This window comes from Ovis aries, chromosome 15 (assembly GCF_016772045.2).
Source record: "Ovis aries strain OAR_USU_Benz2616 breed Rambouillet chromosome 15, ARS-UI_Ramb_v3.0, whole genome shotgun sequence".
Taxonomy (NCBI): Eukaryota; Metazoa; Chordata; class Mammalia; order Artiodactyla; family Bovidae; genus Ovis; species Ovis aries.
The window spans coordinates 17,690,750-17,834,673 of record NC_056068.1 but is presented as its reverse complement, the minus strand read 5'-3'; the positions used below and the strand labels follow the sequence as shown (position 1 = coordinate 17,834,673).

At 39.2% G+C, this 143,924-nt stretch overlaps 1 protein-coding gene and 1 pseudogene across 2 annotated transcripts; both read left to right on the top strand.

Moving 5' to 3' along the window:
• The first annotated feature begins 62,309 nt into the window (after window positions 1-62,309).
• On the top strand, window positions 62,310-143,519 carry C15H11orf65 (chromosome 15 C11orf65 homolog). 2 transcript variants are annotated; one of them, XM_027979170.3, is made up of 8 exons: window positions 62,310-62,399; window positions 83,550-83,642; window positions 97,504-97,557; window positions 97,690-97,890; window positions 99,499-99,629; window positions 127,536-127,706; window positions 139,035-139,090; window positions 143,075-143,519. In XM_027979170.3, the coding sequence occupies exons 1-8, from the start codon at window positions 62,319-62,321 to the stop codon at window positions 143,224-143,226; spliced, it is 939 nt and encodes a 312-aa protein (XP_027834971.1). In that variant the 5' UTR covers window positions 62,310-62,318; the 3' UTR covers window positions 143,227-143,519. The 2 variants fall into 2 exon arrangements, with proteins under 2 accessions (XP_027834971.1, XP_027834970.1); XM_027979169.3 differs by lacking the exon at window positions 97,504-97,557.
• On the top strand, window positions 63,571-64,679 carry LOC114118344 (large ribosomal subunit protein uL30-like; annotated as a pseudogene).
• Window positions 143,520-143,924: the final 405 nt, after the last annotated feature.

The window sequence follows — 143,924 nt, the reverse complement described above, 5'->3', positions numbered from 1 at the left end:
AAATCCTACAGGTTTAGGGCTCGTTGTTCCACAAGACTGTCTTTATAGACACCAGTCACAAGTTAGGTTCCCAGGCTACCCACACTTCTGACCAACTGGCTGCTAATTCAGAGGTGCCCATGATAGCCCTCAGGTTCAATAATTCTCTAAAACAACTCATAGAACCCAAGAAAATACTATATTTAAAAACTACCGTTTCATTTTAAAGGATATCCATTGGGCAGTTCAGTTCATTTAAGTTGCTCAGTCATGTCCAACTCTTTGCGACCCCATGAATTGCAGCATGCCAGGCCTCCCTGTCCATCACCGTCTCCTGGAGTTCACTCAAACTCATGTCCATTGAGTCGGTGATGCCAGCCATCTCATCCTCTGTCGTCCCATTCTCCTCCTGCCCCCAATCCCTCCCAGCATCAGACACTTTTCCAATGAGTCAACTCTACGCATGAGGTGGCCAAAGTACTGGAGTTTCAGCTTTAGCATCATTCCTTCCAAAGAACACCGAGGGCTGATCTCCTTTAGAATGGAGTAGTTGGATCTCCTTGCAGTCCAAGGGACTCTCAAGAGTCTTCTCCAACACCACAGTTCAAAATCATCAATTCTTTGGTGCTCAGCTTTCTTCACAATCCAACTCTCACATCCATACATGACTACTGGTAAAACCATAGCCTTGACTAGACGGACCTTTGTTGGCAAAGTTATGTCTCTGCATTTCAATATGCAATCTAGGTTGGTCATAAATTTCCTTCCAAGGAGTAAGCATCTTTTAATTTCATGGCTGCAGTCAACATCTGGAGTGATTTTGGAGCCCCCCAAAATAAAGTCTGACAGTGTTTCCTCTGTTTCCCCATCTATTTGCCATGAAGTGATGAGACGGGATGCCATGATCTTAGTTTTCTGAATGTTGACCTTTAAGCCAACATTTTCACTCTCCTCATTCACTTTCATCAAGAGGCTTTTTAGTTCCTCTTCACTTTCTGCCATAAAGGTGGTGTCATCTGCATATCTGAAGTACTTGGATGCAATCTCAAAACGACAGAATGATCTCTGTTTCTTTCCATGGCAAACCATTCAATATCACAGTAATCCAAGTCTATGTCCCGACTAGTAATGCTGAAGAGCTAAAGTTGAACAGTTCTATGAAGACCTTCAAGATCTTCTAGAACTAACACACAAAAAAGATGTCCTTTTCATTATAGGGGACTGGAATGCAAAAGTAGGAAGTCAAGAAACACCTGGACTGGAGAGAGGGAAAGATGGCGGAGGAATAGGACGGGAAGATCACGTTCTCCCTCACAAATTCCTCAAAAGAACATTTCAACGCCGAGCAAACTCCACAAAACAACTTCTGTAGGCTGGCAGAGGACATCAGGCAACCAGAAAAGCAGACCATTGTCTTCAAAAACAGTGAACCTCTCTGAGTGTCCTTCAATGTGGAGAAACTTTTCATCTTTAACCTAGATGTTTTATCATCGGTGCTGTATAGATGGAGAAGTCTAGAGGCTACTGTAAAAATAAAACTGAAAACCAGAAGCAGGAAGCTTAAACCCAAAGCCTGAAAACATTAGAGAACTCTTGAATTCAGGGAACATTAAGCAATAGGAGCTCATCAAATGCCTTCATACCTACACTGAAACCAAGCTCCACCCAAGGGCCAACAAGTTCCAAAACAAGACATACCACCCAAATTCTCCAGCAACACAGGAACACTCCCCTGAGCCTCAATATACAGGCAGCTCAAAATTATCCCAAAACCTTTGATGTCTCATAACCCATTACGGGTCACTCCACTGCACTCCAGAGAGAAGAAACCCAGCTCCACCCACCAAAACTCCAACACAAGCCTCCCTAACCAGGAAACCTTGACAAGCCACTGATAGAACCCCACCCAAAGTGAGGAAGCTCCATAATAAAGAGAACTCCACAAATTATCAGAATATAAAAAGGCCACCCCAAACGCAGCAATATAACCAAGATGAAGAGACAGAGGAATACTCAGCAGGTAAAGGAACAGGAAAGTTGCCCACCAAACCAAACAAAAGAGGAAGAAGTAGGGAATCTACCGGAGAAGGAATTCCGAATATTGATAGTGAAAATGATCCAAAATCTTGAAATCAAAATGGAAACACAGATAAATAGCCTAGAGACAAGGATTGAGAAGATGCAAGAAAGGTTTAACAAGGACCTAGAAGAAATAAAAAAGAGTCAAAATATAATGAATAACACAATAAATGAGATCAGAAACTCTCTGGAGGCAACAAATAGTAGAATAACGGAGGCAGAAGATAGGATTAGTGAAATAGAAGATAGAATGGTAGAAATAAATGAATCAGAGAGGAAACAAGAAAAACGAATTAAAAGAAACGAGGACAATCTCAGAGACCTCCAGGACAATATGAAACGCTCCAACATTCGGAATTATAGGAGTCCCAGAAGAAGAAGACAGAAAGAAAGACCATGAGAAAATCCTTGAGGAGATAATAGTTGAAAATTTCCCTAAAATGGGGAAGGAAATAATCACCCAAGTCCAAGAAACACAGAGAGTCCCAAATAGGATAAACCCAAGGCGAAACACCCCAAGACACATATTAATCAAATTAACAAAGATCAAACACAAAGAACAAATATTAAAAGCAGCAAGGGAAAAACAACAAATAACACACAAGGGGATTCCCATAAGGATAACAGCTGATCTGTCAATAGAAACTCTTCAGGCCAGGAGGGAATGGCAAGACATACTTAAAGTGATGAAAGACAATAACCTATAGCCCAGATTACTGTACCCAGCAAGGATCTCATTCAAATACGAAGGAGAAATCAAAAGCTTTACAAACAAGCAAAAGCTGAGAGAATTCAGCACCACCAAACCAGCTCTCCAACAAATTCTAAAGGATATCCTCTAGACAGGAAACACGAAAGGGTGTATAAACCCGAACCCAAAACAATAAAGTAAATGGCAATGGGATCATACTTATCAATAATTACCTTAAACGTAAATGGGTTGAACGCCCCAACCAAAAAGACAAAGACTGGCCGAATGGATACAAAAACAAGACCCCTCTATATGCTGCTTACAAGAGACCCACCTCAAAACAAGGGACACATACAGACTGAAAGTGAAGGGCTGGAAAAAGATATACCACGCGAATAGAGACCAAAAGAAAGCAGGAGTGGCAATACTCATATCCGATAAAATAGACTTTAAAACAAAGGCTGTGAAAAGAGACAAAGAAGGCCACTACATAATGATCAAAGGAACAATCCAAGAAGAAGATATAACAATTATAAATATATATGCACCCAATATAGGAGCACCACAATATGTAAGACAAATGCTAACAAGTATGAAAGGGGAAATCAACAATAACACAATAATAGTGGGAGACTTTAATACCCCACTCACACCTATGGACAGATCAACTAAACAGAAAATTAACAAAGAAACGCAAACTTTAAATGATACATTAGATCAGTTAGACCTAATTGATATCTATAGGACATTTCACCCCAAAACAACGAATTTCACCTTTTTTCAAGTGCTCATGGAACCTTCTCCAGGATAGATCACATCCTGGGCCATAAATCTAAACTTGATAAATTCAAGAAAATCGAAATCATTCCAAGCATCTTTTCTGACCATAATGCATTAAGATTAGATCTCAATTACAGGAAAAAACTATTAAAAATTCCAACATATGGAGGTTGAACAACACACTTCTGAATAACCAACAAATCACAGAAGAAATCAAAAAGAAATCAAAATATGCATAGAAACGAATGAAAATGAAAACACAACAACCCAAAACCTGTGGGACACTATAAAAGCAGTGCTAAGAGGAAAGTTCATAGCAATACAGGCATACCTCAAGAAACAAGAAAAAAGTCAAATAAATAACCTAACTCTACAACTAAAGCAACTAGAAAAGGAAGAGTTGGAGAACCCCAGAGTGAGTAGAAGGAAAGAAATCTTAAAAATTAGGGCAGAAATAAATGCAAAAGAAACAAAAGAGACCATAGCAAAAATCAACAAAGCCAAAAGCTGGTTCTTTGAAAGGATAAATAAAATTGACAAACCATTAGCCAGACTCATCAAGAAGCAAAGAGAGAAAAATCAAATCAATAAAATTAGAAATGAAAATGGAGAGATCACAACAGACAACACAGAAATACAAAGGATCATAAGAGACTACTATCAGCAGTTGTATGCCAATAAAATGGACAACGTGGAAGAAATGGACAAATTCTTAGAAAAGTACAATTTTCCAAAACTGAACCAGGAAGAAATAGAAAATCTTAACAGACCCATCACAAGCACGGAAATTGATACCGTAATCAGAAATCTTCCAGCAAACAAAAGCCCAGGTCCAGATGGCTTCACAGCTGAATTCTACCAGAAATTTCGAGAAGAGCTAACACCTATCCTCCTCAAACTCTTCCAGAAAATTGCAGAGGAAAGTAAACTTCCAAACTCATTCTATGAGGCCACCATCACCCTAATACCAAAACCTGACAAAGATGTCACAAAAAAGGAAAACTACAGGCCAATATCTCTGATGAACATAGATGCAAAAATCCTCAACAAAATTCTAGCAATCAGAATCCAACAACACATTAAAAAGATCATACACCATGACCAAGTGGGCTTTATCCCAGGGATGCAAGGATTCTTCAATATCCACAAATCAATCAATGTAATTCACCACATTAACAAATTGAAAAATAAAAACCATATGATTATCTCAATAGATGCAGAGAAGGCCTTTGACAAAATTCAACATCCATTTATGATACAAACTCTCCAGAAAGCAGGAATAGAAGGAACATACCTCAACATAATAAAAGCTATCTATGACAAACCCACAGCAAACATTATCCTCAATGGTGAAAAATTGAAAGCATTTCCCTAAAGTCAGGAACAAGACAAGGGTGTCCACTTTCACCGCTACTATTCAACATAGTTCTGGAAGTTTTGGCCACAGCAATCAGAGCAGAAAAAGAAATAAAAGGAATCCAAATTGGAAAAGAAGAAGTAAAACTCTCACTGTTTGCAGATGACATGATCCTCTACATGGAAAACCCTAAAGACTCCACCAGAAAATTACTAGAGCTAATCAATGAATATAGTAAAGTTGCAGGATATAAAATCAACACACAGAAATCCCTTGCATTCCTATACACGAATAATGAGAAAGTAGAAAAGAAATTAAGGAAACAATTCCATTCACCATTGCAACGAAAAGAATAAAATACTTAGGAATATATCTACCTAAAGAAACTAAAGACCTGTATATAGAAAACTATAAAACACTGATGAAAGAAATCAAAGAGGACACTAATAGATGGAGAAATATACCATGTTCATGGATTGGAAGAATCAATATAGTGAAAATGAGTATACTACCCAAAGCAATTTACAAATTCAATGCAATCCCTATCAAGCTACCAGCCACATTTTTCACAGAACTAGAACAAATAATTTCAAGATTTGTATGGAAATACAAAAAACCTCGAATAGCCAAAGCAATCTTGAGAAAGAAGAATGGAACTGGAGGAATCAACTTGCCTGACTTCAGGCTCTACTACAAAGCCACAGTCATCAAGACAGTATGGTACTGGCACAAAGACAGACATATAGATCAATGGAACAAAATAGAAAGCCCAGAGATAAATCCACACACATATGGACACCTTATCTTTGACAAAGGAGGCAAGAATATACAATGGAGTAAAGACAATCTCTTTAACAAGTGGTGCTGGGAAAACTGGTCAACCACTTGTAAAAGAATGAAACTAGATCACTTTCTAACACCGCACACAAAAATAAACTCAAAATGGATTAAAGATCTAAATGTAAGATCAGAAACTATAAAACTCCTAGAGGAGAACATAGGCAAAACACTCTCAGACATAAATCACAGCAGGATCCTCTATGATCCACCTCCCAGAATTCTGGAAATAAAAGCAAAAATAAACAAATGGGATCTAATTAAAATTAAAAGCTTCTGCACAACAAAGGAAACTATAAGCAAGATGAAAAGACAGCCTTCTGAATGGGAGAAAATAATAGCAAATGAAGCAACTGACAAACAACTAATCTCAAAAATATACAAGCAACTTATGCAGCTCAATTCCAGAAAAACAAACGACCCAATCAAAAAATGGGCCAAAGAACTAAATAGACATTTCTCCAAAGAAGACATACGGATGGCTAACAAACACATGAAAAGATGCTCAACATCACTCATTATTAGAGAAATGCAAATCAAAACCACAATGAGGTACCACTTCACACCAGTCAGAATGGCTGCAATCCAAAAATCTGCAAGCAATAAATGCTGGAGAGGGTGTGGAGAAAAGGGAACCCTCCTACACTGTTGGTGGGAATGCAAACTAGTACAGCCACTATGGAGAACGGTGTGGAGATTCCTTAAAAATTGCAAATAGAACTACCTTATGACCCAGCAATCCCACTTCTGGGCATACACACCGAGGAAACCAGAATTGAAAGAGACACATGTACCCCAATGTTCATTGCAGCACTGTTTATAATAGCCAGGACATGGAAACAACCTAGATGTCCATCAGCAGATGAATGGATAAGAAAGCTGTGGTACATATACACAATGGAGTATTACTCAGCCGTTAAAAAGAATTCATTTGAATCAGTTCTGATGAGATGGATGAAACTGGAGCCGATTATACAGAGTGAAGTAAGCCAGAAAGAAAAACACCAATACAGTATACTAACACATATATATGGAATTTAGGAAGATGGCAATGACGACCCTGTATGCAAGACAGGGAAAGAGACACAGATGTGTATAACGGACTTTTGGACTCAGAGGGAGAGGGAGAGGGTGGGATGATTTGGGAGAATGACATTCTAACATGTATACTATCATGTGAATTGAATCGCCAGTCTATGTCTGATGCAGGATGCAGCATGCTTGGGGCTGGTGCATGGGGATGACCCAGAAAGTTGTTATGGGGAGGGAGGTGGGAGGGGGGTTCATGTTTGGGAATGCATGTAAGAATTAAAGATTTTAAAATTTAAAAAATAAAAAACTAAAATTAAAATGTCCATACTGCTAAAAAAAAAAAAAAAAAAAAAAAAGAAACACCTGGAGTAACAGGCAAATTTGGCCTTGGAATATGGCATGAAGCTGGGCAAAGGCTAATAGAATTTTGCCAAGAGAATGCACTGGTCATAGCAAACACCCTCTTCCAACAACACAAGAGAAGACTCTACACATGGACATTACCACATGGTCGACACCGAAATCAGACTGATTATATTCTATACAGCCAAAGATGGAGAAGCTGTATACAATCAGCAGAAACAAGACCAGGAGCTGACTGTGGCTCAGATCATGAGCTCCTTATTGCCAAATTCAGACTTAAGTTGAAGAAAGTGGAGAAAACCACTAGACCATTCAGGTATGACCTAAATCAAATCCCTTATGATTATACAGTGGAAATGAGAAATAGATTTAAGGGACTAGATCTGATAGATAGAGTGCCTGATGAACTATAACTGAGGTTCGTGACATTGTACAGGAGACAGGGATCAATACCATCCCCATGGAAAAGAAGTGCAAAAAAGCAAAATGGCTGTCTGGGGAGGCCTTTCAAATAGCTGTGAAAAGAAGACAAGTGAAAAGCAAAGGAGAAAAGGAAAGATATAAACATCTGAATGCAGGGTTCCAAAAATAGCAAGAAGAGATAAGAAAGCCTTCCTCAGTGATCAACGCAAAGAAATAGAGGAAAACAACAGAATGGGAAAGACTAGAGATCTTTTCATGAAAACTAGAGATACCAAGGGAACATTTTATGCAAAGATGGGCTCAATAAAGGACAGAAATGGTATGGACCTAACAGAAGCAGGAGATATTAAGAAGAGGTGGCAAGAATACACAGAAGAACTGTACAAAAAAGATCTTCACAACCCAGATAATCAAGATGGTGTGATCACTCACCTAGAGACAGACGTCTGGAATGTGAAGTCAAGTGGGCCTTAGGAAGCATCACTACACACAAAGCTAGTGGAGGTGATGGAATTCCAGTTGAGCTATTTCAAATCCTGAAAGATGATGCTGTGAAAGTGCTGCACTCAATATGCCAGCAAATCTGGAAAACTCAGCAGTGGCCACAGGACTGGAAAAGGTCAGTTTTCATTCCAATTCCAAAGAAAGGCAATGCCAAAGAATGCTCAAACTACCACACAATTGCACTCATCTCACACGCTGGTAAAGTAATGCTCAAAATTCTCCCAGCCAGGCTTTAGCAATACGTGACCCATGAACTTCCAGATGTTCAAGCTGGTTTTAGAAAAGGCAGAGGAACCAGAGATCAGATTGCCAACATCTGCTGGATCATGGAAAAAGCAAAAGAGTTCCAGAAAAACATCTATTTCTGCTTTATTGACTATGCCAAGCCTTTGACTGTGTGGATCACAATCAACTGTGGAAAATTCTGAAAGAGATGGGAATACCAGACCACCTAACCTGCCTCTTGAGAAACCTGTGTGCAGGTCAGGAAGCAACAGTTATAACTGGACATGGAACAACAGACCGGTTCCAAATAGGAAAAGGAGTACATCAAGGCTGTATATTGTCACCCTCTTATTTAACTTCCATGCATTGTACATCATGAGAAACGCTGGGCTGGAAGAAGCACAAGCTGGAATCAAGATTGCCGGAAGAAATATCAATAACCTCAGATATGCAGATGACACCACCCTTATGGCAGAAAGTGAAGAAGAACTAAAGGACCTCTTGATGAAAGTGAAAGAGGAGAGTGAAAACGTTGGCTTAAAGTTCAACATTCAGAAAACGAAGATCATGGCATCTGGTCCCATCACTTCATGGGAAATTGATGAGGAAACAGTGGAAACTGTCAGATTTTATTTTTCTGCACTCCAAAATCACTGCAGATGGTGACTGCAGCCATGAAATTAAAAGACGCTTACTCCTTGGAAGGAAAGTTATGAACAAACTAGACAGCATATTAAAAAGCAGAGACATTACTTTGCCAACAGAGGTCCATCTAGTCAAAGCTATGGTTTTTCCAGTGGTTATGTATGGATATGAAAATTGGACTATAAAGAAAGCTGAGAGCTGAGAAGTGATACTTTTGAACTGTGGTGTTGGAGAAGATGCTTGAGAGTCCCTTGGGCTGCAAGGAGATCCAGCCAGTCCATCCTAAAGGAGATCAGTCCTGGGTGTTCACTGGAAAGACATTTTGAGGCTGAAACTCCAATACTTTGGCCTCCTGATGTGAAGAGCTGACTCATTGGAAAAGACTCTGATGGTGGGAAAGGTTGAGGGCAGCAGGAGAAGGGGACGACAGAGGACGAGATGGTTGGATGGCATCACCAACTCAATGGACATGGGTTTGTTTGGACTCCGGGTGTTCATGATGGACAGGGAGGCCTGGCATGGGGTTGCAAAGAGTTGGACACGACTGAGCAAATGAACTGAACTGAGGAGAGATCTGCAAACCAGGCATGCAACCTAGGTGAGGCACATGCAAGTCCCAGAAGTGCAAGGAAAGAAGAATGCTTTTATAGAGAGGAAAAGGTAGTTGGGAGGGCTGTAGTAAACCAAGAGTCTACGGCCTTTCATTGGCTGAATCCTTGTCAGAAAAGAAGAGGATTCTTTCTTCTTCCAGTTGGGCTCTACTACTGGATTGGGTGTGAGGGCTCCCCCTACTGGCATCTTAATTGTATTTAATTCAGGTATCTTGATTTCATTTTTCACAAGCTAACCCCCTCTGGCTTATTTTAGGCCACTGCAAGACTGTGTGTTTGATCCACGTGCACTCCTGTGTGACCTTGTGGTTTTTCTACTATATTAGGTATTTTTTAAAGACTCCATGCTAACATGGGGGGCAGGTTTGTCCACTGTTGAGGTTTGTTCCAGTGTCTAACTTGTAGAAGAAACAAATAGCATGTAATTGTGACTCCTGTACCTCTGCACAAAATACTTTTCTTGTAGATTAATTCAGTTTTTTATGTCTTGTCTTTACTTGGCTGATAAATCTTTGCCTTCTAACTAGAAAGCAAAAATATTAATTTCATTAATATAACTGCTGTATAATAATAAAAAGAATGGGGGGGGGGGGAAGAGGAGAATGAGGGATATGGGGAACAGAGAGAAGGAAGGAAAGTTTGTAAAACCACCCAGAAGTTTCTCTGAGTTCCCGTTTCCTAATTAATTGTTCCTAGATTTAGGTCAGTTGAGTTCAGTTCAGTTCAGATCAGTTTAGTCACTCAGTCGTGTCCAACTCTTTGTGACCCCATGAATCACAGCACGTCAGGCCTCCCTGTCCATCACCATCTCCTGGAGTTCACTCAAACTCACGTCCATCGAGTCGGTGATGCCATCCAGCCATCTCATCCTCTGTCATCCACTTTTCCTCCTGCCCCCAATCCCTCCCATCATCAGGGTCTTTTTCAGTGAGTCAACTCTTCACATGAGGTGGCCAAAGTATTGGAGTTTCAGCTTTAGCATCATTCCTTCCAAAGAACACCCAGGGCTGATCTCCTTTAGAATGGACTGGTTGGATCTCCTTGGAGTCCAAGGAACTCTCAAGAGTCTTCTCCAACACCACAGTTCAAAAGCATCAATTCTTTGGTGCTCAGCTTTCTTCACAGTCCAACTCTCACACTCATACATGACCACAGGAAAAACCATAGCCTTGACTAAACAGACCTTTTTTGCAAAGTAGTCTCTGCATTTCAATATGCTATCTAGGTTGGTCATAACTTTTCTTCCAAGGAGTAAGAGTCTTTTAATTTCATGGCTGCAGTCACCATCTGCAGTGATTTTGGAGCCCAAAAATATAAGGTCTGACACTGTTTCCTCATCTATTTCCCATGAAGTGATGGGACCAGATGCCATGATCTTTGTTTTCTGAATGTTGAACTTTAAGCCAACGTTTTCACTCTCCTCTTTCACTTTCATCAAGTCTTCTTCACTTTCTGCCATAAGGGTGGTGTCATCTGCATATCTGAGGTTATTGATATTTCTTCCGGCAATCTTGATTCCAGCTTGTGCTTCTTCCAGCCCAGCGTTTCTCATGATGTACTCTGCATAGAAGTTAAATAAGCAGGATGACAATATACAGCCTTGATGTACTCCTTTTCCTATTTGGAACCGGTCTGTTGTTCCATGTCCAGTTATAACTGTTGCTTCCTGACCTGCATATAGGTTTCTCAAGAGGCAGGTCAGGTGGTCTGTATTCCCATCTCTTTCAAAATTTTCCACAGTTGATTGTGATCCACACAGTCAAAGGCTGGGCATAGTCAATAAAGCAGAAATAGATGTTTTTCTGGAACTCTTTTGCTTTTTCCATGATCCAGCAGATGTTGGCAATCTGATCTCTGGTTCCTCTGCCTTTTCTAAAACCAGCTTGAACATCTGGAAGTTCATGGGTCACGTATTGCTAAAGCCTGGCTGGGAGAATTTTGAGCATTACTTTACCAGCGTGTGAGATGAGTGCAATTGTGTGGTAGTTTGAGCATTCTTTGGCATTGCCTTTCTTTGGAATTGGAATGAAAACTGACCTTTTCCAGTCCTGTGGCCACTGCTGAGTTTTCCAGATTTGCTGGCATATTGAGTGCAGCACTTTCACAGCATCATCTTTCAGGATTTGAAATAGCTCAACTGGAATTCCATCACCTCCACTAGCTTTGTGTGTAGTGATGCTTCCTAAGGCCCACTTGACTTCACATTCCAGACGTCTGTCTCTAGGTGAGTGATCACACCATCTTGATTATCTGGGTTGTGAAGATCTTTTTTGTACAGTTCTTCTGTGTATTCTTGCCACCTCTTCTTAATATCTCCTGCTTCTGTTAGGTCCATACCATTTCTGTCCTTTATTGAGCCCATCTTTGCATAAAATGTTCCCTTGGTATCTCTAGTTTTCATGAAAAGATCTCTAGTCTTTCCCATTCTGTTGTTTTCCTCTATTTCTTTGCGTTGATCACTGAGGAAGGCTTTCTTATCTCTTCTTGCTATTTTTGGAACCCTGCATTCAGATGTTTATATCTTTCCTTTTCTCCTTTGCTTTTCACTTGTCTTCTTTTCACAGCTATTTGAAAGGCCTCCCCAGACAGCCATTTTGCTTTTTTGCACTTCTTTTCCATGGGGATGGTATTGATCCCTGTCTCCTGTACAATGTCACGAACCTCAGTTATAGTTCATCAGGCACTCTATCTATCAGATCTAGTCCCTTAAATCTATTTCTCATTTCCACTGTATAATCATAAGGGATTTGATTTAGGTCATACCTGAATGGTCTAGTGGTTTTCTCCACTTTCTTCAACTTAAGTCTGAATTTGGCAATAAGGAGCTCATGATCTGAGCCACAGTCAGCTCCTGGTCTTGTTTCTGCTGATTGTATACAGCTTCTCCATCTTTGGCTGTATAGAATATAATCAGTCTGATTTCGATGTCGACCATGTGGTAATGTCCATGTGTAGAGTCTTCTCTTGTGTTGTTGGAAGAGGGTGTTTGCTATGACCAGTGCATTCTCTTGGCAAAATTCTATTAGCCTTTGCCCAGCTTCATGCCATATTCCAAGGCCAAATTTGCCTGTTACTCCAGGTGTTTCTTGACTTCCTACTTTTGCATTCCAGTCCCCTATAATGAAAAGGACATCTTTTTTGGTGTTAGTTCTAAAAGGTCTTGTAGGTCTTCATATAACCATTCAACTTAGCTTCTTCAGCATTACTGGTTGGGACATAGACTTGGATTACTGTGATATTGAATGGTTTGCCTTGGAAAGAAACAGAGATCATTCTGTCGTTTTTGAGATTGCATCTGAGTACTGCATTTCAGACTCTTTTGTTGACCATGATGGCTACTCCATTTCTTCTCAGGGATTCCTGCCCGCAGTAGTAGATATAATGTTCGGTAAGAGATGTCCAAGGTAAGAGAAACCCAAGTAAAACGGTAGGTGTTGCAAGAGGGCATCAGAGGGCAGACACACTGAACCCATACTCACAGAAATCTAGTCAGTCTAATCACACTAGGACCACAGCCTTGTCTAACTCAATGAAACTAAGCCATGCCCTGTGGGGCCACCCAAGACAGGCAGGTCATTGTGGAGAGGTCTGACAGAATGTGGTCCACTGGAGAAGGGAATGGCAAACCACTTTAATATTCTTGCCTTGAGAACCCCATGAACAGTATGAAAAGGCAAAATGGTGGGATGCTGAAAGAGGAACTCCCCAGGTCAGTAGGTGCCCAGTATGCTACTGGAGATCCATGAAGAAATAACCCCAGGAAGAATGAAGGGATGGAGCCAAAGCAAAAACAATACCCAATTGTGGATGTGACTGGTGAGAGAAGTAAGGTCCAATGCTGTAAAGAGCAATATTGCATAGGAAACTGGAATGTTAGGTCCATGAATCAAGGCAAATTGGAAGTGGTCAAACAGGAGATGGCAAGAGTGAACGTTGACATTCTAGGAATCAGCATACTAAAATGGACTGTAATGGGTGAATTTAACTCAGATGACCATTATATCTACTACTACAGACAGGAATCCCTTAGAAGAAATGGAGTAGCCATCATGGTCAACAAAAGAGTCCCAGATTTAAGCAGGTGCCTATAAATCAATCATAAGAAAAACTGATGGTTTTAAGTCTTAATAATCCTTTGTGACTAAAGAAACTTTTTCTTTTAAAAAACATTCAAATATTTTTACGTATATTGCCTGTGCGCTAAGTCACTTCAGTCGTTTCTGAATCTTTGCAACCCCATGGACTGTAGCCCCACCAAGCTCCTCTGTCCATATGATTCTCCAGGCAAGAATACTGGAGTGGATTGTCATGCCCTCTTCCAGGGGATCTTCCACACCCAGGAACTGAACTCTGGTCTCTTACATGTTCTGCATTGGCATGTGGGTTCCTTTCCACTAGTGCCACCTGGGAAGCCCTTTACATATATTAGAGCAATAGAAAAAGGTCTGAGCCTATTACTCACAAATTACTGAATTCTTCTAGATCAGGTTAATGGTAAAATAATACATAGTCAAATAGTAATCATAATTGACTGGCACTTTACTAAAAACATGTGGGACTTTTTTTAAAGTAAAATAAAAAGCACAATTGTACCTAATGTTTCCATGACTATATCTTTACAGTTTATTATTCATAGCTACTGTGTATTAATGCATCAAGTAACTACATGAAAGGGAACTAAAGCTCACATCTGTTTATTCTGATTTGCAATAATGATTTTAAAGAACTCTGGAAAGTCAGTGAGTCAATGAATTAGCCTATAGGGAATTTCTTCTGTATAATTCCATATTATATAGGGAACATTTTCTTTAGCTGTTTATTCCCCTGGTCTTTAACCTTCCAACAATTAATTACAAATTAATGGTATTATGTGCATGAGCACAAGAGGAAAATAGCAGAACTTGGCAGTTTCCAAACAAGGTATCTGACATTGCAATAAATGACAAACTAAAACATTGCCAAGAGTGAAACATTTGAAACTCAAGCAAAGCAAACTTGGTTTAGATCTGCAGCATTTGTATAATTTAAATTTATCTAGGAATTCATTTATAAGATCCTCTATTTTCACTTAAAAATCGGTTTAGCTAAAGAGCTTAAATTTAGAAATAGCATTGGACTGCAGTCACGTGTCACTTACTCTTTGATCATGCGGAGGATCTGTCAAGATGCTAGAAGAGTCAGTTCTTCTATTTACAAAAGAATAAATTCAGTCATTTATTTTGGGGGGCTCCAAAATCACTGTAGATGGTGACTGCAGCCATGAAATTAAAAGATGCTTGTTCCTTGGAAGAAATCTGTGACAAACCTAGACAGCATATGAAAAAGCAGAGACAGCCAGCGGCTAAGATGGCAGAAGAATAGGACAGGGAGACCATTTTCTCCCCCACAAATTCACCGAAAGAACATTTGAACACCGAGCAAATTCTACATAACAACTTCTGAATGCTGGCAGAGGACATCAGGCATCCAGAAAGGCTGCCCATTGTCTTCAAAAGGAGGTAGGACAAAATATAAAAGATAAAAGAGAGACAAAAGAGGTAGGGACAGAAATCCACCCCAGGAAGAGTGTCTTTAAAAAGAGAGAAGTTTCCAAACACCAGGAAATATACTCTCCAAACACACTCTCTCTGGCGGGTCTGTGGCGAGCCTTGGAATCTCAGAGGGCAAAATAACTGGGAGGAAAAATAAATAAATAATTAAAACCCACAGATTACATACCTAACAGCAACTCCTAGCGGAGCAGCAGCCCAGACGCTCGCATCCCCCACTAGCAAGCAGGGGCTGGACAAGGAGGCAAGGGCTGCATTGCCTAGGGTAAGGACTGGCCTGAATGCCCTGAGGGCAATCTGAGGGAACTAGCTTGAGATAGCAACCCAGACTGTGGGATAGCTGGCCCGCGAAAAGCCCTAAGCTAATACACTGCCAGGCCCGCTCACAGAACAAAGGACTGAGCAGAGCTAGCCAGCTGTGGACGGGCCCATCCCCCACCAGAGACAGGCAGGCGGGGGCAGCCAGAGCCGGAAGGGGGCAATCGCGGCCCCAGAGAGCCATCCTATATCAAACCACAAGCAGGCTTCGTTGCTAACCAAGACTTCTTGGGATTCTGGATGGTCAACATCCACCGGGAGGGTCGCAGCCAGAGATCGGCTCCCCAGAAGAGACACACGGCACACCTGAGAAGGCGCACCTGTTGTACACCCAGAAAACCAAGTGGCAGGGACAGGGGAGGCAATAAGTCGCAGCCTTCAAGTGGGGGCGACTGTGCTTGCCAAGCACCTGGTCACCTGAGCTGCTTGGACCTGGGACAGGCACAAAATGCAGGCCCAACTAAGTCTATGCCTTTGTGGAGTACCTGAGAACCTGAACCTGAGCGGCTTAGCCTGGGGAGTGCATATAACCATCAGACAGTTCCTGGCAGAGCAACCTAGAGCCTGAGCAGTGTAGACTGGGAAAGCACACATGCTGTGAGTGGGGGCAAACCCAGTGTGGCTGAATCACTGTGAGCACATGCCGGTGATATTTGTTTGCAGTGTTCGTCCCTTCCCACAGCACGACTGAACAAGTGAGCCTAAAAAAAATTGACCACCACCACCCCCTTGTGTCAGGGCGGAAATTAGACACTGAAGAGACCAGCAAACAGAAGAAGCTAAAATAAAGAGAGGGAACCGCTTTGGAAGTGACAGGTGCAATAGATTAAAACCCTGTAGTTAGCACTGACTACATAGGAAGGGGCCTATAGACCTTGAGGAGTACAAGCTGGACCAAGGAACTATCTGAAAATGAACTGACCCCACACTGTCTGCAACAGCTCCAGAGAAAGCCCTAGATATATTTTTACTATCATTTTTTCTATTTAAAAAAATTTTTAAGTCCCTATTACTCCTTTAATTTTCATTTTTATAACCTACTATTACCTTGCAAAAAAAAGACCCTATTTTTAAAGCAAACAATATTTTTTATAATTTTTGTGACTTTGCTTTTTTTTATATATATTGTATTTTTTAAAAATCTAACCTCTACTCTAGATTTTCAATCTTTGCTTTTTGGTATTTGTTATCAACTTTATACCTTTAAGAACCCAATCTTCAGTACCCATTTTTACTTGGGAGCAACATCACTGGCCTGATTGCTGTCTCCCCTTTTGACTCTCCTTTCTCTCCACCAGGTTGCCTCTATCTTCCTCCTCCCCTTTTTCTTCTCTGCCCAACTCTGTGAATCTCTTTGTGTGCTCCAGGCTGTGGAGAACACTTACGGAACTGATTACTGGCTGGATCTGTCTCTCTCCTTTTGATTCCCCCCTTTTATCCTCCTGGCCGCCTCTGTCTCCTTCCTCCTCTTCTCTTCTCTGTGTAACTCCGTGAACATCTCTGAGGGACCCAGACTGCGGAGAGCACATAGGGAAGTGATAACTGGCTAGCTTGCTCCCTCTCCTTTTGATTCCCCCTCTCCTCCTCCTCAGAGAAGGTAATGGCAACCCACTCCAGTACTCTTCCCTGGAAAATCCCATGGATGGAGGAGTCTGGTAGGCAGGAGTCCATGTGGTCACTAAGAGTTGGACACAACTGAAGGCCTTCACTTTCACTTTTCACTTTCATGTACTGGAGAAGGAAATGGCAACCCACTCCAGTGTTCTTGCCTGGAGAATCCCAGGGATGGAGGAGCCTGGTGGGCTGCCATCTATGGGGTTGCAAAGAGTCAGACACGACTGAAGCGACATAGCAGCAGCAGCGGCAGCTTTTCCTCCTGGTCACCTCTATCTCCCTCCTCCCTCTTCTCTTCTCCATGTAACTGTGTACCTCTCCAGGTGTCCCTCACTGTGGAGAAACTTTTCATGATTAACATTAGATGTTTTATCATCGATGCTGTATAGATGGAGAAGTCTTGATGCTACTGTAAAAATAAGACTGAAAACCAGAGGCAGGAGGCTTAAGTCCAAATCCTGAGAACACCTGAGAACTTCTGAATCCAGGTAACATTAATCAATAGAAGCTCATCAAACGCTTCCATGCTGCTGCTGCTGCTGCTAAGTCACTTCAGTCATGTATGACTCTGTGCGACCCCATAGATGGCAGCCCACCAGGTTCCCCCATCCCTGGGATTCTCCAGGCAAGAATACTGGAGTGGGTTGCCATTTCCTCCTCCAATGCATGAAAGTGAAAAGTGAAAGTGAAGTCGCTCAGTCATGTCCTACTCGTAGCAACACCATGGACTGCAGCCCACCAGGCTCCTCCATCCATGGGATTTTCCAGGCAAGAGTACTGGAGTGGGTGCCATTGCCTTCTCTGACTGTGCAAATAAAATGGACAACATAGAAGAAATGGACAAATTCTTAGAAAAGTACAACTTTCCAAAACTGAACCAGGAAGAAATAGAAAATCTTAACAGACCCATCACAAGCATGGAAATTGAAACTGTAATCAGAAATCTTCCAACAAGTAAAAGCCTAGGACCAGACAGCTTCACAGCTGAATTCTACCAAAAATTTAGAGAAGAGCTAACACCTATCCTACTCAAACTCTTCCAGAAAATTGCAGAGGAAGGTAAACTTCCAAACTCATTCTATGAGGCCACCATCACCCTCATACCAAAACCTGACAAAGATGCCACAAAAAAAGAAAACTACAGGCCAATATCACTGATGTACATAGATGCAAAAATCCTTAACAAAATTCTAGCAATCAGAATCAAACAACACATTAAAAAGATCATACATCATGACCAAGTGGGCTTTATCCCAGGGATGCAAGGATCCGTCAATATCCGCAAATCAATCAATGTAATACACCACATTAACAAATTGAAAAATAAAAGCCATATGGTTATCTCAATAGATGCAGAGAAAGTCTTTGACAAAATTCAATATCCATTTATGATTTAAAAAAAAAAAACCCTCCAGAAAGCAGGAATAGAAGGGACATACCTCAACATAATAAAAGTTATATATGACAAACCCATAGCAAACATTACCCTCAATGGTGAAAAATTGAAAGCATTTCCCTTAAAGTCAGGAACAAGACAAGGGTGCCCACTTTCACCACTACTATTCAACATAGTTTTGGAAGTTTTGGCCACAGAAATCAGAGCAGAAAAAGAAATAAAAGGAATCCAGATTGGAAAAGAAGAAGTAAAACTCTCACTGTTTGCAGATGACATGATCCTCTACATAGAAAACCCTAAAGACTCCACCAGAAAATTACTAGAGCTAACCAATTAATATAGTAAAGTTGCAGGATATAAAATCAACACACAGAAATCCCTTGCATTCCTATACACTAACAATGAGAAAACAGAAAGAGAAATTAAGGAAACAATTCCATTCACCATTGCAATGAAAAGAATAAAATACTTAGGAATATATCTACCTAAGGAAACAAAAGACATATACATATAACTATAAAACACTGGTGAAAGAAATCAAAGAAGACACAAATAGATGGAGAAATATACAGTGTTCATGGGTCAGAAGAATCAATATAGTGAAAATGAGTATACTACCTAAAGCAATCTACAGATTCAATGAAATCCCTATCAAGCTACCAACAGTATTTTTCAGAGAACTAGAACAAATAATTTCACAATTTGTAGGGAAATACAAAAATCCTCGAATAGCCAAAGCAGTTTTGAGAAAGAAGAATGGAACTGGAGGAATCAACCTGCCTGACTTCAGGCTCTACTACAAAGCCACAGTCATCAAGATACTGGCACAAAGACAGAAATATAGATCAATGGAACAAAATAGAAAGCCCAGAGATAAACCCACACACCTATGGACACCTTATCTTTGACAAAGGAGGCAAGAATATACAATGGAGAAAAGACAATCTCTTTAACAAGTGGTGCTGGGAAAACTGGTCAACCACTTGTAAAAGTATGAAACTAGATCACTTTCTAACACCATACACAAAAAATAAACTCAAAATGGATTAAAGATCTAAACGTAAGACCAGAAACTATAAAACTCCTAGAGGAAAACATAGGCAAAACACTCTGACATAAATCACAGCAGGATCCTCTATGACCCACCTCCCAGATTATTGGAAATAAAAGCAAAAATAACCAAATGGGACCTAATTAAAATTAAATGCTTCTGCACAACAAAGGAAACTATAATCAAGGTGAAAAGATAGCCTTCGGAATGGGAGAAAATACTAGCAAATGAAGCAATGGACAGAGAATTAATCTCAAAAATATACAAGCAACTCCTGCAGCTCAATTCCAGAAAAATAAACGACCTAATCAAAAAGTGGGCCAAATAACTAAATAGACATTTCTCCAAAGAAGACATACAGATGGCTAACAAACGTATGAAAAGATGCTCAACATCACTCATTATCAGAGAAATGCAAATCAAAAACACAATGAGGTACCATTTCATGCCATCAGAATGCTGCTATCCAAAAGTCTACAAGTAATAAATGCTGGAGAGGATGTGGAGAAAAGGGAACCCTCTTACACTGTTGGTGGGAATGCAAACTAGTACAGCCAGTATGGAGAACAGGGTGGAGATTCCTTTAAAAACTGGAAATAGAACTGCCATATGACCCAGCAATCCCACTGCTGGGCATACACACCAAGGAAACCAGAACTGAAAGAGACACGTGTATCCCAATGTTCATCGCAGCACTGTTTATAATAGCCAGGACATGGCAGCAACCTAGATGTCCATCAGCAGACAAATGGATAAGAAAGCTGTGGTATATATATACAATGGAGTATTACTCAGCCATTAAAAAGAATGCATTTGAATCAGTTCTAATGAGGTGGATGAAACTGGAGTTTATTATACAGAGTAAAGTAAGCCAGAAAGAAAAACACCAGTACAGTATACTAACGCATATATATGGAATTTAGAAAGATGGTAACAATGACCCTGTATGTGAGATGGCAAAAAGACACAGATGTCTAGAACAGTCTTTTGGACTCTGTGGGAGAGGGTGAGGGTGAGATGATTTGGGAAAATGGCATTGAAACATGTAAATTATCACATGTGAAACGAATCGCCAGTCCAGGTTTGACGCATGATTCAGGGTGCTCAAGGCTGGTGCACTGGGATGACCCAGAGGGATGGGATGGGGAGGGAGGTGGAAAGGGGGTTCAGGATGCGGAACACATCTACACCCATGGCTGATTCATGTCAATGTATGGCAAAACCAATAAATAAATAAATAAATAAATAAATTTAAATTTAAAAAAAGGGCCCCCCCCCAAAAAAAAAGCAGAGACATTACTTTGCCAACAAAGGTCCGTCTAGTCAAAGCTATGGTTTTTCCAGTAGGCATGTATGGATGTGAGAGTTGGACTCTAAAGAAAGCTGAGCACAGAAGAAATGATGCTTTTGAAATATGGTGTTGGAGAAGACTCTTGAAAGTCCCTTGGACTGCAAGGAGATCCAACCAGTCCATCCTAAAGGAAATCAGTCGTGAATATTCATTGGAAGGACTGATGGTGAAGCTAAAACTCCCAATACTTTGACCACCTGATGCAAAGAACTGACTCACTGGAAAAGACCCTGATGCTGGGAAAGATTGAAGGCAGGAGGAGAAGGGAACCACACAGGATGAGATGGTTGGATGGCATCATCGACTCAATGAACATGAGTTTGAGTAAACCCTGGGCGTTGGTGATGTAAAGGAGGCCTGGTGTTCTGCAGTCCATGGGGTCGCAGAGTGTCGGACATGACCGAGCGACTGAACTGAAATTCAGTCAGTAGAAAGGCTTTCACCTCATTTCTCCAATATCTTTCAAGTCCTTGTTTGAAGTAACCAGGTGTTATAAAATGTTGAGCCCAACTTCGCAGAATGTCCCTTCGGCCTCCCTGCTGTACCAAACCCTCTGTCTCTGCGCATTTGACAGTCGCCCAAGAGCTTCTAATAGTCCAAGACCTTTCACACTCACGTTTCCGAAACTGAGGCACAACAGCCAGGAGCCGAGGGGCGGGGCTGGGAGGCGGGGCTAACAGTGCCAGGGCCCGCGGAACAAAGCGGAACTGGGGTACGTCATTTCCGTCTGCGGCGTTAGGGAAGGCACCCGCGGAGCCCCACCCGGCGGCGATAGGCAGGTGAAGGGAAAAGGGTGTCCCGTCCGCTTCAGCCGATACTGCTTCCCTTCGGCTTGCGTGTGTGACGACTGGGTCTGAGGCTCCTCTCGTTCAGTGTGCTGAACGCCGCATGTCTTTGAGGTCCGCGCCCCGTCCAGCGCCCTTAATGACGTTTCCTTTCCCCGAGACCCATTGGGCGTCCAGCCTTTCGCGTACGATCTTGCCCAGGATTAAACCCTTGCCCTGCGTTCCTTCTCCCCGCCCGTGGTGAACTCTGGTCGCTGTGGTTGACAAGAGCTCACTGCCTATTCCTCGTGCTCCCCCTCTCCCCCCACCCCGCCTCGTGCAGAGATACTGTCTCGTCCACCTTCAGGCCTGGCGGGAAGTACTTGTTAACCTACCTCACGTTTCCTAAAATTTTTTCCTGTTCGATCCGTGAAATGGTTTTCCGTCTTTAAATCGTTTTTAACGACGAGGCCATCAGTTGTCTTACCCCTTCTGCTCTTTGTATCAAGGGCCACAGGAAAAAAGGAAGAGCGAAATTACAAAACTGATAAAGATCTCGGAGCACATTTGTTTATTCAGTCAAACAGTAGGAAAACAAAACGGGAAGTATAGGTTCTGATCTCAGCAAGTTAATTTGAATACTGTTTTCAAACTTTTAAATGAGTAAATAGAACTTAGACTTCAGAGATTTACTTTGTAAGGTTTTTTTCTTGAGCCTAAATAGATCAACGGAACCATGACCTCCTATAATAGAAATTTGTGATTGCGGTTAGATAAAAATCTTATCTCTGAATTTGCAAGTGAAACATGGATATAGTAAAACCATCTTGACCTGAACAGTGGCTTGATTGTACTTGTTAGTACGTAAGAATTTCTGAGGTATTTTCACACTGATTAATTTGTTTGGCACTTCATAGTAAACATATATATTGTTTTTTATCTGAGGCCAGCAATTGCCCCTACCTCCTTTTCTTCTCTGGACCTTGTCCTTTTAAACCTACAAAAGACTTTACCTTTCATACAAAACAACATCTTAATGTGCCTTAGTATCTCCCATATATTAAAAAAAACCTCTTGAATCCAGCCTTTCCTACCTTCCAGCTAAAAACGCCTATCTCTGTTCCTTTTCAGCACTAAAAGAATAGTTTGAATATTCACTTTCTCAACTTTCCCACTTCCTTAACACATCTCGAGCTTTCTTACTTGCTATTCCAATAAGCAACTTTATTTGACCAAATCTAATTCTATTCTCAATTTACTTGACCCTCCCCAGTTGAGCACTGTTTGTTCTTGAAATGTAACTTTATTATTCCTCAATAATGCAACTGATTTCTGAATCATAATAGTTATACTGTAAGATATTTCATCACTGTTTTGTGGTATTCATAGTGTAATAGTGACATATGGAATTAGTCTGCATTAACATTTTCAAATGAATTAGCTTTACTCTAGACAACCAACAAAAAAACCAATAAATCAAGCCCTAATTTGTAGTGTTTGTCATCGCCTATAATGTGAATACTCCCACACTGGTCCGTTTCGAGCTACCAACATGCCTCAGGAATTGGAAAGATATGTGCTGCAGTGCACCGTAATATAGTTTCCACCATGGAGGTGCTAGTAGATAATCTGCAGAGACCTGTAGGTCTCCACCTTGGATGATTTTGCTTCCCAGGGGAAATTTGGCAATGTCTAGAGATATTTTCAGTTGTCATACCTGTGCTACTCCATCTGGTGAGTAGAAGGCAGGGATTCTGCTAAACAGCCTACACGCACAGAACAATCCTCACAACTAAAAGCCAAGCCCAGAGCATCTCTGGGTCACTGTTGAGGGACTGTGAAATAAAAATAATAACCACAAGGAAATAAATAGTAGTAAAATACAGTCTAAGAGAGGAAAAATTTTTTTCTGTACTCCCTTAGGTTTTGGTGCTTGGAGCCTGCAAATTAAACTGACAAAAAGCAGATTAACAGGAGAAAGTGATACAAATTTTACTTGATGTTATTATTTTAATTTTACATACATGTAAAGGAAAATAAGTGAAACCCAAAGAGGTGCTTAGCCCTGGGAGCTTGTATACTATTTTAACAAAAGGTAATACACTTGTGACAAAACAAAGCCAAAGAGATTTGGGCTTCTGTAGGTGGTAAATTACCTTATATATTGTAAGGTTAGTACATGGGAAAGCTCATGGAGGTTAAGGGTTACTTAAGTAAGATTTGTTTGTACAGATGCATCTCAGTGCCAGTGATAATGATTATTTCAGCTCCAGGGATAATGGTTATTTTCCTTGAGTGATAATGATATGGGAAAGAAGATGGGGAGCACCTTCACACAGGGAAATACATGTCCTCCTTTTAGGTACATATAGGGAGAATAGAAATGGCAACCCACTCCAGTGTTCTTGCCTGGAGAATCCCAGGGACGGAGGAGCCTAGTGGGCTGCCGTCTATGGGGTTGCACAGAGTCGGACACGACTGAAGTGACTTAGCAGCAGCAGCAGCAGGGAGAATAGAGAGCTTGTCCTACATCTGCCATTTCTCAGTTCCCATAAGTTTAAAATAATGCTTCATGCCAAAGTAGTGCTGACTAAAAAGCCCAACTTGAGAGTTGCAAGTTAAGTTTTATTTGGGACAAAATGAGGACTAGGCTATAGCCCAGGAGACAGCATTCCAGATATCTCTGAGAAACTACTCCAAAGAGGTAGGAGGTCAGTATATATATGATTTTAATGAAGGGGGAATTCATGTAGTTAAGCACTTATTTTTGCTGAAGACTTCTGCTAGTCACGAGGAGTAGAAGTCACCAGGAAGGAATTCAGTGTTTTTCTAGATATGAGATGTAAAAATTGGGCTCATAAAATCAACTCCTGAAAATATCTAACTATCTGAATGCCTATTCTGCCAGTTATTTCCAGAGCAGAGTGTTTCATTTCGTTCTTGACCCTGAACTCCCTACAGGAGGGTGTTGAAGGTCAGTAGCTGCAGCAGCACATGATTTAATTCTTGTAGAGGTAGATGGCAAGTGCCAGTTTGCCACTTCAGATTTATAAAGTTGACAGGGACCCATCACAGTCATAAATTTGACCATGCTTTGGGAGGCATTTCATAACCATTTCTTCCCAAGGTGCTCATTCCTAGGTCTGGTGAAGGCTTTACTAATAGGCCACTCATGTGCTTTTATTGGATTAGGTCTTATTAACAATAATTAAAGATCTTTGGACCACCTATCTTCTAATCTATTATGGTCCAGGAAAAAATTCCCTCTTACTGCATCTTCCCATATCTAGAGTACACTATTAAAATCATTGATTGGATACAAAATTATGTGTTTGACCAACTGCTTCAAGTCACCTAGTCATCATTATTTTTGTCAGAGGCTCAGTCACATTTGGTAATACAAGAAATGATAATCTTATAAAATAAGCAAATTATAAACAATATAGCTAATAGCATTAATAGAGTTATAAGTAAATATTTAAGCCAAGAACTTCCCACACCAAACCAGTTTTTGAAGAGGTTATCAAGATTAGGGAGTTGGTCACTTAAGGCAGAAATCTGGTTTTTCATATGGTTCACTAATTATATAGTGAAGCATTATAATCATCAGGTATGAAAACACAGCATTCAGTCTCAATTATGGCACAGGTCCCTTCCGTGAGATGCTGTAAGTATCTAAAGGGCAATGTGGTTTTGTAGCACCACTTTTCTCGTCATAGACACCTCAGAATTCAATAGGCTAATAGCCTGGTTACTATCATTTAAAGCCCGTGGAGTGAATCTTAAGGCTTTGATATGGCCCATTACATTCCCCAGTCCTTTTGAAGGCCCAAAAATAGCTGCTAAATGGTTCTAGTGGAAGACAGATCTCTTGGCCCATCAGACTCATACAAATGATAGAGTGACTGGGGTCATCTCTAAATTGTTAACATATGACCTTGAGTCCATGGGAATCCCAGGATGCATCTTCCTATCCATCCTGGTGGAAGCCAAGATCATAAATTAGTACCACAAATTCACTGAGTTCCATTAAGTGCAGCCCAGTGAACCTCTGGTTATCTGACCCAGTTAGTTGCATACCAATCACTGTCTCTAAGGGTAATAATATATAGGTATTGTTTATAAGGCACCCAGCCTAATTTCCTGATGTCACAGAGTTTATCATCTTTGTAAAAATATATATATATATTATTGAAGTATAGTTGACTTACAATGTTTCAGGTGCAAAGCATGGTGATTCAGTTATACAAATACACATATATTATTTTTGAAGTTATTTTCCATCATAGGTTATTATAAGATTGACTATAGTTCACTATGCTATACAGTAAATCTTTGTTGCTTATTGCATATATATTTTAATTAGAAATCTAGCATTCTATTCATACTAAGTCAAACAAGTGGAATCAAAATGTCATATTTTAGTTAGGAAAAAATTCATAATTTTTCTAAAATATGTGTATTATACATATGTATACAAAAGCTTTTCTACTGTGCTTGAAAAAGTCTTGAGAAAGAACATCAAAAAAAAAAAAAAAAGAGATGGAGAAGTTGGAGAACATAAACTAAATGAAATGGGAGTACTGAATATGAAATATAAAGAGTGAAACTAGATAAAAGATCATATAGTCCAGTTGTTTCTAATTATGACTGCTCATTAAAAACATCTGGAGCTCTGGAGAAAAAAGGCAATACCTGAGCATTTGTATTTTTCAAAAAATTTCAAGATAATTCTGATATGCATCTGGATTTCAAGAAGTGATTACACGATTTTCTATTCGATCTTAATTTGGTGATATAGAGTTCCATTATTTTTCCATTGACCAATCATGACACAATGGTATTAAGTAAGTAATAGTTACATAAACACAAGAGTATGGGGGGATGTTTATCAGTTTTCACAATCAATAGCCAGACAAAAAAGGTAATTACAATTGCAAACCATATTGGGAACATGATTAACCTAACAATATAAAATAATTGCATACAGTTTGAGGGGAGCAAGCAGAGTGATGTGGTAAATGGAAGTGCATATATGCACGTTTTCATCTGCCCAGCCAGTCTATATCTTTTGGTTGGTACATTGAATTCATATTATTATAGTTGTCAATATTTTATTAATTATTTTGGGTTTATTTTGTGTAGGTCTTTTCCTTCTCCTCTGTTTCATGCCTAGAGAAGTTCCTGTAGCATTCGCTGTAAAGCTGGTGTGGTGGTGCTGAATTCCTTCAACTTTTGCTTGTCTGGAAAGCTTTTGATTTCTCCATCAAATCTGAAGGACAGTCTTGCTGGATAGCATATTCTTGGTTGTAGGTTCTTCCCTTTCATCACTTTAAATATATCATGCCATGTCCTTCTGGCTTGTAGAGTTTCTTTTGAGAAATCAGCTGATAGCCTGATGGGAGTTCCCTTGTATGTTGTCATTTTTCCCTTGTGGCTTTTAATATTTTATCTCTTGTCTTTAATTTTTGTCAGTTTGATTACTATCTGTCTTGGTGTGTTCTTCCTTCGGTTTTTCCTTCCTGGGACTCTGTGCTTCCTGAACTTGGTTGACTATTTCCTTTGCCATGTTCAGGAAGTTTTCAGCTATTATCTCTTCAAATGTTTTCTCAGGTCCTTTCTTTCTTCTTCTGGGACCCTTATAATGTGAATGTTAATGTTGTCCCAGAGGTCTCTTAGGCTGTCTTCATTTCTTTTCACTCTTTTTTCTATATTCTGTCCTGTGGCATTGATTTCCACCATTCTGTCCTCCAGGTCATTTTATCCATTCTTCTGTCTCAGTTATTCTGCTGTTGCTTCCTTCTAGTGTATTATTCATCTCTGTTTGTTTGTTCTTTATTTCTTCTATGTCTTTGGTAAACATTCTTGCATCTTCTCAATCTTTGCCTCCATTCTTTTCCTGAGATCGTGGATCATGTTCACTATCATTATTCTGAATTCTTTTTCTGGAAGGTTACCTATCTCCATTTAGTTGTTTTTCTGGGATTTTATCTTGTTCCTTCATCTGGGATATAACTGTCTGCTTTTTCATCATGATTAACTTTCTGTAATATGACTTTTGTTTTAGCTGCTATAAGATTATGCTTCTTGTTTGTTCTGTCTGCCCTCTGATGGATGAGGCCAAAAGGCTTGTGTAAGCTTCTTGACGGGAGGGACTGGTGATGGGAGAAACTGGGTCTTGTTCTGGTGGGCAGGGCCTTGGTCAGTAAAGCTTTAATCCAATTATCTGCTGAGGAGTGGGGTTGCACTCCCTCTCTTATAGTTGTTTGGCCAGAGGCAACCCAGCCCTGGGGTCTGTGGGCTCTATGATGGGATTAATGGTGAGCTCCAAGAGGGTTTACACCAAGGAGGCCCTTCCAGTGCGCCTGTCCCTGCACTGAGCCCCTGCAGACCATGCCTCCACAGGAGACCCTCCAACACTAGAAGGTAGTCTTGGTTCGGTCTCCTGTGGGGTCACTGCTCCTCTCCTCTGGGTCTTGGTGCATGCCAAATTTTGTTCGTGACCTCCAAGGCTTGAGTCTCTATTTCCTCCAGATCTCTGGCAGTCCTATAATCAAATCCCACTGGCCCTCATGGCCAGAACCCCTGGGGATTCCCAGTCCCTTTGTCAGATCTCCAGGCAGAGAAGCCTGATGTGGGCTTCAGAACCTTCACAATAGTCCAAGAATTTATTTGGTATTATTATTCTCCAGTCTGTGGGTTATTATTCACCCATCTGGTGGCTATGGGATTTGATTTTATTGTGATTGTGCCCATCCTACTGTCTCACTGTGGCTTCTTTATCTTCAGATGTGGGTATCTTTTTTTGGTGGCATCCAGCATCCTCCTGTCAATGGTTTTTCTTCAGCTAGCTGCAGTTTTGGTGCTCTCACAGGAGGAGATAAGTGCATGTCCTTCTATTCTGTCATCTGAATCAGAAGCCTCAAGGCTGATCATCTTTAACATAATAGGGGAGCTTTTCTACTTAAATGACCATAACCTGGTGTTAACCACATAAATCCATCCCATAATTGTGTGAGGTTTCCTTCTAATAAACAGGAGGTTACAATTTTTGATTGAGACTAAGCTTATTGTTCTGATTGAGCTTGAGTGACCCTAAAAGAAAATTTGTATATATGGCCAAGGTCAGAGCAGGTATTAATTGGGCAGATGAGAGGATCCCAGAGTAGCCTGAATACAACTGAACTTTCTTTCTTCTAAAATAAATTTCCTGAAAGCCATCCAGTCGGAGACTTGGAGTGGAGAAATCTTCACCAGTGTAATCCAGAAGTACTTAGACACAGGTAATTAGCCACATACCCAATAATTAGATTGATTTTTAAAACTGCTATAGGATGGTGTCAATGATAGAAAAACATTTGATTTATATACAAAGGTCCAAAAAGTCATGAAAACATTATAAATGATCATATGAATACTATCCAGCATCTTAGATAACATGTCTATCTCTGATGTTGCCTTCTTCTCTTCCTGATATGAGTGTAGTTTCTCCTCTCTTTGAGCATTATTTTAGGTGAGTTTGAGGTTAGCAGACCTCTCCATACAGTCCAGTGCAAGGGGCCTTTTTAAGTGAGAAATATGAATCCAATTCCCTTTAGTTTTGCTGCACATTAGCTAGTTAAGTATACTTGGTGGGGCCTTTCCATCTGGGTTGTAGCTGCTGCTGCTGCTGCTGCTGCCAAGCTGCTCCAGTCGTGTCCGACTCTGTGCGACCCCATAGACGGCAGCGCACCAGGTTCCCCCATCCCTGGGACTCTCCAGGCAAGAACACTGGAGTGGGTTGCCATTTCCTTCTCCAATGCATGAAAGTGAAAAGTCAAAGCAGTCGCTCAGTCGTGTCTGACTCTCCGCGATCCCATGGACTGCAGCCCATCAGGCTCCTCCGTCCATGGGATTTTCCAGGCAAGAGTACTGAGAGTCCTTTAAATGATGTTTTTTCCAATATAAATAATTCCCTGGTTGCAGGCTGTGGGGCATCTGATTTTCATCCAAAGATAGATAAATGAGATAGCTTGAAAACAAACTTCAGTTCAGCTCAGTCGTGTCCAACTCTTTGCAACCCCATGGACCACCGCATGCCAGGCCTCCCTGTCCATCGTGAATTCCTGGAGTTTACCCAAACTCATGTCCATTGAGTCGGTGATGCCATCCAACCATCTCATCTTCTTTTGTCCTCTTCTTCTCCTGCCTTCAATCTTTCCCAGCATCAGGGTCTTTTCTAGTGAGTCAGCTCTTTGCATCAGGTGGCCAAAGTATTGGAGTTTCACCTTCAACATCAGTCCTTCCAATGAATTTTCAGGTCTGATCTCCTTTAGGATTGACTGGTTGGCTCTCCTTGCAGTCCAAGGGACTCTCAAGAATCTTCTCCAACACCACACTTCAAAAGCATCAATTCTTCGGCACTTAGCTTTCTTTATAGTCCAACTCTCACATCCATACATGACTACTGGAAAAACCATAGCCTTGACTAGACGGACCTTTGTTGGCAAAGTAATGTCTTTGTTTTTTAATATGCTGTCTAGGTTAGTCATAAATTTCTTTCAAAGGAGTAAGCATCTTTTAATTTCATGGCTGTAGTCACCATCTTCAGTGATTTTGAAGCCCCCAAAAATAAAGTCTGCCACTGTTTCCACTGTTTCCCCATATATTTGCCATGAAGTGATGGGACCAGATGCCATGATCTTAGTTTTCTGAATGTTGAGCTTTAAGCTCAATTTTTCACTCTCCTCTTTCTGCCATAAGGGTGGTGTCATCTGCATGTCTGAAGTTATTGATATTTCCCCCGGCAATCTTAATTCCAGCTTGTGTTTCATCCAGCCCAGCATTTCTCATGATGTACTCTGCATATAAGTTAAATAAGCAGGGTGACAATATGCAGCCTTGATGTACTCCTTTCGCAGTTTGGAATCAGTCTGTTATTCCATGTCCAGTTCCAACTGTTGCTTCCTTACCTGCACAGATTTCTCCAGAGGTCAGATAGTCTGGTATTCCCATCTCTTAATTCTGCTTATAAAGTTACAATTTACCAAAATTACTGTAAGTCATAATTAGTTTGAGGGGAAGGTTTCCTTATACATGGAAAACATGGATTTAAAGTAAGTTTTCAGATAAAAAGCCATAAATATAACAATATTTACTAGTTCATTCAGTCTCATGTAACTAATCCTTTTTGTTAAGAGTTTTATGAAGCTATTGGGTTTCCCATTAGAATTCTTTAATTTCTTACCCAGTTCAACATTGTAGTCTGAAGGTCAGAAACCTACATTTATCCAAAATTTCTTTCTATAAATCTTGAAGAGGAAGCATTTTCCAAAGGCATAAGAATAAAACCATAACTGTCTATAATGACAAAAGACTTAAGAAGGCATGTTTAAAATCTGATTACAATGCAGTTGACAAAGAAACTTGTCTACTGCTGTGACACACAACAATTTGGGATCATAACTAGAATTATTACTGATAACATTTTATAAGAAAATGTCATATCTTTAGGAATTCTATATAATTTCTGGTATATCTGTATTACTAATAGTAAGCATTTATAACTTGAGAAGATTTATTATCCATTTGACAAAATTTCTCATTCAATTTACACACCAATTATACCTAATTAGTTTAATATCTCTCTTTGGGATGCTTCAGGGACCCTTTGAAGTATCCCAAAGTTAGCTAAAGGTCAAAAGTACCTCATTAGAATTTGATTTAGAAAATTTTGTCCAAAAAATGCCAAAAGGGGTTAGAACACTCATAGGATACAATAGTCAGTGTGATATAATAGTTATTCACTTAACCAAAGTAATAATAAAATGTTTCAAAGGCAAATACAGAACAGATCTCTTAAAAGGTAAAGAACTTAAAATTTATTATCAAAGGAAGTTCAACATCTTAAGAAAACTTGTCAGAGAGAAAAGCCCAATTCAAATTTTTCCCCAGCCTACTTTTAAATTCATTTACTCAAATTTCTTTTTAGCTTAGTAAAAAAAATTTAAAAAGTAAACTTAGTCAATCCTGACCATGCATAAAACTCTTATCTTGGGGTCAGCTTTCCATAAACCTTTCACCACTATCTGTACCATCACTTTATTTTATTCCATCCAGAAACAGCCACCTGTAAGTCAGACCTACGACCTTTTCCCTTAACAAAATGCAATTCCTTTCCTCATACCTCCTTTACTAAAATCATACATGCCGCTTTCCTTAAGCATCCATGAAACATAAATCCAAATAATTTTTTGAAAAATGTGCTTCCTTATATAAAATGTCTCAGTGTGGCACCAAACATTTTTAATAGTTCTAAACCTTTTGTTTCTCTGTAAAAGGAAGCCAGTATTTGAACAATTAATGTTTCAGTATCTTGTTTGTGAATGACCTAGCTATTCAATAAACCTCCATCACTTAATTTAGCACAACTCTAGAATTTCAAGTTATCAGAATCTAGAGAGAATATTTTAGATAGACATTCCTGAAGCATAACTATTCTTAATACAGTTTATCTAAAAGCTCTTATCCTCTTTAAGTTTTCTTTCCTTAAACATTTATTCACATCCAGTCACTTTCCTTGCTAACAGATTTCTAAAAGATACAACAAGATTTTATTTAGCTTATATTAAACATAGACACAATGGAAGTATTGTACTTAATGTTGATGACTCTAAACACATGTCTATATTAATTAGATCAATAAACTTAAACATTAATACCAGGTATTAATTTAATTTTGAATACTTTACAGTTCATGTGAACTTGAAGTTAATTCTAGCCAGTTACCTTCTTTTTTTTTTTTTTTTTCCCAAAGAATTTGTATAAGTACGGCTTCCCTGGTGGCACATATGGTAAAAAATCTGCCTGAAATATCAGAGATTCAGGTTCAATTCCTGGGTCAGGAAGACTCCTTGGAGAAGGAAATGGCAACCCATTCCAGTATTCTTGCCTGGAGAATTCCATGGACACAGGAGCCTGGTAGGCTAGAGTCCGTGGGAGTCACAAAAAGTTGGACACGACTGAGCGACTAACATTTTCACTTTCACAAAAGTGTTTAATTTCCTTTAATCCAATTAAGTAGAGCTTACTTACAAGTTAAATTTTGTTATAACCATCCAAAGCAAGAACAAAAATAGTGCATGCATAAATGTACTATCAGAGAGAATGGAAGATCTCATAGCTTCATTTTCTAAACTTAGTCATGAGTCAAATATCACAATATAAAACTTACTAGTTGTAAAAACAGTTGGAATAAGTTAAATTTTAAGAAGAATTTTTTCCACTCCTCCTTTCTTTAGTCTTAGGAATTAGAGATGATCTAGATGAGTGATCCTGAGAGCTCTGGTCTCATGGCACAGGTAGAGAAAATCAGGTTCTCCTCATAGTATTTATTCCCTCAGGATCAGAATTCTGAATTTTTGTTTCCCTCAAGCTAGCTTTCTTTGCTTGTTGGGGATTAAACAGAAATTGGTTAACCTTTGACTGGTGCTGTATACTTAATTGGCACAATTGAAGGTTCATAATTTTCAAAGATATGTCCTTCACATGCTAGCAAGGTAATGCTCAAAGTCCTTCAAGCTAGGCTTCAACAGTACATGAACCGAGAACTTTCAGATGTATAAGCCGGATTTACAAAAGGCAGAAGAAGCAGAGATCAAATTGCCAACATCCATTGGATCATAGAAAAAGCAAGAGAATTACAGAAAAAACCTACTTCATTGACTATGCTAAAGTCTTTGCATGGACCACAACAAACTGTAGAAAACTCTAAAAGAGATGGGAATATGACCTTACTTGCCTTCTGAGAAACCTGTATGCAGGTTAAGAAGCAACAGTTAGAACCAGACATGGAACAACAGACTGGCTCAAAATTGGGAAAGGAGTGCCTCAAGGCTGTATATTGTCACCCAGCTTATTTAACATATATGCAGAGTACATCATGCAAAATGCTGGGTTGGATGAATCTCAACCTGGAATCAAGATTGCTGGGAGAAAAATCAACAACTTCAGATATGCAGATGATACTACTATAGCGACAGAAGGCAAAGAGGAACTATGATGATGAAAGTGAAAGAGGAGAGTGAAAAACCTGGCTTAAAACTCAGCATTTAAAAAATTAAGATCATGGCATCTGGTCCCATCACTTCATGGCAAATAGATGGGAGAAAAATGGAAAAAGTGACAGACTGTTTCCTTGGGCTCCAAAATCACTGGAGACAGTGACTGCAGCCATGAAGTTTAAAAACTCTTGTTCCTTGGAAGAAAAGCTATGAGAAACCTAGACAGTGTATTAAAAAGCAGAGACATTAATTTGCCAACAAAGTTCCATATAGTCAAAGCTATGGTTTTTCCATTAGTCATGTATGGATGTGAGAGTTGGACCATGAAGAAGGCTGAGAGCCAAAGAATTGATGCTTTCAAGCTATGGTGCTGGAGAAGATTCTTGAGAGCCCCTTGGACAGTGAGGAGATCAAACCAGTCAATCCTATAGGAACTCAGCCCTGAAATATTCCTTGGAATGACTGATGCTGAAGCTGAAGCTCCAGTACTTAGCCACCTGATGTGAAGAACTAACTCATTGGAAAAGACCCTGTGCTGGGAAAGATTGAAGGCGGAGGAGAAGGGGATGAATTGAGGATGATGGATGATATCACTGATTCAATGGACAGAGTTTGAGCAAACTCTGGGAGGTAGTGAAGGACAGGGAAGCCTGGCATGCTGCAGTCTGTGGGGTTACAAGCAGTCAGACATGACAGCGACTGAACAACAGTGGTTTTGAAAAGTTGGTCAGCCAGTATAGCAAGTGCATTTGTGTGTAACTTGGATCAACCCGGCTTGTGGCTTTTGACTAGAGTAGCCAAATCCTCATCTAAACATTCTAAAAAAGCAGAGTTAAGCAAAGGATTATTTTGGAGGCTAGGAATAATTCAGATGTCAACTCAGAATGTTGCTTGAAAATTTCTTTCAAACTTTTCATAATAGTCCATAATTGATTCATTCTATCTTTGCTTTCAACTGTTGAATCTCTGACCAGTCTATGATTTTTGGAAAGTGTTCTGGGATAAGTTCAAACAATTTCTGAGCTAATGGCTTGCATTCATTGTGAGCCTATGGTTCAGAATCCAAGAAGTGATGTTTTCATTCTGCTTTATTCATTACCTAGCTTTGCTTTCAGAAACTAACAGCTGTATTAACTAATATAGGTTTGAAAACATGGGCTTGTAGGTTCAGATGGTTAACTCAGATTCCTTAGCAAAACCCAATGGGGGAAAAAATAACCAACAATGGATCATGACTTAGATTTGGAAATTCCTTCGCTAAGCATCTAAGTTCTGTTTGGGTCCAGGATGTGTACACAGGCACCAAGGATGGTTCACCTCTCCCTGTAATACATTTCTCCTTAAAGGGAGCTATAATCACTTCTAATTGTTTTTCTCCCCTTTACTGGGGAAAAGGGAGAAGTAGGAGGAAGAAGAGTTGGAAGAGAAAGAGATAGCATCTGTGCCAGGCAATTCAGATAGAAGAGGATACATCGGAGAAGCAGAGGGAGAGAGAGTCAGAGTACTATAGCAGATTTTTTTTAGTTCTGATAGTTTCAAACAATTAATTGTTGGTTTCCTGCAAAGAAGTTATGCTATCATTTCCTCTTGTAGAAGCTTCTAGATCTCTTTTAGAGACTTCTAGATACCACTCAAAGTAATCATTCCATTCAGCCTGTTTGATCTTAGAGCTGGCCTTTTTCTAACTGTGTGTGCAAAATATAAATTCTGGAATATCAGAAAAACTCCAATGTGGTCATTTTAGGTTGAGATCTCCTTTAATTTCCCCAATTAAGTAGGTATTTGCAAGTGTGAGTTTTTGTTTGTGCATAAACCTGGCTGGTATGTTAGTCAGAGACTGGCTTTCTGATGCCCCTTGTTTCAGTGTTTGAGAGGCTCTATTTCCCATCTTAGATACGTCAGGGGTAAAATTTACTAGCGAAGTCATGTAATGGGCCAGTGTGCTGCTTGTGAGCTTAACTCTCTTGATGTCAGCCTAGAGTTGTCTCAGCCCTCTTACATGTTTCAGTTTCTCCCTTTGGTGGTCTAAGACCACAGCAGGTGCTCAGATCACTGAATGGCCAATTTTTATTCATGACCCCTGGATGAACAAGTGTTTTAATTAGTGAGTGGGTTTCCCTATGGGACCACTCCATGGTGTGAAAACTCTGCACCCACCACTCCTGTAAATTTCTCAGTAGCCTGAGAAAGCCATAACTGACCAGGAGGAGACTTGTCCCTTTTCTTCAGAGCAAAGCTCTTATGTAGTATCTTCACTTTTATCTTGCCAATTCTACTAAAGCAACTGAATTGAGTAATTGTATCAGATCAGCCTCTTACTTAACCACTCAACACAGACCACTGTCTCCTATAACTGCAAACCCTGTTATCTTTTAACCACCCCTCCCAGTATCTTTCACCTGAGTGGCTATTTCCCTGGTATCTTTCAACCAGGCCACCTGAGTATCTTTCACCTGAAGGGATGACAGGGGGCAGGTACGTGCTATACACAGCCAAATAAAGCTCAGGAGATCCAATATGGGAAATCCAAGAACCAGGAAAGACTTAGCTAAATTTAGCTGGACTCTCCAAGGAGGCAGATAGGTGAAAGGGCCCTTTCCTGGAAGTAAGGCTCTGGTTTTTTGTAGAGTTCAGGTGAATCATAGAGAAGTCCACTCTGGGTCCCTTCGTGGTCACCATAACTGCTGACCAAAAAAGTGCACAGTATGAAAGGTGCGAGTTAAGTTTTATTTGGGGCAAAATGAAGACTATAACCCAGAAGACAGCATTTCAGATAGCTCTGAGGAACTGCTCCAGATAGGTAGGGGAGAAGTCAGTATGTATATGAATTTTGTGAAGAGGGAGTGCATGCAAGCAAGTGCATATTTTTGCAGATTTCTGCTCATCAGGAGGAGCAGAAGTCACCATGAAGGAATTTAGTGCTTTTCTAGATATGAGAAGATGCAAGAATTGGGCTCATAAAGTCAGTTCCTGAAAATATCTAGCTATCTGAAGACCTAGTCTACCAGTTTTTCCAGAGCAGAGAGTGCCTCATTTCTGTTCACCTTGAACTCTTTTCAAGGGGTGTTGAAGGTTAGCAGCTGCAGCAGCACATGATTTAGTCCTTGTAGAGGTCGAAGGCAAGTGCCAATTTGTAGTTGACAGTAGCATATTTTGGGGCGGTGTATTCTAATCCCCTTCAATAGGAAGGTAAATAGTTAAGTGATGAGTTTTGAGTGTATATTACCTTTATTTTATTTGATTGTAAGTTTAAGTAATTTAATTTTAAAATAATGACTGTGTGTCAAAACTAGCTCACAAAATTCTCAAAAATTTAAAATTTGACTCTACTGAAACAAGTCAGCTCTAGTATATTGCCAAACCATGCCAACCAATTTCCCATATAATGATAGGGTGGCTCCTGCCTATTTCTTTCACCTCCTGCTCTTCTGCCTGTTCTTTGAACTCCAAGGGCACTGTTTTCTTCTTTTCTACCACTTGAACACACCAAGCTCCTTATCTCAAGATATTTTTATCTTTTGTTTCCTGTGCCTGGAACCCTCTTCTACCGTTTTCCCATGGTTCCCTCTTTTCATAATGAAAAGTAGGGTTTCCTAATTAGAGAGGCCATCCTTGGCTGTTTGTATTAAAATATCCCTTGGTCATTCTTTATCCCTACTCTATCATTGTTGCACATGCACTTCTTTTGGTTTTTACCTCCATATTTTAAATAGCATGTTATTCTACTTTTTATATATTACTTTAATGTATGTTTATTAAAATAAATCTTCATTTATTTTCTTTTTTCCATTTTAAAAATAATTTTTATTAGAATATGGTTGATTTACAATGTTATCTTAGTTTCTGCTGTACAGCAAAGTGAGTCAGTTATATATATCCACTCTTTTAGATTCTTTTTCCATATAGGTCACAGAGTACTAAGAAGAGTTCCCTGTGCTACATTTTAATAGTAGGTTCTTATTAGTTATGTACTTTATATATAATAATGTGTATATGTCAATCTTGATTTCTTTTAGATGTGGCTGTTTTCTGATAGCCTCTTTCAATATAAAATGAGAAGTTAGCTCTCTTACACCAACCGTATGTACATACACACACTGGTCTTCTATGCTCATCTTCCTAATTTAAAAAAAAATCATGTCATAACACTAAGTAGATTTCAAGATTTTAATTGCATTCAATATAAGGAGGAGTTATTACAAAGTACACTTAACCTTGAACAATGTGGGATTAGGGGTGCTGACTCCTCATGCACTTGAACATCCAAATATAACTTTTGACTCTCAAAACTTAACACAGCAGCCTTACTATAGCATAAACAGATGATTAACACATATTTTGTATATTATATTGTTATATACTATATTCTTATAATAAAATAAGCTAGAAAAAAGAATGTTGTTAAAATCACAAGGAAGAGAAAATACATTTACAGTACTGTGCTTTATTTTTTGCCTTGGAAATGAACAGAGATCATTCTGTCATTTTTGAGATTGCACCCAAGTACTGCATTTCGGACTCTTTGTTAACTATGAGAGCTACTCCATTTCTTCTACAGGATTCTTGCCCACAATAGTAGATATACTTGTTTTCTGAATTAAATTCACTATGGTTTTTCTAGTAGTCATGTATGGATGTAAGTTGGATTATAAAGAAAGCTGAGCACCAAAGGATTGATGCTTTTAAACTGTGGTGTTAGAGAAGACTCTTGAGAGTCCCTTGAACTGCAAGGAAATCCAACCAGTTCATCCTAAAGGAGATCAGTCCTGAATATTCATTGGAAGGACTGATGCTAAAGCTGAAGCTCCAATACTTTGCCACCTGATGGGAAGAACTAACTCATTGGCAAAGACCCTGATGCTGGGAAAGATGGAAGGCAGGAGGAGAAGGGGATGACAGAGGATGAGATGGTTGGATGGCATCACCAACTGGATGGAAATGAGTTTGAGCAAGCTCCAGGAGTTGGTGATGGACAGGGAGGTCTGGCGTGCTGCAGTCCATGGGTTCACAAAGAGTCAGACATGACTGAACGACTGAACTGAACTGAACTGATGGTGATACACTGATATTCAGTTTCTCCAATTACAGGAGAGTGAGGCACACCATTGTGGTTACTAGATTTTCACACAAAGACACCCACACACAGAGCAGATAAATTTATTAAGTATACAGCATGATCATTTGCTGTTCATTAAGTGGAAATTGATCATAAAGATCTTCATCCTCATCATCTTCACATTGAATAGACTGAGGAAGGGGAGGGATTGTTATTTCCTTTCCCAGATTGGCAGGGGTGAAAGAGGTAGAGGAGGTAAAGGGGGAGGTAGGAGAGGCAGGCATGCCCAGTGTAACTTTATAGAAAGATGTCATAGTTTCTGCTTGACTTTTTACTTTTTCATTTCTCTAAAAGTGTTTCTACATGGCTCCAGTCCTTCCACTGTTTAGTTTCAGTTCCTGTAGCATGGAAGATTCCATGTTGTAAAAGAAGTTGAAAGCAATCTTGAATAGTAAGAACTCTTCTGCTGTAATAGATTGTCTAATGTATATTTGTTTTCTGGCACTGCTTCTATATTTTCTTTCTTATCATCTGGAACTGGTTCAAAAGCACTCACCTCCATCAAGTTGCCTTCTAATTCCTCTGATGTGGTGTCTGTTAGCCCTTGAATGTCTCCAGGTTCCATATCTTGAAACCCTTCACCCCCTACCTTTTTGCCACATCCACAGTCCCATTCATAATCTCCTTGAGTGTCTCTGTAATAAGTTCTGTGAAGTCATGGACAACATCTGGAAACTGTTTTCTCCAGTAGGAATTTATTGTTTCAGGCTTGATGGCTTTTTCATTGCTTTTTCTATAACCATGATGGCAACTCTCATGGTGTAATCTTCCCAGACTTCCATGATGTTCTATTTGGTTCTCTGTTAGAATATTGACAGTCCTTTTCATAGAGTACCATGTGCAATGAGATTTAAAGGTCCTTATTGACACCCTGATCTGGAGACTGAATTAGAGATGTTGTGTTTTCACATCAGATAGACCACTTTGATGCATTCAGTGATGAACTCATAGAGTTCTGAGTAACCAGGGACATTGTCCAATATCAAAAGAATTTTAAAAGACAGTCCTTTACTGGCAAGGTACTTCCTGACTTCAGTGACAAAGCATCAATGGAATCAATTCAGTAAAAGTGTCCTAGTTCTCTGAGTCTTCTTGTACAACTAAAAGACTGACAGTTGGTATTTATCTTTATCCCCTAAGTCTTAAGGGTTAACAGCTTTATAGTTAAGGGCAGCCCTGATCATAAACTCAGCTGCATTTGTACAAACAGTAGAGTTAGCCTATCCCTTCTTACCTTATGTCCTAGTGCTTACTTCTCTTCTTCATTACTAATAAGTATCCTTTGTGGCATTTTCCCCCCAGAATAGGGCACTCTTCTCTGCACTGAGAACCAGTTGAGGCAGATAGCCTTTCCGTTTTCTTCAATGGGCATCTGAACCTATCACCTCTTAGTTGGCAGAAGCTGCTGCTTCTATTATCTTTACATTTTTTAAAGCCAAACATTTTTGTAAAATCATCAAGCCATCCTTTGCCAGAATTAAAATTTTTCAGCTTTAGATTCTTTTGCTTTATGTTTTCATGTAATGATTTCACTTGAATCACATTATAGTCTGTGGGTATGACTTCTTATAGCAATCCTGCCCCCACAGAAAAGCTGCATTTTCAATTTATGACAAGAAGGTATTTTGCACAAAGTGCAAGGTTTCCACACTTGATGTTAAAGCCAGAGTGAGAGTTTCACGAATTTCTTTCCTTTTTTTTTTTTTTAACAATGCTCCTTGTTGTTGTTCAGTAGCTAACCCATGTCCAACTCTGCGACCCCATAGACTGCAGCATACCAGGTTTCCCTGTCCTTCACTATCTCCCAGAATTTGCTCAAACTCATGTCCATTGAATCAGTGATGCCATCCAACCATCTCATCCTCTGTTGCCCTCAATCTTTCCCAGTATCAAGGTCTTTTTCAATGAGTCAGCTCTGCATCAGGTGGCCAAAGTATTAGAACTTCAGCCTCAGTCCTTCCAACAAATATGCAGGGTTGATTTTCTTTAGGATTGACTGCTTTGATCTCCTTGCTGTTCAAGGGATTCTCAAGAGTCTTTTCCAGCACTACAGTTTGAAAGCATCAATTTTTGGTGCTCAGCCTTATTTATGGCCCAATTCTCACAACCATACATGACTACTGGAAAAAGCATAGTTTTGACCATATGGACTTTTGTCAGCAAAGTAATGTCTCTGCTTTTTAATACACTGTCTAGGTTTGTATGGCTTTCCTCCCAAGGAGCAAGTCTATTTTAATGTCATGGCTGCAGTCACTGTCCACGGTGATTTTGGAGCCAAAGAAAATTATTTCTATTATTATTTAAAATAATAATAATTATTATTATTATTATTTAAAATAATAATAATAATAATAATAATTAATTATAATAATAATAATTTAAAATTATTTCTATTATTTCTGCCACTATTTCCATTTTTTTCCCATCTATTTGCCTGAAGTGATGGTATAGATGCCATGATCTTAGTTTTTTGAATGTTGCCTTTCAAGCTAGCTTTTTCACTCTCTTCTTTCACCTTTATCAAGAAGCTCTTTAGTTCCTCTTCACTTTCAGACATTAAGGTGGTATCAGCTGCATATCTGAAGTTGATAATATTTTTCCTGGCAATCTTGATTCCAGTTTGTGATTCATACAGCTTGGCATTTCATGTGGTGTACTCTGCACCTAAGTTAAATAAGCAGGATGACAATATACAGCCTTGACATCTCAATTTGGAACCAGTCTGTTTTTCCATTTCCAGTTCTGACTTTGCTTCTAGACCTGTATACAGTTTCTCAGGGGGCAGGTAAGGTGGTCTGGTATTCTCATTTCTTTAAGAATTCTCCACAATTTGTTGTGATCCACACAGGCCAAGTCTTTTATAATAGTCAATAAAGCAGAAGTTTTGCTGGAATTCTCTTGCTTTATTTGTGATACAATGGATGTTAGCAATTTGATCTCTGGTTCCTTTGCCTTTTCTAAATCCAGCTTGTACATCTGGAATATTTTGGTTCATGTACTTTTGAGCCTAGCTTGAAGGATTTTGAGCATTACCTTGCTAGCATGAGAAATGCACACAATTGTGCAGTAGTTTGAACATTCTTTAGTGTTGCCTTTCTTTGGGATTGGAATGAAAACTGACCTGTTTCCATCCTGTGGCCACCGCTGAGTTTTCCAAATTTGCTGGCATGTTTGGAGAGTGCAGCATTTTAACACCATCATCTTTTAGGATTTCAAATAGGAGAGCTGGAATTCCATCACCTCAGCTAGCTTTGTTTGTAGTAATGAGTCCTAAGGCCCGCTTGACTTCACACTCCAGGATGTCTGGCTCTGGGTGAGTGATGACACTATTGTGGTTTTCTGGGTCATTAAGACCTTTTTTTGTACAGTTCTTTTGTGTATTCTTGCCACCTCTTTTTAATCTCTTCTGCTTCTGTTAGCTCCTTGCCATTTCTGTCTTTTATTGTGCCAATCTTTGGATGAAATGTTCCCTTAATATCTCTGATTTTCTTGGAGAGGTCTCTAGTCTTTCTCATTCTACTGCTTTCCTCTATTTCTTTGCATTGTTCCCATAAGAAGGGCTTCTTATCTCTCCTTGCTGTTCCTCGGAACTCTAATCAGATGGGTATATATTTCCCTTTCTCCTTTGCCATTCACTTCTATTCTTTTCTCAGCTTTTTGTAAGGCCTCCTCAGATAACCATTTGGCCTTCTTGCATTCGTTTTTCTCTGGGATGGTTTTGATCACCGCCTCCTGTACAGTGTTGTGAACCTCCATCCATAGTTCTTCAGACAGTCTATCATATCTAATCTCTTGAATCTATTTGTCACTTCCACTGTATAATCATAAGGGATTTGAGTGGTGCTAGCGGTAAAGGACCCACCTACCAACGTAGGAGATGTAAGAGATTCGGATTCAATCTTTGGATCAGGAAGATCCCCTGGAGAAAGTCATGGCAACCCACTTCAATATTCTTGCCTGGAAAATCCCATGGACAGAGGAGCCTGGTGGCTACAGTCCGTAGTGTCACACAGAGTCAGACACAACTGAAGCAACTTGGCATGCGTGCATACCTGAATGACATAGTGGTTTTCCCCACTTTCTTCAATTTAAGTCTGAATTTTGCAATAAGGAGCTCATGATCTGAGCCACAGTCACCTCCTGGTCTTGTTTTTGCTGACTGTATAGAGACTGTCCATCTTCAGCTGCAAATAATGTAATCAATCTGATTTCGGTGTTGAGTATTTGGTGATGTCTATGTGTAAAGTCATCTTTTGTGTTGTTGGAAAAGGGTGTTCGTTATGACTAGTGTGTCCTCTTGGCAAAACTGTTAGCCTTTGCCCTGCTTCATTTTTTGCTCCAAGGCCAAACTCGCCTATTACTCCAGGTATCTTCTGACTTCCTACTTTCGCATTTTAATCGCCTATGATGAAAAGGACATCTTTTTGTGTATGTGTGTGCTAGTTCCAGAAGATCTTGTAGGTCTTCATTGAACCATTTGACTTCAGCTTCTTTGGCATTAGTGGTTGGGGCATAGACATTTGTCCTTACACTGGATTAATTTATCTTAAAATGGCTGGCAACTGCAGCTGCAGACCTCACTGTACAGTACACATTAAGCGATTCAACTTTTCTTGTAATGTCATGAATGCTGCTTCTTGGGAACACACACTTTCATTATCACTAGCAGCACTTTGTATGGGTGTTATTCAGGGTTTACACTAAGCATGATGAAAAATACATGAGACCCATGAGAGATCACTTTTCACTGTGATATGCAATTTACTGGAGAGATTAATTGCTCACATGGAGATGATTAGCACCACAGCATATTAAGCAGATACTCACAACTCTTGAGCTCACTGCAGTAGTAACAGTAGGTGGCTATAAGTCGATTACCATGGTAAAGTATGTTCTACAATTAATTTTATGCAAGTATGTGTAATATTGCATCTTTACAATTGTTTACAATTCTCTCAACTATAAATGGCACCATTTTCAGTCTGTGTGTGCATAACTTTTGATAAATTTTAACTTTTTATAATAGATTCATGTGTATTTTATGGTAGCAAATTGATAAGATAAACTGGTATCTACATATATTTAATGCTGTCATGACAATACCTTTTTCTTTGTTTTCTTATATTTCTAGGCCATGTAAACTTACCTGTAAGTTTTTTCAAATTGTTGTAAATCTCCAAAACTTTTCCCAATATATTTATTGAAAAAAGTCTGCATATATATGGACCCACACAGTACAAACCATGTTGTTCAAGGGTCAACTATAATTAAATGTCCAGAATAAGCCCTCTTTGGAGTCAGAAACCAATAACCAATCATGTTACCTCCAAATTCATATTATTGTGGGTGGTTGGCATTATCATAGGGTATATAATTATGGAGTATTACTGTTGTATCATACATTTTGGGAGGATTAATATTAATATTCACATAGTAACAGATTTATTCATAATTATTCATGTTGAGTCATAGAGATAGCTTAGTTTTTTGTTTTCTTTTGCTCCCTTTCAGGGTGACATTCAAAAAGTTTAAGTCAGATCATGTTTCTCCTCTAGTCTAACCCTTCAGTATCTTCCCTTCACAGTTACAATAAAATTGTAACATTTAGCATGTACTGTGTAATCCCATTACCTCTCTGCTTTTATCTCCTACTACCCTTTTTTCTCTACAGTTGGCTACAGTCACACTGTCATTCTTCCTGTTCCAGTGTCCTATTTCATTGCCTTCACACTTGCTGTTCTATCTTCCTAAAACACTGTGTGTATATAAATAGCTCACTCCACTTCATTCAAGTTTCTGCTTTAAACAACAATGAATTAATATAATACAGAACTTGGAGGGCTTCTCAGTTGGTGCTAGTGGTAAAGAACCTGCCTGCCAATGCAGGAGATGTAAGAGATGTGAGTTCAATCCCTGGGTCAGGAAGATCCCCTGGAGGAAGGCATGGCAACCCACTCCAGTATTCTTGCCTGGAGAATTCCATAGACAGAGGAGCTTGGCAGGCTATGGTCCATAGGGTTGCATAAAGTCAGAGATGACTTGAGTAACTTAGAATGCACATACATGTGTAGAGTTTTTAGCCTCCTTTGTCATTTATTATATTATTCCCACCAATAGTTATTTACTTAAAACTATTTTTAACCAATGCATGATATTAATGAAAAGTTAAAATCTGCCTCTAATCCCCAACATCCATCCTACTAAGCTTGGTCTAGACAAGAATAGTAAAGCAGCACTAAGAACAAGATTACTCAAAAGATTAAGATCCTTATGAGTGATGTCTGATATATGTACAGAGGCATCTGTAGATGCCTCTAGATTGGTAGAGTCCAGTTTATATACTCCAGTTTCTAGAATGTTAAGCAAATGCTAGTGACATTACATGAAATATATGTAACTAAACTAGCACCTGAACCTGATTCCAAGACCAAACTCCTGACCTTGATTCCAAGATCAATTTTCAGTGGTAAAGAAACTTTTGAAAATTTAATATCCAATGTGTTGCAGACTGTTGCTTTTGAAAATATAATAAAAATGAATTACTCAAAAAAGAAAAACATAACAAGGATCTACAAACTTATTGATTGTGTGTGTGTGTATGTGTGCACGCGTGTGTACACACATCACAATAATGTCAAATTGCTATAAAGTCTTCAAACTACTCTCGATTTCTCTCTTGGTTTCTTCTGGTAACATATAGCTCGGAGACTGGCATAGGTTTATGGACCACATTCAAAAGACCATAGCTTTTAGGGATCTACCTACAGGAGATTCACTCAGATCTCTCATGTCCTCTCCCTCCTCCATACTATTTCTGCTAACTTTTCAAGTTAAGCCTGCAGTGAATTGCTCTCCTGCTGGTGATGAACGAATTTTTTTTAATTTTTATTATTCAAGTAGTACATGTTCATTATAGAAGTAAATGAAAATAAAGATATTTTAAATTCCTCCTTAATTCTATCACCACTATCAACATTCATATTCACATGTACATAGTTGTGCATATACATGTGTTTATGCTCAGTTGCACATTCCTGTCCAACTCTTTGAAACGCTATGGACTATAGCCCTCCAGGCTCCTTTGTCCATAGGGTTTGCCAGGCAAGAAAACTGGAGTGGGTTGCCATCTCCTATTCCAGAGAATCTTCCCAACCCAGGAACTGAACCCATGACGCTTGAATCTCCTGCATTGGCAAGTGGATTCTTTACCACTGTACCACCTACAGTTATCTATTTGAATAGGGCAGGGAGAAGCTAACATGCATAAGTTTTACAGCTGTTTAATAAACTGCTTTTTGAAAATTGACATCATAATATTAAACATTTTCCATGTCAACGTATGCATTTGCAGCATCATTTTGAATATTCTCATAGAATTCTATTGTTATGACAGCATCATAATTTGTTTAACCAACTTCCTATTCTGTTAGCCAGAATATTATTTATTGATCAGCTATTCTTTGGCTACAGTTGAGAATGTTTTGTGGGAAATTATCCATTTTGCATGAATTAACAAAAGAAGCCAGACTTCCCTGTCTTTCACTATCTCTGGAGTTTGCTGAAACTCATGTCCATTGAATCAGTGATGCCATCCAACCAACTCATCCTCAATTCATCCCCTTCTCCTGCCTTCAGTCTTTCTCAGTGTCAGGGTCTTTTCCAATGAGTCAGCTCTTAGCGTCAGGTGGCCAAAGTATTGGAGCTTCAGCTTCAGCATCAGTCTTTCCAATGAATATTCAGGGTTGATTTCCTTTAGGATTGACTGGTTTGATCTCCTTGCTGTCCAAGGGATTTTCAAAAGTCTTCTCCAGCATCACATTTTGAAAGCATCAATTTTTCAGTGCTCAGCGTCCTTTATGGTCGAACTCTTACATGACTACTGGAAAAACTATAGCTTTGACCATATAGACTTTTGTTGGCAAAGTGATCTCTCTGTTTTTTAATATGCTGTCTAGGTTTGTCATAGCTTTTCTTCCAAGGTTTCAATTCAGTTCAGTTCAGTTACTCAGTCGTGTCTGACTCTTTGTGACCCCATCAATCGCAGCACGCCAGGCCTCCCTGTCCATCACCAGCTCCTGGAGTTTACCCGAATTCATGTCCATCGAGTCAGTTTAAGTGTCTTTAATTTCGCAGCTGTAGTCACTGTCCACAGTGATTTTGGAGCCTAAGAAAATAAAGTTTGTCACTGTTTCCATTTATTTATGTCTTCTTTTATTTCATTCAGCAATATTTTGTAGTTTTCAATGAACAAGTCTTTAACTTCCTTGGTAAAGTTAATTCCTCAGTATAATATTTTATTCTCTTAGATGCTGTTGTAAATAACTTTTTATAATTTCCTTTCCAGACTGTTCACTGTTAGTGTATATTAATAGAAATGCAACTGACTTTTGGTGCTGGCTTTGTATCCTACTACTTTGATAAATTTATTTAATAGGACCAGAAGCATTTTTTGGGTGGAATCTTTAAGGTTTTATACATATAAGATGTTTTCTGTGAACAGAGATAATTTTACTTCTTCCTTTCCAATTTGATGCCTGTATTTCTCTGTCTTGCCAAATAACTCTGGCTAGAACTATGAGTATTATGTTGAAAAAAAGTGGCAAAATTGGATATCCTTGCTTCATTCCTGGTTTCAGAGTAGTTGCAGCCTTTCACCACTGAGTATAATGTACATTGAATATAATGTACACTGTGGAATTTTAATTTATGATTTTAATATGTTGAGCTGGTTTCCTTCTATTCCAAATTTATTGAGTATTATTATCATGAAAGGGTGTTGAATTTTATCAAATGTTTTTCTTACATCAATTGAGATAATTATGTAGGTTTTTTCCTTCATTCTGTTAATGTTTCTATTGATTGATTTTTAACATGGTCTAATAGGGAAAACAGATAAATAAATGAAATCAATAAAACTTCAGTGGTAGCCTACAGGAAATACAATACTTACCATCTGAGGTGTGGTTAGATCAATACTAGTTGAGATCCTAAGATTATGCTTAGAGGTAGACACAGTCCCTACATCCCTAATGTTAATTCTGATCCAGATTGAGGTAGATGTTATAGGACTTCATCTTAAAACTTCCATTACATGACCTTCTGGGCTTCTGATTTGTATATTTTTCTACTAATTGGCCCCCTGGGTTGGGAAGATCCCGTGCAGTAGGGAAAGGCTACCCACTCCAGTATTCTAGCCTGGAGAATTTCATGGACTTTATAGTCCATCGGGTCACAAAGAGTCAGATACAACTAAGCGAATTTCACACACACACACACTCTATTAATTGAGGATTCAGAGATTACATCTTGTCATATGACAACTATCAGATGGAATAATCCATTGTTCTAAGTGAAAATGCATAAGTTTTTTTACAATTCACTTTATATAAACTAAAGAAAAAACACCAAAAAGTGATTTAATCTATTTTTCCCACACTCCACTGTCTCTCCACCTCTGGAAGTTACCAGTCTGTTCTTTGTATCTATAAGCTTGGTTTTTTAATTTACTTATTATTATTTCAGATTTCATATATAAGAGAGATCATATAGTATTTTTCCTTCTCTGTCTGACTTATTTCACTTACCATAATGCTCTTGAAGTCTGTTCATCTTGTCACAAATAGCAAAGTTTTCTTATTGTCTTAGGCTGAGTTATATTCCATTGTATATATATTCCACATCTTCTTTATCCATTCATCCATCCATGGAATACTTAGGTTGTTTCCACATCTTGGCTATTGTAAGTAATGCTGCAATGAACATGAGGTGTATATATCTTTTTGAGTTACTGTTTTCATTTTCTTTTTCTCTTTTTATTTATTTATTTTTAATATAAATTTATTTATTTTAATTGGAGGTTAATTATTTGACAATATTGTACTGGTTTTGCCATACATCAACATGAATCTGCCACAAATATACACATGTTCCCCATCCTGAACCCCCCTCCCTCCTCCTTCCCTGTACCATCCGTCTGGGTCATCCCAGTGCACCAGCCCCAAGCATCCAGTATCATGCATCGAACCTGGACTGGCAATTTGTTTCATATATGATATTTTCTTCAGGCAAATGCTTAGAAGTAGAATTGTTGGATCATATGGTAGTTATATTTTTACTTTTTTGAGGAAACTTCATACTGTTTTCTATAGTGCCTGTACAAATTTACATTCTGCCAATAGTGCACAATGGTTCCCTTTTCTCCACATCCTCACCAACACTTACTATTTCTAGTCTTTTTTATAATAACCATTCTAACAGGTGTAAGGTGATATCTCATTGCTATTTTGATTTACATTTCCCTGACGATTAAGTATGCAGAGCATCTTTTTATGTACCTGTTGGCCATCTTTATTCTTCTGGGTGAATGGCTATTCAGATCTTCTGCCCACTGGTAAACTGGATTGTTTGTTTGCTATTGAGTTATATGAGTTTTTAAACATATTTTGGATATTAGCCTTTTATCAGATATATGACAAATATTTTCTCCCATTCAGTAGTTTACCTTTTAATTTTGTTGATGGTTCCTTTGCTCAGAAGCTTTTAGTTTAATATAGTCCCACTTGTTTATTTTTGCTTTTTTGTTGCTTTTCGTGTCATATTCAAAAGTCGTTACCAAAACCTATGTCAAGGATCTTACCACCTGTGTTTCCTTCCAGAGTTTTATGGTTTCAGATCTTATGTTCAAACTTTCAATCCATTTTGTTTGGTTTTCTTTTTAATATATATCTTTCATTGAAGTATCATTGACCTATAATGTTTTAGGTGCACAGCAAGGTGATTCAGTTTTACATATACACATATATTATTTTTATATTACTTTCCATTATAGGTTATTATAAGATATTGACTATAGGTCTCTATACTATACAATAAACCTTTGTGCTTGTTGCATATCTATTTTTAATTAGAAATCTAGCATTCTATCCATACTAAGTCAAACAAATGGAATGAGTCATGAATGTTTAACAAAAATTCATCAGTTTTCTAAAGTATATATATGTGTGTGTATATATATATATGTGTGTGTATGTATGTATGTATACAGATCACAATAAACTGGAACATTCTGAAAGAAATGGGAATACCAGACCACCTGACCTGCCTCTTGAGTCATCTGTATGCAGGTATGCAGAAATCTGTATGCAGGTCAGTTAGAACTGGACATGAAACAACAGACAGGTTCCAAATAGGAAAAGGAGTACATCAAGGCTGTATGTTGTCACCCTGCTTATTTAACTTATATGCAGAGTACATCATGAGAAACACTGGGCTGGAAGAAGCACAAGCTGGAATCAAGATTGCCGGGAGAAGTATCAATAAGCTCAGATATGCAGATAACACCACCCTTATGGCAGAAAGTGAAGAAGAACTAAAGAGCCTCTTGATGAAAGTGAAAGAGGAGAGTGAAAAAGTTGGCTTAAAGGTCAACATTCAGAAAACTAAGATCATGGCATCCTGTCCCATCACTTATGGCAAATAGATGGAGAAATAGTGGAAACGTGGCTGACTACTTTTGGGGGCTCTAAAATCACAGCAGATGGTGACTACAACCATGAAATTAAAAGACGCTTACTCCTTGAAAGTAAAGTCATGATCAACCTAGACAGCTTATTAAAAAGCAGGGACATTACTTTGCCAACAAAGGTCCGTCTAGTCAAGGCTATAGTTTTCCAGTAGTCATGTATGGATGTGAGAGTTGGACTATAAAGAAAGCTGAGCGCCGAAGAATTGATGCGTTTGAACTGTGGTGTTGGAGAAGACTCCTGAGAGTCCCTTGGACTGCAAGGAGATCCTACCAGTCCATCCTAAAGGAGATCAGTCCTGAGTGTTCATTGGAAGGACTGATGTTGAAACTGAAATTCCAATCCTTTTGCCACCTGATGTGAAGAGCTGACTCATTTGAAAAGACCCTGATGCTGGGAAAGATTGAAGGCAGGAGGAGAAGGGGACAACAGAGGATAAGTTGGTTGGATGGCATCACCGACTTAATGGATATGAATTTGGATAAACTCCAGTAGTTGGTGATAGACAGGGAGGCCTGGCATGCTGTGGTCCATGGGGTCGCAAAGAGTCAGAAATGGCTAAGCGACTGAACTGAACTGATCTGAACAGTCTTTTGGTGAAATCTTAGGGTTTTCTTTGTATAATACCATATAGTATCATGTCATCTGTGTGAACTGACAGTTTTACTTCTTCCCCTCCAATTTGGATAACTTTTGTTTTTCCTTAGCTAAATGCTCTGGCTAGGACTTCTAATACTATGTTGAATAAAAGTGCTGATTATGGGCATCCTTGTTTTATTCCTGATCTTTAATAAAATGCTTTCAGCATTTAAATATTGAGTATGATGTTAGCTGTGATATTGTCATGTATGACCTTTATAATGTTGAAATATGTTCTTCTCTATACTGGCTTTTAAAATCAGAGACATTACTTTGCCAACAAAGGTCTGTCTAGTCAAAGCTATGGTTTTTTCCAGTAGTCATGTATGGATGTGAGAGTTGGACTATAAAGAAAGCTGAGTGCCAAAGAATAGATGCTTTTGAACTGTGGTGTCGGAGAAGACTCTTGAGAGTTCCTTGGACTGCAAGGAGATCCAACCAGTCCATCCTAAAGGAAATCAGTCCTGAATATTCATTGGAAGGATTAATGGTGAAGCTAAAACTCCAGTATTTTGGCCACCTGATGCGAAGAACTAACTCATTAGAAAAGACCCTGATGCTGGGAAAGATTGAAAACGGGAGAAGAAGGGGATGACAGAGGATGAGATGGTTAGATGGCATCACTGACTCAATGGACATGAGTTTGGGTAAACTCCGGGAGTAGGTGATTGTCACGGAGGCCTGGCATGCTGCAGTCTATGGGTTGCAAAGAGTCGGACACGACTGAGTAACTGAACTGAACTGATACTGGCTTTGTTGAGAACATTGATTGATATTTCTATTGTGAACTATCTTTGCATTCCAGGAATAGATCCAGTTTGTTCATTGTGACAACAGCAATACTTTTAATGTGCTGCTATACTGTCTTTGCTAGTATTTTTGCATCAATATTCATAGGGATACTGGTCTATAGTTTTCTTTTCCTGTAGTGTCTTTATCTGGCTTTGGTGTCAAGATAAAGCTGGCCTCCCAGAATGATTTAGGAAGTGTACCCTCCTTTTCAATAGTTTGGAAAACCTTGAGAAGAATTGGTTCTTCTTTAAATGTTTTGTAGAATTCACTAGTGAAGCCATCAGTTCCAGGGCTATTACTTGTCAGGAGATTTTTCAATTACCTAGTAAAACGCAGATGCAAAAGAAGCATTTGACAGAATTCACCATCCATTCAGGATAAAAGCTCTCACCAAAGTGGGGATAGAGGGAACATATCTCAACATTATAAGGAACATAACGTTTGCAGCAAACCCACAATGGCATCAAACTCAATGGTGAAAATCTAAAAGACTTCCCACTAAATCCAGAACCAGAAAAGGATGCCCACTCTTGCCACTTATATTTAACATAGTGTTAAAAGTCCTTGGGGCTTCCCTGGTGGGTCTTATTCACAGCAATCAGATCAGAAAATGAAATAAAATGTAGAGAAGAGGTAAAACTGTCACTATTTGCAAATGACATAGAGAATCCTAAAATCTCCACCCAAAAACTACTAGAATAATAAACAAATTTAGCAGATTTCAGGATATAAGAGAAGTATACAGAAATCTGTTATTTCTGAAATATCAGAAAGTGAAAGGAAAAAAATCCATTTAAAATCACATCCAAAAAATATACTTAAGAATAAACTTAAACCAAGGAGACCTATACTCTGACAGTCTCCAAAGAAAGACCTAGACTCTAAAAACTATAAAACACTGATGAAGGAAACTGAAGCTGATTCAAAGAAATGGAAAGATATAACATGGTATTAGATTGGAAGAATTAATATTTTTAAAGTGACCATACTACCCAAAGCAATATATAGAGTTAATTCAATCCCTATCAATATAACCATGACATTTTTCATAGAACTAGAATAATCCTAAAATTTATATACAGATGTTGAGAGCTCAAGATGATAGAGTAGGACATGAGCCACTCCCTTCTTTCTTATGAAAACACTAAAATCACAACTAACTGCTAAATAACCATTGGGCACAAAAAACCTCTGGAACCTACTAAAAAAGATACTCTACATAAAAAAGAAAAAAAAAGGAAACCACAACATGATGGTGGACAGGCACAATCATGATAAAATCGAATCCCATACCCATTGGTGGGCTACCCACAAGCTGGAAAACAATTGTACCAGAGAAGTTATCCCATAGGAGTGAAAGTGCTGAGCCCCAGGTCTGGCTTCCCAGCCTGGGGATCCAGCAATGGGAGGAATCCCCAGAAAATCTGGCTTTGAAGGCTGGTGGGGTTAGGTAATAGGACTTCCACAGAACTTCTGGGAAAAGAAATTCCACTTAGAGGATACACACAAAGTCTCATGTGCACTGAAATACAAGGGAGGGAAGTGACCCGTAAGAATATTGACCTACCTGCTAATGTTGACCTAAGAATATTGACACCTTCTACAGAGGTGGGGGTAGCTGTGGCTCACTGCAGGGACAAAGACACTGGAAGTAGCAGTTTTCAGAAGTACCCATTGCCATGAGCCCTCCTGGAATGTGCCATTAGCTCCATCAAACAGACTGTAGGATCCAGTGCTGCATCATCTAAAGCCAAACAACCAATAGAGCAGAAACACAGTGCCACCTATCAGCAGACGAGTGACTTAAACTCTTCCTGAGCATGGCCCTGCCAACCAAAGAGACAAGACCCAATTGCACCCACCACTGAGCAGGAACCAGCCCATCCCATCAGGAAACCTGCACAAACCTCTTAGACAACCTTATCCAACAGAGGCAGACAGTAGAAGCAAGAACTACAAACCTACAGACTGTGGGACAGAAACAACAATCACAGAAAGTTAGTCTAAGTAAGACAGCAGAGGAATATGTCCCAGATGAATGAATAAGATGAAACTCCAGAAGAACAACTAAGTCAAGTGGAGATAGCCAACCTATCAGAAAAAGAGTTCAGAATAATAATAGGATGATCCAAGATATTAGAAAAAGAATACAGGCAAGGATCAAGAAGATGCAAGAAATGTTTAACAAAGGCCTAGAAGAAATAAAAGAAAGGAGCAGTGACCCCACAAGAGACTGACTCACACTTGCCTGTGAGTGTCCAGGAGTCTCCGGAGGAGGCATGGGTTGGAGGTGGCCTGCTATAGGGTAGGGGGCACTGAGTGTGGCAATGCATGCATGGGACCTTTTGAAGGAGGTCGCCATTATCTTCATTACCTCCACCATAGTTTGGTCTCAGGTCAAACAACAGGGAGAGAACGCAGCCCAACCCATCAACAGAAAATTGGATTAAATATTTACTGAGCATGGCCCTGCCCATCAGAACCAGACCCATTTTCCCCCACAGTCAGTCTCTGCCATCAGGAAGCTTCCATAGCCTCTTATCCTTATCCATCAGAGGGTAGACAGAATGAAAACCACAATCACAGAAAACTGATCACATGGACCACAGTTTTGTCTAACTTAGTGAAACTATGAGCCATGCCATGTAGAGCCACCCAAGATGGACAGGTCATGGTGGAGAGTTCTGACAAAAATGTGGTCCACTGGAGAAAAGAATAACAAACCACTTCAGTATTCTTGCCTTGGGACTCATTAAGAGTATAAAAAGGCAAAAAGATATGACACTGAAAGATGAAATTCCCTGGTCAGTAGGTGCCCAATATGCTACTGGAGAAGAGTGGAGAAATAACTCCAGAAAGAATGAAGAGACAGATCCAAAGCAAAAGCAATGCCCAGTTGTGGATGGGACTGGTGATGGAAGTAAAGTCCAATACTGTAGAAAAGAATATTGCATAGGAACCTGGAATGTTAGGTCCGTGAATCAAGGTAAATTGGAAGTAGCAAACAGGAGATGGCAAGAATGAGTATTGACATTCTAGGAATTAGTGAACTGAAATTTACTGGAATGGGTGAATTTAACTCAGATGACCTTTATATCTACTACTGCGGGCAAGAATCCCTTAGAAGAAATGGAGTAGCCCTCATAGTCAACAAGAGTTTGAAATGCAGTATATAGGTGCAGTCTCAAAAACGACAGAATAATCTCTTTTCATTTCCAAGGCAAACCATTCAATAACACAGTAATCCAAGTCTATGCCCCAACCACTAATGCTGAAGAAGTTGAAGTTGAACAGTTCTATGAAGACATACAAGACCTTCTAGAACTAACACCAAAAAAAGATGTCCTTTTCATCATGGGGGATTGGAATGCAAAAGTAGAAAGTGGACAGATACCTAGAATAACATGCAAGTTTGGCCTCAGTCATAGCAAACACCCTCTTCCAACAACACAAGAGATGACTTTACACATGGACTTCACCAGATGATCAATACTGAAATCGGATTGATTATATTCTTTGCAGCTAAAGATGGAGAAGCTCTGTACAATCAGAAAAGACAAGACCAGGAGCTGACTGTGGCTCAGATCATGAACTCCTTATTGCCAAATTCAGACTTACATTGAAGAAAGTGGAGAAAACCACTAGACCATTCAGGTATGACCTAAATCAAATACCTGACAGTTATACAGTGGAAGTGACAAATAGATTCAAGGGATTAGATCTGATAGAGTGCATGAAGAACTATGGGCAGAGGTCCATGATATTGTACAGGAGGCAGTGATCAAGACCATCCCCATGAAAAAGAAATGCGAAAGTGCAGAATGGTTGTCTCAGGAAGCCTTACAAATAGCTGGAAAGAGAAGCTAAAGGCAAAGGATAAAAGGAAAGATATACCCATTTGAATGCAGAGTTCCAAAGAATAGCAAGGAGAGATAAGAAAGCCTTCCTCAGTGATCAGTGGGAAGAAATAGAGGAAAACAATAGAATGGGAAAGACTAGAGATCTCTTCAAGAAAATTAGAGATACCAAGGGAACATTTCATGCAAAGATGGGCACAATAAGGACAGAAACAGTATGGACCTAACAGAAGCAGAAGATATTAAGAAGAGGTGGCAAGAATACACAGAAGAACTATACAAAAAAGATCTTAATGACCCAGATAACCATGATGATGTGATCACCCACCTAGAGCCAGACATCCAGGAATGTGAAGTCAAATGGGCCTTGGGAAGCATCACTACAAACAAAGCTAGTGGAAGTGATGGAATTCCAGTTGAGCTATTTCCAATCCTGAAAGATGATAATGTGAAAGTGCTGCACTCAATATGCCAGCAAATTTGGAAAACTCAGCAGTGGCCACAGGACAGGAAAAGGTCAGTTTTCATTCCAATCCCAAAGAAAGGCAATGCCCAAGAATGTTCAAACTACCACACAGTTGCACTCCTCTCACACACTAGCAAAGTGATGCTCAAACTTCTCCAAGCCAGGCTTCAACAATACATGAACCATGAACTTCCAGATGTTCAAACTGGATTTAGAAAAGGCAGAGGAACCAGAGATCATATTGCCAACACCCACTGGATTATTAAAAAAGCAAGAAAGTTCCAGAAAAACATCTACTTCTGCCATATTGTCTGCACCAAAGCCTTTGACTGTGTGGATCACAACAAATTGTCAAAAACTCTTCAAGAGACAAGAATACCAGACCACCTTACTTGCCTCATAAGAAATCGGTAAGAAGCAATAGTTAGAACCAGACATTGAACAACGGACTGTTTCCAAATTGGGAAAGGAGAATATCAAGGCTGTATATTGTCGCCCTGCTTATTTAACTTATATGCAGAGTACATTATGTGAAATGCCAGGCTGGATGAAGCACAAGCTGGAATCAAGATTGCCAGGGAAATATCAGTAAACTCTATATTCAGATGACACCACCTTATGGCAGAAAGCGAAGAAGAACTAAAGAGCCTCTTGATGAAAGAGAAAGAGGAGAGTGAAAAAGCTGACTTAAAATTCAGCGTTCAGAAAACCAAGATCATGGTATCCAGTCGCATCACTCCATGGCAAATAGATGGGGAAACAATGGAAACAGTGACAGACTTTTTTTCTTGGGTTCCAAATCACTGCACATGGTGACTGCAGCCATGAAATTTAAAAATGCTTGCTTCTTGGAAGAAAAGCAATGATCAACCTAGACAGTATATTAAAAAGCAGAGACATTACTTTACCAACAAAGGTCCATCTAGTCAAAGCTATGGTTTTTCCAGTAGTCATGTATGGATGTGAGAGCTGGACTGTAAAGAAAGCTAAGTGCCAAAGAATTGATGCTTTTGAACTTTGTTTTTGGAGTAGACTGTTGAGAGTCATGGATTTTTCAAAATTCCTGAGATATGAAGATGATGCTACCCTTATGGCAAAAAGCCATGAAATGAAAAGACTCTTGATCCTTGGAAAAAAAGCCATAACCAACCTAGACAGCATATTAAAAAGCAGAGACATTACTTTGCTGATGAAGGTCCATATAGTCAAAGTCATGGTTTTTCCAGTTTCATGTATGGACCATAAAAAAGGCTTAGCATTGAATATTTGATGCTTTTGAACTTGGTGTTGGAGAAGACTCTTGAAAGACCCTTGGACTGCAAGGAGATCCAACCAGTCAATCCTAAATGAAACCAGTCCTGAATATTCATTGGGAGGACTGATGCTGAAGCTGAAACTCCAATACTTTGGCCACCTGAGGGGGAGAACTGACTCACTGGAAAAGACCCTGATACTGAAAAAGATTGAAGGCAAGAGGAGAAGCATCGACAGATGATGAGATGATTGGATGGCATCACTGATTCAAAGCACATGAATTTGAGCAACCTCTGGGAGTTGGTGATGGACAGGGAAAACTGGTGTGCTACAATCTATGGCATCACAAAGAGTTGTCGCTCAGGACCGAGTGACTGAACTGAACTGAGAAAGTTGGCATGAGGAAACCTACCTCAATACAGTGAAGGTCATATACAATAAACCTACAGCTAGCATCATCCTTAATGATGAAAAGCTGAAAGAATTTCCTCTAAGGTCAGGAACAGCCCACTCTTGCCACTTTATTCAGCATAGTTTTGGAAGTCCTAGCTATGGCAATCATAGAAGAAAAAGAAATAAAGGAAATGCAGATTGGAAAAGAAAAAGTTAAACTGTCACACTTTGCAGATGACATGATATGATATATAGAAAATCCTAAAGACACTATCAAAAACTGTGAGAGCTCATCAGTGAATTTGGTAAAGTTTCAGGTTACAAAATTAATACAAAAAATCTGTTGCATTGCTATACACTAAAATGAAAGAGAAATTAAGCAAACAATCCCATTTACCATTGCAACAAAAAGAGTAAAATGCCTAAGAATAAACCTACCTAAGGAGACAACAGGCCCTTACTCCCAAAACTGTGACACCAAAGAAAGAAATCAAAGATGACAAAATAGATGGAAAGATAAACCATCCTCTTGGATTGGAAGAGTCAGTATTGTCCAAATTACTATACTGCCCAAGGAAATTTAATGATTCAGGGAATCCATATAAAATTATCAATGGCATTTTTCACAGAACTGGGACAAAAAAAAATCTTAAAATTTTTATGAAGACACAAAAGACCCTGAATAGTGAAAGCAATGTTGAGAAAGAAAAACAGAGCTGGAGGAATAAGGCTCCTTGACTTCAGACTCTACAATGCTGTTGTCATCCAATCATTTTTGATACTGGCCAAAAATAGAAATCGAGATTAATGGAACAGGATAGAAAGTCTAGAAATAAGCCCACACACCTATGATCACTTAATCCTCAACAAAGGAGGCAAGAATATGCAATGAAGGAAAGATAGTCTCTGCAATAAATGGCCCTGGGAAAATTGGACAGTTACATGTAAAAAAATAAATGAAATTAGAACTTCCTCTAGTGTAACACCATACACTAAAAATGGATTAAAAATCTAGACCCTATAATATACTAAATATATGCAGACACTATATATAGACACTAAATATATAAATAATATAAATATTTATATGTTATATATCTATATAAATATAATGTTTATATATGTATATAATAAATATATAAATATATAGGCCCTAAATATAGACCAGACACTATAACAGTCTTAGAGGAAAACCTAAACAGAACATTCTGAGATAAATTGCAGCAAAATTTTTTCTGTCTCCCAGTGTAATGGAAATAAAACCAAAAATAAATAGGACTAATTAAACTCAGAAGCTGTTGTACATCAAAGGAAATGATAAACAAAACAAAAAGGCAACCTATAGAATGGGAAAAAATATTTGCTAATGATGGGCTAACAAGGGCTTAGTCTCAAAATTTACAAATAGTCCATGGAGCTTAATGTCATAAAAACAAACAATCCAATCAAAAAATGGGCAGAAGACCTAGACATTTCTCCAAAGAATACATACCTATAGCCATGAAGCACATGAAAAGATGTTCAACATTACTTAGAGAAATGCACATCAAAACTACAATGATATATCACCTCACACCGGTCAGAACTGCTATCATTAAAAAAAAAAAAAACAGAAACAATAAATGTGGGAGAGGGTGTGGATAGAAGAGAACCCTCTTATACTGTTGGTGGGAATGTAAACTGATGAGCTTCTTTTGAGAACAGTATTGAAGTTTCTTCAAAAACTAAAAATAGAGCTAACATGATCCTGCAATCCCACTCCTGGGCATACATCCAGATAAAAACATATAACCAAAAGGATTAATGCACCCCAGTGTTTACAGCAGCACTCTTTACAATATCAAAGACATGAAAGCAACAGAAATGTTCCCTCAACAGGTGAATGGATAAAGAAGATGTGGTACATATACACAGTGGAATATTACTCAGCCATGAAAAAGAATGAACTAATGCCATTTGCAAGCAACATGGATGGACCTAGAGTGAAGTAGGTCATACTGAGTAAAGTAGGTCAGACAGAGAAAGACTAATATTGGATGATTTTGCTTATATGTGGAATCTAAAAAAAAAATGATGCAAATGAACTTATTCACAAAACAGAAACAGATCCATAAACTTAGAGAATGAACTTATGGTTACCAGAGGGAAAGGATGGTGGAGGAGGGATAATTAGTGAGTTTATTGACATGTACACATTACTATATTTTAAATAGGTAACCCACAAGGACCTATTGTATAGCACCAAGAACTGTGCTCAATATTTTATAACAATCTAAATGGGAAAAATATTTGAAAAAGAATAGATATATGTATATGTATAATTCAATCACATTGTTGTACACCTAGAACTAACACAACATCATTAATCAACTATACTTCAAGATAAAAAGTTAAAATAAATTTTAAATGGAACCACAAAAGATCCTGAATTCTGAAAACAATCCTGAGAAAAAAGAACAAAGCTGAAGGCATAACCTCCAGACCTCAGATAATACCATACAGTCCTTGTAAGTTTGGTAATGGCACAAAAACAGACATATGGATCAATGGGAAAGAATAGAGAGCCCAGAATTAAACCCACACATCTATCATCAGTTAATTTACAACAAAGGAGGCAAGAATACACAATGAAGAAAAAATTATAACAATATTTTCTTGGATCATTCTTCTAAGGCAAAAGAAATAAAAGCAAAAAAAAAAAAAAAACCCAAAACCCAAATAGGCCATAATTAAACGTAAAGCTTTTGCACAGCAAAAAAAAAAAAAAAAAAAAAGAAAGAAAAAAGAAAAAAAAGAAACCATCAACAAAACTAAAAGACAACCTGCAGAATGGGAGAAAATATTTACAAATGGTATAAACAATAGCAGTAATATTCAAAATAGGTAAATAACTCATACTACTTAATATCTAAAAACAAATAATCCAATTTAAAATATGGGCAGAAGACCTGAATAGACATTTAGAAGACAGACAGGTGGCTAACAGGCACATGAAAAGATGATCAACATTGGTAATCATCAGAGAGATGCAAATCAAAACTATGAGATATTATCTCACATCTGTCAGGATCAGTTCAGTTCAATTCAGTTACTCAGTCTTGTCCGACTAATTGCAACCCCATGAATCACAGCACATCAGGCCTCCCTGTCCATCAGCAACTCCCGGAGTTCACTTAAACTCATGTGCATCGAGTCGGTGATGCCATCCAGCCATCTCATCCTCTGTCATCCCCTTCTCCTCCTGCCCCCAATCCCTCCCAGTATCAGGGTCTTTTCCAGTGAGTCAACTCTTCGCATGAGGTGGCCAAAGTATTGGAGTTTCAGCTTCAGCATCAGTCCTTCCAATGAACACCCAGGACTGGTCTTTAGGGTGGACTGGTTGGATCTCCTTGCAGTCCAAGGGACTCTCAAGAGTCTTCTCCAACACCACAGTTCAAAAGCATCAATTCTTCTGTGCTTAGCTTTCTTCACAGTCCAACTCTCACATCCATACATGACCACTAGAAAAACCATAGCCTCGACTAGATGGACCTTTGTTGGCAAAGGAATATTTCTGCTTTTTAATATGCTGTCGAGGTTGGTCATAACTTTCCTTCCGAGGAGTAAGCATCTTTTAATTTCATGGCTGCAATCACCATCTGCAGTGATTTTGGAGCCCAAAAATGAAAGTCTGACACTGTTTCCACTGTTTCCCCATCTATTTCCCATGAAGTGATGAGACCAGATGCCAGATAGCATCAAAAAGTCTACAAGTAACAAATGTTTGTGAGGATGTGAAGAAAAGGGAACCCTCATACACTGTTGGTGGGAATGTAAATTGGTGCAGCTAATGTGAAAAACAGTATGGAGGTTCCTCAAAAAACTAAAAATAGAACTATTATATGATCTAATAATTCCACTGCTGAGTTTCATTTTCAAAGAAAATGAAAATAAGAATTCAAAAAGATGTATGCACCCCACTATTTTTAGAAGTGTTATTTATAATTGCCATGATAGTGAATCAACCTACATGTCCATCAACAGATAAATGGATAAAGATGTGGTATGTATATATATTTATATGGTGGAATATTGGCTATAAAAAAGGACAAATTCTGCCATTTGCAATGTGAATGGACTTAGAGATTATTATGCTTAGTGAAAAGGTCAGACAAAGACAAATACTCTATATTATCACTTATATGCTGAATCTAAAAACTAAAACAAATGATGTATATAACAAAACTGAAACACACCTACAGATACAGAGAGCAATCTAATGGTTACCAGTGAAGAGTGGGAAAAGGGAAGGAACAAATAGGGGTAGGGGGTTAAGATATACAAATTACTATGTATAAAGTAGAAAAGCAACAAGGATATATTTTATAGCACAGGGAAATATAGCCATTATTCTGTAACATTACATGGAGTATAATCTTTAAAAATAATGAAAAAAAATAATATTGTAAATAAACTATACTTCAATAAAAAGCAAATTGGAACAGAGGCTATCAGTTAAAGGTGTCAATTTTAATGTTTATTTTAGTTATTTTGATGCCAAATATCATTTTCAGTATTTCCTTGGTACTTTCTATTTGATTTTCATGTAGTTCTAGTGACAGTTTCATGATGGAGTATATAAAGTAATTTAAAATATACTCCTTTGTTTATTTTATTTTAGGACTTTCACATGGCTTTGAAACAAGAATCAGAATTTGAAAGGAAAGACAGAGCTGCCAGAGTCATTCAGAAGGCCTGGAAAAGTTTCCTTGTGAGTTTCTTTTTTTGCAGCTTTATTGAGATATAATTGATATATAGTTCAACTGTTTATAAAATTCAATGGCTTTAGGTATTACTATATTAGAGTTGTACACCAGCATTTGCTTGATAAGTAGACTTTTTTAAAGTTTAAAAACATTAACAGTAAGTATCTTATTAGCCTCACAAATATTTACTGAGTTTCTGATCTAGGTCAGGTACTTTGATAATGGCCACTATGATGAACTCGTCACTTATTTGATTTTCACATCTGAAAACTTCATTTCTTGACTCTGGAATCAGGTTTGCAAGCAAGTGTTAGGGATACATTCACTCATTAAATATTTATTGAGTACCTACTCTTGAGAACATAATGCATATCTGGATTAATGTAGTTTCTTGCTGTGTTACAGTATGCTCTGTGGTCTTCTTATCCAATAAGGAATATTCCGAGTTGATTTACTGGATTAGGTGAGAGCCAAGAGGTAAAATGAATTCTCTTCTCTCTAGAACAGTATCAATACTCTGTGTGTAAAGTGGTAAGTCTGTTTCTAGCCCACAAAAATAATTTCATAACAGTTAATGATGTCTTGAAAAATAGTTTCCATTATTTGCCTATACTAGGGCATAACAATTGATTTCCAATGCTAAAAAAAATTTTCTTTAAAATCTATGATTCCTTTGTTGGTGTCTAACAGCATGCTTGTTATCTAGGCCTAAGCTTTTCTGTCATTTGTAATTTGTTCTCTTCCACATTCAAATCCAATCAGCCACATACCTTTGAACACTTATTACATTCCTGACACTGTACTAGGCTCTTTAAAATACATCCTTGAATTTAAAGAGATTCAGTAGAAAAGGCTTGTATATAAACAAGTGTGTGTGTGTTTTAATAAAATGGTAGACTGAGCACACATTTTCACTTTCTATCCCTCTAGAATCCAAACTAAGTGACAATATAGTGAATGTTCACCCATAACAGAGAGAAGGGAGTTCATGAGCAAATAAGGAATTCTATCTCATGTCTGGAAAACCAAAAATAAATGGTAGTATTTTATTGGACATATCTATGTAGAAGATTTACCTAGACACACTTAAAGAGGCACTAATGAGATAGCCTGTTTGTCATTGAAACACTAGGATTTAGTAATTCTAAAGGACTAAAAGGAAAATGGCTATCGACAATGAGGCTAATTGAAAGTCTGTACATGTAACAGTTATTCCAATTGTCTCCAATGTCACTTCAAGACTGAAAGCTGCAGGCGGGTAGATATTTCTTATTAGTCAACTATCTGCTGGTAGATGGATATTAACTGTTGGGCATAAGAAGAAACAAACCCTGAGCAGCCTGAAGTGTTGGGAAGATGGTATAGCAAGAGCCGAGAAGGAAAGATCCCTTTGGTTCCAGAAAATGTCCTGAAAAAGAGGAAGGCTTATCAGGCCCTCAGAGTCACCCAGGCAAAGGAGGAGCTTTTGCAAAGGGAAGAGCAAAGGAAAGAAAAAGAGCTCAAGTAAAAGCAACTAGAATGTTTCCTACATAATTCCTGGCATGAACTGCATGACAGAGTGTGTTTCTAATGACTAGAAGTGAAACCTCACAGCTTGGAAGTGCCAGATAAACATTCCGTGGTCTTTGTTGTATGCACCCAAAGGATTAATGGGGTGAATTTACTGGTGCAGAGGACCATTGCAAGACTTCATCTGCAGAATATTTTCAGTGGTATCTTTATGAAAGTAACCCCTTAAACCATGAAAAAACTTTGTGTAGTGGAAACTTATGTGACCTGTGCTGTGTGCTGAGTCACTCAGTTGTGTCCAACTTTGTGACCCCATGGATGGTAGCCCACCAGGCTCCTCTGTCCATGGGGATTCTTCAGGCAAGAATACTGGAGTGGGTTGCCATGCCCTCCTCCAGGGTATCTTCCCAACCCAGGGATCAAACCCAGGTCTACCACATTGTAGCTGGACTCTTTACCATCTGAGCCACCAAGGAAGCCCAGGTGACCTAGGGATTTCCAGATCTGAAGCCTGTTCAGGAGCTCATCCTGAAACACAGACAAGCCAAAGTCAAGAATAAAGTCATCTCTCTGACACAGTGATTGAGGAGCACCTGGGGAAGTTTGCTGTCATTTGCTTGCAAGAGCTCATTCATGAAACTGTCTTCCCAGGAGAAGATTTTCAGGTGATATCGGGGTTCCAGTGCCCTTTCCAGCTCTCAGTGGCCTATCACACTACCAAGTGGGCTCACCTGGCTATCAAGATGAATGCATCAATCAGTTTATCTGGCAGCTGAACTAAACCCAGAATATCTGAAAAACGCAGGGCATTGGAAGACTGTTTTTGTTTTATGAATTTGTTACCCTTTATCTTCAAGGAAGATTATTTTCTGCTATATCTTCAGAAACTGGAGGTCAAGGGTCAAGGGAAAAGATGATAATATTCACAGCAGGCACTATTCATCCCACCTCAGTTCCAGGGAAAAGTTCCTGTGTGTTTTCTGTGATGATCACTGTCCACCACTGAAACCAGCGAAAGACTCTGTAGGGGAGGGAGTCTTGTCTTATCACATCTTCTATCCTGGGGTTTAATGTTGGTGAATTAATATCCAAGAATGAATACAAGATAGCAGTAGACCAAGCCCAGGGCCTTGCTTTCAAGAGAACTTGAAGTACAGTTAGAAAGAAGTGCAGAAAAACAATGCTTGACTGTCTCTGCTGTGAGTCCATGTTCTAACTTCAGTGACAGCTTGGCAAGCTCTCAGATATGGCTGGCTCTAGGTGGTGTATCTGATGGCTTCCTCATTCTTGCCTGCAACTGGCTTAGTGCTGTTCTCTACCTCAGAAGTTTAACCTACTCTTGTCTCTATGAGAAGGGATGGACCCTTTCCCTAGGAAAACATGCATATACTCCAGTTCTCTCTTGGAAGTTTAGAGTACTTGCAGATCCTTCTCAAGGACCCGGGCATTTTATGTGAAGAAGCCTTGCACTCTCAGACTCTGACCTTGCCAGTTTCTCTTACTTGTCCATGTCCAGATCTAACTGTTGCTTCCTGACCTGCATATAGGTTTCTCAAGAGACAGGTCAGGTGGTCTGGTATTGCCATCTCTTTCAGAATTTTCCACAGTTTATTGTGATCCACACAGTCAAAGGCTTTGGCATAGTCAATAAAGCAGAAATAGATGTTTTTCTGGAACTCTCTTGCTTTTTCCATGATCCAGTGGATGTTGGCAATTTGATCTCTGGTTCCTCTGCCTTTTCTAAACCCAGCTTGAACATCAGGGAGTTCACGGTTCACGTATTGCTGAAGCCTGGCTTGGAGAATTTTGAGCATTACTTTACTAGCATGTGAGATGAGTGCAATTGTGCGGTAGTTTGAGCATTCTTTGGCATTGCCTTTCTTTGGGATTGGAATGAAAACGGACCTTTTCCAGTCCTGTGGCCACTGCTGAGTTTTCCAGATTTGCTGGCATACTGAGTGCAGCACTTTCACAGCATCATCTTTCAGGATTTGAAATAGCTCAAACGGAATGCCATCACCTCCACTAGCTTTGTTCATAGTGATGCTTTCTAAGGCCCACTTGACTTCACATTCCAAGATGTCTGGCTCTAGATTAGTGATCACATCATCATGATTATCTGGGTCGTGAAGCTCTTTTTTGTACAGTTCTTCTGTGTATTCTTGCCACCTCTTCTTAATATCTTCTGCTTCTGTTAGGTCTATACCATTTCTGTCCTTTATCGAGCCCATCTTTGCATGAAATGTTCCATTGGTATCTCTAATTTTCTTGAAGAGATCTCTAGTCTTTCCCATTCTGTTGTTTGCCTCTATTTCTTTGCATTGATCACTGAAGAAGGCTTTCTTATCTCTTCTTGCTATTCTTTGGAACTCTCCATTCAGATGCTTATCTCTTTCCTTTTCTCCTTTGCTTTTCACCTCTCTTCTTTTCACAGCTATTTGTAAGGCCTCCCCAGACAGCCATTTTGCTTTTTTGCATTTCTTTTCCATGGAGATGGTCTTGATCCCTGTCTCCTGTACAATGTCACGAACCTCATTCCATAGTTCATCAGGCACTCTATCTATCAGATCTAGGCCCTTAAATCTATTTCTCACTTCCACTGTATAATCATAAGGGGTTTGATTTAGGTCATACCTGAATGGTCTAGCGGTTTTCCCTACTTTCTTCAATTTAAGCCTGAATTTGATAATAAGGAGTTCATGATCTGAGCCACAGTCAGCTCCTGGTCTTATTTTTCTTGACTGTATAGAGCTTCTCCATCTTTGGTTGCATAGAATATAATCAGTCTGATTTCGGTGTTGACCATCTGGTGATGTCCAGGTGTAGAGTCTTCTCTTGTGTTGTTGGAAGAGGGTGTTTGCTATGACCAGTGCATTTTCTTGGCAAAACTCTATGAGTCTTTGCCCTGCTTCATTCCGCATTCCAAGGCCAAATTTGCCTGTTCTCCAGGTGTTTCTTGACTTCCTACTTTTGCATTCCAGTCCCCTATAATGAAAAGGATATCTTTTGGGGGTGTTAGTTCTAAAAGGTCTTGTAGGTCTTCATAAAACCGTTCAACTTCAGCTTCTTCAGCATTACTGATTGGAGCACAGACTTGGATAACTGTAATATTGAATGGTTTGCCTTGGAGACAAACAGAGATCATTCTGTCGTTTTTGAGATTGCATCCAAGTACCGCATTTCAGACTCTTCTGTTGACCATGATGGCTACTCCATTTCTTCTGAGGGATTCCTGCCCACAGTAGTAGATATAATGGTCATCTGAGTTAAATTCACCCATTCCAGTCCATTTTAGTTTGCTGATTCCTAGAATGTTGACGTTCAACCTTGCCATCTGTGAAGGCTGTATATGGTCGTCCTGCTTATTTAACTTATATGCAGAGTACATCATGAGAAATGCTGGGCTGAAAGAAGCACAAGCTGAAATCAAGATTGCCAGGAGTAAATTCAATAATCTCAGATAAGCAGATAATCTTATCTCAGATCTTATCCTCAGATAAGCAGATACCATCCTTCAGGTATGAGGAGCTAAAAAGTCTTTTGATGAAAGTGAAAGAGGAGAGTGAAAAAGTTGGCTTAAAGCTCAACATTCAGAAAACGAAGATCATGGCATCTGGTGCCATCGCTTCATGGGAAATAGGTGGGAAGCAGTGGAAACAGTGTCAGACTTTGTTTTCTAGGGCTCCAAAAATCACTGCAGATGGTGACTGCAGCCATGAAATTAAAAGACGCTCACTCCTTGGAAGGAAAGTTATGACCAACCTAGACAGCATATTCAAAAGCAGAGACATTACTTTGCCAACAGAGGTCCATCTAGTCAAGGCTATGGTTTTTCCAGTGGTCATGCATGGATGTGAGAGTTGGACTATGAAGAAAGCTGAGTGCCAAAGAATTGATGCTTTTGAACTGTGGAGAAGACTCTTGAGAGTCCCTTGGACAGCAAGGAGATCCAACCAGTCCATCCTAAAGGAGACCAGTCCTGGGTGTTCATTGGAAGGACTGATGCTGAAACTGAAACTCCAGTACTTTGGCCACCTCATGCTAAGAGCTGACTCATTGGAAAAGACCCTGATGCTGGGAGGGATTGGGGGCAGGAGAAGAAGGGGACGACCGAGGATGAGATGGCTGGATGGCATCACTTACTTGATGCGCATGAGTTTGAGTGAACCCTGGGAGTTGGTGATGGACAGAGAGGCCTGTTGTACTACGATTCATGGGGTCGCAAAGAGTCGGACACGACTGAGCGACTGAAGTGAACTGAACTGAATTCTCTATGTAAAGAGAATACATTTGATCTTGATTCTAGATACTTCACATGGCCCAGTAGGTGACTTCTTAATAAGGATTGCATAATTTAGCATATTATGTGGCCCTATAATTGAAAAATTTGCACAATCAGTAATGTGAGTACAGAATTTTTCTGTAATTTTAAATCTTTATCAATATAATATGTGTACTTCTTTAAAATAAGCACAATAATGTAGAATTTACACTAAAAAGCAAGTCTTTACCCCATGTCACTTCCATTTTCCACCTTCTTACTCTAAAAGCAACCACTTTTAACTATTTTTTATTTTAGATCTTCTAGTCACTAGTTCCATGCTTCTAAATAATGTGCTTATTACCTTTTACTTATCAACTTTAGAAATGAACTGTTGACTTTCTGCAAAGACAATTAAGAATTTATCTTACTTATCCTCCAAACCCCTGCTTATCTCCCCTCTCAGTATCAAAGTCATTATTTTAAATCCTCTATCTCTTACCTTGTTTCTTTAAAGACTTTTGTTTCTTGTTCCATCATGCTACACGGGATCACTTGACTCCTCATTATATATGATGAGGATATAAATATCCCTAAATTTTTCTTCACATATCTTCCAGTATTCCAATCCACAAGTTACATCACCTCTATTTGTCATTATTCACTTGGAGGAGTTTTTCAAGTTTCTTGACTACAAATCTTTTATTGATATAAAATAATTTCCAGGATACCTCATTTCTCTTGTAAAGGTGTTTTTGATAAGATTTTAATTTTAATAAAATCCATTATTATATATATATATATATTATTGAAGTATAGCATATTGAAAAGCAGAGACATTACTTTGCCAACAAAGGTCCGTCTAGTCAAGGCTATGGTTTTTCCAGTGGTCATGTATGGATGTGAGAGTTGGACTGTGAAGAAGGCTGAGCACCGAGGAATTGATGCTTTTGGACTGTGGTGTTGGAGAATACTCTTGAGAGTCCCTTGGACTGCAAGGAGATCCAACCAGTCCATTCTGAAGGAGATCAAACCTGGGATTTCTTTGGAAGGAATGATGCTAAAGCTGAAACTCCAACACTTTGGCCACCTCATGCAAAGAGTTGACTCATTGGAAAAGGCTCTGATGCTGGGAGGGATCGGGGGCAGGAGGAGAAGGGGACGACAGAGGATGAGATGGCTGGATGGCATCACTAACTCGATGGACGCGAGTCTGGGTGAACTCCGGGAGTTGGTGATGGACAGGGAGGCCTGGCGTGCTGCGATTCATGGGGTTGCAAAGAGTCAGATACAACTGAGCAACTGAACTGAACTGATAGTTGACTTACAATGTTTCAGGTGCACAGCAAGGTGATTCAGTTATACAAATACACATATATTATTTTTGAAATTATTTTCCATCATAAGTTATTACAAGATATTGACGATAGTTGCCTAAGCTCTACAGTAAGTCTTTGTTGCTTGTTGCATATCTATTTTTTACTTAGAAATCTAGTCTTCTATTCATGCTGCTGCTGCTGCTGCTACTGCTTAGTCACTTCAGTCGTGTCCAACTCTGTGCGACCCCATAGACGGCAGCCCCCAGGGTCCCCCATCCCTGGGATTCTCTAGGCAAGAATACTGGACTGGTTTTGCCATTTCCTTCTGTTCATATTAAGTCAAATAAGTGGAATCAAGATGTCATAATTTTTTGTTAGGCAAGAATTCATACTTTTAAAAATATATATATATATGTACATACTTATACATATGTATAGAAAATTTTTCTATTACACTTGATAACGGCTTGAGAAAGAATGTAAAAAAAAAGAGGTGCAGAAATTGGAGAATGTAAACTAAATTAAATGGGAGTACTGAATATGAAATAGAAAAAGTGAAACTAACTAGATAAAAGTAAAAGGTCGTCATATAGTCCAGTTGTTTTTAAACATGGCTGCTGATTAGAAACACATCTGGAGCTCTGGAGATAAAAGCAATACCTGAACATTTGTATTTTCAAAAAATTTTAAGATAATTCTGACATGCATCTGGATTTTTAAAATTGATTGCAGGTTTTTCTATTAGATCCCACTTTTGGTGATATAGAGTTATATTATTTTTCTGTTGACCAATCATGATACAATGGTATTAAGTGAGTAATAGTTACATAATCACAAGAGTAAAAGATGTTTATTAATTTTCACAATCAATAGCCAGACAAAAAAGAGAGCTACAATTGCAAGCCATAATGGGAACAGGATTAACTTAACAATATAAAATAATTACATACAATTTGAGGGGGTCAAGCAGAGTGATGTCGTAAGTGGTGCATATATACATGTTTTCATCAGCTCAGCCAGTCTATGTCTTTTGGTTGGTGCATTAAACCATTTATATTGGAGGTAATTATCGATATGTATGGATACATATGATCCTATTACCATTTTTTTAAATTTGTTTTGGTTTTATTTTGTGTAGCTCTTTTCCTTCTCTTGTGTTTCCTGCCTAGAGAAGTTCCTTTAACATTTGTGGTAAAGCTGGTTTGGTGGTGCTGAATTCTTTAACTTTTGCTTGTCTGGAAAGCTTTTGATTTCTCCATCAAATCTGAAGGGCAGTCTTGCTGCATAGAGCATTCTTGGTTGTAGGTTCTTCCCTTTCATCACTTTAAATATATCATGCCATTCCATTCTGGCTTGTAGAGTTCCTGTTGAGAAATCAGATGATAGCCTGATGGGAGTTCCCTTATATGTTATTTGTTGTTTTTCCCTTGTTGCTTTTAATATTTTATCTCTGTCTTTAATTTTTGTCAGTTTGATTATTATATGTCTCAGTGTGTTCCTCCTTGGGTTTATCCTTTTGGGGACTCTGTGTGCTTCTGGGACTTGCTTGACTATTTCCTTTGCCATGTTCAGGAAATTTTTAGCTATTACCTCTTCAAATATTTTCTCAGCTCCTTTCTCTCTCTCTTCTTCTAGGATCACTGTAATGCAAATGTTGTTGCATTTAATGTTGTCCAAGGGGTTTCTTAGGCTGTCTTCATTTCTTTTTATTCTTTTTTTTTATATTTTGTTCTGTAGCAGTGATTTCCACCATTCTGTCGTCCAGGTCATTTATCCATTCTTCTTCTGTCTGTTGTCTTGATATTGATTCCTTCTAGTGTATTATTCATCTCTGTTTGTTTGTTCTTTATTTCTTCTAAGTCTTTGGTAAACATTTCTTTCAGCTTCTCAATTTTTGCCTCCATTCTTTTCCTTAGGTCCTGGATCATCTTCACTATCATTATTCAGAATTCTTTTTCTGGAAGGTTGCATATCTCCACTTCATTTAGTTGTTTTTCTGGGATTTTATCTTGTCCCTGCATCTGGGACATAACTTTCTGTTTTTCCATTGTGATTAACTTTCCTTAATATGGTTTTTGTTTTAGCCACTGTGAGACTGTGCTTATTCTGTCTGACCTCTACTGGATGAGGCTGAGGCTTGTGTAAGTTTCTTGATGGGAGGGATTGGTGTTGGGAAAAATAGTCTGCTGTGGTTGACAGGACCTTGTTCAGTAAAGCTTTAATCCAATTATCTGCTGACAGGTGGGGTTGCACTCCCTTCCTGATAGTTGTTTGACCTGAGGCAACCCAGCCCTAGGGTCTGTAGGCTCTATGGTAAGGTTAATGGTGAATTCCAAGAGGGTTTACACCAAGGGGGACCTTCTGATGCCCCCATCCCTGTGGTGAGCCCCTACCAACCCATGCCTCCACATGAGGCCCTTCAACACGAGCAAGTAGCTTGGTTCAGTCTCCTGTGGAGTCACTGCTCCTCTCCTCTAGGTCTTGGTGTGCACAAAATTTTGTTTGTGCCCTCCAAGATTGTAGTCTCTGTTTCCCCCAGTCTTCTGGAAGACCTATAATCAAATGCCACTAGCTCTCAAAGCCAGATTCCCTGGGGATTCCCAGTCCTCTTTGTCAGATTCTCCAGGCTGGGAAGCCTGACATGGGGTTCAGAACCTTCACAATAGTGCAAGAACTTATTGTTCTCCAGTCTGTGGGTCAGCCACCCAGCAGGTATGGTATTTGATTTTATTGTCATTGAGCCCCTCCTACTGTCTCTCCCTAACTTCCTTTTTGTCTTTGGGTGTGGGGTATTGCCGGGGTCCAGCCCCGGTGGATCCAGGGTGATTCAAAGGTGGGGGGACGGAGTCGGCGTCTTTGGAAAAATACATATTTAATCACAGATAGAGAGAGATTAGAAACGGATAGTGTAGTAGGAAGATTAGTGGAGAAAAGGAGGCTGAATAACTTGGATGGGAATTCAGCCAGAAAAACGGGAGCAAGAAAGAAGCGACATGGGGAATCAGTCTTTCCAGAAACTGATCCGATGTCTTTATTTTGGGGTTTGCTTATATACCTTTTGTTACACATAGGGATGAATACAGAGTCACGTGAGGGTCAGCAGTCCTGACCTTTATCAAAATCAGGTGCTTCACATAAATGTATAAAAAAAAAGGTCTTAGGGATATTACATCATCTTCTGGCCATGAGTGAGACCTGCTGACATTTTATGATCCTTTCTTTCTGATAACCAAAAAACTTATTTCTTCCAAGGGTGTTTTTTCTTAAACCAGGCACCACCCTCCAAATAAAGTTACATTCCTATAGGGTGAGGGTGTAGTGAGTTACAATCAAGAAAGGAATTTATTTAACCCAAGGTTGACATGATTAGTCTTAAAGGTTAATACTTATTTCTCCTATATGCTTAAGGGTTAATACTTATTTCTCCTATATGTTAGTTATATTCATTATAAGGGTAGGGAACATGGAGATTTAGCAGCAAACATCAGCCTAACAAATGAAAATCCTTTCACCAATGCTCCCCTTAAGATCTGTTTAGTCTTAAGATATGATAAAGTTACATTTTTACATAGCAAGGACACAGCGATTTATAACAAAGTACAGTGATATATTACAAAAGAGAAAATCCATTAACCCAAAAAGTCTACCACTGTCAACATCAAAAACTACCATATTTCCCTTGCTATACTCCAAATACATTGATCAATACATTACCAGGTGCCCAAGGACATGGAGGCCTGTCAGCAATCATTGACTCAACAAGAAGAAAAAGTCCCATGCCAATCAAGACTCTCAAAATACTCCGGTTGAGAGGTAGTAAACAATCATGTGGCAGGAGTATGGATAATGCTGTCACACAAGCTAGTCTGTCAGCAGAGAGGTTTGACCTGAGACACCCTTGTCCCACCCAGAGTAGGGAATTAGCAACAATTATTGACACAACAAATGAAAAACCCTTCACCAATATAATTCCTAACCAACCCACTATACTAATAATTTCTAACTCCCCAAAAGAATTCGCCTTTAATAAGTCTAAAATATCTCGTGCCTCTCAGATTGGGAGGCTGTAAACAATCACATGTGGCCAGACAAACCTATACAGGTGGGCTAGATAACCTTCAGAGGAGTCCGTAAGCTGAAACACTCTTGTCACACCCCGGAATTTTTATTGCCTTGGAGCTGCGCGTTTACTCCTTCTCCGTAAATCAGAGGTGTAGGTGAGAGCATAAAACAGACTCTGGCTTTGGGGTTAGATGCTCGGGAACAGGGGGTTTCCTGCGGCTTGATCACGCCTTTGCGTATGCCAAGCCTCCTTCCTCATGACCTTTGCCATGGGCGGAATTCCTCACGCTGGCCCCCGGCAGAGTATCTTTTTTTGGTGTGTTCCAGCATCCTCCTGTCAATGGTTGTTCAACAGCTTTGGTCTTCTCACTGGAGGAGATGAGCACACATCCTTCTACTTTGCCATCTTAAACCAGAAGCCAAAATCCAGTTTATCACTTGTTATTTGATTAGTGCTATGTGTCCATTTAAAAAATGTTTATATAGAAAATTCACTTCAGTTCAGTTCAGTCGCTCAGTCATGTCCAACTCTTTGCAACCCCACGAACTGCAGCACGCCAAGCCTCCCTGTCCATCACCAACTCCGGAGTCTCAACAAACCGATGTCCATTGAGTTGATGATGCCATCCAACCATCTCGCCCTCTGTCGTCCCCTTCTCTTGCTACCCTCAATCTTTCCCATCATCAGGGTCTTTTCAAATGAGTCATCTCTTCGCATCAGGTGGCCAGAGTATTGGAGTTTCACCTTCAACATCAGTCCTTCCAATGAACACCCAGGACTGATCTCCTTTAGGATGGACTGGTTGGATCTCCTTGCATTTTAATACATGACTTTTTTCTTTTCTATTAACTTTTTGGTTATTTTGATTGATTAAAAAGATCATAAATTATTGCCTATTCTTTCTATTGAGAGGTAAGTGACATTCTTCTTCCTCAATTTAGGCTATTTTAGGCTTTACCACTAAAACAAATAAAATAGAATATGACATTCTGGGGCCTTTAATTCTAGGTAATAAGAAGCATTTCAGTAAAAAAGAAAGAAAGAAAATGGAAAATTTCCAGTGGTCCTGTGGTTAGGACTCCTAGCTTCCACTGCAGGGGGCCCAGATTTGATCCTTGGCCAGGGAACTAAGGTCTTGCAAGCTACATGAGGCAGTCAAAAAGAAAAAGAAGAAGAAGAAGAAGAGGAAGCATTGTAGTTTCCATGTCTGTGTCATAGATTGCTCATTCTGATTGACACTGCTCATGGCAGTTTCAGGATACCACAATCCTCTAATGGAAAGGCTACCTATAGAGAATAGTGATGGGCCATCTGAGATTTATCACCTATTTCTTTCCACTTACAAGATACATAAATGAAAAAGCCATTTTCAATGTTCCATCCCCAGCAGATGTAACATAAAAAGAACCAAGAAACAACTGACAGCTAGAATTGAGGCCTCTGACATAAGACCCAACTTGAGTCATATCAGCCAATCCCAGCTTTGCAATCCATCTCAGATGAAGCCTCAATCATTCTGGAAATGAGAACCAGACATCCTTACTATGGCCTACCACAATTTGCCACCTTTAATTCTGAGCGTAATAAAATGGTGGTTGTTCAACATCAGATAGTTTTGGGGGTAGTTTGCTATGTAGCAATAGATGATCATAAAAGTTATGTATTATTTTAATGGGGTGACTTAGAGTTAAACAATATGTATCCTTGAGTAATTTCTACCTAAATTAAGTTAGTAATTTTATTCTTTTCAGAACAATGCAAGAATATTAAAACAGGTTAGCTCTCTTTATAATCTTCCCCTTTTGTGCTTTTTGTTGTCAGATTTTTTCACTTATGTTTTTGTTTTAAATATAAGAAGACATTATTTTTATTGTTTTAAACAATTAGTATTCACTTTTTATTGTGGTAAACATACATAACATAAAATTTACCAAAACAACCATTTTTAGGTGTACAATTTAGTGACAGGCAAATTTGGCCTTGGAATGTGGGATGAAGCAGGGCAAAGACTCATAGAGTTTTGCCAAGAAAATGCACTGGTCATAGCAAACACCCTCTTCCAACAACACAAGAGAAGACTCTACACATGGACATCACCAGATGGTCAACACCGAAATCAGACTGATTATATTCTATGCAACCAAAGATGGAGAAGCTCTATACAGTCAAGAAAAATAAGACCAGGAGCTGACTGTGGCTCAGATCATGAACTCCTTATTATCAAATTCAGGCTTAAATTGAAGAAAGTAGGGAAAACCGCTAGACCATTCAGGTATGACCTAAATCAAACCCCTTATGATTATACAGTGGAAGTGAGAAATAGATTTAAGGGCCTAGATCTGATAGATAGAGTGCCTGATGAACTATGGAATGAGATTTGTGAACATTGTATAGGAGACAGGGATCAAGACCATCCCCATGGAAAAGAAATGCAAAAAAGCAAAATGGCTGTCTGGGGAGGCCTTACAAATAGCTGTGAAAAGAAGAGAGGCGAAAAGCAAAGGAGAAAAGGAAAGAGATAAGCATCTGAATGGAGAGTTCCAAAGAATAGCAAGAAGAGATAAGAAAGCCTTCTTCAGTGATCAATGCAAAGAAATAGAGGAAAAGAACAGAATGGGAAAGACTAGAGATCTCTTCAAGAAAATTAGAGATACCAAGGGAACATTTCATGCAAAGATGGGCTCGATAAAGGACAGAAATGGTATAGACCTAACAGAAGCAGAAGATATTAAGAAGAGGTGGCAAGAATACACAGAAGAACTGTACAAAAAAGATCCTCACGACCCAGATAATCATGATGATGTGGTCACTAATCTAGAGCCAGACATCTTGGAATGTGAAGTCAAGCGGGCCTTAGAAAGCATCACTACAAACAAAGCTAGTGGAGGTGATGGCATTCCAGTTGAGCTATTTCCAATCCTGAAAGATGATGCTGTGAAAGTGCTGCACTCAGTATGCCAGCAAATCTGGAAAATTCAGCAGTGGCCACAGGACTGGAAAAGGTCCGTTTTCATTCCAATGCCAAAGAAAGGCAATGCCAAAGAATGCTCAAACTACCGCACAATTGCACTCATCTCACATGCTAGTAAAGTAATGCTCAAAATTCTCCAAGCCAGGCTTCAGCAATACGTGAACCGTGAACTCCCTGATGTTCAAGCTGGGTTTAGAAAAGGCAGAGGAACCAGAGATCAAATTGCCAACATCCGCTGGATCATGGAAAAAGCAAGAGAGTTCCAGAAAAACATCTATTTCTGCTTTATTGACTATGCCAAGCCTTTGACTGTGTGGATCACAATAAACTGTGGAAAATTCTTCCAGAGATGGGAATACCAGACCACCTGACCTGCCTCTTGAGAAACCTGTATGCAGGTCAGGAAGCAACAGTTAGAACTGGACATGGAACAACAGACTGGTTCCAAATAGGAAAAGGAATATGTCAAGACTGTATATTGTCACCCTGCTTATTTAACTTCTATGCAGAGTACATCATGAGAAACGCTGGACTGGAAGAAGCACAAGATGGAATCAAGATTGCCGGGAGAAATATCAATAACCTCAGATATGCAGATGACACCACCCTTATGGCAGAAAGTGAAGAGGAACTAAAAAGCCTCTGATGAAAGTGAAAGAGGAGAGTGAAAAAGTTGGCTTAAAGCTCAACATTCAGAAAACGAAGATCATGGTGTCCAGTCCCATCACTTCATGGGAAATAGATGGGAAACAGTAGAAACAGTGTCAGACTTTATGTTTTGGGGCTCCAAAATCACTGCAGATGGTGATTGCAGCCATGAAATTAAAAGACGCTTACTCTTTGGAAGAGAAGTTATGACCAACCTAGATAGCATATTCAAAAGCAGAGCCATTACTTTGCCGACCAAGGTCTGTCTAGTCAAGGCTATGGTTTTTCCTGTGGTCATGTATGGATGTGAGAGTTGGACTGTGAAGAAGGCTGAGCACAGAAGAATTGATGCTTTTGAACTGTGGTGTTGGAGAAGACTCTTGAGAGTCCCTGGGACTGCAGGGAGATCCAATCAGTCCATTCTGAAGGAGATCAACCCTGGGATTTCTTTGGAACGAATGATGCTAAAGCTGAAGCTCCAGTACTTTGGCCACCTCATGCGAAGAGTTGACTTATTGGAAAAGACTCTGATGCTGGGAGGGATTGGGGGCAGGAGGAGAAGGGGACGACCGAGGATGAGATGGCTGGATGGCATCATGGACTCGATGGATGTGAGTCTGAGTGAACTCCGGGAGATAGTGATGGACAGGGAGACCTGGCATGCTGCGATTCATGGGGTCGCAGAGTTGGAGACGACTGAGCCACTGAACTGAACTGAACTGTACTGAATTTAGTGACATTAATTATGTTTACAATGTTACATAGCCATTACCACTGTTTGTTTCTAGAACTTTTACATCAGCTCAAACAGAACCTCCTGTAGCTACAGAACCTCCTGTAGCTACTCCATCCTCCCTGCCCACTAGGCCATGGTTACCTCTATTTTACTTTCTGTATCTATGAATTTGTCTATTCTAAGTAGTTTGTATATTTGTCCTTTCGTCTCTGGCTATTTCATTTAGTATAATGTTTTCAAGTTTCCATCTGCATATCCGAGGTTATTGATATTTTTCCTGGAAGTCTTGATTCCAGCTTGTGGTTTATCCAGCCCAGCATTTCGTATGATGCAGAGTACATCAGAGTATTTATCTTTTAATGATTTTTATTCTTCTTCCTGCTGAGTCATACTCTACCCATGATATCTTTAATATAAACACTAAGTAAAAGGTTAAGCACTTATATTTATTTCCTACTGCTGCTAAAACAATTGCCAAAATCTTAGAAGCTTTAAACAACAAAAATTTCTTTTCATAAAACTTTGGAGGCCAAGACATGAATCTCACTAGGCTAAAATCAAGATATTAGCAATACTGTGTTCTTTCTGTAGACTGTAGGGTAGAATTTGTTTTCTTTCCCTTTCCAGGCTTTAGAGACTGCCCACATTCCTTGACATGTGGCCTCCTTCCATCTTCAAAGTCAACAAGAACTTAATAAATATGTCTCACATTACATCACTTTAATGCTGACTCTTCTGTTCCCTTTTTCGTTTATACAGACCCTTTTTCCACTTGTAAGCCCCCCTCTACTTTTTTGGTGTGATGATTCACTGGCATGAGAAACTCAAAATGACCAGGTGACAGTATGAGTTTCCATTTTAATGGAACTTGTTGCATGCTTTGGTGGAAGCATTCCTCTGTGGTGGGTGGATGTACTCAGTTGCTCAATCATGTCCAACTTTGCAACCCCATGGACTGTAGCCTGACAGGCTCTGCTGTCCAGGGAACTTTTCAGGGAAGCATACTACAGCAGGTTGCCATTTTCTTCTATAGGGGATCTTCCCAACTCAGGGATTGAACCCACATCTCTTGTGCCTCCTGAATTGTAAGGCAGCTTCTTTACCACTGCGCCACCTGGGAAGCCTCTTGTGGGTACAAAACCCTCTATATCCACAGAACCCAAAGGTGCAAGGATGAGAAGTAAAATGTTCACTAGGGGATTATTAGAAATAGTATTGAAAGGGAGCTAGTCTCATTTCCACCATTTAAATTTCAAACTCACAAACTCTGGTTGGCTATTAATTCAGAACACATTCTATAACATGAAGGACATCACTGTAGTCTAAAAAGTGTTGTCACTGAAACTATAACTGCAACTGAGTCTCCAAAATGCCAGACCAACATTCTATCAGGCTAGGTGTTTTAGAGTAATGGGGATCAAGGTCAATCAGTCATTCAGTTCAGTCACTCAGTCATGTCTGACTCTTTACGATGCCATGGCTTACCTGTCCATCACCAACTCCTGGAATTTGCTCAAACTCATGTCCATCGAGTTGGTGATGCCATCCAACTATTTCATCATCTGTCATCCCCTTCTCCTGCCTTCAATCTTTCCCAGCATCAGAGTCTTTTCCAATGAGTCAGTCTTCACATCAGGTGGCCAAAGTATTGAAGCTTCAGCTTCAGCTTCAGCATCAGTCCTTCCAATGAATATTCAGGACTGATTTCCTATAGGATTGACTAGTTTGATCCCCTTTCAGTCCAGAGTCTCTTAGGAGTCTTCTCCAACACCACAGTTCAAAAGCATCAACTCCTCAGCACTCAGCCTTCTTTACAGTCCAACTCTCACATCCATATAAGACTACTGTAAAAAACATAGCTGTGACTAGATGGACTTTAGTCGGCAAAGTAATGTCTCTGCTTTTTAATATGCTATCTAGGTTGGTCATAGCTTTTCTTCCAAGAAGCAAGCATCTTTTAATTTCATGGCTGCAGTCACCGTCTGCAGTGATTTTAGAGCCCCCAAAATAAAATCTGTCACTGTTGTTTCCCCATCTATTTCCCATGAAGTGATGGGACCAGATGCCATGATCTTAGTTAGTTAGTTTGTTTGTTTCTTTGTTTGTTTTTTGATCTTAGTTTTTTGAATGTTGAGTTTAGAGCTAACGTTTTTACTCTCCCCTTTCACTTTCATCAAGAGGCTTTTTATTTCTTCTTTGCTTTCTGCCATAAAGGTGGTGTCATCTGCATATCTGAGGTTATTGATATTTCTCCCAGCAATCTTGATTCCAGCTTCTGCTTCATCCAACCCACCATTTCACATGATTTACTCTGCATATAAGTTAAACAAGTAGGGTGAGTAGCCTTGACATAACTCTTTCCACAATTTGGAACAAGTCCATTGTTCCATGCCCAGTTCTAATTGTTGTATCTTGACCTGCATACAGATTTTTCAGGAGGCAGGTAAGGTGGTCTGGTATTCCCATCTTTTGAAGAATTTTCCACAGTTTGTTGTGATCCACACAGTCAAAGACTTTGGCATAGTCAATAAAGCAGAAATAGATGTTTCTCTTGAACTCTCTTGCTTTTTCTATGATCCAGTGGATGTTGACAATTTGATTGCTGGTTCGTCTGCTTTTTCTAAATCCAGCTTGAACATCTGGAAGTTCTCAATTCACGTACTGTTGAAGCCTAGCTTGGAGAATTTTGAGCATTATTTTGTTAGTGTGAGAGATGAGTACAATTGTGTGGTAGTTTGAACACTCTTTGGCATTGCCTTTCTTTGGGATTGGAATGAAAATGACTTTTCCAGTCCTGTGACCACGGATGAGTTTTCCAAATTTGCTGGCATATTGAGTGCAGCACTTTCACAGCATCATCTTTTAGGATTTGAAATAGCTCAACTGGAATTCCATCACCTCCACTAGCTTTATTTGTAGTGATGCTTCCTAAGGCCCACTTGACTTCACATTCCAAGATGTCCGGCTCTAGGTGAGTGATCACACCATCATGATTATCTGGGTCATGAAGATCTTTTTTGTATAGTTCTGTGTCTTCTTGCCACCTCTTCTTAATATCTTCTGCTTCTGCTAGGTCCATATCATTTCTGTCTGTATTGCACCCATCTTTGCATGAAATGTCCCCTTCGTATCTCTAGTTTTCATGGAAAGATCTCTAGTCTTTCCCATTCTATTGTTTTCCTCTATTTATTTGCACTGATTATTTGGGAAGGCTTTTTTGTCTCTCCTTGCTGTTCTTTGAAACTCTGCATTCAGATGGGTATATCTTCCTTTTCTCCTTTGCCTTTTGCTTCTCTTCTTTTCTTAGCAATGTTTAAGGCCTCCTCAGACAACCATCTTGCCTTTTTGCCTTTCTTTTTCTTGGCGATGGTTTAGAATACCACCTCCTCTGTAGTGTCACAAACCTCTGCCCACAGTTCCTCAGGCATTTGGTCTGTCAGATCTAATCCCTTGAAAATATTTGTCACTTCCACTGTGTAATCGTAAAGGATTTTATTTAGGTCATACCCGATAGTCTAGTGGATTTCCTTGCTTTCTTCAATTTAAATCTGAATTTTGCAATCAGGAGTTCATGATCTGAGCCCCAGTCAGCTCCTGGTCTTGTTTTTGCTGACTATATAGAGCTATCCAGGAGTATAAATTATCAATTCCAGTGAGAATCAAGTGTTAGCCCTTCTGTAATGAAAGTGTTCCAACTAACTGATATCCCACAAGAAACCTGGTTAATTTCCTCAAGGAATGAGACTATCTCAGGGGATCAGTGTTGCTTTCTACTTTGACAAAGTGGACACTCAGCAGTCGTAGTAGCCAAATATAGTGAATAAAAATTCATGTTGTTTATCCCACGAATAACCTCCATTCCTGTTGCCATGGCCATTTTGTTCATGAGCCCATTGGACAAGAATAGTGGCTAGGGAAAAAAGACTGACTGAATAGGTCAACTTGCCCAGTTGATTATTAATATTCTTCTCTGCTGAGATTGCTTTTTGTTGAGACTTAATATGGGGTACGAATATCTTCACAGTTGGTGCTCAAGTATGAGGAGTATGATCTCTTCCCCAACAATTTCCTAACCAAAAAACAATTTTCTTTCCTAATCCCTGACCATCCGGCCAAACCATCAGTTATTCTCCATCTGTAGATCTGTATCACTGGCCATCTTTCCTTCCAGGCATAGGATACAATTGGTATGATGCTTGAACTTCTGTCCGCTATAAGTATTTCTCTTCTGAGCCACTCTTGGATGAGGTTCCATACATATATGGAACTTCCTATGGGTCACACTTTGCACTAGACCTCCTGAGACCTGCTAGGTCCTGAATTTACCAATAGAATTCTAACTAAGTGATGCTGTGTGACTTCCATGACAAGGCCTTGCAATTTCTCTCTGTCTATATCTCTCATACTTTGAAACCTAAATGCTGTGAAGAAACTCTAACTGAAAGTGTATGTAGAGGGAGAAACCAGGCTATCACAGATGTTCCAACAATCCAAGGTGAAGACCCAGATAGTGTGTGAGGCCATATTAAATCACCCAACTCCATCTGATCTGGCAAATGACTAGGCCCAGGTACATGACTCCACACAAAAATAGAAGTTCTCTTTCAACCCACAGAATATGGTTTTTGCTTTAAGTCATTAAATTTGAGAGTGGTTTGATACAGTAATATACAAATTTAATAAATACTGTTCAGATTTCAAACCATCATAAATTTTCTTAATACTCAATTTGAGGTTTTACTTAAGAATATTACATCTTCCTTTCAGAAAGAATATTATTTGTGTTGATATGGGCTGCACCATTTCCCACAGGCAATTGTGGTGGGCCTTCATATTGTGATACTGGTGTTAAGGATTACTTCAATTTGGCTTTATTTGATTTGACTTAATATAAGCAAAGGAGCAGATGGGGAACATTTTAAGAGTTATTAAGGGTTTGGGGAGGAATAAGGTATGAGGGGAAAGTTACCAAAGATAACTTTCCAGGACACAAGAATTGCTTGGAGTAGTTTGACTAAATTTGCACTAACATGAGAAGTAGATAAGGTTGGTAAATCAGTGGAATTACTACAGGAATAAGGAGGCTTTTGTAATGATAATAATAGATAATATTTGTTGAAAGCTCTTCTGTGCCAGAAGCTGTTCTAAATGCTTTACAAATGTTAACTAATTTATTCCTAAATGTAGCTGTATGAAATAGTACTGTCATTCCCATATTTTAGATAAGAAACTGAGCACAGAAGTTAAGCAGCTTGTTCAGGATCAAGTACTTACACAGCTAGTATGTACTAACACTTGAGCCCAGACAATATCATGCCATGTTTAGTGTGCTTAACCACTAGGCTGTGTTTTGTCTTTCTCCTACATTACTCTAACTGTTCAAAAGTGATACAACCAAAGTTTTGGACATTTTATTTACACTTCCTAGTAATAGAATTACCAATTTAAGGGTAAACCCCTGTGAGAATAATACCAGTATTACCTGGCTTGTGAAAGCAAACCGTGATTGGATAATATTTCTAAAAATCTTTCACAACAGTAAAATCTATCTCATGATTTTTACTCATTTTGCCCTAATTAGGCAAAAAGCTAATTAGAGGTAGGAAACCCAGTTTCAACAGTAAAATCCTATGTGTTTGAACCTTTAGAATGTCGCTGTATTCCAACACTTTAAACGTCTGATTAACATAAGAAGACAAGGGGAGCCACGTCAGATAGTGAGATATATTAATCCTAAAGAGGTAAGGACATTATATTTTTTATGATGTATAAATACCTTTATTTTTTATTCTTTTCAAGTGAAGTATAATTGCTTTACAATGTTGTATTGGTTTCTGTTGTACAATGAAGTGAATAAGCTACATGTATACATATATCTACTCCATCTTAGACCTTCCTCCCACCCCCCCCCCCCACCCCACCCATCTAGGTCATCACAGAGCACTGAGCTGAGCTCCTTGTGGAGTACAGCAGGTTCCCACTAACTATCAATTTTACCCAAGATAGTGTATATACATCAATCCTAATCTCTTAATTCATCCCACCCTCCCATTCCCCCTGTGTTCACATATCTGTTCTCTACGTCTGCATCTCTACCTTTGCCCTGGAACTGGGTTAATCTGTACAACATTTCTAGATTCCACATATATCCGTTAATATATTTGTTTTACTCTTTCTGACTTACTTCACTCTGTACGACAGACTCTAGTTCATTCACATCTCTACAAGTGACTCAATTCTGTTTCTTTTCATGGCTGAGTAATATTCTACTGTTTATATGTAGCATATCTTCCTTATCTATTCATCTATCATTGGACATTTAGGTTTCCATATCCTGGCTATTGTAAATAGTGCTTCAGTGAACATTGGATCACATGCGTCATTTTGAATTATAGTTTTCTCAGAGTATATGCCCTGTAGTGGGACTGTTGGGTCATATGATTGTTCTTTTTTAGCTCTTTAAGTTGGAGCATTTTAAGTTTCCACACTGTTCTCCAGAGTGGCTATATCAATTTACATTCCCATCAGCAGTGCAAGAGGGCTCCCTTTTCTCCACATCCTCTCCAGCATTTATTGTTTGTAGATTTTTTTGATGATGGCCATTCTGACCAGTATAAAATGATACTTCATTGTACTTTTGATTTGCATTTCTCTAATAATTAGCAATGTTGAGCATGTTTTTATGTGCCTTTGTCATCAGTTTCTCATCTTTGGAGACATGTCTGTTTAAGTTTTCCACCCATTTTTTTGATTGGGTGTTATTTTTTTTTGGTTCCATCAGTTGTTTGTATATTTTGGAGATTTATTCTTCATTCATCACTTTGTTTGCAAATATTTTCTCACATTCTGAGGATTGTCTTTTCATCTCATTTATGGTTTTCTTTGTGTGCAAAAGCTTTTAAGTCCCATTAAAAAAATTTTTTTTCCTAACTCAAGGAGGTGGGTCAAAAAAATCCTGCCTTTGCACTATTGGGGGGAATGTAATACTTTGGCCACCTGATGTGAAGAACTGACTCATTGGAAAAGACCCTGTTGCTGAGAAGGATTGAAGGCAGGAGGAGAATGGGACAATAGAGTGTGATATGGTTGGATGGCATCACCAACTCAATGGATATGAGTTTGAGCAGGCTCTGGGAGTTGGTGATAACAGGAAGCCTGGTGTGCTTCAGTCCATGGGGTTGCAAAGAGTTGGACACGACTGAGTGTCTGAACTGAACTGAAATTCATACAGCCACTATGGAGAACAGTATCAGTTCAGTCGCACAGTCATATCTGACTTTGAGTCCTCATGAACCGTAGCATGCCAGGCCTCCCTGTCCATCACCAACTCCCAGAGTTTACCCAAACTCATGTCCATTGAGTCGGTGATGCCATCCAACCATCTCATCCTCTGTTGTCCCCTTCTCCTCCTGCCTTCAATCTTTCCCAGCATCAGGTGGGAATGAGTCAGCTCTTCACATCAGGTGACCAAAATATTCGAGTTTCAGGAGAACAGTATGGAGATTCCTTAAAAAACTAGGAATAAAACTACCATGGGTATTTGAGTGCTCAGTCACTTCAGTCTTGTCCAACTCTTTGTGACACTATGGACTGTAGCCCTCTGGCCTCCTCTGTTCATGGGGATTCTCCAGGCAAGAATACTGGAGTGGTTTGCCATTTCCCCTTTCAGGGGATCTTTCTGACCCAGGAGTCAAACCCACATCTCCTGCCTGCCAATGCAGGAGACATTGGAAGGCAGGTTGTGCAGTTGCGCCACCTGGGAAGCCCTTAAGAGTATCATATGACCCAATAATCCCACTACTGAGAAAACCATAATTGAAAATGATGCATGTAGCCCAATGTTCATTACAGCAATATTACAATAGATAGAACAGGGAAGCAACCTGGATGTCCATGGACAGATAAATAGATAAAGAAGCTGTGGTATATACATACAATGGAATATTACTCAGCCATAAAAAGGAATGCATTTGAGTCAGTTCTAATGAGGTGGATGAACCTAGAGCCTATTATACAGAGTGAAATAAGTCAGAAAGAGAAAAAATATATATAGTATATTGACACATATATATGGAATTTAGAAAGATGGCACTGATGAACCTATTTTTAGGGCAGCAATGGCCAGGAGAAATATCAATAACCTCAGATATGCTGATGACACCACCCTTATGACAGAAAGTGAAGAGGAACTAAAAAGCCTCTTGATGAAATTGAAAGAGGAGAGCAAAAAAGTTGGCTTAAAGCTCAACATTCAGAAAATGAAGATCATGGCATCTGGTCCCATCACTTCATGGGAAATAGATGGGAAACAGTGGAAACAGTGTCAGATTTTATTTTGGGGGGCTCCAAAATCACTGCAGATGGTGATTGCAGCCATGAAATTAAAAGACGCTTACTCCTTGGAAGAAAAGTTATGACCAACCTAGATAGCATATTCAAAAGCAGAGACATTACTTTGCCAACAAAGGCCCATCTAGTCCAGGCTATGGTTTTCCAGTAGTCATGTATGGATGTGAGAGTTGGACTGTGAAGAAAGATGAGCACCAAAGAATTGATGCTTTTGGACTGTGGTGTTGGAGAAGATTCTTGAGAGTCCCTTGGACTGCAAGGAGATCCAGCCAGTCCATTCTGAAGGAGATCAGCTCTGGGACTTCTTTGGAAGGAATGATGCTAAAGCTGAAACTCCAGTACTTTGACCACTTCATGTGAAGAGTTGACTCATTGGAAAAGACTCTGATGCTGGGAGGGATTGGGGGCAGGAGGAGAAGGGAACGACAGAGGATGAGATGGCTGGATGGCATCACCAACTCGATGGACATGAGTTTGAGTGAACTCCAGGAGATGGTGATAGACAGGGAAGCCTGGTGTGCTGTGATTCATGGGGTTGCAAAGAATTGGACACGACTTAGCGACTGAACTGAACTAATGGCAACACAGACATTGAGAACAGACTTGTAGACACAGGAGAGGGAAGGAGAGGGTGGGACAAATGGAGAGAGTAACATGAAAACATGCACTACCATATGTAAAATAGATAGCCAGTGGGAATTTGCTGTATAACACAGGGACTCAAACCAGGCCTCTGAAAACCTAGAGGGGTGGGTCAGATGGGGTGGGAGGTGGGAGGGAAGTTCAAGAGGGAGGGAACATAGGTATACCTATGGCTGATTCATGTTGATATATGGCAGAAATCAACAAAATATTGTAAAGTAATAATCATTATTCTTCAATTAAAAATAAATAAATTAAAAGGTTAAATATATATATATATATATATTTTTTTTTTTTAAAGATCTTGCTGTGGTTTATGTCACAGAATGGTTTTCCTATTTTCCTCTAACAGTTTTATAGTATCTAGTCTTACATTTAGGTCTTTAATCCATTTTGAGTTTATTTTCCTGTATGGTGTTAGGTAGTGTTCTACTTTCATCCTTTTATATGTTGCTGTCCAGTTTTTCCAACACCATGTATTGAAGAGGCTATCTTTTCTTCATTGTATATCATTGCTTCCTTTGTTGTAGATTATGTGACCATATGTGTGCAGGTTTATCTCTGGGCTTTCTATTTTGGGCCATTGATCTATATTTCTGTTTTTGTGCCTATACTATACAGTCTTGATTACTGTAGAAATTATTATATTAGAAAGCTAATATAGTCTGAAGTCAGGGAGCCTGATTCCTCAAGTTCCATATTTCTTTCTCAATATTGATTTGACTTTCAGGATCTTTTGTGTTTCCATAGAAAATGTAAAAATTTTTCTTCCAACTGTGTGAAGAATGCCATTGGTAATTTGATAGGGAATGCACTGAATCTGTAGCTTGCTTTGGGTAGTATAGTCATTATCACAATATTGGTTTTGCCAAACCAAGAACATAGTATGTCTCTTCATCTGTTTGTGTATCTTTGATTTCTTTCATTTATGTTTTATAATTTTCTGAGCAGAGGCCTTTTGCCTCTTTTGGTAGGTATCAGTTCATTTTAGTTCAGTCACTCAGTCGTGTCCAACTCTTTGTGATCCCATGGACTGCAGCATGCCTGGCTTCCCTGTCCATCACCAACTCCCAAAGCCTGCTCAAACTCATGTCCATCGAGTCAGTGATGCCATCCAACCATCTCATCCTTTGTCACCCCCTTCTCCTCCTGCCTTTAATCTTTTCCAGCATGAGGGTCGTTTCCAGTGAGTCAGTTCTTTGCATCAGATGGCCAAAATATTGGAGTTTCAGCTTCAGCATCACTCCTTCCAATGAATATTCAGGACTGATTTCCTTTAGAATTGACCTGTTTGATTTCCTTCCAGTCCAGGGGACTCTCAAGAATCTTCTCCAACACCATAGTTCAAAAGCATCAATTCTTTGGAGCTCAGCTTTCTTTATGGTCCAACTGATATCCATATATGACTACCAGAAAAACCATAGTTTTGACTAGACCTTTGTTGGCAAACCTAGCTGTTTTATGCTTTTCGTTGTGATGGTAAATGGAATTGTTTCATTAATTTCTCTTTATGATCTTTTGTTGTTAGTATATAGGAATGCAAGAGATTTCTGTGTATTAATTTTGTAGCTTGCAAATTTACTGAATTCATTGATGAGCTCTAGTAGTTTTCCAGCAGAAAGATGGCAGAATAGAAGGACATGAGCTCATCTTCTCCTGCAAGAACTCCAAAATTACAACTCGCTGCTGAACAACCATTGACAAAAAAATGTAGAACACCACCATAAAAGGATATTTCACGTGCAAGGGCAAAGGAGAAGCTCCAATAAGACAGTAGGAGGGGTGAAATCCCATTTAGAATCAAACCCCATACCCGCCAGAAACGCTTGGAGGGCTCAAATAAAACCTTATGTGCACCAGGGCCCAGAGGTCCCACAGAGACTGAGTCAGACCTACCTTTGAGTGTTTGAGTGCTTCCTGTGGAGGTACAGGTCAGCAGTGGCCTGCCACAGGGACAGGGGCACTGGCTGCAGAAGACCTGGGACATGCAGTGTTACCCACCATAGAGCCTCTGAGCAGATGACCCACAATCTGCAGAACTATTATACCAAAGAAATTCTCACACTGTTGAGAAAGTTGTCGGACCCACAACAGATTTCCCAACCTGGGGATCTGGCAAAGGGACTGAGAACCCCCCAGGGAATTTGACCTCGGAGGCCAGTGGGATTTGATTACAGAACTTCCACAGGACTGGGGAAACCTACTCTTGGAGGGCACAAACAAAACCTAGTGTGCACTAGGAGAAAGGAGCAGTGTCCACACAAGAGACTGAGTCATACTTGCCTGTGAGTGTGCAGGAGTTTCCAGTGGAGGCTGGGTCAAAAGTTTGGCCTCAGGCCAAAAAACAGGGAGGGAAAAGAGCCCCACCAATCAAGAGAAAAATTAAATTAAAGATTTACTGAGCATGGTCCCATCAGAACAAATCCCAGTTTTACCCACAGTCAGTCTCTCGCATCAGGGAAGCTTCCATAAGCCTCTTACCATTATTCAGAAAAGGCAGACAGAAAGAAAGCCACAATCATGTAAAATTAACCAAACTAATCACATGGACCACAGCCTTGTCTAACTCAGTGAAACCATGAGCCATGCCATGTAGGGCCACCCAAGATGGATGGGTCATGATGGAGAGTTTTGACAAAACATGGTCCACTGGAAGGAGAATGGAAATGGCAAACCACTTTGTATTCTTGCCTTGAGAACCCCATTAATAGTATGAAAAGGCAAAAAGATAGAACACTGAAATATGAACTACCCAGGTTGATAGGTACCCAATAAGCTACTGGAGAAGAGTGGAGAAATAACTCCAGAAAGAATGAAGAGACGGAGCCAAAGTGAAAACAACATCTAGTTGTGGATGTGACTGGTGATGGAAGTAAAGTCTGATGCTGTAAAGAAGAATATTGCATAAGAAGCTGGAATATTAGGTCCATGAATCAAGGCAAATTGGAAGTGGTCAAACAGGAGATAGCAAGAGTAAACAATGACATTTTAGGAATTAGTGAACTAAAATGGACTGGAATGGGTGAATTTAATTCAGATGACCATAACATCTACTACTGTGGTCAAGAATTCCTTAGAAGAAATGGAATAACCCTCATAGTCAACAAAAGAGTCCGAATTGCAGTACTTGGTTGCAATCTCAAAAAAGAAAGAATGATTTCTGTTCATTTCCAATGCAAACCATTCAGTATCACAGTAATCCAAGTCTATGCCACTTGGATTCAGCAATCACTAATGCTGAAGAAGCTGAAGTTGAATGGTTCTATAATGACCTACAAGACCTTCTAGAACTAACACCAAAAAAATAATGTCATTGTAGAGGACTGGAATGCAAAAGTAGGAAGTCAAGAGATACCTGGAGTAACAGACAAGTTTAGCCTTGGAGTAAAAATGAAGCAGGGCAAAGGCTAACAAGAGTTTTGCTAAGAGAACACACTGGTCATAGCAAACACCCTCTTCCAACAACACAAGAGATGATTCTACACATGGACATCACCAGATGGTCAATACTGAAATCAGATTGATTATATTCTTTGCAGTCAGAGATGGAGAAACTCTATACAATCAGCAAAAACAAGACAAGGAGCTGACTGTGGCTCAGATCATGAACTCCTTATTGCCAAATTCAGGCTTAAATTGAAGAAAGTAGGGAAAACCAATAGACGATTCAGGTATGAAAGTGATGTTGCTCAGTCGTGTCCGACTCTTCACGACCCCACGGACTGTAGCCTACCACGCTCCTCCATCTATGGGATTTTCCAGGCAAGGGTACTGGAGTGGGACCTAAATCAAATCCCGTATGATTATACAGTGGAAGTGACAAATAGATTCAAGGGATTAGATATGATAAACAGATGCCTGAAGAACTATGGGCAGAGGTTCATGACATTGTATAGGAGGCAGTGATCAAAACCATCCCCAAGGAAAAGAAATGCAAAAAGGCAAAATGGTTTTCTGAGGAGGTCTTACAAATAGCTAAAAACGAAGAGAAGCTAAAGGCAAAGGATAAAAGGAAAGATATACCCATTTGAATGCAGAGTTCCAAAGAACAGCAAGGAGAGATAAGAAAGCTTCTTCAGTAATCAATAAAAAGAAATAGAGGGAAACAATAGAATGGGAAAGACTAGAGATCTTTTCATGAAAATTAAAGATACCAAGGGAATATTCATGCAAAGATGGGCACAATAAAGGACAGAAATGGTATGGACCTAACAGAAGCAGAAGATATTAAGAAGAGGTGGCAAGAATACACAGAAGAACTATGCAAAAAATATCTTCATGACCCAGATAACCACGATGGTGTGATCACCCATCTAGAGCCAGATGTCCTGGAGTGTGAAGTCAAGTGGGCCTTAGGAAGCATCACTACAAACAAAGCTAGTGGAGGTGATGGAATTCCAGCTGACCTATTCAAATTCTAGAAGATGATGCTGTGAACGTGCTGCACTCAATATGCCAGCAAATTTGGAAAACTCATCCGTGGTCACAGGACTGGAAAAGTCATTTTTCATTTCAATCCCAAAGAAAGGCAATGCCAAAGAGTGTTCAAACTACTGCACAATTTCACTCATCTCACACACTAACAAAATAATGCTCAAAATTCTCTAAGCTAGGCTTCAACAGTATGTGAACTGAGAACTTCCAGATGTTCAAGCTGGATTTAGAAGAGGCAGAGGAACCAGAGATCAAATTGTCAACATCCACTGGATCATAGAAAAAGCAAGAGAGTTCCAGAAAAACATATATTCCTGTTTTATTGACTATGCCAAAGACTTTGACTGTATGGATCACAACAATCTGTGGAAAATTCTTCAAGAGATGGGAATACCAGCCCACCTTCCTGCCTCCTGAAAAATCTGTATGCAGGTCAAGAAACAACAGTTAGAACCAGGACTTGATCCAAATTGTGAAAGGAGTATGTCAAGGCTGTATATTGTCACCCTGCTTACTTAACTTATATGCAGAGTACATCATGGAAAATGCCAGGCTGGATGAAGCACATGCTGGAATCAAGATTGCTGGGAGAAATATCAATAACCGCAGATATGCAGATGACACCACCCTTATGGCAGAAAGTGAAGAAGAACTAAAGAGCCTCTTGATGAAAGTGAAAGAGGAGAGTGAAAAAGCTGGGTCTAAACTCAACATTTAGAAAACTAAGATCATGGCATCTGGTCCCATCACTTCATGGCAAATAGATGGGGAAACAATGGAAGCAGTGACAGACTTTATTTTTCTTGACTCCAAAAGCACTGTAGACGGTGACTGCAGCCATGAAATTAAAAGACACTTGCTCCTTGGAAGAAAAGCTGTGACTATCCTAGACAGCATATTAAAAAGCAGAGACATTACTTTGCCAAGAAAGGTTCATCTAGTCAAATCTATGGTTTCCAGTAGTCTTGTATGGATGTGAGAGTTGGACCATGAAGAAAGCTGAGCACTGAAGAATTGATGCTTTTGAGCTGTGATGTTGGAGAAGACTCTTGAGAGTTCCTTGGACTTCAAGGAGATCCAACCAGTCAATCCCAAAGGAAATCCATCCTGAATATTCATTGGAAAGACTGATGCTGAACCTGAAGCTCCAATACTTTGGCCACCTGATGCAAAGACTAACTCATTGGCAAAGATCCTGATGCTGGGAAAGATGGAAGGCAGGAGGCGGAGGGAATGACAGAGGATGAGATGGTTGGATGGCATCACCAACTGGATGGACATGAGTCTGAGAAAACTCCGGGAGTTGGTGATGGACAGGGAAGCCTAGTATGCTGCCGTCCCTGGGGTGGTAAAGATTCAGACGTGACTGAGCAACTGAACTGAACTGAGCTGAGTAGTTTTCTGGTGGTATCTTTAGGATTTTCCAGGTGTCATATTATGTCATCTGCAACAGTGACAATTACTTCTTCTCCAGTTTGGATTACTTTTATTTCTTTTCTTCTCCAATTGCCATGGTTTGCGCTTCTAAAATTATTATTTTTTTTAAGTTCAAGGGTCTATATCCTTTTCTTGTTCCTGATCCTAAAGGAAATGCTTTCAGTTTTCACCAGTTAGAATGTTGTTAGTTGTGGGTTTGTTGTATATGGCCTTTATTATTTTGAGGTAGTTTCCCTCTATGCCCATTTTCTGGAGAATTTTTATGATAAATGGGTGTTAAATTTTGTCAAAAGTATCATCTGCATCTCTTGAGATGATCATATTGTTTTTAATCTTTACTTTTTAATATGGTATATCACATTGATTGATTTGCATATATTGAAGAATCATCACATCCCTTGGATAAATCCCACTTGATCTTGGTATACTATGCTCTTAATGTGCTGCAGGATTCTGTTTACTAGTATTACGTTGGGGATTTTTGCATCTATGTTAGTTAATGTTATTGGTCTATAATTTTCCTTTTTTTGTGATATGTTTGTCTGCTTTTGTTATGAGGGTAATAGTGATAATGGCCTTATGGAATGAGTTTGGGAGTTTTTCTCCCTTTGTTGTTTTTTGGAAGACTCTGAGTAGGATAGGTGTTAGCTTTTCTCTAAAAGTTTGATAGCATTTTCCAGTGAAGCTATTTGTTCCTAGACTTTTGTTTGTTGGAAGAGTTTTAATTATAGTTTTAATTTCATTACTTGTGATTGGTCTGTTAATATTTTCTAATTCTTCCTGGTTCAGTCTTTGAAAATTGTACCTTTCCAAAAATTTGTTCATTTCTTCCAGGCTGTCAATTTTATTGGTATATAGTTGTTTGTAGTAGTCTCTTGTGATCCTTTGTATTTCTGCAAAGGATTCACTTGTAATTTCTCCTTTTTCATTTCTAATTTTGTTGATTTGAGCCCTGTCCCTTTTTTGAAGAAGAAGAACTACAATTCTGATAGTGTGGGATATCTCATTGTGGATTTGACTTGCATTTCTGTAATGATTAGCAATGTTGAGCACCTTTTCTTTTACATATAAAAGAGCTAGAAAAAGAAAAACAAAACCCAAAATTAATAGAAGGAATGAAATCATGAAGATCAGAGCAGAAATTAGTGAAATAGAAACCAAAAAAAAAACCAGAAAAGATTAATGAAACTAACAGGTGGTACTTTGAAAAAAACTAAGCTGATGACACATTATCCAGACACATCAAGAGAAAAAGAGAGCGAGCTCTTTAAGGTCAATGTTTTCTAACTGATCTTCTGTCTGAATGATCTGTCCATTCTTGAAAATGGAGTATTAAAGTCCCCTATTATTAATGTGTTACTGACCATTTCCCTCTTTATATCCATTAATGTTTGCTTTATATACTTAAGTGTTCCTTTATTGAGTGTATTTATATTTACAATTGTTTTATATTCTTTTTGGATGGATCCTTTTTATCATTATGAATTGTCCTTCTTTGTCTTGATGCAGTCTTTGTTTTAAGGTCTATTTAGTCTGATATAAGTATTCCTACCTGACTTTCTTTTGATTTCCATTGCACATTTCTTTTTCCATCCCCTCTCTTTCAGTCTGGATGTGTCTCTAGATCTTAAGTGGATCTATTGTAGAGCCTTGTTTTGTATCCATTTTGTATCTGCCACCCTATGTCTTTTGATTGGATCATTTAGTCCATTTTCATTTAAAGTAATTACTCATAAGTATGTTGTTATTACCATTTGTTAATTATTTTCTGATTGTTTTTAGAGTTCTTTTTTGTTCCTTTCTTCTTTTGCTCTAATCCCTTGTGATATAACGGCTATCTTTATGTTATTTTGGGTTCCTTTCTCCTTTTTTGTGTATCTATTATAAGTTTTTGGCTTGTGATTACCATGAAGTGTGCATGTGTGTCTATACACACACACATTTATATATATATATAGATAGATCTCTTAAGTTTGAAAGCATTTTAACAACCCTGAATTTGTACTTCTAACTCCCTTATGTTTAATGTTTTTGATATATTTTACAGCTTTTTTTTACATTCCTTAACTCCTTAGTGTTAATTGAGATATTTTGCCACTTTTGTCTTTTATCCTCCCTACTACCTAGTAGCAGTTGATCTACTACCTTTACTATGCATTTATCTTTAAGAATGAGATTTTTCCTTTCATAATTTTTATACTTCTTTCATAGCTTTTATATTTCTAGTTTTTCCTTAGAAGAGTCCTTCTAACATTTATTGTAAAGTTGGTTTAGTGATGCCAAACCTCTTTAGCTTTTGCTTGCCTGTAAACCTCTGTATCTACTTAAAATTTGAATGATAGCACTGCCAGGTGGAGTAATCTTGGTTATAGATTTTTTCCTTTTATCACTTTGAATATATTGTGCCACACCCTTCTGGCCTACAGAGTTTCTGCTGAACAGTCAGCTGGTAGTTTTATGGGCAATCCCTTTTGTGTAACTAGTTATTTTTCCCTTCCTGCTTTTAAGGTTCCCTTTTATCCTTAATTTTTGCTATTTTAATTAAAATGTATCTTGTAGTGGACCTCTTAGAGTTTATCTTATTTTGGACTGTCTCTCTGGTCCCATCACTTCATGGGAAATAGATGGGGAAACAGTGGAAATAGTGTCAGATTTTATTTTCTGGGGCTCCAAAATCACTGCAGCTGGTCACTGCAGCCATGAAATTAAAAGATGCATACTCCTTGGAAGGAAAGTTATGACCAACCTAGATAGCATATTGAAAAGCAGAGACATTACTTTGCCAACAAAGGTCTGTCTAGTCAAGCTATGGTTTTTCCAGTGGTCATGCATGGATGTGAGAGTTGGACTGTGAAGAAGGCTGAGCGCCAAAGAATTGATGCTTTTGAACTGTGGTGTTGGAGAAGACTCTTAAGAGTCCCTTGGACTGCAAGGAGGTCCAACCAGTCCATTCTGAAGGAGATCAGCCCTGGGATTTCTTTGGAAGGAATGATGCTAAAGCTGAAACTCCAGTACTTTGGCCACCTCATGCAAAGAGTTGACTCATTGGAAAAGACTCTGATGCTGGGAGGCATTGGGGGCAGGAGGAGAAGGGGATGACAGAGGATGAGATGGCTGGATGGTGTCACTGACTTGATGGACATGAGTCTGAGTGAACTCCGGGAGATGGTGATGGACAGGGAGGCCTGGCGTGCTGCGATTCAAGGGGTTGCAAAGAGTCGAACACGACTGAGCGACTGAACTGAACTGAACTGATGCTTCCTGAAACTTGATGTCTGTTTCTTTCCCCAGGTTAGGGAATTTTTTTACCTATTACTTCTTTAAATAAATTCTCTGCCAATTTCTCTCCTTCATCTCCTTCTGGGATCCCTATAATGCAAATGTGAGTATGCTTCATGTTGTCCCAGAGATCTCCTAAGCCATCCTTATTTAATTTTTTTTCCTTTTTCTCTGCTCACCTTGGGTGATTTCCACTACCTTGTCTTCCTTAAATGTTTGGTTGAATTCACCCATGAACTCATATAGGCATGGTGTTTTCTACTTTGAAAGGTTAACTAATGATTCAGTTTCTTTAATAGATATTGATCTATTCAGATTGTCTATTTCTCCTTATGTGAGTTTTGATAGGCTGTGTCTTTCAAGGAATCAATCCATTTAGTTTAGGTTATCAAATTTTGGGGCATAGAGTTGTTCATATTTGTTCATTATCCTTTTAGTGTCCATGGAATCAGTAGTGATGGCCCATCTTTCATTTCTGATATTAGTATTTTATATACTCTATCTCTCTCACTGCTGCTGCCCAGCATCACAGGATAGAGTGAGTATCATACAGTGTATGACTAACCTGGAGAAAGATCAAAATTCAAAAATAGTACTATGGTTTCTACTGAATGTGTATCACTTTCGCACCCATCATAATGATGAAAAATTGTAAGTCAAACCATCATAAATCAGGGAACATGTGTGTGTGCATGTATTTAATTTTTTAGTTAGAAAATTATGCAAAACTGATGTTGTCTTTCAGGCTGAACAATCTAAGATAACATCTGTTTTTTCATCTAACTTAATATAATCAGAAGACAGGTTGGGAACCAAGATTTTTTTTCTCTATTTTCCATTTGATGTGGGGAACTAAATTTTAGAAGACCAATTATATACAATTCTTACAAAATTTAAACATGGATTTTTTATTTAAAATCAAAAGCTAGCTAGGAAAGGTCAGCTGGTATTAAACTCAGATTCACTAGTCACATTTTTTTCTCTGAATCTACCTAGAGTGGAAGTGAAAGTCGCTCAGTGGAGTCTGACTCTTTGTGACCCCATGGACTATACAGTCCATGGAATTCTCCAGGGCAGAATACTGGAATAGGTAGCCTTTTCCTTCTCCAGGGGATCTGCCCAACCTAGAAGATAATATTTAATATGAAAATCATATATTTAAGGTGTTTAAAAAAACACTTCTGTTTTATGACTATAAATCACCTGGCACTTAAACTTTTACATTACATACACAGGAAACATAGTTTGGTATCATTTTCCTAGTTATCATGTAAATTGTTTTATTTATTGAGTATCTATAAAAAAATAAATTCTGAAACTTTCTAATTTAAAATTAACTATTTGAGGTTTATTCACTTCATCTATTTCAGAAGTAATCAATATTCAGTAGCTATTTAATATAATAGAGTGAGAAATTATGAACTGATATATAGAATGTTGAAGACTAATTTTTTTTTATAGGCAGAACTTCTAGATGCTGCTGCTGGTATTAATGTACGATTCAGATTAGGTGGTGTAAGTATGAATACATTCTTACTTAGTATTATTAAAGCATATTTATATGAAATTTAAAAGATGTAATTTTTAAAAACGTAGACCATTTTCCTAATTATATTGATATGGTTCTTTTAATTTTTCCATCTACAGGTTAAATTTCCACCTGCAATATACTATAAAATTTTCACTCACAGACATATAGAAGATCTGTGTGCTAATAGCCCTAGAGACTACACGAAACTTCCAGCAAAACATACATCTCATATTAAAAGTGATGTTCTTCAGGAAGAGGATTACAGTGGCTGGTATCGTCGTATAGAGAACAATGGCTGGAGGCCTGTTTGTGAGACAGTAAGAACAGATAAATATTAATAATTTTTTATGTTATACGCTTAGAAACCTATCTGTCTTTCTGAAAGTTAATTTTCAGATTTTTTAAAATAATAAATTCTAATAATTTAACTGATAAAATTTGCTTAACTACTCAGGGGTGACTAGTATACTTCAAGATTCAACAATATATCTTTTTTTAACATCTACTTCTGCTTTTAATAATCAGCTTTGAGTCTAGACCACCTTTAGATACTCTCTGGCACTCAGCAATTACCTATCTTTATAATAAAGCAAATCTGAAGATGTTATTGACTCTAATTAATCCTTGGACAAGAAGTGGGTGTTCTTGAGACTAATATCCCATTTTCTCTACCGAGCTTGTAACAGCAGACCCTAGTAGGAAATCACTTGGGTTTTCATGGTGTTGGAAAATATAACATGTATTTGTATGAACTGAATAGAATGATTTTAAATATACATGATTTCTAATGCATATATGTGATTTGAGAATTTTTATATAAACATGTTTGTTTAATCTCCTCTTTGTGGAAATATTTTTTATCCAAGGATATTTGTAAACTTATGTTTTAAAAGTTAACATTATCTGGTTTTATAGTTCTGGATGTTTGTTTATATGGCTCAAGTATCTTCACTCAATTCCCTCAATCTCTGATATACAGATTGTAGAATGTGGTATATTGGATATACTAAGTATGAAAAATGATCAAAGTGTGAATTCATTCATTCAGTCAACAAATTTTACTGCATACCAGTCAGATGTATGGCATTTTACTAGATTCTTAAGAAGCAAAGGTAAATAAAAATATTCCTCTGCTCAAGAAGTTTGCCTTTTAATTAAGGAGAGAGTCAAGTAAACAGGATATTTCAGTACAGTGTTTTAATAGGGCAAATTCAGAGTGTTGTGAGGGATAAACTCTCCTCTTTGTTATTTAATGTGTATGTGGTGAGGGAGGAGGAATGAACTGAAAATAGGAAAACAAGCAACCAGCTAGTATAAAGCATCATACAGGGGAAATCACGAAGTCTTAGGATACAATGGTGAAACTTCTGTATTCTTGGAAGGTGCCCATATTCCTTGAGAATTTGTTGTTATTGTTCAGTTGCTAAATTGTGTCCAACTCTTTGTGACCCCATGAACTGCAGCACACCAGGCTTCCCTATCCTTCACTATCTCCCTGAGTTTGCTCAAACTCATGCCCATTGAGTCAGTGATGCCATCTGGCCATCTCATCCTCTGTCATTGTCTTCTCCTCTTGCCCTCAATCTTTCCCAGCATCAGGGTCTTTTCTTTTCCAGGGAGTTGGCTCTTCCCATCAGGTGGCCAAAGTACTGAGGATTAGAGTCTTCAAAAGTCAGTAGCACCTACTGGTTAGCTCTGTTCTTATGAGAAACTAAAACACTCCTGGAATATGTCTATTCACTTATTCACTCAACAAATACGTATTAAATACTACCTCAGTACACTAATCTTAAAAGGGTCTATCCTCTTCTCTATTTCTATCTTGGTATATTCCTACTGAATACACAGAAGTTCTTGTTTATAGTCAGATAACCTCACAATCAGTAATTTAATATTTTGTGTATTCATTTTTCATTTCTCAATAGTTTTGGAGTCCTACTGAAAATGTGATTGTGGGAGACAAAAAGGAAAGTGAATTCCATTTCTCCAAACTGAAGAGAAGGCAAGATATGGAAAAGAAAAGAAAAATTAGAAAAATAGAATGGATGCAGCAAATGTAAGTTGATGAAATACTTAGACTTATTAAAGAAGTATATAGTTATTTTCAAAAATTGCTATCACTAGTAAAAATAACTACATGTTATTTAAAAAATGATGAAAAATTAGTCATTTTTTAAAAATACAATGAAAGCAAATATTTAATAAATGCTTGCTAGAGACTGTTAATATCTAAGATATAAGTGGAAAAAGACAAAGTCTCTTTGACCTCAAGGACATCAGAATCTTTTGCCACATGAGATGAAAATCAGCATTTACTTTATATATAAGATTAATATGACCTATTCACCAGGCATAGGCATTCCCTGGTGGCTCAGAAGGTAAAGAGTCTGCCTACAATGCAGGAGAACCAGGTTCAATCCTTGGGTTAGGAAGATACCCTGGAGAAGCAAATGGCAACCCACTCCAGTATTCTTGCCTGGAAAATCCCCTGGATGGAGGAGCCTGGCAAGCTACAGTCCTTGGGGTCAAAAATAGTTGGACATGACTGAAGCAACTTTACGACCTACTGGAAAAGGTCAGTTTTCATTCCAATTCCAAAGAAAGGCAATGCCAAAGAATGCTCAAACTACCACACAATTGCACTCATCTCACATGCTAGTAAAGTAATGCTCAAAATTCTCCAAGCCAGGCTTCAGCAATACGTGAACTGTGCACTTCCTGATGTTCAAGCTGGTTTTAGAAAAAGCAGAGGAACCAGAGATCAAATCACCAACATCCGCTGATCATGGAAAAAGCAAGAGAGTTCCAGAAAAACATCTATTTCTGCTTTATTGACTATGCCAAAGCCTTTGACTGTGTGGATCACAATAAACTGTGGAAAATTCTTCCAGAGATGGGAATACCAGACCACCTGACTTGCCTCTTGAAAAATCTGTATGCAGGTCAGGAAGCAACAGTTAGAACTGGACATGGAACAACAGACTGGTTCCAAATAGGAGAGGGAGTACGTTAAGGCTGTATATTGTCACCCTGCTTATTTACCTTCTATGCAGAGTACATCATGAGAAACGGTGGACTGGAAGAAACACACACTGGAATCAAGATTGCTGGGAGAAATATCAATAACCTCAGATATGCAGATGACACCACCCTTATGGCAGAAAGTGAAGAGGAACTAAAAGCCTCTTGATGAAAGTGAAAGAGGAGAGTGAAAAAGTTGGCTTAAAGCTCAACATTCAGAAAATGAAGATCATGGCATCAGGTCCCATCACTTCATGGGAAGTAGATGGGGAAACAGTGGAAACAGTGTCAGACTTTATCTTCTTGGGCTCCAAAATCACTGCAGATGGTGACTGCAGCCATGAAATTAAAAGACACTTACTCCTTGGAAGAAAAGTTATGACCAACATAGATAGCATATTCAAAAGCCAAGACATTACTTTGTTGACTAAGGTCTGTCTAGTCAAGGCTATGGTTTTTCCTGTGGTCATGTATGGATGTGAGAGTTGGACTGTGAAGAAAGCTGAGAGCCGAAGAATTGATGCGTTTGAACTGTGGTGTTGGAGAAGACTCTTGAGAGTCCCTCGGACTGCAAGGAGGTCCAACCAGTCCATTCTGAAGGAGATCAGCCCTGGGATTTCTTTGGAAGGAATGATGCTAAAGCTGAAACTCCAGTACTTTGGCCACCTCATGCAAAGAGTTGACTCATTGGAAAAGACTCTGATGCTGGGAGGGATCGGGGACAGGAGGAGAAGGGGACGACAGAGGATGAGATGGCTGGATGGCATCACTGACTCAATGAACATGAATCTGAGTGAACTCCGGGAGATGGTGATGGACAGGGAGGCATGGCGTGCTGCAATTCATGGGGTCTCAAAGAGTCGGACACGACTGAGCAACTGAACTGAACTGTACTGAACTGAGACTTACTCTATACCAGTCTCAACCTTTTTTTTTTTTTGTCCCCGAAAGAAACTGACATGTAAGGATTACACTAAAAGGCATTCTAGACCTATCTAACAAATATTAAAAGCAAGTCTCATAGGAATCAAATCATATCCAAGTTTACTTGACAGTATATAAGAACAGTGGAGAAGGGAATGGCAACCCACGCCAGTATTCTTGCCTGGGACATCCCACAGACAGGGGAGCTTGGTGGCCTACAGTCCGGGGAGTTGCAGAGAGTCGAACAGGACTGAACAACTGAGCACACACCACGTACATACAAGAACAAAGCCCCCCCAGGTATTTAAAGGAATACCAAAAAACTTCGATACTCAAAATCATGTAAAATTAACAATGTCTACCATGTAGTAATCAATTGCCACACATTCAAAGAGGCAGGAAAATAGACCCCTGAGAAGAAAAAATAATATCAGCCAACTCAGCAAAGCACTATAGCCGACTCATGTCAAATGTATGGCAAAAACCACTACAATATTGTAAAGTAACTAGCCTTCAATTAAAATGATTAATTTTAAAAAAATAAAAAGGTAAGAAAACTTCAGATAGATAAAAGCTGAAGAAGAAAAGTGATTCTAAGTAAAAATCTAGATCCATACAAGAATGAAGAACACCAAAAATGGTAACTGTGTAAGTAAATGTACAGAACTTTTCTTCTTACCACTTAAACCTCTTGAGAAAAGGGAACCCTCTTACACTGTTGGTGGGAATGCAAACTAGTACAGCCACTATGGAGAACAGTGTGGAGATTCCTTAAAACACTGAAAATAGAACTGCCTTATGACCAAGCAATCCCACTACTGGGCATACACACCGAGGAAACCTGAATTGAAAGAGACACGTGTACCCCAATGTTCATCACAGCATTGTTTAGAATAGCCAAGACATGGAAGCAACCTAGATGTCCATTAGCAGTCGCATGGATAAGAAAGCTGTGGTATATATACACAATGGAGTATCACTCAGCCATTAAAAAGAATGCATTTGAATCCGTTCTAATGAGGTGGATGAAACTGGAGCCTATTACACAGAGAGAAGTAAGCCAGAAAGAAAAACACCAATACAGTATACTAATGCATATATATGGAATTTAGAAAGATGGTAATTATCACCCTGTATGCGAGACAGCAAAAGAGACACAGGTGTATAGAACACTCTTTTGGACTCTGTGGGAGAGGGAGAGGGTGGGATGATTTGGGAGAATGGCATTGAAACATGTATAATATCATATATGAAATGAATTGCCAGTCTAGGTTTGATGCATGATACAGGATGCTTGGGGCTGGTGCACTGGGATGACCCAGAGGGATGGTACCGGGAGGGCGGTTGGAGGGGGGTTCAGGATGGGGAACACATGTACATCCGTGGTGGATTCATGTTGATGTATGGCAAAACCAATACAATATTGTACAGTAATTAGCCTCCAATTAAAATAAATAAATTTATATTAAAAAAATAAAAAGTAATTAACTAACTACTGAACCACACACTTTAAAATAGTCAAGGTAAATAGTTAAGATGATAAATTTTATGTTGGTTTTACCACAATTTTTTAAAAGATAGGTATTACATTTTTATTCTGCAAAGTAATGAGCTAATATTCATGATGTTGCCAATCAAGTTATACTTAAGTTCCTGATTCCATTATTATACTCCTTTTCTTTTATATTGAAAACCTTCATCAAACATGATATAATTACTGGACTTCCCTGGTGGTGCAGTGGATAAGAAATGCCTACGAATGCAAGAGACACAAGTTCTTTCTGGACACCTTGGTCCAGAAAGATTCTACATGCTGTGGTGCAACTAAGCCCTTGTGCCATAAATACTGAGCCTGCATTCTAGAGCATGCAGGTCACAACTGTTGAGCCTGTGAGCTGCAACTACTGAAGCCTCTGTACCCAGAGCCTGTGCTCCACAACAAGAGAGCCACAGCAATGAGAAGCCCACACACTGCAACAAAGAGTAGTCGCTGCTGGCCGCAACCAGAGAAAGTTTGCCTAAAGTGGACAATAAATTAGTAAAAGCTATAGAAGCTATAGATATAAGCATCTGAATGCAGAGTTCCAAAGAATAGCAAGAAGAGATAAGAAAGCCTTCTTCAGTGATCAATGCAAAGAAATAGAGGCAAACAACAGAATGGGAAAGACTAGAGATCTCTTCAAGAAAATTAGAGATACCAAGGGAATATTTCATGCAAAGATGGGCTCGATAAAGGACAGAAATGGTATGGACCTAACAGAAGCAGAAGATATTAAGAAGAGGTGGCAAGAATACACAGAAGAACTGTACAAAAAGAGATCTTCATGACCCAGATAATCATGATGGTGTGATCACTCACCTAGAGCCAGACATCCTGGAACGTGAAGTCAAGTGGGCCTTAGAAAGCATCACTACGAACAAAGCTAGTGGAGGTGATGGAATTCCAGTTGAGCTATTTCAAATCCTGAAAGATGATGCTGTGAAAGTGCTGCACTCAACATGCCAGCAAATCTGGAAAACTCAGCAGTGGCCACAGGACTGGAAAAGGTCAGTTTTCATTCCAATTCCAAAGAAAGGCAATGCCAAAGAATGCTCAAACTACTGCACAGTTGCACTCATCTCACATGTTAGTAAAGTAATGCTCAAAATTCTCCAAGCCAGGCTTCACCAATATGTGAACTGTGAACTTCCAGATGTTCAAACTAGTTTTAGAAATGTCAGAGGAACCAGAGATGAAATTGCCAACATCCACTGGATCATCTAAAAAGCAAAAGAGTTCCAGAAAAATGTCTATTTCTGCTTTATTGACTATGCCAAAGCCTTTGACTGTGTGGATCACAATAAACTGTGGAAAATTCTTCCAGAGATGGGAATACCAGACCACCTGACCTGCCTCTGGAGAAATCTATATATAGGTCAGGAAGCAACAGTTAGAACTGGACATGGAATGACAGACTGGTTCCAAATAGGAAAAGGAGTACGTCAAGGCTGTATATTGCCACCCTGCTTATTTAACTTCTATGCAGAGTACATCATGAGAAATGCTGGGCTGGAAGAAAGAAGCACAAGCTGGAATCAAGATTGCTGGGAGGAATATCAATAACCTCAGATATGCAGATGACACCAGAAAGTGAAGAGGAACTAAAAGCCTCTTGATGAAAGTGAAAGAGGAGAGTGAAAAAAGTTGGCTTAAAGCTCAACATTCAGAAAACAAAGATCATGGCATCTGGTCCCATCATTTCATGGGAAATAGATGGGGAAACAGTGGAAGCAGTGTCAGACTTTATTTTGGGGGGCTCCAAGATCACTGCAGCTGGTGACTGCAGCCATGAAATTAAAAGATGCTTACTCCTTAGAAAAAGTTATGACCAACCTAGATAGCATATTGAAAAGCAGAGACATTACTTTGCCAACCAAGGTCTGTCTAGTCAAGGCTATGGTTTTTCCATTAGTCTTATATGGATGTGAGAGCTGGACTGTGAAGAAAGCTGAGCACTGAAGAATTGATGCTTTTGAACTGTGGTGTTGGAGAAGACTCTTGAGAGTCCCTTGGACTGCAAAGAGATCCAACCAGTCCATTCTGAGGGAGATCAACCCTGGGATTTCTCTGGAAGGAATGATGCTAAAGCTGAAACTCCGATACGTTGTCCACCTCATGCAAAGAGTTGACTCACTGGAAAAGACTCTGATGCTGGGAGGGATTGGGGGCAGGAGGAGAAGGGGACGACAGAGGATGAGATGGCTGGATGGCATCACTGACTCTATGGACGTGAGTCTGAGTGTACTCCAGAAGCTGGTGATGGACAGGGAGGCCTAGTGTGCTGCAATTCATGGGGTCGCAAAGAGTCGGACGTTACCGAGCGACTGAAATGAACTGAACTGAACTGGACTGAACTGATAGAAGGTTGGAGTAACACTATCAACCAACCTGACATAATTGGCATTTATAGAGCACTGAACTCAACCAGAGAAAACTAATTCTTTTCAAGGGCACATGAACAACCTTCACCACAATACACCATAATTCTGGGCCATGAAGTAAATATCTACAAATTTAAAAGAATTAAAATCACACAAAGAAAGTTTTCTAATCATGATGAAATTAAAAATAATTTAAAACAGAGTAAAATAACAGAAACATTTTTTGATTTCTGAAAAACCTCCAAATATTTGGATATTAAATAGCATATCTTCAAATAATCCATAAGTCAGAGAAGTCACAAAAGGAACTTGAAAATATTTTTGGTTTAGTAAAAAATGAAAAGACAACATACTAAAATTGTGGGAATGTAGCTAAAGAAGTACTTACAGGAAAATTTGTATCATTTTCTATGAGACTAGTGTTATCAGATAAAAAACTACTCAAAATATATGAAGGAAAAAACTACAAAAAATAAGAAACCAATATTCTCTCATGAACACGATAATAAGTAACATTATAAACAAATAGAGTTTATCTTTGGAATACAAGATTGTTTTAACATTTGGAAATCAATCAATGCAATTCACCAAATTAGCAGACTTAAAAAAGAAAACTGGATATGATCATCTCAAAAAGCTGCAGAAAAAGTGTTTACAAAAGTCTAGCTAACATTTGTAATTAAAATTCTTGGCAAATTCAGAATAGATGAGAGCCTCCTCAACTTGATGAAAAGCATCTATGAAAAACCTGCAGCCAACATGATACTTAATGGTGAGTGGCTGAATGCTTTCTCTCTAAAATTAGAAACAAAGATGTCTGCACTTACTACTTCTTCACAACATTGCACTGGACATCCTCTTTAGCGCAATAACAGTGGCAGGATGGAGTGGTGGGAGAGACACTGAAACTGGAAAAGAAGAGCTAAAATAATCTTTATTCACAGTTGACATGCTAATCTGAGGTTAGTGATATTTCTCACGGCAGTCTTGATTCCAGCTTATGCTTCATCCAGCCTGGCATTTCGCGTGATGTACTTGCATATAACTTAAACAAGCAGAGGACAATATACGGCCTTGATGTACTCCTTTCCCAATTTGGAACCAATCCATTGTTCCATGTCCAGTTCTAACTATTCCTTCTTGACCTGCATACAGATTTCTCAGGAGGCAGGTAAGGTGCTCTGGTAATTCCCATCTCTTTAAGAATTTTCCACAGTTTGTGACCCACACAGTCAAATGCTTTAGCATAGTTAATGAAGCAGAAGTAGATGTTTTTCTGGAATTCTCTTGCTTTTTCTATGTTCCAGTGGATGTTGGCAATTTGAAATACTGGGCTGGATGAAGCACTAGCTGGAATCAAGATTGCTGGGAAAATATCAGTAACCTCAGATATGCAGATGACACCAGACTTGTGGCAGAAAGTTAAGAAAAACTTGATGAAAGTGAAAGAGGAGAAGCAAAAATCTGGCTTGAAACTCAACATTCAAAAAACTAAGATCATGGCATCTGGTCTCATCACTTCATGGCAAATAGATGGGGAAACAATGGAAACAATGACAGACTTTATTTTTGGGGGCTCCAAAATCACTGCAGATGGTGACTGCAGCCATGAAATTAAAAGACGCTTACTCCTTGAAAGAAAATCTATGACCAACCTAGACAGCATATTAAAAAGAAGAAACATTACTTTGCCAGCAAAGGTCCGTCTAGTCAAAGCTATGGTTTTTCCAGTAGTCGTACATGGATTTGAGAGTTGGAATGTAAAGAAAGCTGAGCACCGAAAAATTGATGCTTTTGAGCTGTGGAGTTGGAGAAGACTCTTGAGAGTCCCTTGGACTGCTGAGGCCAACTAATATGACAGACTGACTCATTGGAAAAGGCCCTGATACTGGGAAAGATCGAAAGTAGGAGAAGGGGATGACAGAGGATGAGATGGTTGGATGGCATCACCGACTCAATGGACATGAGTCTGAGCAAGCTCCGGGAGTTGATGATGGACAGGGAAGCCTGGTGTGCTGCCATCCATGGGGTCACAAAGAGTCAGATACAACTGAGCAACTTAACCAAATTTACATGATCATCTAAATACAGAATTCGAAGGAATCTACTAAAAAGCTACTGTAACTAACAGGTGAATTTATCAAGGTTGTAAGATACAGAAACCAATTGTATTGCAGCAAACATTTAGAAATTAGAATTTAAAAATTTACAGTGGCATCAGCAAATATGAAATACCTAGGCATAAATTGTAGGAGAAATCTATATGACCTGTACACTGAAAAGTAATAAACACTGCTGATAAAACTTAAAGACTTAAACAAAGAGCTATAAGATATTCATGGATCAGAAGACTCAATATTGTTAAGATCAGTCTTTCCAAATTGATGTATATAGTCAATGTAATCATAATCAAAAATTCCAGCTGGTTGTGTGTGTGTGTGTGTGTGTGTGTGTGTGTATGTAACTTGACAAACTGACTTGAAAACTTGCATGTAAATGCAAAGGAACTAGAATAGTCAAAATAATTTTGGAAAAAAATTGGAGAACTTACATTAGCTGATTTTAAGACATATTATAAAACTACTGTAATCAAGATGTGATATTGGCATAAAGATAGACATGCAGGTCAATGGAACAGAATAGAGAGTTGAGAAATGGACCCAAACACATGTTGTTGAGTTTCAATACATATACCAATACAATTTTATTGGTAAAGGATATTCTTTTCAACAAATTGGATACTCAAATGGAAAGAAAGAAATCTTGATCTTTATCTCACGTTGTTGTTGTTTAGTTGCTAAGTTGTGTCCAACTCTTTGCGACCCCATGGACTAAGTCCACCAGGATCCTCTGTCCATGGGATTTCCCAGGCAAGAATACTGGAGTGGGTTACCATTTCCTTCTCCAGGGGATCTTCCCTACCAAGGGATCAAACTTGCATCTCCTGCCTGGCAGGTGGATTATTTACTACTGCACCACCTGGAGCCCTCTCACCATATATAACTTAATTTGAAAAATGTCATAGATCTAAATATAAGAATGAACACTATAGTGCAATAGTGTTCAATATCTAAAAAACAAACAATCCAATCAAAAAATGAGCAGATCTCTATAGGCATTTCTCCAAAGCCATACAGAGGGCCAATGGGCACATGAAAATATGCTCAATGTTGCTAATTATTAGAGAAATGCAAATCAAAACCACAATGAAGTATCATTTCACACATATCAGGATGGCAATCATCAAAAAGTCTACAAATAGTCAATGCTGGAGAGAGTGTGTTGAAAAGGGAATCCTCCTAACACTATTAGTGGGGATGTAAATTGGTGCTGCTACTACGGTAAACAGTAAGGAGATTCCCTAACAAACTAAACATATAGCTACCATATGATCCAGCAATCCCATAATTCCTGGCCATGTATGCAGCAAAGACAGAAATGCTAATTTGAAAGAATACATGTACCCCAATGATCATAGCACCACTATTTACGATAGCCAAGACATGGAAGCAACCCAAGTCCCCATCAATAGACGATTGGTTTAAGAAGATGTGGTATATATTTATATGTGTGTGTTGGCTCAGTCCCTCATTTGTGTCCTACACTTTGCAACTCCATGGACTGTAACCTGCCAGGCTCTTCTGTCCATGGAATTTTTCAGGCAAGAATACTGGAGTGGGTTGCCATTTCCTACTCCAGGGGATCTTCCCAACTGGAGGATTGAACCCATGCCTTTTGCATCTCCTGCACTAACAGGTAGATTCTTTACCACTGTGCCACTGATTTGTATGGTATATATGTATATGTATATATACTATATATATGTGTATATGTGTGTGTGTGTGTATATATATATATATATATATATATATATATATAATGGAATATTAGCCATAAAAAAGAACAAAATAATGCTATTTGCAGCAACAGGGATAGACCTGAAGAATATCATACTGAGTGATGTAAGTCAAATAGAGAAAAGACAAATATTACATGATATCACTTATATGTAGAATCTAATAATAATACAAATAAAACTACATGCAAAACAGAATCAGACTCACAGACATAGAAAACAATCTTACAATTACCAAAGGAGAAAATGTGGGGAGGGATAACTTAGGATAATGGGATTAACAGATAAAAACTATCTGTATATCTACATCTATAAAATATCTATATAATATTTATATAGATACAATATTATACATTAAATAGATAAGTAACAAGAATTTACTGTATAACATAGGGGAGCATATTCAATATCTTATAATAATCTATAATGCAAAATAATCTGAAAAGTATGTATTTTTCTGAAAAAAAAAAAAACATAAAATAAAAGCACTTTATGAGACCTTAAAAAAGTGAGTGTTAACACCATAAAATATCCAAAAGTAAGCAAACAAGGAAACCTTAGTGTCTATGGTTCTGGCAAAGATTTCATAAGTAGGACTCAGAAAGCAGGAATTATAAAAGAAAAGAGTGTTAAATTGCATTTCATCAATGTTAAAAGCTTTTGCTTTGCCAAAGACATTTTTGCAAAAGTAAAAATGCAAGTCACAGACAGGAAGAGAACATTTGCAAAATATGTACATGATAAAAGTCTTGTAACTAGAATATGTAAAAAAACTCAAAATTTAGTGATAAGAAGACAACCTAATTTTAAAATGGGCAAATGATCTGAACACTCTACCAATGAATATACAGATAGCAAGTAAGTACAAGTGACTAATGATAGTCATCAGTAGTCATTAGGAAAGTGCAAACCAAAACTGTAGTGAGAAAACATTATACAACCACTAGAATGGCTAAAATAGTCTGTCCTAGCAATTTTTGGCATGGATACAGAGCAAATGCAAATTAGTACACCTACTTTGGATAACAGTTTGACAGTTTTTTTAAAAATTTTACAAGTTAAACACACATCTACCATTTCATCCAGCCATTCTACTCAGGTATTTGCCCACTAGAAATAAAACATATGTCTATAGAAAGATGGTAATACAAGTTCATAGCAGCTTTATTTGTAATAGCCCCAAACCAGAAACAACCCATCAACCTAAATGTCAGTGGATAAACAAATTGTGATGTATCTACACAAAGGAATACTACTTGGCAGTACAAAGAATGAACTATTCATATATGAAAGGATGGATGAATCTCAAAATAGTGATGCTGAATAAAAGCAATCAATTGAAAAAGAGTACACAAATGATTTCATTTATACCAAATTATAGAAAATACAAACAAATCTAGAATGACACAAAGCAGATCAGTAGTTATCTGAAGATGAGGGAGTGGGAAAGGGGGCAGGGAGGATACCAAGTACCACAAGAAACTTTGCGGGGTGATGGATACGTTCATTTCTTTTATTATAGTGATAGGTTCACTAGTACATACTTTTCAAAACTCTTCAAATTGTACAGCTTAAACACAGTTTATTAATTATCACTTATGCCTTCTCAGTTCACACTACACTGTAAACTGCCTATATACCCCAGACTATGGGTTCTACAGGGATGGTTATGCCCTTCTAGCTTACTGTTGCAGAGGAAGCAATGGCAACCCATTCCAGTACTCTTGCCTGGAAAGTCTTATGGATGGAGGAGCCTGGTAGGCTGCAGTCCATGGGGTCGCTAAGAGTCGGACCTGACTGAGTGACTTCACTTTCACTTTTCACTTTCATGCATTGGAGAAGGAAATGGCAACCCACTCCAGTGTTCTTGTCTGGAGAATCCCAGGGATAGGGGAGCCTGGTAGGCTGCCATCTATGGGGTCACAGAGAGTCAGACGCAACTGAGGTGACTTAGCATCAGCAGCAGCAGCATGCTCAATAAGCTGTAAAAAATGTTTAAAGAACATGTTCAGGCAATCAGAAGATTTCCATGGAGTACTCTTTCATCTCCTGTGGTTGCAGGGTGAGCTGGAGGCAATCCAGGTGCAATTAAAGGGTCACAAAACCACAGTGCTTGCAGTATAACCAGAAAACTAAACAGGTCTTGTGCAATAAGCTAAGGGCATTATTGGGAAAGAAGTAGGATGAGACCTAGGTGGGGATATTTGGGCAGACATAGACAAGGCTTGAGGAGCTTCAGCCTTCAAACTCTCCTGTTGGTGGAGGAAACTCTTCCTCTGTGTTTTGAGGAAACCAGCCCTTTTCTGCATGAAGTCCTTTCAATGATTGTACCTGGCTCAGTTGCCTCACACACTTGTGCTGATTCTGCTTAGGATTCCCCCACAACCATTTCCTCATTGCCTCCAGCCCATAATGAGATTTATACAGAGAGGTACAAGGTCTACTCCAGGAGGAACTGCTGCTGCTGCTGCTAAGTCACATCAGTCGTGTCCGACTCTGTGCGACCCCATAGACGGGAGCCTGGTGGGATTCTCCAGGCAAGAATACTGGAGTGGGTTGCCATTTCCTTCTCTACCAAAAAGAGGTAACTTATTTATAAACCAAAGAGTTCTGAGAATTTACCAATCTGTGTTGACAAGAGCTCAGGAGGATGTGTGAAAGCGGATTCTATGGTGTTCAAGAGTTGATTGGGCTGAACTTATTGATATGACCACACTCACTTGAGATTAGAGATTTAATATGTTGGCTTGAGTATCCAGAAATGATGTTCAGGAAATTCCCTGGCTGTCCAGTGGTTAGGACTCCACACTTTAACCTCAGGGGGCACAGGTTTGATCCCTGGTTGGGGAACTAAGATCCTACAAACCATGTGGTGCAGCCAAAACAAACAAACACATTTTTAAAAAATAACCAGAAATAGTGTTTACATTGGCCTTACAAAGCCTGAACTCAGTCAAAGCTCTACAGTTGCAAAATGCCTGAACTTCTCTAGTACTCTGTAGAAAAGGACTTCTAAAGGCTTGGGTGGGGAAAGCATATGTTTGTTCCTTTTTTGTGCAATCTGCTCAACCACCCACTAGCTGTAACCCCAGGGGGTCACGGAGGAAATGCTCTTCATCAAATCATTAAGAAATGAGGGGAGCAGCAGAATTCTTGATGAACTTGTGGTGGCCATTTCTTTACAGAGTGTAGGTGACAGTGGGGAAAGTGCCAATGGAATTGGTTCTTTCAGTTCACTGGGCATAATGGGACTTTGAAGTGGTAGAAGTGACATAAATCGCAGCTAAGCTTCCTCCAGATGTGGTTTCTTAAATGGAACAAATCAACACCGTCCCCGGCATATGTTAGGCTGCTGTTTTAGCAAGTGTGTTCTTTCCCATCCCAATCAGTAAGCAAAGAGAGAAGAGTTTGCATTTAAATTGGAAAGAAAAATGCATCTTTACCTCTTGCTCTCAGAGCTCTGTCAGCTCTCTTGCTCTTATCCTCAGGAGCATGTTACCTCAGTGCCCAAAGAACATCACACCTGTCCTTTACACTGGTGACCTTCTACTAATTGACCGTGGTGAGGAGAAACTAATGACTCCCTAGATTAGGGGTCCCCATCCCCCGGGCCATGGATTGCCAGTGGTCCCCAGTCTGTTAGGAACCAGGTCCCATGGCAGGAGGTGAGTGGAGGGTGAGCTCCTGTCAGAGCAGTGGCGGCATTAAATTCTCAGGGAGCACGAACCCTTCTGTGTACTGCACATGCAAGGGATCTAGGTTGCACACTACTTATGAGACTCTAATGCCTGATCATCTGAGGAAGACCTGAGGTGGTGCCAAAAAGTCTGGGGACCGCTGCCCTGGATGACTTAATAGGACAAATACACACTAGAGGGTGGGAGATAAACTTGGCCAAAAGTTAAGGGTCTACCACATAGCTGAAGCTTACAGACATTTTGGGATATCCTTTCTAAAGTAAGAGACAAGATGCTATACTTTGCACCATCCACCTTGAAGACAAACACTCTATGGATTTGGGAGATAAAATATGCCACATTTGGGCATGCTACTCCAACCCATATACTAGATAACTAATAAGGCTAGCAGGCACCAGTGAGTCATGGTGTAAGAAAGAACACAGTAGCAGGTTCATAATGTGGGGCAAGCTGCCCTACCACTTGGGCTTCATAGCCCAGCAGTTCCAACAGTGTTGGAAATATCTCTGACTGTGAAAGACTGTGTGGGGTCTCTAAAGCATCGTAATGGGAGGATCATAGCACAGACTTCTAGGGTTTAGGAGTAAGGTAGTGCCTTTCTCTGTCAAAAACTACTTGAAAAATTGTTCTGGGCTAGCTACTGGGCCCTAGTAGAGACTGGAAGCTTGTCAGTAGGATACCAAATGCTATGTTTAAGAACTGACATGGATTTTATCTAATCCACTGAAACAGAGTATACAGTATCATTTCAGTATAAAGTAGATGCAGTATATATAAGAATGGGTCCGAAAGGTCCAGAAGCCCAAAGGAAGATATATAAGCAGGTGGCTCAGACTTCTTCAACACCTACTTATGCTACATTAGCTCCTATTCATCGCCATACTTTTGGCTTCACCGGGAGTCACTTATGACATCTTAACAGAGGGAGAGTGTATTTGGTCTAATTCACCATGAATCTGCACAGGATGCTAGCAACATCCAAAAAGAGACAGCCACTAGATTACAGTCCCTCAATTAGCCCAGAAATTGGTCAAAGGATATTCACCCAGTGAGCACAACTGAAGGAAGCTACACTTCATATATGAGTAGGGGGTAGAATCTTTTTGACTACGAGCAGTAACTAAAAGTTTCTCAGTTGATCAGGGCCTTGGAAATAATTAAGTTGGAAAACTGTGATTAGGTCTGATTAGGTCTGTAGAGACAGATGCTAAGAATGGGCACTGAATATATTGATGTCCTTGTGAATGTCCTCCAAAGGGCCTAAATGAGGCAAAACTTTGTAGTCACATGGATAAGATGATCCATCCTGTGGATGTCAGCATTTTCCCCCAGTGTTCATTGATTCTTGCCACCTCTTCTTAACCTCTTCTGCTTCTGTTAGGTTTGCAATTTCTTTCTTTTATTGTGGCCATCCTTGCATAAGATGTTCCCTTGATATCTCCAATTTTCTTGAAGAGATCTCTAGTTTTACCCATTCTGTTGCCTTCCTATATTTCTTTGCATTGTTCATTTAAAAGGCTTTCTTACCTCTCCTTGTTGTTCTCTGGAACTCTGTATTCAGTTGGGTATGTCACTCCCTATCTCCTTTGTCTTTTGTTTCTCTTCTTTTCTCAACTATTTGTGAGGCTTCCACAGACAACCACTTTGCCTTCTTGTATTTCTCTATCTTGGGGTTGGTTTTGGTCACTGCCTCCTGTACAGTGTTACAAACCCTGGCCCATAGTTCTTCAGGCACTCTGTTTATCAGACCCAACCCCTTGAATATATTCAGCACCTCAACTATATAATCATAAGGGATTTAATTTAGGTCATATCTGAATGGTCTAGTGGTTTTCCTCGCTTTCTTCAATTTAAGCCTGAATTTTTCAATAAGGATCTGATGATCTGAGCCACAGTCAGCTCCAGGTCTTGTTTTTGCTGACTGTATAGAGCTTCTCCATCTTCAGCTGCAAAGTTAGGAGACAAGAAGAATAAAAGAAAAGCAGTCCCCATCAAGGGCCACAAAAGTAATTTATAATTTTTGATAAACTGGATGCTATAAGGCATGAGACTCTTGGAACAAGTCCAGAGGGAACAGTTCATAATGTTGAAAGCAAGATACGGTCCTGGAGTCAGAAAACTGACCCCAGACTGTTTCTCAACTGGCGTCTCAGAGCCACATGCTTTACGTATCTGGTGGAAAATCTATAGATAAGAATATTAGTCTTAGTTACTGATTTGTTATTGATTATTGTTTCCTAATTACTCAATGGTTAATGATCATTTTGTTCTTTGGCCCTGAAGGCCACCTGAGTTATAGTTTAGCTCCCCGCTTATTCTGTCATTCATGGCTGAAAGTATCATCAAGCTGGCTTGGATTCAGTTTCCATACCTTCACCTTGGAGCGGTGTCGGTCCCCTGATCCTCGCTTTTCTCTGAATTCTTGTGTCTTGTTTCTCATTGTCTTGCCCTATCGCACTTTTGGAAACCCTGCTTGTTGAGCTGGTCTCAACAGCAAAGAATATAATCAGTCTGATCTTGATATTGACCATCTGGTGATGTCCATGTATAGAGTCATCTCTTGTATTGTTGGAAGAAGGCTTTTCTCCTGGCAAAACTGTGTTAGCCTTTACCCTGCTTTATTTTGTACTCCAAGGCCAAACTGCCTATTACTCCAGGGATCTTTATCATAGGTGTTGCATTCCGAACAACTGGTCTTCATAGAACTGGTCAACTTCATTTTTTTTTGGCACTAGTGGTTGGGGCATAGACTTGGATTACTATGACACTGAATGATTTGCTTTGGAAATGAACCAAGATCATGCTGTCATTTTTGAGACTGCATCCAAGTACAGCATTTCAGACTCTTTTGTTGACTGTGAGAGCTACTCCATTTCTTCTAAGGGATTCTTGCCCACAGTAGTAGATATAGTGGTTATCTGAGTTAAATTAGCCCATTCCCATCCATTTTAGTTCACTGATTCCTAAAATGTTGATGTTCACTTTGCCATCTCCTGCTTGACCACTTCCAATTTACCTTGATCTATGGACCTAACATTCCAGGCTCCCATGCAATATTACAGCATCGGACTTTACTTTCATCACCAAACACATTGATAACTGAGCGTCATTTCCACTTTGACCCACACTCTTCATTCTTTCTGGGGGCATTTCTAGTAGCATACTGGACACCTATTGATCTGGGATGCTCATCTTCCAGTGTCATATCCTTTTGCCTTTTCATACTGTTCATAGAGTTCTTGAGGCAAAAATTCTGAAGTAGCTTGCCATTCCCTTGTCCAGTGGACCATGTTTTGTTAGAACTCTACACCATGACCATGACCATCTTAGGTGGCCCTGCACAGTATGACTCAGCTTCACTGGGATACACAAGGCTGTGATCCATGTGATCATTTTGGTTAGCTTTCTGTAATTGTGGTTTTTGTTCTGGAGTCTGTGAGTTTATAGTTCTTACTTCTGTTGGCCCTCTGATGGATGAGGACAAGAGGTTTGTGGTGAGAATACACAGAAGAACTATACAAAAAAGGTTTTAATGATCCAGATAACCATGATATGTGGTCACTCACTTAGAGCCAGACATCCTGCAGTGTGAAGTCAAGTGAGCCTTAGGAAGCATTATGGATGGAAGTTCGTGACACTGTACAGGAGACAGGAATGAAGACCATCCCCAAGAAAAAGAAATGCAAAAAAGCAAAATGGCTGTCTGGGGAGGACTTACAAATAGCTGTGAAAAGAAGGGAAGGTAAAAAGCAAAGGAGAAAAGGAAAGATATACCCATTTGAATGCAGAGTTCCAAAGAATAGCAAGGAGAGATAAGAAAGCCGTCCTCAGTGATCAATGCAGAAAAATAGAGGAAAAGAATAGAATGGGAAACACTAGAGATCTCTTCAAGAAAGTTAGAGATACCAAGAGAATATTTTATGCAAAGATGGGCTCAATAAAGGACAGAAATGGTATGGACCTAACAGAAGCAGAAGATATTAAGAAGAGGTGGCAAGAATACACAGAACTGTACAAAAAGAGATCTTCATGACCCAGATAATCACGATGGTGTGATCACTCACCTAGAGCCAGATCCTGGAATGTGAAGTCAAGTGGGCCTTAGAAAGCATCACTATGAACAAAGCTAGTGGAGGTGATGGAATTCCAGTTGAGCTATTTCCAATCCTGAAAGATGATGCTGTGAAAGTGCTGCACTCAGTATGCCAGCAAATCTGGAAAACTCAGCAGTGGCCACAGGACTGGAAAAGGTCAGTTTTCATTCCAATCCCAAAGAAAGGCAATGCCAAAGAATGCTCAAACTACCACACAATTGCACTCATCTCACATGCTAGTAAAGTAATGCTCAAAATTCTCCAAGCCAGGCTATAGCAATACATGACCCGTGAAATTCCAGATGTTCAAGCTGGTTTTAGAAAAGGCAGAGGAACCAGAGATCAAATTGCCAACATCTGCTGGATCTTCAAAAAAGCAAGAGAGTTCCTGAAAAACATCTATTTCTGCTTTATTGACTATGCCAAAGCCTTTGACTATGGATCACAATAAATTTGAAAATTCTTCCAGAGATGGGAATATCCGACCACCTGACCTGCCTCTTGAGAAATCTGTATTCAGGTCAGGAAGCAACAGTTAGAACTGGACACGGAACAACAGACTGGTTCCAAATAGGAAAAGGAGTACGTCAAGACTGTATAGTGCCACCCTACTTATGTAACTTATACGCAGAGTACATCATGAGAAATGCTGGACTGGAAGAAGCACAAGCTGGAATCAAGATTGCCGGGAGAAGTATCAATAAGCGCAGATATGCAGATGACACCACCCTTATGGTAGAAAGTGAAGAGGAACTAAAGAGCCTCTTGATGAAAGTGAAAGAGGGAAGTGAAAAAGTTGGCCTGAAGCTTAACATTCAGAAAACCAAGATCATGATTTTGGTCCCATCACTTCATGGCAAATAGATGGGGAAACAGTGGCTGACTTTATTTTTTGGGAGCTCCAAAATCACTGCAGATGATGATTGCAGCCATGAATTTAAAAGATGCTTACTCCTTGGAAAGAAAGTTATAACCAACCTCAATGGCATATTCAAAAGCAGAGACATTACTTTGTCAACAAAGGCATTATTTTGTCAGTCTAGTCAAGGCTATGGTTTTTCCTGTGGTCATGTAGGATGTGAGAGTTGGACTGTGAAGAAAGCTGAGCACAGAAGAATTCATGTGTTTGAACTGTGGTGTTTGAGAAGACTCTTGAGAGTCCCTTGTACTGCAAGGAGATCTAACCAGTCCATCCTAAAGGAGACCAGTCCTGGGTGTTCATTGGAAGGCAGCTGAAACTCCAATACTTTGGCCACCTGATGTGAAGAGTTGACTCATTGGAAAAGACCCTGATGCTGGGAGGGATTAGGGGCAGGAGAAGAAGGGACAACAGAGGATGAGATGGTTGGATGGCATCACTGACTCAAACGACATGGGTTTGGGTGGACTCCAGGAGTTGGTGATGGACAGGGAGGCCTGGCGTGCTGCAGTTCATGGGGTTGCAAAGAGTCGGACATGACTGAGTGACTGAACTGAACTGAACTGAACTACAAACAAAGCTAGTGGAGGTGATGGAATTCCAGCTGAGCTATTTCAGATCTTAAAACATGATGCTGTTAAAGTGCTACACTCAATATGCCAGCAAATTTGGAAAACTCACCAATGGCCTCAGGACTGAAAAAGTTCAGTTTTCATTCCATTCCGAAAGAAAGGCAGTGCCAAAGAATGTTCAAACTACCATATAATTGTGGTCATTTCACATGCTAGCAAGGTACTGCTCAAATCCTTCAAGCTGGGCTAAGAAGTACATGAACCAAGAGAGCAAATTGCCAACATCTATTGTTGCTAAGTTGCTTCAGTCATGTCCGACTCTGTGCGACCCCATAGATGGCAGCCCACCAGGCTCCCCCGTCTCTGGGATTCTCCAGGCAAGAACACAGGAGTGGATTGCCAATTCCTTCTCCAATGCATGAAAGTGAAAAGTGAAAGTGAAGTCCCTCTATCGTGTTCAACTCTTCACGACCCCATGGACTGCAGCCCACCAGGATTCTCTGACCATAGGGATTTTCCAGGCAAGAGTACTGGAGTGGGTTGCCATTGCTTTCTCTGCAACATCTGATGGATTACAGGAAAAGCAAGGAAATTCCAGAAAAACATCTGCTTCATTGACTATACTAAAGCCTTTTACTGTGTGGATCACAACAAAGTGGGAAATTCTTAAAAGAGCTAGGAATACCAGACCACCTTACCTGTCTCCTGAGAAACCTGTATGCAGGACAAGAAACAGCAATTAGAACCCAACATGGAACAATGTACTGATTAAAAATAGAAAAAGCAGTATGGACGTCAAAGCTGTATATTGTTACTCTGCTTATTTAACTTCTATGCAGAGTACATGATGTGAAATGCCAGGGTGGATGAATCACAAGTTGTATCAAAATTGCCAGGAGAAATACCAGCAGTCTCAGATATTCAGATGATATCACTCTAATGGCAGAAAGCAAAGAGGGACTAAAGAGCCTCTTAATGAGAGTGAAAGAGAATGAAAAAAGTGGCTTAAAACTCAACATTCAAAACCTAAGATCACAGCATATGGTCCCATTGCTTCATGGTATATAAATGGGGAAAAAGTGGAAACAGTGGCAGATTTTATTTTCTTGTGCTCCAAAATCATGGCAGATGGTGACTGCAGCCATGAAATTTAAAAATTCTTGCTCTTTGGAAGAAAAGCTATGACCAACCTAGACAGCATATTAAAAAGCAGAGACATTGCCAACAAAGTCAGTGAAGCCAAAACTATGGTTTTTCCAGTAGTCATATATGAATGTGACAGTTGGACCATAAAGAAGGCTGAGCATTAAAGAATTGATGCTTTTGAATTGTGGTGCTGGAGAAGACTCTTGAGAGTCTTTTGGACTACAAGGAGATCAAGCCAGTCAATCCTAAAGGAAATCGATCCTGAATATTCATCGGAAGAACTGATGCTGAAGCTCCAATGCCTTGGCCATCTATGCAAAGAGCCAGCTTGTTGGGAAGGACACTGTTGCTGGGAAAGATTGAGGACCAGAGGAGAAGGGGGCAGAAGAGGATGAGATGGTTGGATGGCATCATTTGCTCAATGGACATGAGTCTATTCAAACCCCAGGAGATAGTGAAGGACAGGGAAATCTGGCATACTGCTGTTCGTGAGGTTGCAAAGAGTCAGACATAACTTGGTGACTGAACAACAGCAACAACTCAGTGACTGCTCAAATTGTCCAGGCTACAGGGATGGAAGCTATACCTAGACTCATAAATGTAGTCTTTTCTTCACTAAGGCCATTCTGGCTATATAGTCATTGCCGGGGTCCAGCCCTGGTGGATCCAGGGAATTCGAAGGTGGGGACGGCATCAGCGTCCTTGGAAAAATACATATTTAATCACAGATATATAGAGAGATTAGAAATGGATAGTGTAGTAGGAAAATTAGTGGAGAAAAACTGAATAGGCTGAATAACTTGGTCTACGTGGAATAGCATCCATCTCCAGATGGGAATTCAGCCAGAAAAACGGGGAGCAGGAAAGAAATGACATGGGGGTATCAGCCTTTCCGGAAACTGATCTGATTTCTTTATTTTGGGGTTTGCTTATATACCTTTTGTTACACATAGGGATGAATACAGAGTCACGCGGGGGTCAGCAGTCCTGACCTTTATCAAAATCAGGTGCTTCACATAAAAAGGTCTTAGAGATTTTACATCATCTTCTGGCCATGGGTGAGACCTGCTGACATTTTATGATCCCTTCTTTCTGATAACCAAAAAACTTATTTTTTCCAAGGGTGTTTTTTCTTAAACCAGGCACCACCCTCCAAATAAAGTTACATTCCTATAGGGTGGGTGTAGTGAGTTACAATCAAGAAAGGAATTTATTTAGCCCAAGGTTAACATGATTAATCTTAAAGGTTAATACTTACTTCTCCTATATACTTAAAGGTTAATGCTTATTTCTCCTAGTTATATTCATAATAAGGGCAGGGAATATGGAGATTTAGCAGCAAACATCAGCCCAACAAATGAAAATCCTTTCACCAATGCTCCCCTTAAGATCTATTTAGTCTTAAGATAGTGATAAAGTTACATTTTTACATAGCAAGGACACAGTGATTTATAACAAAGTACAGTGATCTATTACAAAAGAGAAAATTCATTAACTCAAAAAGTCTAGTATTGCTAACATCAAAAACTACTGTATTTCCTTTTCTATATTCCAAATACATTGATTAATATATTCCCAGGTGCCTAAGGATATGGAGGCCTGGCGGCAATCATTGACTCAACAAGAAGAAAAAGCCCTATGCTAATTAAGACTCTCAAAATACTCCAGAACTCTCTGTGCTGTTTATGGTTAAGAGGTAGTAAACAATCATGTGGCAGGAGTATGGATAATCCTGTCACACAAGCTAGTCTGTCAGCAGAGAGGTTTGACCTAAGACACCCTTGTCACACCCAGGGCAGGGAATTAGCAGCAATTATTGACACAACAAAGGAAAAACCCTTCACCAATATAATTCCTAACCAACCCACTATACTAATTATTTCCAACTCCCCAAAAGAATTTGCCTTTAGTAAGTCTAAAACATCTCGTGCCTCTCAGACTGGGAGGCTGTAAACAATCACATGTGGCTGGATGAACCTATACAGGTGGGCTAGATAACCTTCAGAGGAGTCCGTAAGTTGAAACACTCTTGTCACGCCCAGGAATTTTTATTGCCTTGGAGCTGCCCGTTTACTCCTCCTCCGAGAGAAACGGTTATGAGGGAGAGCCCCCCATAAAGTCAGAGGTGTAGGTGAGAGCATAAAACAGACTGGTTTTGGGGGTAGATGCTCGGGAACAGGGGGTTTCCTGAGGCTTGATCACGCCTTTGCGTATGCCAAGCCTCCTTCCTCATGACCTTTGCCATGGGCAGAGTTCCTCACACTGGCCCCCGGCAGTCGCAGCTGACTGTACAGCAAAAGTTATAGCTTTGCCCTCCATAATGGCATATGCTGGCTACCCAGTGGTGGGCTAATTATACTGGGCCCTTCCCATAATACAGGAGGAACCCTTCTGTCTTCAGAATGATAAACATTCTGAATATGTATTATATTTTATTTCTCTGCTCCATCACTCTGTCAGCAAAACCATTTATTTCATTATGCCTATCCATCATCATTTTATTCCATACAACACTACAACCAGGCGACCCATGTACAGCAAAGGAACTGTGGTCATGGGCTCAGAACAACAAAATACACTCATCATTACCTAGAAACAGCTGACTTTGACAGAATGGCAGTTAGACTTGCTGACATTCAGCTATAGCAACACCTAGGAGCCATCTAGTAATAAGCTAATAAACATGAATAATAATTTCCTATTTTTTGTTTGTTTATTTATTCTCAAAACAGTCCTCATCCATAACTGAGCTCTATATTTCTAATTATATGGTCGTTTCCATCTCAAAGTCAACAAGTCCAAAGCTCAGTTTCTTATGTTTGCCATTATAAAAGGGGTTTCTTTTCAGTATTCTTCCTGGCCTCAGTTTATGACACTATCATTTACTTAGTCATCCAAGCCAGAAATGCAGATGTTGCCGTACATTTCTTACATTTCATAAACTCCTGTATGTAACCCATTATTCAGTTCAATTCAATTCAGTCACTCAGTCATGTCCGACTCTTTGCAACCCCATGAAGCCCAGCACGCCAGTCCTCCCTGTCCATCACCAACTCCCAGAGCTCACTCAGACTCATGTCCATAGAGTCAGTGATGCCATCCAGCCATCTCATCCTCTGTTGTCCCGTTCTCCTCCTGCCCCCAGTCCCTCCCAGCATCAGAGTCTTTCCCAATGAGTCAACTCTTAATTGTGCTTCCAAAGTATCTCCCAATCTGACACTTCTCCCACTGCCAACTGCAGCATTTCATCGTCTTCAACTCTACTTTACCAGGCAAATCCTTCTAGTTGGTCTCTTTGTCGCTAATAGCTCCTCTATTTGTTTGTTGTTTAGTTGCTTCATTCGTGTCTCACTCTTTGCGACCCCATGGACTGTAGCCTGCTGGGCTCCTCTTTATATAAATCCTGAGGCAATATTTCTAAAACTGATTAAATCACTTCCTTACCTGAAACCTATCTGGGGCTTCGCATTACTTACATCCCACATGATACTCCTTATCCTTAGGTTGCTCTTTTCTGGCTCAGCAACCTGGCAACAAGATTTTTTTTTTTTTTAATTTGACAATACTGTATTGGGGTTTTGCCATGCATTGACATGAATCCACCACGGGTGTACATGATTTCCCAATCCTGAACCTCCCTCCCACCTCTCTCCCTATATCATCTCTCTGGGTCATCCCAGTGCACCAGTCCCGAGTATCCTGTATCCTGCATCAAACCTAGACTGGCAATTCATTTCTTATATGATACTATATATGTTTCAATGCCATTCTCCCAAATCATCCCACCCTCTCCCTCTCCCACAGAGTCCAAGTCTGTTCTATACATCTGTGTCTCTTTTACTGTCTTGCATACAGGGTTATCATTACCATCTTTCTAAATTCCATATATATGTATTAGTATACTGTATTGGTGTTTTTCTTTCTGGCTTACTTCACTCTGTATAATCAGCTCCAGTTTCATCCACCTCATTAGAATGGATTCAAATGTATTCTTTTTAATGGCTGAGTAATACTCCATTGTGTATATGTACCACAGCTTTCTTATGCATTCGTCTGCTGATGGACATCTAGGTTGCTTCCATGTCCTGGCTATTCTAAACAGTGCTGCGATGAACATTGGGGTACACGTGTCTCTTTCAATTCTGGTTTCCTTGGTGTGTATGTCCAGCAGTGGGATTGCTTGGTCATAAGGCAGTTCTATTTCCAGTTTTTTAATGAATCTCCACCCTGTTCTCCATAGTGGCTGTACTAGTTTGCATTCCCACCAACAGTGTAAGAGGGTTCCCTTTTCTCCACACCCCCTCCAGCATTTATTGCTTGTAGACTTTTGGATCGCAGCCATTCTGACTGGCGTGAAATGGTATCTCATTGTGGTCTTGATTTGCATTTCTCTGATAATGAGTGATGTTGAGCATCTTTTCATGTGTTTGTTAGCCATCCGTATGTCTTCTTTGGAGAAATGTCTACTTAGTTCTTTGGCCCATTTTTTGATTGGGTCGTTTATTTTTCTGGAATTGAGCTGCATAAGTTGCCTGTATATTTTTGAGATTAGTTGTTTGTCAGTTGCTTCATTTGCTATTATTTTCTCCCATTCCAAAGGCTATCTTTTCACCTTGCTTATAGTTTTCTTTGTTGTGCAGAATTTTTAATTTTAATTAGATCCTATTTGTTTATTTTTGCTTTTATTTCCAGTATTCCTGGAGGTGGATCATAGAGGATCCTGCTGTGATTTATGTCAGAAAGGGTTTTGCCTATGTTCTCCTCTAGAAGTTTTATAGTTTCTGGTCTTACATTTAGATCTTTAATCCATTTTGAGTTTATTTTTGTGTATGGTGTTAGAAAGTGTTCTAGTTTCATTCTTTTACAAGTGGTTGACCAGTTTTCCCAGCACCACTTGTTAAGAGACTGTCTTTAATCCATTGTATATTCTTGCTTCCTTTGTAGAAGATAAGATGTCCGTAGGTATGTGGATTTATCTCTGGGCTTTCTATTTTGTTCCTTTGATCTATATTTCTGTGTTTGTACCAATACCATACTGTCCTGATGACTGTGGCTTTGTAGTAGAGCCTGAAGTCAGGCAGGTTGATTCCTCCAGTTCCATTCTTCTTTCTTAAAACTGCTTTGGCTATTCGAGGTTTTTTGTATTTACATACAAATTGTGAAATTATTTGTTCTAGCTCTGTGAAAAATACCATTGGTAGCTTGATAGGGATTGCATTGAATCTGTAGATTGCTTTGGGTAGTATACTCATTTTCACTATATTGATTCTTCCAATCCGTAAACATGGTGTATTTCTCCATCTATTAGTGTCCTCACTGATTTCATCAGTGTTTTATAGTTTTCTATATATAGGTCTTTAGTTTCTTTAGGTAGAAATATTCCTAAGTATTTTATTCTTTTCATTGCAATGGTGAATGGAATTGTTTCCTTAATTTCTTTTTCTACTTTCTCATTATTAGTGTATAGGAATGCAAGGGATTTCTGTGTGTTGATTTTATATCCTGCAACTTTACTATATTCATTGATTAGCTCTAGTAATTTTCTGGTGGAGTCTTTTGGGTTTTCCATGTAGAGGATCATGTCATCTGCAAACAGTGAGAGTTTTACTTCTTTTCCAATCTGGATTCCTTTTATTTCTTTTTCTGCTCTGATTGCTGTGGCCAAAACTTCCAGAACTATGTTGAATAGTAGTGATGAGAGTGGGCACCCTTGTCTTGTTCCTGACTTTAGGGGAAATGCTTTCAATTTTTCTCCATTGAGGATAATGTTTGCTGTGGGTTTGTCATATATAGCTTATATTATGTTGAGTTATGTTTCTTCTATTCCTGCTTTCTGGAGAGTTTTTATCATAAATGGATGTTGAATTTTGTCAAAGGCTATCAAAAGATCTTCATCTTTTGATATTTGGCTCAAATATCTCCTTCTGAAGTTTCACCTGACTTACCTAGACATAGTTCAGCATTTCCTTTTGAAGTGCCCCGTAGATCTTTTTATACTCAGTTGTAATGATTTTGTGATTATTTGTCTATTTGTCTGCCATCTCCACTAGATTTTGAGCCACTAAAGTACAGAAATTCTATTCTATTAACTTAGTTCTTAGTTACTGGACCTCAGACCCACTAAATGCTTAATGAATATATGTTGCTTGCTCGCTGAGTGAATGAATGCATTAATCCTTATATCTGAGTGTTATTTCCTTTTTTTAGGGTTGCAAGGGATGAATAAGAAATTTTGCTTTGTGTGCTTTGGTCACTTATGGCATTTAAATACTTCCATTTGACTGTTGCTGATAATCAATAGTTGACAAAATCTTGATTTTTTTTTTTTTAACTTCTATCTTACTAAAAGAACTTTGATCTTCACACCAGGTCCTTTCCTGTGTACCTACAAATCTTAGCTCTCCTCGACCTCATTTCCAGTTTCAACCTTGGTTGTTACTAGGTCTTTGCATTCAAATTTCTCTCTCTGTCATGATATTTAGACAAAGTTTAATTTAAAATTTTAAACATGAAATTTTTTAGTTTAAAAAGAATATGAGGCTATTTTAAGGGAATATATTGCAATATCACTTATAAAGTCAAATTATATATATATATATATTTTTTTTTTTTTTTAAACACCACCCTATAAAACAAGTTGTTGCTGCTGCTGCTGCTGCTAAGTCGCTTCAGTCATGTCCGACTCTGTGCGACCCCATAGATGGCAGCCCACCAGGCTCCCCCATCCCTGGGAATCTCCAGGGAAGAACACTGGAGTAGGGGGTCATTTCCTTCTCCAATTCATGAAAGTGTGGCAAAACCAATACAGTATTGTAAAGTAAAATAAAGTAAAAATAAAAATTTTAAAAAAAAAGTGAAAGGGAAGTCACTCAGTCGTGTCTGACTCTTTGTGACCCCATGGACTGCAGCCTACCAGGCTCCTCCTTCCATGGGATTTTCCATGCAAGAGTACTGGAGTGGGGTGCCATTGCCTTCTCCGATAAAACAAGTTATGATTATTATAAAGAAGTCTTTATTTCTGGTCACTACTATATTTGAAATTCTGTTTGTACTGGCTAGCTTGTTTTTGTTTATGACTGTTATAGCCTACCTAATAGTGACTAACATTTAGAGTTCAAAACAGAATTATATTATTGGAATAAATTTCTTAATTCTCTGTAAAAGAAAGTATGAGAGCAAAAGTAGATATCTGAATTGTACAACATAGTGATTCAATATTTTTAAAGATTATATTCCACTTAATATTATTATAAAACACTGGCTATATTTTCCTGTGCTGTACAATATATCTACCCTTGTTGCTTATCTATTTTATACATGGTAGTATGAACTCCCTCCCCCTTCTAGCAGGTGGTAACCTGCTAGTTTGTTCTCTACATCTGTGGGTCTGTTTTTTTTTATTACATATATTTAATTTGTTTTAGTTTTTAGATTAGCCATGTAACTTTATAAAAGTTACTCTTCCGGGGTTTATTGCATTGCCTGTGAAACAAATGGGATAGTTATTTGGTCTCTAAGATCCTTTGACTCTGTAATTCTATACTTAGCTTTTCTATGTATCACAACAGTACAGCTTACTGAGAGGTGATTTTGAAATGAAGCTTCTCTAGTTAGTGTGGTTGATTAAACTGCTTTGTTTTTTCCCAGATGATCCCATCACATACAACTTGGCTTAAATGTATTTAAATTAAATAGGACAAAAACTTCATTTACTATGTAAATAGCTTGACAGCAATAATGTATATTAACTGCATCCACTTGCAGTCACCTAATTCAAAGGATTTACATCAGTCTTCCTTTCCTATATGTAGGTACTACGCAGGAAACCTGGAGGCTAAGTCAACAAATTATGAAACTCTAGGTTTAATTCAAACAGCAACGAAAGGCCTATTAAGAACTATTGAAGATGGTGGAATAGATTCTGTGATGGAATGGGAAGTGGATGAAGTGCTGAACTGGACAAACACCCTCAACTTTGATGAGTAAATATGTTGCTATTCTTGGGGAGCAAGGGCATGGATCAGGCATCAGGGCAGTCAATATTTTTTTAATATTTCTCACTGCCAAGTTGGAACTTGGGGGCCACTAACATACTCTTTAAAACTCCTTGCATATTTATTATCTGTATAGAAAGAAAAGAAGAGGAAATGGGAGAGAAATAGAAAAAGGGATGGTCTGAAAGTAGAAAAAAGAAAAATAGATTTAGGTGTTCTTTATTATCAGACTTCATTCTTATGCCTTAGTTTAACTCTGTTTTACTCTTACTTTGGGATACAGAAACCAAGCTAAGAACATGAAATTAATAATATAAAGAATTTCTTTATATTATTATATAATATATAATATAATATATATATTATATGAACAACATGGTTCAAACTTGAGCTGCCATATAATCCAGCATTTCTACTTCTCAGTATATACACAAGAGAAATGAAAACAAATGCCCATGAAAACTTTACATGAATGTTCATAACATTGCTATTCATAATAGCCAAGAATTAGAAACAATCTGTTCATGAATTGATGATTAAAATGTGACACCCGTGGTGGGTTCATGTCAATGTATGGCAAAACCAATACAGTATTGTAAAGTAAAATAAAGTAAAAATAAAAATTAAAATAAATAAAAATAAATAAATAAAATAAAATCAACTGAAAAAAAAAATGTGACATATCCAAATAATGAAATATTATTTGGCAATAAAAAGAAACGCTATAACTTTGATGAACCTGCTAAGTGAAAGAAGTCAGTCACAAAGGAACACATATTATATGGCTCCATTTGTATTGAAATGTTCCAAATAGGCAAATTTATGGAGATAGAAAGTAGATTAGTGGTTGCCTAGGGCTTACAAATAGCTGTGAAAAGAAGAGAAGCAAAAAGCAGAGGTTAAAAGGAAAGATATAAGCATCTGAATGCAGAGTTCCAAAGAATAGCAAGAAGAGATAAGAAAGCCTTCCTCAGTGATCAATGCAGAGAAATAGAGGAAAACAGAATGAGGAAGACTAGAGATCTCGTCAAGAAAATTAGAGTTACCAAGGGAACATTTCATGCAAAGATGGGCTCGATAAAGGACAGAAATGGTATGGACCTAACAGAAGCAGAAGATATTAAGAAGAGGTGGCAAGAATACACAAAACTGTACAAAAAGAGATCTTCATGACCCAGATAATCATGATGGTGTGATCACTCACCTAGAGGCAGACATCCTGGAATGTGAAGTCAAGTGGGTCTTAGGAAGCATCACTACGAACAAGCTAGTGGAGGTGATGAAATTCCAGTGGAGCTATTTCAAATCCTGAAAGATGATGCTGTGAAAGTGCTGCACTCAATATGCCAGCAAATCTGGAAAACTCAGCAGTGGCCACAGGACTGGAAAAGGTCAGTTTTCATTCCAATCCCAAAGAAAGGCAATGCCAAAGAATGCTCAAACTACCACACAATTGCACTCATCTCACACGCTAGTAAAGTAATGCTCAAAATTCTCCAAGCCAGGCTTCAGCAATACGTGACCAGTGAACTTCCAGATGTTCAAGCTGGTTTTAGAAAAGGCAGAGGAACCAGAGATGAAATTGCCAACATCTGCTGGATCATCAAAAAAGCAAGAGAGTTCCTGAAAAACATCTATTTCTGCTTCATTTACTATGCCAAAGCCTTTGACTGTGTGGATCACAATAAACTGTGGAAAATTCTTCCAAAGATGGCAATACCAGACCACCTGACCTGCCTCTTGAGAAACCTATATGCAGGTCAGGAAGCAACAGTTAGAACTGGACATGGAACAACAGACTGGTTCCAGATAGGAAAAGGAGTACATCAAGGCTGTATATTGTCACCCTGCTTATTTAACTTCTATGCAGAGTACATCATGAGAAATGCTGGGCTGGAAGAAGCACAAGCTGGAATCAAGATTTCTGGGAGAAGTATCAATAAGCTGAGATATGCAGATGACACCACCCTTATGGCAGAAAGTGAAGAGGAGCTTAAAAGCCTCTTGATGAAAGTGAAAGAGGAGAGTGAAAAAGTTGACTTAAAGCTCAACATTCAGAAAATGAAGATCATGGCATCTGGTCCATCACTTCATGGGAAATAGATAGGGAAACAGTGGAAACAGTGTCAGACTTTATTTTGGGGGGGCTCCAAAATCACTGCAGATGGTGACTGCAGCCATGAAATTAATAGATGCTTACTCCTTGTAAGGAAAGTTATGACCAACCTACATAGCATATTGAAAAGCAGAGACATTACTTTGCCAACCAAGGTCAGTCTAGTCAAGGCTATGGTTTTTCCAGTGGTCATGTATGGATGTGAGAGTTGGACTGTAAAGAAAGCTGAGTGCCAAAGAATTGATGCTTTTGAACTGTGGTGTTGAAGAAGGCTTTGAGAGTCCCATAGACTGCAGGGAGATCCAACAAGTCCATTCTAATGGAGATCAGCCCTGGGCATTCTTTGGAAGGAATGATGCTAAAGGTGAAACTCCAGTACTTTGGCCACCTCATGTGAAGGGTTGACTCATTGGAAAAGACTCTGATGCTGGGAGGGATTGTGGGCAGGAGGAGAAGGGGACGACAGAGGATGAGAGAGCTGGATGGCATCACTGACTCGATGAATGTGAGTCTGAGTGAACTCCAGGAGTTGGTGATGGACAGGGAGGCCTGGCGTGCTGCGATTTATGGGGTCGCAAAGAGTCGGACACGACTGAGCGACTAAAGTGAACTGAACTGAGGGCTTAGAGATACACTAAAAGCCATTGAATCATACACTTTAAATGGGCACATTTTATGGTATGTGAATTATATCTCATAAAGCTTTAAAAATATTCAATATTTACTCAGGTACAATAATGATGTGAATACTGCATGGCTGAAGAATCAGAAAAAATAAAGATAGTGTAAGTAAAGAAATGTAAGATAAAGGAAGAAATTTGGAAGAGGGAGATATAAGCATGAAATAGGAAAAATTAGGTTGACTGCCATTGAACAGGGAATTCCCAGGTGGCTCAGTGGTAAAGAATCCACCTGCCAATGCAGAAGATGCAGGAAACACCAGTTCTATCCCTGGGTCTGGAGGGAGGAGGAAATGGGTACCCAATCCAGTATTCTTGCCTGGATAATCAATCCCATGGACAAAGGAGCCTGCAATCCATGGGGTTGCAAAGATTGAGCAACTGAGCATGCACTCACACTATTGAACAATAAACCAGAGAAAAAGAGGTCAGAGGAAGCAGAAAAGAAAACAGTGAGAAAAGCAAAGAGGAAAGAAGAAAAACAGTGAAGAATGACTAAAATAAGAATAATATATGAGAAGGAAATGGCAACCCACTAAAATATTCTTGCCCTAGACTACAGATCATGGAGTCTCAAAGAGTCGGACACAACTGAGCAACTAACACACATGTAAACACAGAAAAAATGATAATTATGGGAAAGATACTTTGAAAAATAAAAAGAAAATATGAGAAGGAATAAAGAGCTAATTATCCATAACAGATGTGCTAAAGTACTTTTTAATAAATAGTACAAAGGTTTTGTGAGTCAATAACCCCATTATCTCATCCAGACATAGTACTGAGATTACTTACAGACAGCACATTTGTGGTTTCTGGAGCACTGAATAAATACAAGCGGTAATAATGATGCAAGAAATGACATCCAAAGAATGAGATGTGATGCTGTACTTTTTGCTTTCCTAAGAAGATAGAGAGAGAAGTAGGAGAGGTCCATTTTGATTAAGTTTATAAGGGCATGATAGAGAATTCTCTCAGGTAAACTTTTGAAATCCTGTTCTGCTTTTCCCTTATACAGTTGATGAATTCAGCAAAGAGCCAGCAAGCTTCAGTGAAATATTACAAATAATCCATACCCACTATCCTATACTGAAAAGAATGGATACATGTATTTGTGTGGCTGAGTCCCTACATTGTTCACCTGAAACTACCACTACCACAACATTGTTAATCAGCTATATCCCAATATAAAATAAAAAGTTTAAAGTTTGAAAAAAAGAGAATAAAACAATTGAGTTCGAAGGAAAGAAATAGACATCTCAGGCTACACAATACTTTCCCCACTATCATCCTTTAACACCCTTCACTGGTAGGTGAAGAAGTTTCCTAATGGTTTCCCATTGTGGAGAAAAGAACAAAAACAGACCAAACAAGGAAGATGTGATGTGGTTTTCTGGTATCATGTACTGTATATGGAGTAACATAATTACATCTAGTTTTGATATGGTGACACTACTCAAATTTTCCATTAAAAAAATCTAGATTACTCATGCTTCCAAATTATATACTTCTATCAGTTCATTCTATGACTTGAGCATAATTTGGGACCAACTTGGAACTGTTAGAAAGCAAGTTTTTCTAATGAGCTCTGGACAACAGAAATTTCAAATGGAATCCAGCATGATTATTTGGGAATATTTCAGTAGTATTACAGACCACAGGGGCTTCCCTGGTGGCTTAGATGGTAAAGAAACTGCCTGCAATGCAGGAGACCTGGGTTCAATCCCTGGGTCGAGAAGACCCCTGGAGGAGGAAGTGGCTACCCACTCCAGTATTCTTGCCTGGAGAATTCCCTGGACAAAGGAGCCTGTTTGCAGTCCATGGGGTTGCAAAGAGTTGGACATGACAATGATTACTACTTTCAGTAATCAGTAAGACCACAACTTACTGATTATCTCAAGTAAAATAAAAATTTGCAAAGACTTTCCTGTAGCCAAGAGCAGACATTAGGTATAAATAAATACCTTCTTCCTAGCATATTCATGGTCTCCACAGTCCACTTTGCTCTTAGATCTTTGTAGTTCTCTAGATATTTGTAACTGGCTTGATAATACTTTATTTGAAGAGAATTTCAAAGACATATTGTCTCTGAATTAGTAGCCACTAATTCCTTGGAGATGGTGACTGCAGCCATGAAATTAAAAGATGCTTACTCCTTGGAAGGAAAGTTATGACCAACCTAGATAGCATATTGAAAAGCAGAGACATTACTTTGCCAACAAAGGTCCATCTAGTCAAGGCTATAGTTTTTCCAGTGATCATGTATGGATGTGAGAGTTGGACTATGAAGAAAGCTGAGCGCCAAAGAATTGATGCTTTTGAACTGTGGTGTTGGAGGAGACTCTTGAGAGTCCCTTGGACTGCAAGGAGATCCAACAAGTCCATTCTGAAGGAGATCAGCCCTGGGTGTTCTTTGGAAGGAATTATGCTAAAGCTGAAACTCCAGTACTTTGGCCACCTCATGTGAAGAGTTGACTCATTGGAAAAGACTTTGATGCTGGGAGGGATTGTGGGCAGGAGGAGAAGGGGACGACAGAGGATGAGATGGCTGGATGGCATCACTGACTCGATGGACATGAGTCTGAGTGAACTCCAGGAGTTGGTGATGGACAGGGAGGCCTGGTGTGCTGTGATTCATGGTTCGCAAAGAGTTGGACATGACTGAGTGACTGAACTGAGCTAAACTGAATTCCTTGGAGAGAATCTTTCAAAATCTATAGACAGTTTTTGATAGTTGGACCATTAGAATGACATAAATGTGTTGAACACTGATTCTGAGCGACACAAACCAGTTTCTTCCCAAAGGCTTTTATGCTAGCCCCTTGTTAACAGCAGATGGATCTCTCCTGGAAAGAAAACGTGTACATATCCAGACGAACAGGGCAAGAAGAGCTATCGAGTGAAATACTATATAATTTGAAGAACGGAAAGGCCAACTTCACTCTTGGGCTCAAGGACACTGATGAGTACCCTCATAAATTCTGTATAATCCAGAGGCACATTGCTGCTGGCACTTAGAATAAAAAGCAATGCCTGCTCTGCCGTTATTGAGTCACCTACAATATCACACAGTGGCCACTTGCTTCTGATGGCATTCATCCCGCTGGATTTTCAGGGGCATATTTTCTATTGAGACAGATGTTTCTCTTCTAGAATCTTCATAGTTTTCAAACTGCAAGTGAAGTTTAACATAACACATTAAGTCATCAGCATCTAGGCTATTTTAATTTTCTGATGTTCTATTTGGCGAGAGCTCTCAATGGGTAATATCTATGTCTGACCCTGCCCCTTTGACTTCCAAGACAAGTGGTTATATTACCTCTCTGGCTAGGGACTTTCCCCAGGCCATTAAGATGTTAAATTCTGTGATAGATTCCACATACACTTTACTTTGCTAATATCTTTTAAAAATTCCAAAAATTTATTAGAGAGATCAGCTTTATGATATAAACAGCATGAAAATGATACAATCAAGCTGTTGCTTCTATTTGTAAAGATTTTATTTCTATTGGTTACTACTGTCATGTTCATTATGAGAAGTTCTTTTTAAACAATTGAATAAATTCATATCTTGATCTCAGATAAAGCAGGGTCAGTAATCACCCTTAAATATATCATATGTTTGTGCCCCACACTGCCAGGGTTTAGCATACAGTTAATCAAAGGTCCTTTATCTTAGCTCCTTGAGGTGAAATAAAGATCTTTCAGTATACAAATCTAAGGAAGTATGGTGATGGATACCCCCTTTTCATAGTGCTCCTGAGCAGCCACTGAAAGCACAAGTTCAGTTCAGTTCAGTTCAGTCACTCAGTCGTGTCCGACTCTTTGCAACCGCATGAATCACAGCACGCCAGGCCTCCCTGTCCATCACCAACTCCTGGAGTTCACTCAGACTCATGTCCATCGAGTCAGTGATGCCATCCAGCCATCTCATCCTCTGTCATCCCCTTCTCCTCCTGCCCACAATCCCTCCCAGCATCAAAGTCTTTTCCAATGAGTCAACTCTTCACATGAGGTGGCCAAAGTACTGGAGTTTCAGCTTTAGCATAATTCCTTCCAAAGAACACCCAGGGCTGATCTCCTTCAGAATGGACTTGTTGGATCTCCTTGCAGTCCCAGGGACTCTCAAGAGTCTTCTCCAACACCACAGTTCAAAAGCATCAATTCTTTGGTGCTCAGCTTTCTTCACAGTCCAACTTTCACATCCATACATGACCACTGGAAAAATCATAGCCTTGACTAGACAGACCTTGGTTGGCAAAGTAATGTCTCTGCTTTTGAATATGCTATCTAGGTTGGTCATAACTTTCCTTCCAAGGGGTAAGCATCTTTTAATTTCATGGCTGCAGTCACCATCTGCAGTGATTTTGGAGCCCCCCCCCCAAAATAAAGTCTGACACTGTTTCTACTGTTTCCCTATCTATTTCCCATGAAGTGATGGGACCAGGTGCCATGATCTTCATTTTCTGAATGTTGAGCTTTAAGTCAACTTTTTCACTCTCCTCTTTCACTTTCATCAAGAGGCTTTTTAGCTCCTCTTCACTTTCTGCCATAAGGGTGGTGTCATCTGCATATCTGTGCTTATTGATACTTCTCCCTGCAATCTTGATTCCAGCTTGTGCTTCTTCCAGCCCAGCATTTCTCATGATGTACTCTGCATAGAAGTTAAATAAGCAGGGTGACAATATACAGCCTTGATGTACTCCTTTTCCTATCTGGAACCAGTCTGTTGTTCCATGTCCAGTTCTAACTGTTGCTTCCTGACCTGCATACAGGTTTCTCAAGAGCCAGGTCAGATGGTCTGGTATTCCCATCTCTTTCAGAATTTTCCACAGTTTATTGTGATCCACACAGTCAAAGGCTTTGGCATAGTCAATGAAGCAAAAATAGATGTTTTTCTGGAACTCTCTTGCTTTTTTGATGATCCAGCAGATGTTGGCAATTTGATCTCTGGTTCCTCTGCCTTTTCTAAAACCAGCTTGAACATCTGGAAGTTCACGGGTCACATATTGCTGAAGCCTGGCTTGCAGAATTTTGAGCATTACTTTACTAGCATATGAGATGAGTGCAATTGTGCGGTAGTTTGAGCATTCTTTGGCACTGCCTTTCTTTGGCATTGGAATGAAAACTGACCTTTTCCAGTCCTGTGGCCTGCTGAGTTTTCCAGATTTGCTGGCATATTGAGTGCAGCACTTTCACAGCATCATCTTTCAGAATTTGAAATAGCTCCACTGGAATTTCATCACCTCCGCTAGCTTTGTTCAGTGATGCTTTCTAAGGCACACTTGACGTCACATCCAGGATGTCTGGCTCTAGGTGAGTGATCACACCATCGTGATTATCTGGGTCATGAAGATCTTTTTTGTACAGCTCTTCTGTGTATTCTTGCCACCTCTTCTTAATATCTTCTGCTTCTGTTAGGTCCAGACCATTTCTGTCCTTTATCGAGCCCATCTTTGCATGAAATGTTCCCTTGGTATCTCTAATTTTCTTGAAGAGATCTCTAGTCTTCCCCATTCTGTTGTTTTCCTCTATTTCTTTGCATTGATCACTGAGGAAGTCTTTCTTATTTCTTGTTGCTAGTCTTTGGAACTCTGCATTCAGATGCTTATATCTTTCCTTTTCTCCTTTGCTTTTCACTTCTCTTCTTTTCACAGCTATTTGTAAGGCCTCCCCAGACAGCCATTTTGCTTTTTTGCATTTCTTTTCCATGGAGATGGTCTTAATCCCTGTCTCCTGTACAATGTCACGAACCTCAATCTGTAGTTCATCAGGCCTTCTATTTATCATATCTAGTCCCTTAAATCTATTTCTCACTTCCACTGTGTAATCATAAGGGATTTGATTTAGGTCATACCTGAATGGTCTAGTGGTTTTCCCTACTTTCTTCAATTTAAGTCTGAATTTGGCAATAAGGAGTTCATGATCTGAGCCACAGTCAGCACAAATTCTGCCTAAATTTAAGGTTAAGCCAAACTGAACCATTAACTTAAAGATCCTGTTGTTGCTGTTCAGTCGCTAAGTCGTGTCTGACTCTGCAACCCCACGGACTGCAGCATACCAGGCTTTCCTGTCCTTCACCATCTCCCAGAGTCTGCTCAGACTCTTTCCCGTTGATTTTGTGATGCCATCCATCCATCTCATCCTCTGTCACCCTCTTCTCCTTCTGCCCTCAGTCTTTCCCAGCATCAGAGTCTTTTCCAATGAGTTGGCTGTTTGCTTCAGGAGACCAGAGTATTAGAGTTTCAGGTTCAGGGTTAGTCCTTCCAATGAGTATTCAGGATTGATTTCCTTTAGGATTGACTGACTTGATCTCCTTGCAGTCCAAATGACTCTCAAGAGTCTTCTCCACAGTTTGAAGGCATCAATTCTTTGGCGCTCAGCATTCTTTATGGTCCAACTCTCACATTGGTATATGACTATTGGAAAAAACCATAGCTTTGACAATACAGACTTTTATTAGCAAAGTGATGCCTCTGCTTTTTAATATGCTGTTATAGGTTTGTCATGGCTTTTCTTCCAAAAAGCAAGCATCTTTTAATATCATGGCTGCAGTCACCATCTGCAGTGATTTTGGAGCCCAAGAGAATAAAGTCTGTCACTGTTTCCACTTTTCCCCATCTATTTGCTATGAAGGATGCCATGATTTTAGTTTTTGAATCTTAAGTTTTAAGGCAACTTATTCACTCTCCTCTTTCACCCTCATCAAGACGCTCTTCAGTTCCTCTTCACTTTCTGCCATTAGGTGGTATCATCTACATATCTGAGGTTTTTTATATTTCTCCTGGCAATCTTGATTCCAGCCGGTGAGTCATCCAGCCTGGCATTTTGCATGATGTACACTGCATAAGCAGAGTGACAATATACAGCCTTGATATATGTACTCCTTTCCCAATTTTAAACTAGTCTGTTGTTCTGTCAGGTTCTAACTATTGCTTCTTGACCTGCATAGAGGTTTCTTAGGAGACAAGTAAAGCGGTCTAGTATTCTCATCTCTTTAAGAATTTCCCACAGTTTGCTGTGATCCACACAGTCAAAGGCTTTAGCATAGTCGATGAAGCAGTTGTTTTTCTGGAATTTCCTTGCTTTTTCTATAATCCAATGAATGTTTGCAATTTGATCTCTGGTTCCTCTGCTTTTTCTAAATCCAGTTTGTATATCTGGAAGTTCTCAGTTCACATACTGCTGAAGATCCTGGAAGGGGTTTATACCACCTGCTATTATCTTGCATCTTTTCATTTAAGTGACCCAGAGTATTCCACTTGCCACCATAGAATTCTTGGAGTAAAGAGAGGCAGTAGTAACAAAAAGAGGATGACATTAGACACACTGCATGTGTGCTGAGTCACTTTAGTCATGCCTGACTCTTGTGACCCCATGGACTGTAGCCCACAAGGCTCCTCTGTCCCTGGGATACTCCAGGCAAGAATGCTGGAGTGGGTTGCCATGCCCTCCTCCAGGGGATCTTCCCAACCTAGAGATCGAACCCGAGTCTCTTTCATCTCCTCCATTGGCAGGTGGGTTCTTTACCACTAGTACCACCTGGAAGCCCTTAGACACAGTACTTAATTACAATTAAACACTGTTGCATAATTTATACCTTCACATAACAAAAAATTCAGGAATACAAAGTTAACAAGAGTGAAAGTAATTCAAGTGAAAATCAGCCTTTTCTGAATTACATGACAATTTTAATCCTCCTCCTCCTTTCTCAATCAACTTCTTTTTAGCACCTGCTGTAATCAACTTCTTACGTGATTTCTTGGGTACAGTCATAAGAAAGGATGTTTGGGAAAGGGGGATACAGAGTCTAATATGAGATGGAATAAGTCACAGGAAACCTGGCCCTTGCAGCTTTCCCCTCAGCTCACCATACTTGTCCTTCCCTGTCCACCTCTTCTCAGTCTACTCTGGTCTCCATATGTCAGTCTCTGTTTAAGGAACTCAGATGGCAGCTGCACATACCCTGCTTGAATATGATCTTGGGTTTACTGGACACAGCAAAGACAGCACCATTGCTCTAAGAAGACCATAAACCAAATGATTTAAATTTACATGTCAGAGACAGTAGGTCTGGCAATCCAGAACCAAGGATAAAGTTTTGTTGTTGAAGTTTTCCCGTGACTTAAAAAAATTTTCCCTTCATATTTTTAATTTAGAAGTTAACTAACATCTTAGCTGTCACTCAACTGAGGACATGATCTAGCAGGAATGGAATAGTATAAAATGAGGAGATGTGTGCTTGAGGGAGGCCAAAGGGCACCAATATGGTAGATGGTGGGCACCATTTTCATACCTCTTACAACTCCTTGTCCTAGGGGTTGCCTCAGGTGCATGAGAGCTACTTTGAGGTGGGAAGTCAAGAAATTAAGCATTTGGACTAGTGAATTTATCATCATTAATCTATGACTTCATAGAGAAAGTAAATTTTAGAAGTAGTTCAAGTATGTACTAATGAATCACTTTATTATTTACTGATAAGTTGACTTAATTTAATGAATGCCTATATAATGTGCTTAGGTACATTGCCAACTGGAAGGAAATTGCTACAAGCAACTCTTCAGCTAACTTCAAAAGTAGGTGATTTTTTAGCAATAATGGGAAATTGTATGTGTGCGTGTGCTTTGTTGGTCTGTCAAGTAGAAATCTTTGTGACCACATGCCTATCAGGCTCCTCTGTCCATGCGATTTCTCAGGCAAGACTACTGGAGTGGGTTGGCATTTTCTTCTCCAGTGGGAAATTCTTATAAATCAAAACAATACATTCCACACATGTACACATTTCGAGGTACCTAACAAACATTTCTGCATTCCACACACTATACAGATAAATAAATTTACCAAGTCGTTTTTGCCTTTATATATATACTTGTTATTTGGAAATAAAGGAAATTTTATATTTTATTTAGAGTTGGATAAAATGTTTCTTTTTAATTAAAAAAAAGAATCCATATCATGTTCCATATCTCATGTTTCAGTAATAATTTTTAATGAGCAAACTTGACATGGCAAAATGAATGCTATTCCAGAAGTATCAATAATTCTAACATAGCCGAAGCCTAGTTATAACTTTTGTATAATTTGAGTGCATGAGTTCTGTCCCTCTGTCACCTGTGATTGGCAGTAAAACAAAGAGGCTTTAATTGTGGAATGTTGATTCATAACTTCCTGGTTTTGATTTTTTGCTCTATTGTTTACTGGCTGTATAATCTCGGGCAAGTTACTAGCTTAGTTTCCTCATCTATAAAATGAAAATAACAGTAGCACTTAACTCATGGATTACTGTGAGGTCATGAGATAACACATGTAAAGAGCTTATTATAGTGCCTGGTGCATAGTAGGCACTCTGTGGTGGTGGTGGTGTAGTTGCTAGGTCGTGTCCAACTCTTGTGACCCCATGGACTGTAGCCTGCCAGGTTCCTCTGTCCATGGGATTTCCCAGGCAAGAATACTGGAGCGGGTTGCCATTGCCTTCTCCAGGGGATCTTCCTGACCCAGGGATCTATCCCAAGTCTCTTGCATTGCAGGAGGATTCTTTACCACTTAGCCACTAGGGAAGCCCTTAACCTATCTACTTATTTCCAACTCACTGGCCCCACCACAGTCCAAGTTGCCATCATTTTCTGGGGGCTTCTGTGACATCTCCAAACTTATTCTCCTCCAGTCCATTCCCCATGCAACAGCTAGTGATCTACACGTTTAAACCAGCGTCATTAAAACATTTAACGAACTTTTCTTTAGCAACTACCATGTTGAAGTACTGTCTTAAAGTGCTTTATAAAATTGATTCATTTGATCTTCAGAACAACCCAATGAGACAGGTTCTATTATCCACATTTTAAAGAGATGCCAAGTTACTTGCTCAAGGTCACACAGTCCCTGTGAGGGCCAGGATTTGAACTGAGACTGGGCAGCTCTAGAAACCATACTCTCTAGACACCATACTCTTTTTTTTTTTTTAATTTTTTCTTTATTATTTAAAAAAAATTTTTTTAAGGAAAATCATTCTTTTTTAAAAAATTAAAAAAAAAATTTTTTTTTCTCTTTTTTTTCACAAACCCTTGTGTCGAAGGCTGACTTTCAATAGATCGCAGCGAGGGAGATGCTCTGCTACGTAGGAAACCCTGACCTAGAAGCAGGTCTACCAATGGTTTAGCACCAGGTTCCCCACAACCTGCGGTGCCTGACGGGCGAGGGGGCGGCCGCCTTTCCGGCCACGCCCCTTGTCCCGGGAAGAAGGGCTCTCCACACCGGACCCGGTCCCGACGCATGGCAGAGCGCGCCCGGAGGGACGCGGGCGAAGGCCCGCCGCAGGAACGGTGGGGGACCGGCTATCCGAGGCCAACCGAGGCTCCCGCGGCGCTGCCATATCATTCTGGCTGGGCGGGATTCTGACTTAGAGGCGTTCAGTCATAATCCTACAGATGGTAGCTTCGCCCCATTGGCTCCTCAGCCAAGCACATACACCAAATGTCTGAACCTGCCCACACCATACTCTTAATGATGACTACCTCTGCTGCCATTTAGTTTTCCAGTGCACTTGCAATAAAACCCTAACTTTATCATGGCACTCCGGCTCTGGTTTAGCTTTTCATCCTTATCATGTCCCACTCTCTCCTCCTCGTTCACAACAACTCAGCATCACTGCAGTCTTGCTTGGTCCTCAAGCACACTTTGTGGCTTCCACTTCAGGGGTTTCATGCAGTTGATGGCCTTCTGTAGAACAGGTGTAGGCAACTAGCTTTACTTGAAGGCAAGTCATCTGTTTTGTTTGCTACTGAACTCCCAGTGTGTAGAACACAGTAGAGTCTCAATGGCAAATAAAAGAATGTAAAGGAATGACAAGTACAAAATGGAAGCAGAGAATATTATTTACTGGGCTCAAAGATTGTTGTGGGAAAAAAAGAAAATATACAACACTAATTGGAAGGAGCATAATAGCATGTGAAAGCTGTTTTAAGTAATGGGACATCTGCATCATAACAGAAGGCAGCTAATACATTGGCAGTAAAAAGGGGAGAGAACATGTGGCACTTCTGCAAGAAGCAAGAGGAAATCAAAATTCAAAATTTGAAAACTTTAGCTCTAGAGACAGAAAAGGTTTTTCTTTTTTAAAATCATCTATACTCCAATTTTTTATATTTTTATTTTTCCTTTCAAAAGCACTAATTTTATTTTATTTTTAAAATTTATTTATTTTAATTGGAGGCTAACTACTTTACAATATTGTATTGGTTTTGCCATACATCAACATGAAGCCACCACGGATGTACATGTGTTCCCCATCCTGGACCCCCCCTCCCACCTCCCTCCCCATCCCATCCCTCTGGGTCATCCCAGTGCACCAGCCCCAAGCATCCTGTATCATGCATTGAACCTAGACTGGCGATTCATTTCATATATGATATTATACATGTTTCAATGCCATTCTCCCAAATCATCCCACCCTCTCCCTCTCCCACAGAGTCCAAAAGAGTGTTCAGAGGATACATCTGTGTCTCTTTTGCTGTCTCGCATACAGGGTGATCGTTACCATCTTTCTAAATTCCATATATATGTATTAGTATACTGTATTGGTGTTTTTCTTTCTGGCTTACTTCACTCTGTATAATAGGCTCCAGTTTCATCCACCTCATTTGAACTGATTCAAATGTATTCTTTTTAATGGCTGAGTAATACTCAGTTGTGTATATGTACCACAGCTTTCTTATCCATGCGTCTGCTGATGGACATCTAGGTTGCTTCCATGTCTTGGCTATTCTGAACAATGCTGTGATGAACACTGGGGTACACGTGTCTCTTTCAATTCAGGTTTCCTCGGTGTGTATGCCCAGTAGTGGGATTGCTGGGTCATAAGGCAGTTCTATTTCCAGTGTTTTAAGGAATCTCCACACTGTTCTCCATAGTGGCTGTACTAGTTTGCATTCCCACCAACAGTATAAGAGGGTTGGTTCCCTTTTCTCCACACCCTCTCCAGCATTTATTGCATGTAGACTTTTGGATCGCAGCCTTTCTGACTGGCGTGAAATGGTACCTCACTGTGGTTTTGAATTGCATTTCTCTGATAATGAGTGATGTTGAGCATCTCAGAAAAGGTTTTTCTTTGTGAATAAAGAATTGTTAGCTAATGGTTGATTGTGGAGTACTAACTAAATGCCTTACATTCACCATCACACTTAGTTCTCACAAAGATAAGCTGAGGCATGTGCTATTATTATTTCTATCTTATAGATGAGGACATTGAGACAGAGGTTAAGTAACTTGCTTCGAATTACAGAGCTGGCAAAAAAAAAAAAATTATAGAGCTTTTAGTAGTAGATCAAGCCTCAAACACAGATCCTACAGAAACTTTTAAAGATGGACAATGAAACATGGTCATGAAATGTAGAATGATCTCAGAAATATGGGACATTTATGGTTAAACAGGATACAAAGTTATCTGCTCTAAGAGTGGTGAGAAGGAATGTGAAATAGACCTTACCTGGCACACAGTAGCATATTGAATGAGCTATATCCTGTTACGTCTGGCATCTTTCTAAATGTTTGTCATTCTTCTCTAGGTTTTAGGTTTGAGCAAGCACAAGAAAAAATATATGACTATGAAGATATATTGGAAGAGGAAAACAAAACACAAGAAGATCCTTCATTTGAAACTATTTATGAAAAGCCCCGTTTTACTAGACTAAAGCCTGATTCCACTTATAGAATATAATTATATAAAAATATATAGTTATAAACTATAATTTTCTTTCTGAGCTATAACCCTTCAGCTCTGATTCCATCAGTTACAGTCAAGAGATAGTTTATTCTGGCTGGAATGAATTCTATATTCTTGACACAGAATCTAACCCAACTAAGTAAGGAATATTAAACAGAAATAGAACACCAGACTGAATACAGTAGTCATGGAAAATGTAGAAATTAATCCTGTTATTCTGAGAAATTGAGAAACTGTAGTCTAACAATTACACTTAAATAAAAATATTATATTTAGGTGCAAAAAAACCCCCTCAGTCAGACTGTTTTTCTTCTTTATTTAAAGCATTCATTATTTGTGCATTTCTATCAAGCAGAGCCCTTTCTTCATTAAAAAAGGAAAAAGGGCAGTGTAGCAAGTTCTCCTTTTATTAGAATGCAAAAGCCAGCTTCCCTGGTGGCTCAGATGGTAAAGAATCTGCCTGCAATGCAGGAGACCCAGGTTTGATGCCTGAGTCAGGAAGAAGTGACTAAGCATAGCCATTTCCTTCTCCAGGGGAAGGAGAAGGAAATGGCTATGCTTAGTCACTCAGGTGTGTCCGACTCTTTGCAACCTCATGGACTGCAGCCCGCCAGGCTCCTCTGTCCATGGGATTCTCCAGGCAAGAATACTAGAGTGGGTTGCCATGCCCTCCTCCAGAGGATCTTTCCAAC

What these genes read in the sequence shown, in the direction of transcription:
- C15H11orf65 (XM_027979170.3), top strand. Translation starts at nt 62,319, where the DNA reads ATGGCTTTGAAACAAGAATCAGAATTTGAAAGGAAAGACAGAGCTGCC. An exon ending in GATATATTAATCCTAAAGAG is followed by an intron (nt 83,643 to 97,503) that starts GTAAGGACATTA and finishes TTTTTTTTATAG; the next exon opens with GCAGAACTTCTAGATGCTGC. An exon ending in AACACCCTCAACTTTGATGA is followed by an intron (nt 127,707 to 139,034) that starts GTAAATATGTTG and finishes TAATGTGCTTAG; the next exon opens with GTACATTGCCAACTGGAAGG.